This window comes from Physella acuta, unplaced genomic scaffold (assembly GCF_028476545.2).
Source record: "Physella acuta isolate Inbredline_101_S28 unplaced genomic scaffold, ASM2847654v3 ptg000666l, whole genome shotgun sequence".
NCBI classification, from domain to species: domain Eukaryota; kingdom Metazoa; phylum Mollusca; class Gastropoda; family Physidae; genus Physella; species Physella acuta.
In genome coordinates this window covers 201,778-345,956 of record NW_026732185.1, presented here as the reverse complement: position 1 = coordinate 345,956, position 144,179 = coordinate 201,778, and the positions used below count along the sequence as shown (strand labels likewise).

At 33.8% G+C, this 144,179-nt stretch overlaps 9 protein-coding genes and 1 long non-coding RNA gene across 15 annotated transcripts; 2 read left to right on the top strand and 8 right to left on the bottom strand.

The window, feature by feature from the left end:
- Nucleotides 1–21,079: 21,079 nt before the first annotated feature.
- LOC131948926 (uncharacterized) lies at nucleotides 21,080–28,061 on the bottom strand. The gene is made up of 7 exons (XM_059310654.1): nucleotides 27,815–28,061; nucleotides 26,826–26,998; nucleotides 25,606–25,732; nucleotides 24,142–24,273; nucleotides 22,717–22,911; nucleotides 21,957–22,085; nucleotides 21,080–21,401 (listed from the first exon to the last, which is right to left on the bottom strand). Exons 1-7 carry the CDS (start codon nucleotides 27,894–27,896, stop codon nucleotides 21,103–21,105), a joined length of 1,137 nt encoding a protein of 378 aa, XP_059166637.1. The 5' UTR covers nucleotides 27,897–28,061; the 3' UTR covers nucleotides 21,080–21,102.
- A 38,518-nt stretch (nucleotides 28,062–66,579) lies between these two features.
- LOC131948928 (uncharacterized) lies at nucleotides 66,580–68,998 on the bottom strand. The gene is made up of 4 exons (XM_059310656.1): nucleotides 68,908–68,998; nucleotides 67,776–67,794; nucleotides 67,456–67,571; nucleotides 66,580–67,253 (listed from the first exon to the last, which is right to left on the bottom strand). The coding sequence occupies exons 2-4, from the start codon at nucleotides 67,792–67,794 to the stop codon at nucleotides 67,086–67,088; spliced, it is 303 nt and encodes a 100-aa protein (XP_059166639.1). The 5' UTR covers nucleotides 68,908–68,998; the 3' UTR covers nucleotides 66,580–67,085.
- An 8,646-nt stretch (nucleotides 68,999–77,644) lies between these two features.
- On the top strand, nucleotides 77,645–89,656 carry LOC131948945 (uncharacterized). 2 transcript variants are annotated; one of them, XM_059310677.1, is made up of 4 exons: nucleotides 77,645–77,677; nucleotides 86,548–86,647; nucleotides 87,143–87,291; nucleotides 88,192–89,656. In XM_059310677.1, the coding sequence occupies exons 3-4, from the start codon at nucleotides 87,237–87,239 to the stop codon at nucleotides 89,109–89,111; spliced, it is 975 nt and encodes a 324-aa protein (XP_059166660.1). In that variant the 5' UTR covers nucleotides 77,645–77,677; nucleotides 86,548–86,647; nucleotides 87,143–87,236; the 3' UTR covers nucleotides 89,112–89,656. The 2 variants fall into 2 exon arrangements, with proteins under 2 accessions (XP_059166660.1, XP_059166659.1); XM_059310676.1 differs by lacking the exon at nucleotides 77,645–77,677 and adding an exon at nucleotides 80,713–80,868.
- Nucleotides 89,657–94,817: 5,161 nt separating this feature from the next.
- On the bottom strand, nucleotides 94,818–98,887 carry LOC131948947 (uncharacterized). Of its 2 annotated transcripts, none has more exons than XM_059310679.1 (3): nucleotides 98,735–98,887; nucleotides 97,875–97,987; nucleotides 94,818–96,098 (listed from the first exon to the last, which is right to left on the bottom strand). In XM_059310679.1, the coding sequence occupies exons 2-3, from the start codon at nucleotides 97,933–97,935 to the stop codon at nucleotides 95,170–95,172; spliced, it is 990 nt and encodes a 329-aa protein (XP_059166662.1). In that variant the 5' UTR covers nucleotides 97,936–97,987; nucleotides 98,735–98,887; the 3' UTR covers nucleotides 94,818–95,169. The 2 variants fall into 2 exon arrangements, with proteins under 2 accessions (XP_059166662.1, XP_059166663.1); XM_059310680.1 differs by having other exon boundaries at nucleotides 97,875–97,935.
- Nucleotides 98,888–101,582: 2,695 nt separating this feature from the next.
- LOC131948943 (uncharacterized) lies at nucleotides 101,583–110,751 on the bottom strand. The gene is made up of 4 exons (XM_059310674.1): nucleotides 110,690–110,751; nucleotides 105,540–105,637; nucleotides 104,909–105,078; nucleotides 101,583–103,575 (listed from the first exon to the last, which is right to left on the bottom strand). The coding sequence occupies exons 1-4, from the start codon at nucleotides 110,703–110,705 to the stop codon at nucleotides 103,512–103,514; spliced, it is 348 nt and encodes a 115-aa protein (XP_059166657.1). The 5' UTR covers nucleotides 110,706–110,751; the 3' UTR covers nucleotides 101,583–103,511.
- LOC131948944 (uncharacterized) lies at nucleotides 110,731–112,885 on the top strand. Its single transcript, XR_009388093.1, has 3 exons — nucleotides 110,731–110,900; nucleotides 112,252–112,314; nucleotides 112,586–112,885. It is a non-coding gene; the product is annotated as an uncharacterized LOC131948944 (long non-coding RNA).
- Nucleotides 112,886–112,889: 4 nt separating this feature from the next.
- Nucleotides 112,890–117,987, bottom strand: LOC131948942 (uncharacterized). 2 transcript variants are annotated; one of them, XM_059310673.1, is made up of 5 exons: nucleotides 117,878–117,987; nucleotides 116,412–116,583; nucleotides 115,654–115,748; nucleotides 114,228–114,400; nucleotides 112,890–113,139 (listed from the first exon to the last, which is right to left on the bottom strand). In XM_059310673.1, the coding sequence occupies exons 2-5, from the start codon at nucleotides 116,437–116,439 to the stop codon at nucleotides 113,076–113,078; spliced, it is 360 nt and encodes a 119-aa protein (XP_059166656.1). In that variant the 5' UTR covers nucleotides 116,440–116,583; nucleotides 117,878–117,987; the 3' UTR covers nucleotides 112,890–113,075. The 2 variants fall into 2 exon arrangements, with proteins under 2 accessions (XP_059166656.1, XP_059166655.1); XM_059310672.1 differs by having other exon boundaries at nucleotides 116,412–116,485; nucleotides 117,878–117,980.
- A 6,597-nt stretch (nucleotides 117,988–124,584) lies between these two features.
- Nucleotides 124,585–127,968, bottom strand: LOC131948949 (uncharacterized). The gene is made up of 3 exons (XM_059310681.1): nucleotides 127,747–127,968; nucleotides 125,920–126,038; nucleotides 124,585–124,820 (listed from the first exon to the last, which is right to left on the bottom strand). Exons 1-3 carry the CDS (start codon nucleotides 127,757–127,759, stop codon nucleotides 124,641–124,643), a joined length of 312 nt encoding a protein of 103 aa, XP_059166664.1. The 5' UTR covers nucleotides 127,760–127,968; the 3' UTR covers nucleotides 124,585–124,640.
- Nucleotides 127,969–132,625: 4,657 nt separating this feature from the next.
- Nucleotides 132,626–135,662, bottom strand: LOC131948946 (uncharacterized). 2 transcript variants are annotated; one of them, XR_009388094.1, is made up of 4 exons: nucleotides 135,509–135,662; nucleotides 133,933–133,948; nucleotides 133,688–133,803; nucleotides 132,626–132,865 (listed from the first exon to the last, which is right to left on the bottom strand). XR_009388094.1 is itself a non-coding variant. In XM_059310678.1 (3 exons), the coding sequence occupies exons 1-3, from the start codon at nucleotides 133,946–133,948 to the stop codon at nucleotides 132,695–132,697; spliced, it is 303 nt and encodes a 100-aa protein (XP_059166661.1). In that variant the 5' UTR covers nucleotides 133,949–134,334; the 3' UTR covers nucleotides 132,626–132,694. The 2 variants fall into 2 exon arrangements, 1 of the variants encoding a protein (XP_059166661.1); XM_059310678.1 differs by lacking the exon at nucleotides 135,509–135,662 and having other exon boundaries at nucleotides 133,933–134,334.
- An 889-nt stretch (nucleotides 135,663–136,551) lies between these two features.
- Nucleotides 136,552–139,860, bottom strand: LOC131948934 (uncharacterized). Of its 2 annotated transcripts, none has more exons than XM_059310661.1 (4): nucleotides 139,353–139,860; nucleotides 138,777–138,789; nucleotides 137,963–138,075; nucleotides 136,552–137,446 (listed from the first exon to the last, which is right to left on the bottom strand). In XM_059310661.1, exons 2-4 carry the CDS (start codon nucleotides 138,787–138,789, stop codon nucleotides 137,258–137,260), a joined length of 315 nt encoding a protein of 104 aa, XP_059166644.1. In that variant the 5' UTR covers nucleotides 139,353–139,860; the 3' UTR covers nucleotides 136,552–137,257. The 2 variants fall into 2 exon arrangements, with proteins under 2 accessions (XP_059166644.1, XP_059166645.1); XM_059310662.1 differs by having other exon boundaries at nucleotides 139,570–139,860.
- Nucleotides 139,861–144,179: the final 4,319 nt, after the last annotated feature.

Here is a 144,179-nt window from a genome sequence, read left to right as displayed (position 1 = left end):
ACGTTTAACACAAAATAGTTTCTTAGCTTTTGTATTTACAACAATGATATGGGAAAAGATAGTGTTTTTTTTTCCTTTTCAAATCTTACAGATGACCGTTTTTTCAACATTATTACCTTGTTTGAACAACAAAAAAAAAAGAAATTATTTTAAAATACAATATTTATTGAATCCTGAAAATGAAACAGAAAAAAACATGGTCATAATATTGCGATCCACTTTTCACATAATTTGAAATAATAATAATTTCCAACAAAGTATCTTTATGATTTATTTTGTTTTGTGTGTGTTCATACAAACAAAAAAGGTATATAAAAATTGTTATATGTTATATTATATATATATATTATATGTTATATTATATATATATTTTGTATATATATACAAAATATTGATAGTATAGGTATATATATATATATATATATGTGTGTGTATATATATATATATATATATATATATATATATATATATATATATATATATATATATAATATAACATATATATATATATATATATATATATATATATATATATATATATATATATATATAGGCCTAATTATATATATATATATATATATATATATATATATATATATATATATATATATATATATATATATATATATATATATATATATATATATATATATATATATATATATTTGTATCTTAAAAATAAAGTGACTTTTTAGAGACTGCCCTACAACTTACTTTGTCATGCCCAGTTGACTCTATATTTATTTATCAAGTCAACTGCGGTTACTCAGTACTAGTACTGTCCATATGTTTTACTTGCCATTATTCAGTCGTTATGAATCTAAGTATGCCACAATATGGTCGAATGATACATAATATTAGGTCTCGTGCTCTGAACTCGGTTGGGTCTTAAGACTGTTGGACGACAACCAGCTCTAATATGTACATAACTTTAATTGGGGAAATGTGTAGTTGCAGCCCTTTGTTCACCAGGGGCCACAAAGGAATGATGATGATGATTTTGAGGTGAACTCCACTTCGCCTATGGTACTTACCATCAGATCCGAGAAGGTATTTTCATGTTTTAGCAACATTATTGATTTAATTGTAATATTAATTATGGATATTTAAAGAGGAAATATACAAACCTGTTGGTACCAACATTGGCGAGTAGTTGATGCTGTAGTTCTCGAATTTATAAGAAGAGCCAAAAGTTATGTTCATTACTCCATAATCTTCTTTGGATACCTTCGAGATTGTTATATTTACGATACACACTGACCATTGTCCAGCCAGGTATTAGTGTAATAAACCTTCAATGGTAAACCCGTATCGGCTGAAGGGGCCATTACACAAACATCGAATGTAACGTTTTCTCCCAGGTCAGCTGTCAATAGTTTTTCTTGAGCTAGGCACAGCTGTGGAGGACCTGGAATAGATAGTTTTAAATATCTTCTATATATATATATATAATTCTCTTCTGGGAGCCGTTAGAAAACAAGCTGCAAGCGCCTCCTTGCAGTCCCCTCTCTTTCTCTCTATCACTATCACTACCACCCCCACCCCACCCCCACATTGTCAGGTGAGTTGTGGTCACGCTAAATGTTTACAAAGATAAATGTTTACAAACCGTAGAGCCGTAGAGCCGGGTTTCTATTAGGGGCAGATAATTCAGTTCGATTTTAAACTTACAGGAGGTAACTAAGAAATAACTAAGAGGAGGCTGCTTTCACGGGGGGGGGGTGTAGGGTCGGGTTTAGGGGAAAGGGGGGGGGGTTAGTGTTTTAAAGCAAATATTTTCAGTGGAAGCATTGGTACTGTCGAATTCACAAATTATGAATTACTGAAAAGTAGAAAATAAAACAATTAAATAGCGGCGTATGATACGCTGCGGGTCGGCTCGTTTATTTATATTGCAAGATAGCGAGTGACAGCCTTCAGCATTTGATCAAAGCATTGACCACAAAAAAATTATTGATGAGTTAAATATATTTTCAAATTACCTCCCTTGCAAAAATTACAACATAAAAAAGTTGAATTAATTAGTTTTTTCGACCTACTTTTATGAAAATGTATCCATTTTTTAGAAGAATATGAACGAAAATGATATTTGACATTGATCTTTTTAATATGTTTTAGAAATGTGCGTGTATTTAATATTCTCTTTACGTTATGCAAAAAAAAAAAACGGTGGCAATTATAAAATATCTCTATGCCGTTATATAAACAAACCCTACTCTATACTAAGACACTGCGGTGCACTGGAAAGCACAGTATGGTGCAATATTTACTTTTATGGTTTCAAAATCTATAGCGATGACAGACTGACACACGCTCAGACCGCTCATATTATAGATTCTACGAAAAACAAGCACACCTAATTAAGTATAAGTTATCTTTAAGAGCCGTTTTGTAATATTCGTTTCTGTTAGATTTTACGGAAAAAGTTAAATGAAAAGAAATCAAAGAATCAGATATTCCAGTTTTTTTATAAGCTTCAATATTTATTGGCAAAAGATTTTGCAATCAATTTTTAAATAATTTTCAAGTTACGTGTTTTAAAACCAAGCCACAAAAGTTAAATTCTTTTTATTTTTTAGGTTTTTATTTTAATTGCATTTAATTCTCACAGGTCAGGGATTGTGTACCGGTATACTTTATTTGGTTCTTTTGTCAATCATTGTACACACGCGTATAAGTCGTTATATTTTCCGTTCTGTACACCAAAACGACGTTTTGTGTTTTATGTTTTCAGATTCAAAATCGGATTTAATTATTTTTTTTAAGTTTATGTTTCGAAAATGTTATCAGAGATTAACTCTTGAAAATTATTCTAAAGATGATCTGGGCTAATTGAACAATATTAATACATGAATAAATAAATAATTAGTGTTAAGCTTACCAATTACGTCAGTTAACCAGTAGTAATTTGTACGAAAAATGTGTCTTTTAAATTTGTTTAACAGTTAACTCTATCTAGAACAAAGTGTTACACGGACCATAAAAATGTATCACTCATGGGTTGAGAGTGTAGTGAAACACTATAAAATAGTAAATAATTTTGATAGTAACCAAGTGTTTCAACGGAAAATAAATGTGGGTATATAATAAACATTAGTTTAGAATAAACTATAAAATGGAAACAGTAAAGCAATTGCTTTTCTAAATTTTCAATCTAGTAAAATGTTTTAAAGATGGTATGTATTTATAATTGTATTCGCATTTGATATAATTATCTTTCAATTTATATTAAAATACTAAATATTTTTGTAAACACATTTCAATTAAGCTTATTTTAATGTCATCAGCTCGATTTACTTAATATTGTTTACTTATTAATATATTTCAATAAACTTTGTATCAAGCATAGTATTGTAAAACGCCAAACTCTTTTTACAAGACCGATGACATTTACATTTATATTACTTAGAATGTACTTTATATTGCTTCTTAATTGCAATTTTTTTAAATTTTAAATTACGATTTTAAAAATGTGTTAAAAACAAAAGACATAGATTTATTCTATTACGATTTTTAATGTTCGTTGATAAATGCTTCACAATAAAAATTTCAAACTAAAATCTTTTTGTCCAATATTTTAAAATATATATATTAAGTATATAGCAAATTATCATTCATATATATATATATATATATATATATATATATATATATATATATATATATATATATATATATATATATATATATATATATATATATATATATATATATTAAACTACACAGTATTTATGTTTATGATTAGAAGTGTTCTTTTTTGTTGGTTTTATTTAGTTGTTTGTATTTGTGATTTTATATCTTTTACTTTTTCTAACTTCGCGTAAGCAGAAATAGTAGTATGATCGGCAGTACTACTTTGTTCTGTGTAAACTTTGTGTTTGTTTTAATGCGGTAGGTGAGACAAATTGTTTTCAAAATACGTTTTATAAACTTTAGTTTCTGCAGCCATATATCGTTTAAAATAAAGTTTTAGAACTTGAAAAAAATATTATGTAATGCTATAAAACATTTTTGTACAGACTCAAATAAACAATATTTTATCGTTTTTATGAAAGGTGCTTTAATATGTGATTATCTAGGGATTTATAAACTTTAACCATAGGTTTATATTAATTCACATTGTTTGTTAAATTACTTAATATTGTTTAATAAGTAGGTTTTATTATGTTCTACGCTTCTAAGTACTTTTTTCCCTGTCTTTTGTTTTTATTAATGATCAAATATATTTTTTCTTTTAAAGCATATGTTTTTTTTTATTTTTTTTTATTTTTTTAAATAAAAAAAACGATTAGTATTGTAAATTATAAAGAGATACAAACACCTACTGCCAAACTCAGCCTTTACTTCCAACGTAAAATTATCTGAGAACTTTGCTACAACAAATCCTTTTAAAATTGTTCACAGTGTCGCTCAGAAATATTTTCACCTGTATGATATTTTCTCACAATTGAAACAATATTAAGTTCAGTTATGCTGGGAGTCGATCTAAACAAGTTAATTGTTACACTGAGCAATTTGATCTTGTTAGTGGTTGACGTTGATTAAAATGTTCAACACAGTGTAATTATCAAATGTGATTATATTAGTAAATACAAAGGTAAAAGCATATGTTACATTAGTAACTACATGCATAAATACATACTTTTTGTTTTTAAACATATACGTAGCTTCATATATTAATTTAGTAAATATATACATTACGTAATTTGTTACATTATTAAACATATATAATGTTAAACAGTAAATCAATTTATAACGTCGTTTGTAAAAACATATATAACGTCATATGGTTCGTTTGTAAAAACAGACATAACATCATATGTTGCATTATTTAACACATATATAATATCAATCAGATCAAGGAGCATAATTACCAAAATACTGTGCATACAAATAAAGATATCAAATAACATAAGAGATTTAAACATTGTTTTATTTACATTTCTAACTTGACAGTTCCTAAATTGTTTTTAAATATATAATACTCCCTTATAAATGCTTTCGCGTCTTTTGCATTTGAAAGTTTTTTTTTTTTTTAATATTCGATGGTTTGAATACGATAAAATAAAATTTAAAAACCCTAACGACCATGAAGTCCTTACAGAATAATTAAAAATACTACTCTTTTGATCCATTTAAATAAAACTTTGAACTTTCTGATTAAAGATTTAATTAGCCTTATAATTAACTACCAAGCCAGTCAATAAAAAATTTGAAATAATAGCTTGCAAGACATTTGTCTGATCTTAAAGATTAAAAGATGTACAAGCTGACTATAATTGACTGCATTTTTTGTCAAACGTGTGTTTTTGTGGGACGTTTTTGTGGGGAGTTTTTTGTGGGAAGTTTTTGTGAGAAGTTTAGTACGTATTTGAACTAAGTCATTACTAAGTTATGGAAAATAATTAGCAGGCTCTGTTTGAAATATTGCAGGAATCAAAGGTTAATAAACTTAATTATTATCATTGATTTGTGATGGGAAAAAATCGAATAAGAGGAATGGTTAACATAAGGTGATTACGAAAATATTTAATCAATTTACAACTTAGGTCTAAATTTTAATGAGAAGCCTGTATTATTCTGTATATTTTATAAATAACAATGAATTTATTAATTCTTTAGAGATTATTACTTAGTGAATAAATACTGCTAAATACGAGAAACGCATTAATCTCACTAGAAATTAGAATCGTATTAGTTTGTTTAAAAAAACCTGGGAAATTTATCCTAAATGATGAGTAACACTAGTTTCAGTTCAGCTGAGTTCTTTGTTGAAATTGTAACAATTTCACAGGAAAGTATGAATGGGGAATATTTTATTTCCAACTTTTGGTTCAATGTGTTTTCGTACGTCGTTGACCTGTGGTTGTCGCTGAACGTCTGTTTGGTAGGCGTCGTCACCAACGTCATCAGCATCCGGGTCTTTGTCGAGATGGGTTTCGACGACACCGTCAACGTCACCATGACAACCATCTCCTTCTGGGACCTGGTCAAGGTCACGGTCAGCGCTTTGATCCGATTGTACGGACCGATGTCATTGATTTCAAATTCTTTAGGGTTGTCCTGGCAAAATATCAGCACAGCCTACCTGATCCAGCTTCATTACATCTCCGCGAATGTTTCCTTCGTGCTTGGTGGATATGTCGCTATTGAGCGATGTCTTAGTGTTAGCTTGCCGTTTAAAGTCAAAAGAATAATAACAAAGAGAAAAACAATTGTAATCTGCGTATTTATTTCCGTTGTTATATTCGGTTCTTCGTCTCCGCAACTGTTAATTTTAGAAAGCAAATGGGTGTACAGTGTTAACTACAACACTACCATTGCTATTTATCAATTTTCAGACATCTTCATCAAATTTCTAGGCTTGGATTACTTGATGACAGCTGAATGTTTAGGTTTTGTTTACCCGCTGATTTGTTTAACTACCATGGTGATTTGTACAACCATAATAGCCTACCATCTTAACAAATCTTCACATTTCAAAAACGAAATACAACATGCTTATAGTGTAAAGAAAAATGAAACGAAATTAACCTCTAAGGAAAGGCAGGTGGTGAAGATGTTGTTGGTTGTGATTTTTGTTTACTTGGTGAATTTGGTTCCTCGCGTGGCGCAAAACCTAGCCATGATGGTAGTCCCAGAGTACGGTGCTTACAGGCGCTACAACAACTTGTTCTTGATGAATGTTTACATCACGTCTCTGCTAGACTACATCAGCTGTTCTGTTAATTTGTTGATCTTCTACATCATGAGCTCAAAGTTCAAGCGAGCGCTGTGGAAAACAATGAAAGTTAAAGCCTAAAACAGGAAAACTAAATCTTATTTTTAAGGGCTTGCTAAAGTACTGAAATTTTAAACGTGACAAAAAACATAGCATTTGTGTTAGGTAAATGTCAGCTTAATTTATGTGGTACTGCAGTCATTAGACAATCTTCCGATAGTCGGAATTCGGGCTGTGGTTGTTATTTCTTTTAGGGTGGTGTTATGTTATAGAACACTATGTTTGATATTCTATTCTCTGTTTTAAAATTAATTTACAATTTAGAATTTTTGCATTAAATATTTTTTTACAATTATCGCTTTTATATATTTTTTTAACTAAAAACAAGAATTACGGCTGCTTCGTTGATTAAATTCCAATCTTTATTACTTTTTTTAAATTGCGGATGTATTGTATCAAATTATGTTGTCTTGTATTGTGGTATTTTGAAGCGGACGATTACGAACGAGGGGAGATAATATGGTGATGTGTTATCTAACCTGATTAAATGTTCAGCGGATGAGTCAGATAATTGAAATTTTTTATGTGAAAAATGGTAGACCTATACACGGTCTGGAGATTATCTAACCTGATTTGATGTTGATGAGTTAGAAAATTTACATTTTTTAGGTGTGAAATTGTAGGTCTATACATGATCATTTACCTAATTAAATAATACTCACGCAACATGTAAAATATATCATTTTATAGTATAGTTATGTTTGTATGAATGTTAATGTAATATGAACGACTGAAATAATTTAGTATTAATGTTAGAATATTATGTACCACTATATATAATAAGCAAAATTATACTCGTTATATTCACAGTTTACTTTTCCTTTCATATCTATAGTACTTAGTAATGTGATTGTAACTAAATAGGACAAACAAAGAATGATAAAATGACTAAATTATTTTGTTTTATAAGCCCATCTGCCTCTCTATTAGCTTTACAAAAACCTACAATATCTCACCAACATCCTGATGGCACACCGCCTTGAAGTGGTGGGATGGCTTGTGTGCCCCAGCGACCCCCAGAGCTATGACGGCGGGAGCCTAGTGCTCCTGGCAGGTCTAACTAAGTCGGACAGATCTGCACGGGTAGGGGCCAAACCAGTCACTGTGCCCTAGTCCTGTGGGTAGGCGCAGGGGCGTAGCGAGGGGGGGGGGGGGGGGGCGGGGGATGCGGACACCATATAGGGAAGTGACACCAAGGCAAAAAATAGCAAAATATATAGAGAAAAACTCGAGGGGAGGTGCAAATCGAAAGTTTGAGGGGAGGGGGTGCACATCGAAAACTTGAGGGGGGTGCAAATCGAAAGTTTGAGGGGGGGGTGCAAATCGAAAATTTGAAAGTTTGTCCCTGGGAAGGGTCTCTATGCCTCTGGGGGGGGGGTGACACCATTAAGTGCCGCACCGGGTGACACCCGACCTCGCTACGCCACTGGGTAGGGGACAGACCTGTGCCCTGGTCCTCCAGGTGGGGAGGGGTGTGTGCAGTGGGCTAAATACTCGTCCACATAAAACAAATTAGAGTTACAGAAATCGAAGCCAAATCTGAAACGAATCTTGTTCTCGGAGTTGAAGGAAATGGTGGAGGCACTAGGTTCCACAAGAGACAAAGAGGACTAAGTCAAGTAAGTCAATCTCACCAACATTATCTGTGTATCAATCATTCACATGGGATTCTTGCTCCTCACAGCTCAAAACATCGCAATGTGATCAGTATTACGATGATTGTTACGATGACCTTTCATTCAACTCCAAAAACGATTCAAGACACTACCCAGTATGTTATTTAACTTCTCATCTTCACCATTACACCACAAACCTTAGCCCCCTACCCGCTACCAACAACCTCCTCTCCCCCTCTTCACAATCGTTCGCTACTGCTTTTATACCGGCACCCGACCTTGGGATAACAATACCTAAACACCCCGGGGTTAACTCAATTCACACGCATCTCTCCCCTACGTTAGAAACTATTCTAATCTGTTCTAATCTTACCAACAACTGACTGTGCAGTGATATTTTTTTTCTAAATAATACTTTCCAGGTTTAAAATATTTAACTTTTGTCAAAACACAGAATGTTATTTATTTAACTTTTGTCATAACAAAGAGTGTCATTTATTTAACTTTTGTCACAACACAAAATGTCATTTATTTAACTTTTATAACACAGAATGTCATTTATTTATCTTTTATAACACAGAATGTCATTTATTTAACTTTTATGATAACACAGAATGTCATTTATTTAACTTTTATGATAACACAAAATGTCATTTATTTAACTTTTATGATAACACAGAATGTCATTTATTTAACTTTTATGATAACACAAAATGTCATTTATTTAACTTTTATGATAACACTGAATGTCATTTATTTAACTTTTATGATAACACAAAATGTCATTTATTTAACTTTTGTCATAACACAGAATGTCATTTATTTAACTTTTATGGTAACACAGAATGTCATTTATTTAACTTTTGTGGTAACAGAATGTCATTTATTTAACTTTTATGATAACACAAAATGTCATTTATTTAACTTTTATGATAACACAGAATGTCATGTAACAGAGTGTCCGACTGTTATATTGTAACTCATCCATTTGTTATAAAGATCAATCTACCTTTTATATAGTACGGCAGTAAATATAGAGCATAACTGTTTAACATTACAATGCTGCAGTGTATAGTAAGGAACAAATGGAAAAAAGGCCTGGAAGAAATAGATTGTGATTATTACAAAGATTTAGAATTGTATAACATATTTTTAAAATCGATCAACACAAAATGTTACCACTTTGATGTTACAAAGCTTGAAATAAAAACAGCAATTTGATTTTTTTTTTTTTAAATGGTACTTTTCTTTATCATTGTTCTACATTTAAGCAAAGTGCTGTGTATACGTTTCTGTAATAGCCTAAATCTGTAGCGTACTGTGTAATTATAAAACTTTTCTCTCAGCAGTAAACTGTAGATCCGGTAGTTTGCTTTGAGAAAATATTTTAATAATATACTGCGTTGGATGTCTGAAAAACACTATTGGAACATTAAACTCTAAACGATGTCAATTACCGTGTAATTGTTCCCAACAATTAAAGATATATTGCTGTAAAGTTTTAATATATTAATGCTAGAATCTCTGTATAACTGCTCCATTTTCTCATAATTATCTCATAATTTAAAGGCATTTGAATTCAAATATATACTAAGACAGAGAGTCACTAGCTTTTTAACTTATCCAGCGTAAATTATAAAAGATACAAAAAAGTCTTTAGAAACAAAAATATAATATATATATATAACAAAAATGATGTATAGTTTAGTTAGATACAAAATAAAATAAAACGATATATGAGATTCTTGTATAGCTGGATGAAAACCTTCAAGTCACGATAATGAATGTTAGTTTAGTGAATACATTAGATGACCTCGGATCTCTCTTCTTTGACGGGAGTGAAAATTTGATTTCAAGTTTTCATCTCAGCGTCATATCTTACTTGGTAGATGTGTGGTTGTCTTTGGTCATGTGTCTGATAGGCGTCGTTACCAACATCATCATCATCAGCGTCTTCATCAACATGGGATTCGACGACACCATCAACATCACATTGACGACAATATCGTTTTCTGATCTTATCCGGGTTGCGGTTGGTGTGATAAGCAGGCTCTACGGTCCGATTTCTCTATTCTCGCCCTCTTCTGGGAAATCATGGCAGAATATCACCATCACAACGTTAAGCGGGTTCCACGCTATTTCCAGCAATGTCTCGTTTGTTCTTGGAGCTTACGTCGCTTTAGAACGATGTCTTTGCGTCAGCATGCCATTCGCCATACGAACCCTCATGACTAAAAATAGAACAAAATTTATCTGTCTTATTTTACCTGCAATCGTATTCGGATCTCTATCGCCTCGATTACTTATTCTAGAATACAAATGGGTATTCAGTATCGAATACAACACCACTATCGCTATTTACCAAACGAGCGATTTCTTCAAACGATACCTAGGCGAGAAGTTTCTCATTGCGCACGAAAGCCTGAGTTTCGTCTACCCCGTCGTCTGTTTTTCTATCACGGCTGTCAGCACTATCGTCATCTCCTACCATCTTCAACAGTCTTCAAATTTTAAAAACAAATTTTTGAACCCGGATGGTATGACCAAAGTAAAGACGGAGAAAAAACTAGCGACGAAAGAACGTAAAGTGATGAAGATGTTGTTAATGTTGATACTAGTCAACTTGATCAACTTAATCCCACGCGTCGCCCATTATTTCGCTATGCTGGTGGCACCTGAGTACAACACGGGGAATGTTTATAATAATTTATTTTGGGTTGTCTCGTATTTTATTTCGTTGCTAGACTTCATCAATGCTACAGTTCACTTTTTTATATTTTATTTGATGAGCTCTAAATTTAAAATGACTTTGTTGAAATTATTTAAAATTAATGACAAGTTTAGTGATAGACTGCTAGCCTGTAAGTGTCGGGTTCAAATCCCGGGTTCAAGTCCTTACAACGTCCCTGACTCCACCCAGCTCATTTAGGTACCTGAATCACGTTAGGGAAAGTCAATGCGGTTGGGCATAGTGCTGGCCGCACTATCTCTTCATATGCCGAGGTTAGTGAGACAGATGAACTCTACTTCATAATCCCCATGACCAGGTTCAAAATAGTATATTTTATGGGAACGCCCTTTTTTCTGGGACTATTTTTTTCCTCCCCATCACAACCGTCACACATCTTCACAAAAGCCAACCCCAACCCTCGTAAAATGACATCCTAAATATAACGGTATATGTTTTGTTAAACTTCGATTTTTTTCTACTATATTTACTGAGCTCGGCCAACACAGAGTATTTTTAAATCAACTTTTATAAGAATTTATAAACAAAACAGTTTTCTAAAATGCTAAGTAACGCTGAAATTCAGTTTCTATCATTACTTTTTTTATATGCAAAAAGTATAAAAGCACACTATCTGAATACTCTCCCCTCCCCCTCACCAACCATCGTCACAAAACAATGACCCCCTCCCTCCCACTCCCATCACCACAAAAATTTTCGGGGTAAGCTGTTGTTGTTTTTTTCACGTCTAATTAAATGTGATTTAATTAAAATAACATGATACTAGATAATAGAAACCTTTTATGACAGACTGTATGCTCACTATTTGATTAAACATACTGTTTAATATTAACAAATAAATTGGAACATCCTTTTTTTTCATTCATCAGTTTTATTTACATTTTTTTTTAATTCTACATTCAATTTAAATGTATATATATATATATATATATATATATATATATATATATATATATATATATATATATATATATATATATATATATATATATATATATATATATTATATATTTATATATTTATATATTTATATATTTATATATTTATATATTTATATATTTATATATTTATATTATTTATATATTTATATATTTATATATTTATATATTTATATATTTATATATTTATATATTTATATATTTATATATTTATATATTTATATATTTATATATTTATATATTTATATATTTATATATTTATATATTTATATATTTATATATTTATATATTTATATATTTATATATTTATATATTTATATATTTATATATTTATATATTTATATATTTATATATTTATATATTTATATATTTATATATTTATATATTTATATATTTATATATTTATATATTTATATATTTATATATTTATATATTTATATATTTATATATTTATATATTTATATATTTATATATTTATATATTTATATATTTATATATTTATATATTTATATATTTATATATTTATATATTTATATATTTATATATTTATATATTTATATATTTATATATTTATATATTTATATATTTATATATTTATATATTTATATATTTATATATTTATATATTTATATATTTATATATTTATATATATATATCGAGAGAGAGAGAGAGAGAGATCGTTGTTTAGTTATTTACATAATAACATAATTTACACAAGCGAAAAAAATTAATTAAGAACACTTAATTCCCTCTTAACCATCAATCTATGCTTATGTAATTAATCTGAACCGTCTTCCTTAAATCTAAATTTTAATTAATTGTGAATTCATTTGTTTGAGCCTAGTGTTCATTTCTTTCAGAAACATTTTCAATTTACTAAGACACGATGATAACCATAGTCGTGCATCTTTTTAAAGCATGTTTCTATATAATGTAGGCAATACGTAGCCCTTTGACATTTTTTTATACAATCAAAAGCACTTCAACAAGTAAGACAAGGACGATGAAATAAAAGAACAATTACGTAACATGGTTCGAAAATAATGACTGCACTAAAATCAAGATCCCAATTATAAGAGAAGAAACATCCAAAACGACATACGAACAAAACTAAATAAAGTTCTAGGACCAGTAAATGTTATAAAACTATTTTTTTAAGAAATGACTTGGTATTTATTTTAGAAACTACATTTCAAGACATACATGAAAGCGAGTATTGTGCTATAGCTTTTAGAAGATCGTGCGTAACACTCATTGCTAAACATGACACTGACATAGCAAAATTTATAAATTACAGACCTGTATTATTTCTTAACCATAATTATAAAATACTGACAAGGCATTGGTTAGAAAAATCCAAACTTCCATCCCTACAAAATGCCATTAGTGTGACTTAGTATCGATCAACAGACAGGTTTTCATTGAGTAAATCATACATGGTTAATGAAAACATTAGATGCTTACAACCAAGGATCATATTTTAAAACATGGATCAAAATAACATACAACAATGCACACAGTTATTTATTAATGAAAAACAGTATAACAAGCAGTTAGAAAAAGCTGTCTTATCTCCTTTACTATACATCCTTAGCTTAGAACCCCTACTAGAAAACGATGGACAGGACAACTCTATTAAAGGACTGCACATTCCAAACACGTCACGCAACAAAATACTTGCGAGCGCGAACGAAACAACCTTTTTAGTACAATCAGAAAAAGCTATACAGGTTGTAATAGAATAATTCAACAACTTTCGGAAATAAAAGCAAAAAATAAAGTAATGAGGGTAGGTAAATGGAGACCAGTTGATAAAACAGCCTACATTAACAAGAAAAAAAAATTAAACATCGACAAAAGACGACTAAGAAACTTCGACCATCCTAAACAATAATATACATACCACACAAACACCAATACTGCAATAGAACCACCTTTGCTAGAGCTGCACTAGTATAAGATACATTATTCCAAACACAATTTTTGTAGCGATAAACTCTACAATACGCAATTAGTACCAGTGGCGTAGCCAGGATCGTCTCAAGGGGGGGGGGGGGGTTCCAATTTTTACCAGGGGACAAACTTTCGATTTGCACCCCCCCCCCCCTCAAACTTTCGATTTGCACCCCCCCCCCCCTCATACTTTTTCTATATACCGAGGGGTCTATGGGGGGGGGGGTTAAGACCCCCCTAGACCCCCCCCCTAACCCCCCCTACCTACGCCACTGATTAGTACTATTGTAAATATGTATCAGTCCTCACAAGTCGATGATGAAAACTGTAATACTAAAGCGAACATGGCCAGTCAAACTGACGCTGTAAATTTACATATTTGAGGCCAAAAAAAATCTTCTCTCGTGTGTCGATTTTTAAATTAAATATTTCAAGCTTAGGCTAAACTTTGCTTAACTAAACTAGTTACTAAAGAATCTTCAGAATTTAGTTTTAAATGAGACCGTTTATGTTATTTCAATCGACAATATAGTATCATACTAAAGTAAAGTTCACTTTTTTCTAACCCGACGGTCCATGGGGCAAATGAAGTCTAGTTCACTTGTTTCTGTGACCTGGGCATATGAAGAAATAGTGTGGTCAGCACTATGCCCAGCCGCCTTTACTTTCCCGAACGTGAGTTAGGTACCCATCAGAGCTGCGTGGACTCAGGGTCTGTCTACTGACTTGGACCCGGATTCGAACTCGAGTCTATCAATCTAGCGCTCTACCTTTTATACCACGACGTCCCATAGCATCATATTAGGTAGTGTTTAGACGCTGATAATAAAAAAAAATAAGATTTTATTTCTTAGACCAACAGAAAAAATAATGTTCCGATAAAAAATAGTTGCGTGAAATGTGCAGTGCCAAATTAACCAAATCAGCTGCACCAGGTATCCCACAGTCGTCGCTTAATCGCATGTTAATCGCAGGTTAATCACATGTTAATTTAATCGCATGTTAATCGCAGGGTAATCGCATGTTAAAAACTCATTTTAGTTTCATGTTGAACAAACATTGCCACTGAATTGAAACAATGTATGCAGCTAGTATCTAGTGTAGTGGTTATAACTAGCCTGGGTACCTTAACCTGCTGTTTCATGAGGACACATATTGCTGACACAAAGTTTCTATGTCATTTTGCTGGATATTTATAATGATCACAGAAATACATGAACTTTGTTTTTAACTGATTGGCAAGCTTCGTGATGGTAATTTTGTAATAAAATTTTACACTTCGAATGAGAGATAGGGGTTGGCGTGGTCGAGTCGGTAAAGCTCATGGTTCGAACCCTCGTGCAGATAAACAATTCTTCTAGGAGAAACAACTCCAAAATCAAACAACTGCTGCCTTGTACTTTGTTCTTGTTTGGACAAAAGCTAGGGAAGCAAATCAAAAAAGAAAAACAGGTTGAAATTTAAGTCAACGGCCTATATGGTGCTTAATACTTTCACACGTATACTTGTGTTGAAGAGAATCTCTCCCAACATTAAAATTAAGAACGCAGAAGAAGAAGAAGAAAAGCGAATTTTTTAAAAGTCTATAATTAAGTCTTACGTTAGGGTTATACTGTCTTGTCCCTCTACTCTACAGCTATAATAAAATTAAAATAATGACTGTTGTGTAAACAGTGGGATTTTACGCTTTAACAATTCTTGGTTATGTCCTGGCGTCTCACTTCAAACAATTATCTGTGAATGTCTGCTTCTCATGGTACAAAAATATCAAATTAAAACTATGCAAAATAAACAATGTCGAATAACATTTCAGCTTCATCCTTTTAAATCGAATGCCCGTTTATGCCATGTACAGTCTGACACTGAAAAGTGTTCAGGGTTAGACTTAAGAATTAGTCTACAATATAAATTGAGCTCTTGTTTTTATTTTAAATAAGCCTTCTTACGTATTACTTATGTAGATCTTTAGATCTTAGGATCGATTGTTATTTTGTTTTGAAGGAACTATATTTGACATCGTTTTTAAAAACGAATAAGACTTAATCAAATCTCCTTTGTTTCACAAACCTTGAACAAATAATAAAATATCATGAAGGACGAGAATAAAAATACATACAATGATGGAAACTAAATCATCTATATTTAATTTTTTTACAACATATTTAATTTTAACAATTAATTTTAATATAAACAATTTTCTACCACTAAATATACCATTTATTTCTCGACGTATCATTATTTAAAGAAAATAGATAATAGTAGCTAATTATTTTACATTTTTTAGTAATAATTCACGGTCCAACTATCTATTAAAGTCAGTGATTGAAACGAATCTCTGCGAATGAAGATTTTTAAATCTAATTAGTTTTCCTAATTGTACTTGCGTACCAAATTACTGAATTTGACGTTATAGTGTTATTAGAGAATTTGAAGCACTGTATTTAAAAATCCGTAAATTAAAACTCAATAGCAAAATAACATTATTTATAAACACACAGTAATTTTAAAAAAATAGAAATTTAAAATAAAAAACATTTGTGTCCAACTTAGTTTTAATATAAATACCGTAACAAAAATATAATCTTTTGACTTTTAAATTAAGCTGCTATTTCTTAGTAAATATTTTATTAACATTTTGAAAATCATTCACACAAACGTCGTTTTTTTACCTTTACAACGTTATTCCGTACTTGCAGTTTGGTATCCTATAAATAACATTAAAATTGTGGTAAAATGAAAATTACAAAGAACACTTCGCGACAGGATTAGAAATTAGTTTTGTATTTTTAGATGAAAAATAATATTAATAATTATAAATAAGGAGAGAATTAAAAGATTTGTTTTTTCTTTAAACTTTTTTGGATACAAAACCTATTACTATAATGTAATTTTGTTTTTATTTTTAAATTTGAATAATTCGTGTTTTGAATTTAAATTGTTAAATTTAGTATTATTCGTATTTAGTATTTAAGTAAAGTTTAGTATAATTCGTGCTTAGTTTAGTAAAAATTCTTCTTTTATACATGAGAAGTGAAAAGTGTTTGTTTTTTAATTAAAAATGTTTTTGTTGTTTAATTCGTAACTGGAAATTGAAATGCGTTTCAAATGTAACAAATGTTGCTATTTATAAATAAGGGATACATGTTTTTTTTTATAAAAACAAGTGATAAGTAATCTGTTAACGATGAATTCAGTGGTAAAAACAACGTCAACTTTTGACGGTCTCATCCCCACAACCACGCTGACGGCCACGCCCGGCGACCGACCCAGGGAACTTTTCGTCCCGACCCTCTGGGTCAACCTCCTCGCATACGTCATCGACGTCTGGCTCTGCCTGGCCGTCTGCCTGTTCGGCGTCGTCACCAACATCCTCAGCATCCGGGTCTTCGTCCGCATGGGCTTCGCCGACACCGTCAACGTTACCATGACAACCATCTCCTTCTGGGACCTCGTCCGCGTCACTTCCGGTGCCATCAACAGATTCTACGGACCGATTTCTTTCTTTTCTCCGGCGTTCGGAAAATCCTGGCAGAACATCTGCACGACGAACTTAACCCATCTTCAGCTTATTTCTGGAAATATTTCCTACGTTCTTGGTGCCTACGTGGCTATAGAACGCTGCGTATGCATCAGTTTACCATTCAAAGTCAAATCTATCATGACTACCGATCGAACAGTTGTTACTTGCGTTGTACTATCATTATTTGTATTCATCTCTTTATCGCCTCAGTTGCTTTTCTCAGAGTACCGATGGATCTTTAGCCCAGATTACAATACTACTATAGCCGTATACCAAAACACGGAATTCTACAAGCAAAATCTTGGACAGACTTTCACAATAGCTTATAAATGCATTGGATTTTTGCTACCAATGGTGTGTTTAACCATCATGGTTGTGAGTACCATCATAATTTCATACCATCTTCAGAAATCGTCAAATTTTAAACAAGAATTTAAAACTTATAAAAATGCGAAGGATGAGATAAAATCGCAAAACGAACTCAGTTCTAAAGAAAGGCAAGTTGTGAAAATGTTATTGGTGGTTATTTGTGTTTACATTATAAATTTGGTCCCTCGCGTGTTGCAGTACCTGGCCATGCTGGTTGAGCCAGAATACAACATTTATAGGCTGTACAACAATCTGTTCTGGACAAATCTGTACTTTGTTTTTCTGGTCGATTTCGTTAATGCTTCGATACATTTATTGATTTTTTATAATATGAGTTCAAAGTTCAAGTCGACATTTGTAAAAATTATGGGAATGTTTTAAATTAACGCACATCAATGGGTTATTCTCGGCATGATAAGCATACCGAAAAAGTTATTTTAATTTATTAGTTAGTATTAATAGATATTGTTAATCAACTTTTGAGTGTCATTTTGTAAAAGTTTTAGTCGATAGATCTAGACGTATCTCTCATTAGACAAGCCTTTCTTTTTAAAAATATTTTATTTAATATTTTGTTACGTGTGTATATGATGTCCACCGAGTTCTGATGAGTACCTAACTTATGTTAGCGAATGTAAAGACAGAGTGCTGACCACGCTATCCTTTCACATATCGAGGTCACAGTAACAGGTGAACTCGACTTCACTTGACTCACAGACCTTCAGGTTCGAGAAGGGAACTATACAGGGTGTATATGTTTACTTACTCGCAGCGCCAGTTATGTGTGTGTAGATTTAAATTTTTAGCACACTGCGTTAAATTTACACATGTAAGCCTATCGGTTAAACTTTATAACGCCCAAATTCACGTATATTATGCAATGTGTTTAACGTTTTAACGCGTGTTTCACGTGTGTTTTTAATTTATTAACTTTCTCATATGTAGGTGTTTAGCTTTTCAATGTCTAGCTTCTTATTACTTTTGAATAAATCATAATTTGTATGTGTTTTTTTTTTTCTGTGCGTTTAAATTTCTCGTATATGGAGTAGGGTTGTATAGAGAACGGGTTGTAAAGGTGTAATAAAATGAAAATTGAGGTTTTGAAAAATATCGATGTTTTACACCTTCCAGTGTCGGGTAAAAAAGTTTGAACATCTTGGATAAATGGCTGTGTGTTTTTGATAAGTATGCTTATAGGTGAAAAAAGGTAAGGTGATCACCGCCTCAACGTTTATGAAAAATCTAATTGTTTTTTTTTTCTTTAAAATTTTGAGCGATTTCCTGTAACGGAAGTAGTACTTTACCCTATTCCAGTAGAAATAGTTTAATTATTGTTTCAGTTAGGTAGACAAAATTTCAATTAAAATTATTAGATTAGATATTCTTAGATTACTTTTAATTTTTCAATGACGTCTGATATATGAAAGTTGTAGATCGGCTTTCCAGTTTCAAAAAATTCCGTTACACTTCAGTACTGTTTTGGTTATGTGAATGAACTTTCATATATAAATATTATCTCTTGTGTGTGATTTATGTCGGCTTTTGAGCCATTTCTTATAACTTTAATAACTTCATGTCATTTTGATCGCCATATTTTTTGTATTTGTCTGTAGCTAGGTACCCTAACCCTAATCGTAACCTTAAATTTAACCCTAACCCTAGCACTAACAATAACCCTAACCCTAACTCTAACCCTAACCCTAACCCTAACCCTAACCCTAACCCTAACCCTAACCCTAACCCTAACCCTAACCCTAACCCTAACCCTAAGCTAACCCTAAGCTAACCCTAACCCTAACCATAACCATAACCATAACACTAACCCTAACCCTAACCCTAACCCTAACCCGAACCCTAACCCTAACCCTAACCCTAACCCTAACCATAACCCTAACACTAACCCTAATCGTAACCTTAAATTTAACCCTAACCCTATCACTAACACTAACCCTAACTCTAACCCTAACAATAACACTAACACTAATCGGGCAGATGAGGCTCGTTAGCTGGGGACAGCCACTCTTCTAGGAGAGACAACTCCAAAATTAAACAACTGCTGCCTTGTAGTTTGTTCTTGGTTGGACAAAGGCTATGGAAGCAAATCCAAAAAGAAAAGCAGGCTGAAATCGGAGTCAATGGCCTCAATGGCGCATAACCAGTTGACACGTAACGCTTAATTGTGTTGGAGGTGTGGTCGAGTCGGCAAAAAGCTCATGGATGATAAATTCGAACAAAGTCTCGAATTCAAACCTACTGGCAGATAAATCTCGATCCCCTCAACACTAATAATTAAGAACGAAGAAGAAGAAGAAGAAGAAGAACTAACACTAACCCTTACACTAACACTAACCCTAACACTAACACTAACCCTAACCTTAACACTAACCCTAACACTAAAACACTAACCCAAACCATCAGTGCCATCCCAATACATACAAAACTTAATCGGAACTCATTTCCCTTGTATTCTCAAAGATCGGGTTAATTACAATAGGTTAAAAAGCAATAAGTCTGTCTGTTTTCTTACTAAATAGATTTTTTTAAAATCAATAGGAATATTTATGTCAGTTTTAAACAGCAAATGGTCTATTTTTAGAATAGTTGTTTGCGTTTTTCAACACAAATTTCCGTTCGAAATGAATTATTGTTTAAAATAAGTAAAATAAGTACATATTTAAATTTTTATTTCAATACGTGTAAAAATGTGTTAAATGGTGTGTTTTTATCAAACAAAGAAGATATATGCTTTCTTATTGTATGGATTAATAAGCAACTCTTAAGTATTATACAAAGTATTTCTATATTTTTAGAATTCGACTATATGAATGATTACATCAATAACAATTCTGATTAATTTTAAAGTGTTAACAAAATAAGATTATCTGTATTAAATATATAAGCAACATAATATATGAATATATTTGTATTAAGCACACGCATGTTTCAATGTGCTAATCAGTAGGTATGAATCTCTGGTTTATAAAAAACATGAATTTTATCCAGTATTAAATTCGCCACAATTCAAATATGTTCCATTAACACAAATATAATAGTTTTATGTGTATTGAAGCATATATGTTTCCTTAACATAAAAAAAATATTTATATACAAAAGTATATCTTATAAACATAAATTACACTTCTGTATGTTGAGAAATATAATGCCATTTGTTGTGCTTAGTTTAGCTCAAAACGTTGCATCACATTATAAGCGCGAGTCTGAGACAAAATAATAATCTCCGGAACTCTCACAGTACTGTACGTGGCTTCTGCTCTTGAGACAGGCTCATCACGTGATTCCCGTATCCCATCCGAGGTCCCGTCAACTGGCTGTAAAAAGCCGTCTTCCTGTACGTCCGGTGAGTTTCGAGTCTCGCTACTCGCGTCTGTTGCCATGGTGACGATTTGCCCGCAGTTCACGTAATGGTTTTGGTCGGGTATTCCCGTCTTGTAGGAGCAGCGAAAGCAGAGAAAATCTGGTTCAATGAAAACAAAGTCACGTGACGTTTCATGTTTAATTTTAATGATATTTTTGTGTTTTATCATTTCAGAACCATAGAGGATAACAATAATATTAACAGAACCCAAAAAAAAAAAAATTCGACTATATAATGGAACCTTTAAAAAGTAAAGACTATGTATATATATATATATATATATATATATATATATATATATATATATATATATATATATATATATATATATATATATATATATATATATATATATATATATATATAGTTTCTTCCAGGCAACTAATGGGGGGAGAGGTTCTGACCCTCGCGACCCCCCCCCCCCACCTATGGAAGTCTACTGCCCCCATCATTTAACAGTTTCCGCCCCCCCCCCCCTTCCGGAAATATTAGTTCACTCCCCTTCCCACTCCCCTTACCCGAAAATTTCAAGTGCCCCCTTTGGAAAAAAAAGTCTGGAAGAAACACAATATATATATATATATATATATATATATATATATATATATATATATATATATATATATATATATATATATATATATATATTATTACCTTTATTCCTGCATACACATATAATAACAGATGACGTCACTATGATCAATATTGCGGCAGGTGGCAAAACGTACCAGAGAAAATTGTTCACTGTCTTGACTGTCTTAGTGGTAGTGAGAGACTCAGGTGCTATGTGGGGGATAAAAGAAAAAATCAAAATGTAACATTCCTTTATAGGACAAATGTCGGCGGAGTCGGCGTGGCCTAGTCGGTACAGCTCATGGTTGCTAAACCAAAAAGTCTCGAGTTCGAACACTCGGGCAGATGAGGTTCGTTCTGAGAAAGACAGCTCTTAAATTCAACAAATGCTGCCGTCGACAAAGGCTATGGAAGTAAATCCAAAAATAAAAGCAGGCTGAAATCGGAGTCAATGGCCTCAATGGCTCATAAACAGTTGACACGTATCCTTAATTTTATTGGAGGGGATTCATTCCAACACTAATATGAAGCGCGAAGAAGAAGGACAAATATAGTAGATTCCATCTATTTAATTCTCTGCATATGAAAACAATAATGCTGTGTGATAAGTTTCCGGTAATATGTTTACGTTCTCGTACACAGAAATGCAGGAAATATTGTGATCGTGCACAAAAATCACATAATATTATGACGGTTTTCACCGTTTTTACACCTCAGTTCTTCATAATTTACGCTATTGCCAATTAAACGCGAAAGAAAAAGAAATAGGCTGTTTAGGAAGAATTGAAGTAAATGAACTAAAATGGAAAAAAATGGATGCATGAACGAAATGTTAAGTTACCTTTTGGTTTGAGTTCAAAAGACAGAACTTCAATCTTTTTGTTGCCGTATCTCAACCAGACCTTGTACCCTCCTATCTGATCCTCTTCTGTTACTTTCATTTCAATCCTCAAATTGGCTCGAACTTGTGATGAAGTCGGGTAACTGATGCTCGTTTTGTATGTCACATTGGAGATTTTTGTCGCATTGTCTTCAACTGGCAGAGAAACAACTTCGTTGGCCGTAAATTGTTTTTAAATTGTATTTTTTTAAACCACACAAACAATGAACAAATCGAAGACGTGTTTTACCACACAGAGTTGTTTTAAAAACGAAATGTATTGTTTAAGCACAAAGGGTTAAGATTTCGGATCAAGTAGTGTTTAGCTGTGCTTACACTCAGTGGCGTAGCGAGGTCGGGTGTCACCCGGTGCGGCACTTAATGGTGTCACCCCACTAGAGGCGTAGCAACCCTTCCCGGGGACAAACTTTTAAAATTTCGATTTGCACCCCACCCCCCCCCCTCAAATTTTTCTCTATATATTTTTTGCCTTCATGTCACCCCCCTAAATGGTGTCACCCGGTGCGGTCCGCCCCCCCGCCCCCCTTGCTACGCCTCTGCTTTCGCTACAGCAGATGTAGGGTTAGTGCGGACAATTGGATGTGTTGACTCATTGTCAGGTACCCAAAAGAGATTGGCGGACTTAATATAATCCCATCGATTTGAGTCCCTGAAACCGAACTTAAGATTTACGGATTAGCAGTTATACTAATCCAGAACCAAGTCAACATATTGTCACGTGATGATTTTCGTTTAATTAAGTATTTCAAGTAAAAAGTAAATATCATTTGGTAGATACGCATTGTAGATACCCGAAAGTCTCGAGCTGAAATTCGGGTCTAAGTCAGTAGAAAGTCCGAGTCCACTCAGCTCTGATGGGTACCTAACTCACGTTTGGGAATGTAAAGGCGGCTGGGCAAAGTACTGAACACGCCTTCCCTTTATAATCCAAGGTCAAGGAACATGAGCTCTACTTCATCTGCCAAATGCTTCGCTAAGTCTGAAGAGGATTCTTTATTTTACTACAATTAGGTTAATTTTTACTAGTTTTTGTCTATATCTAATGGAGTCTATCTTGGAACATGATGTACACATTTAAGCAGTACTCCCACCTTTTAGTAATACAATATAATTTATACGAGCCGACCCGCGGCGTATCATACCTCCCCTAAGTTTAAAATCGATTCAAACTAAATTATCTGCCCCTAATAACTATCACTAAACCCGGCTCTACGATTGTAAACATTTAGCGTGAACCACAGCTCACCAGACCATGTGGGGGTGGGGGTGGTAGGGATATGCCTAGAGAGGAAGAGAGGGGCCTGCTAGGTGTTTTCTAAGGTCTCCAAGAAGAGAATTATATATATAAATATGTAGTCTACACACCTTTGTACAGTACAATATCCAGATCTCGAGGCGTGTACAACATAACACACAACTCTACAATGACTGTGTTGTCTCTGGCGACTGTGTAGGTCACATCATTAGAGCCGGTGGTTGGACATTGACCGGGATCACCTATGTGGTAAAAAAAAAAGTAAAGTATACCTAACGGTCTATGGGGCAAGTAAAGTATAGTTCACTTGTTTCTGTGACCTCGGCATATGAGGAGATATTGTGGTCAGCACTATGCCCAGCCGTCTTTACTATCCCTAACGTGAGATGGGTACCCATCAGAGTTGGGTGGACTCTACTGACTTGAACCCGGATTCGAACTCGAGACTTACGGGCTAGCAGTCCAGCTCTCTACCGCTAGACCACTCCGCTCCTTCACTTATGTGGTAAGGTAAGTTTAGAACAGCTCAATTAGTGCGATGATAGAAACAGTATTTGATTTTCATATAAACAATTATAATTTAGATTATAGATGCATTGTTAGCTAATTCGGTAAACGTTTATTATCCGATTTGTAAGTTTGACGTATGACGATTTAGCAACATAAATTTAAAATATTATGTAAGTAGTACATTACATCTAGGATAGAGTAGGATAGCAGTAGAACTCTAGGCTGCTAACCAGTAAGTCTCAATTTCGAATCCGGGTTCAAATCAGTAGAACGTCCCTGAGTCCACCCAGCTCTGATGGAAATCTAACTCACGTTAGGGAAAACAAAAATGTCTGGGTATAGTGCTGACCATAGTATCCCTTGTTATGCCGCGGTCCTTGAAACATGAACTCTACTTCATCTGCCCCATGTGTCTTGGGCACAAACGGAAAAAGATGATGTTTATTTTACAATATCAGAGTATAGAAGCAGGTTGTTGAAATAACAGAGTGTAGCTACATAGTATTACACTACAACAGTATGTTAAAATAACAGAGTGTAGCTACATAGTATAACACTACAGCAGTATGTTTAGAGTGTAGCTACATAGTATTACACTATTGCAAGGGTCTCCAAACTACGGCCCGCGGGCCAAATGCGGCCCGCGAGGTCCTCTCATCCGGCCCGCGGAGATCTTTTTGTCCACGGAAAAAACGTTTGTTGGTGATGGCTGAGGAACTTTGCTAAGAAAAATCACGACATGCCTGGAAGAAACTGGCCCCCGAACTGAAATTTGATAGTTATGTGACCCTCGGACCGAAAAGTTTGGAGACCCCTGCACTATAGCAGTATGTTAAAACAGCAAATGTAGCGACATAGTATTACACTACAATATGTAACTCTTACATAGTATCAAACTACAATATGTAACTCTTACATAGTATCACACTAAATATGTAACACATAGTATCACACTACAATATGTAACTCTTACATAGTATCGCACTACAATATGTAACTCTTACATAGTATCACACTACAATATGTAACTCTTACATGGTATTACACTAGTCAGTAACTCTTACATTGAACTCGCAGCACTTTCTCCTGTGTGCTGACGTAATGATTGAGACTGTTCCTGCCACTACAGACGAACTTTCCCGCCAGACTGCAGACTGCTGACAGTGTGTGGACCAGACGATGGCCTGTCGTCTGCAACAGATAAAATAAAATGGTGCCAGAATTTAAAGATTTGAAAATATACTGGAACCTGAATAGTAATCGGTTGAACAGTCTAGGGTTAACTCGATGAACTGTGTCTGTTTAAGTCGTGTAACACTGACATTCTGTATGACATCGTTGTTTACATGCCTTATGTCATCCTTGTTGACATCATTTTGTTTGACATCCCATGACACTGTATCATCGTACAGTAGTCATTATTCTCTTTTTCTTCTTAATCCCGATCGTGCACATGACACAGTGGGCAGGTGAAGTAGAGTTCATCTGATTCATAGACCTCGGCATGTGAAGGGATAGTGTGGTCAGCTCTATGCCCAGCCTAACTTAAGTCAGTTACCCATCAGAGCTGGGTGGACTCGGGGACGTTCCACTGATTTGAACCAGTATTCGAACTCGACTCTCGGGTTAGCAGTCTAGCTCTCTACCGCTAGGCCACGTCGTCCCATTCGTTATTTTTACATCAGCGTCATTGCGTCATCTACATTGTAGTCAGTTTAACCTTGAAGTACTTCAAAAAAGTAGTGTTCCTGTCACGCAACAAGTGTTTGTGTTGTCTCTCAGTGTCAGCCTTTTAAAGCACTAACCATCACAGGTTGACCTTTAAACCCTATTCAACACAAAAGCAGTGTTTCAAAATTATTTTTTTGGTTTGTTTTGGTTTGCTTTCGAAAAAAAAATAACTCTTATCACTGTATACCAGAGGCTAAGCGATGGGGGGCAGGGGGGTACATATGTCCCCGGGCGCCGACCTTAGGGCGCGCCAAAATGGGTTTTAAAAACAAATTAAAATGTTATTTTAGCTGCATTTTAGCATTATAAATCGAATGTTTGGGGGGGGGGGGGTGAAAATTTGAAAATTTGTTCCTGAGGGGGTCGACAAATTGAAAGTTTGTCCCCGGGCGCCGGGAAGTGTCGTTACGCCTCTGCTATATACAATGTATAAACACTAATACAATTTTAATTAGTTGGCTTGTATATAAATGTGAATTGTTTTAAGTTATTGATTACAAGACTTTGAGCGTTAATAAAAAAAAAAAGTCATGAATAGTGAAGCGGCAATTACATTTTTTAGAACTGTCCTTTCTCCGAATTCGCCTTCATGATACAGCTGCAGAAATGGAACGGGATTTCCCGTAGAGGCGCAGGCGAATTTGATGACTTCTGCTTGTACTATCGCCTGCTGTAAAGGTGTTCCGATGCTGTTGGTCATCTCAAATCGTGTCACGTGGGCTGCGTCTAAAACGGGGCGATTTAAAAAAAATTAATTATCTTTTTAGTTGAATTTAGTGTTTTCCTTTCTTATGTCTTAATGTGGCTAAAATAAGGGATGTCGTGATCGAATGATAGTGCTTTTGCCGGTTAGCCCACAGGTCTCGATTTCAAATCTTGGATCAGATTTGCGATTGCAGGCATCCCTGAGTCCACCCAGCTCTAATGGGTACCTGACTCATTTTGGGGAAACAAAGAAGGCTGGGCATATTGTTGACCACACTATTCCTTCATATGCGGAGGTCTTAGAAAAATTTTAATACAGTCATATGAAGGTATTTTAAACACATAATTTCTTTTCTCATTAAAGTTATTATTTTCTAAATACAAAAAAAATGACAAAATATCAAAAAGTGGAAGAAACTCATTATGACAAAAAAATCAGGATTTTTGTGATATTTTTAACAGCATATGCCCTTAAGTAATAAAATAGCTATGAATACATGGTGAACATGTGTGTATAGGTACCAAGATAATTAGCGTGGTGTTATGGTGTTATGACTTTCAGCTAAGGGGGTGTGTTGAAAAAATCAATCAGTGTTTTTTACACTTTTTTCTCGGGGGGGGGGGGCATTCGAAATTTTTGGTGGGCGGATTAAAACTTCGGGGGGTGGGGGCGGACACTGTTAAAAGTATATATTTTCTATATAAATTCCATTTCGTTTGGGTGGGGGGGGCGGTAGAGTTTGTGCCCACCCCCCTTTCCGAAGAGATGCCTGGGAGAAACACTGAAATCGATACTGTCAGCAAAATAAACATTCGCACATGCTCAAAGATACTCACACTGTACATGGATCGTCAGAGATGTACTGATCACGTGATGCTTGTGTTCTGTAGCCGAGCACGTGCAGTGTTTACCGTCCATGTCACGCGCGGCCTTGACCTTTAACACGGGATTGATGCCTTTTTTTAGGTACTGCGCGCCGACAAAGTCGCAGTCGAGAGCCTGTACGATGTACCAGTCTAACCCCGCGTTCTGACACGTACAGGCCAGGGAAAATATTTCATCCTCGCGCACCACAAGTGATGATACGATGGATCCATTGGCGTCACGAAACATCACAGATATAGATTCAAGTTCTGAAATTTGACAATGTTCTTCTTCTTCGTTCTTAATTATTAGTGTTGAAGGGGACCGAGATTTATCTGCCAGAGGGTTTGAACTCCAGTCTTTGTTCGAATTTATCAACCATGAGCTTTTTGCCGACTCGATCACGCCTCCAACACAATTTAGCGTTACGTGTCAACTGGTTATGCGCCATTGAGGCCATTGACTCCGATTTCAGCCTGCTTTTTTTTTTGGATAGCCCTTGTCCAACCAAGAACAAACTACAAGGCAGCAGTTGTTTTAATTTTGGAGTTATCTCTCCTAGAAGAGTGGCTGTCCCCCGCTAACGAGCCTCATCTGCCCGAGGGTTCGAACTCGAGACTTTTCGGTTTAGCAACCATAAGCTTTACCGACTCGACCACGCCGAACCCTTGACAATGTTAACCATTTAATACCCATGACTAGATGGCGTAATTATACAACAGAACTGGGAAATTAGAGGGTTGATGTATATTAATTACAAAAATGTCATACACAAAGTATTTATATAGGTTCAACTTTTGTGATAGGTGATACATTGTACGGTGTGGGATCGTACAATGATACTTCGGGATTTTCGTAATTCTTAAAAAATATATTTTTTAAATTTTCGTTTAAATTATTAAGATTAAAATAAAATGTGGATATTTCCGATCTAGTTATACCACAGGGTTGAAGACGGCGGGGGGAGGGGGGGGGGGGATTTTAAAATGATAATTGTTTCGTTGTTTTTATAATTAAAACTTAAATCATTCTAATTTCCGCTAAAATTATAAGAATGTGTGTGTGTGTGTGGATATTTCCGATCTATTTTCAGCAAGAAATTGACGTTTGACGTCTAGGAGCAGTAGCGTAGCGAGGGTGGGGGGGGGACATATGTCCCCGGGCGCCGACCTAAGGGGGCGCCAAAATGGGTCGGAAAAATAAATTGAAAGGTTGTGGGGGGGGGGGGGTGCAAATCGAAATCTTGAGGGGGGGTGCAAATCGAATAGTTTGTCCCCGGGCGCCGGGAAGGGTCGCTACGCCTCTGTCTAGGAGAAAACATAAAAGCTACTTTAGCGTGTCTGTATTCATGCACCGCTCTCACTAACTTAATCGTTGTGACGGAAGTTCAGAGTGTAAGTGCCACAGTGTATGAAAACTAAAACAGAAACTTGTCAGTCATCACACGGAATTGTTGTACTGTTGCTAATTAACTACCGGGTTGATTTAATTAGATACTAATTAGGCACGGAAAAAGATATTTATATATATATATATATATATATATATATATATATATATATATATATATATATATATATATATATATATATACTGTTATTTTATTTTTTAAGTGTGTGTTATAGGGCTTGTTAGGCTTAGACCCTCTAGCTTAAAGTTCGAAGTCTCGTTAGCCAGGGATATGTAATTCTATACATTTTCGAACTAAATTATTTTGAACATGATTCACACTAATTCACACTAATTGCAAAAAAAAGAAGGCGCCTGTTTGTTTCTAAAACTGTGTCTCGCTTTAAACATTTTAAAATAACAAAAGCATCCAAAATGCACCAATAATAATTATTTTACAAATAAAAGAAGCAAATTAAGTACGGATAGATCTAGGCTATTGATAAAATATTAATATTTAACTACAATTTGTTACGGATTCAATTGACACCAGCGAGTTGACACTTTGTAATCTATCATTATCATACTTTATGATTTTTAATAACTTAACTATAGAGGAAGTACCTTTTTCTATTTATTAATTTTTTACCGATTTAATAAAAATATTCACATTAGGCAAGTACGAGAAGGAGAAGTTGATGACCTGCTTACAAGCCATATTGTCCTACTTCCGTTCTTTAAATGTGTTTAATTGTTCTTCTTATATAGCACTAAATACGCATCACAGATTTGTTGTGTTACTTTCATAAGTAAAAACTTTTGTGCGCTCTATTACACCTCTCATAAAACAAGTATCTTAATAGCTTGTGCAAAGTTAGCTGAATTGTAAAAACAAAATCTTACGAACCAGACGGTCAATAGGGCACGTTTATGTGACCTAGGCATTAAAGAAATAGTGTGGTCAGCACTATGCCCAGTAGTTTTTACTTCCTAAAGAGTCAAGTACCCCGCAGAGCTAGGTGGACTCAGGGCAGTTTTACGGGATTCGAACTCGAAACTTTTAACATTCGTATGCTCTACCATCCGACTACGCTGTAACTGGCTGGAAGATACCCGATCACTAGCATAGCAGAAGTTTTTGATAAAACAAATAATAATGTGCGTTTTCTTTAGAATGGGGATGGTCAAGAGTTGGAGCGGGGGGGGGGAGTGGTTTCATAAAACTGATATAATATTAGAAGATGGAGTGGGGAGGTATGATTTTTTTCAACAACATTATACTTTATACTGGAGCTAAGAAAATTAGTATCGATTACGACACTGTGGTAAGAATTTTTTCTTCCTTACCTGACAGAAACACAGTCATAACTAACAGTACCGATATCAAATGTTTGAAAGATATTCCGATCATTTCAGAAAAATGTTTGATATTTACCGTGTAACTCACTACTCGATCTATAGTCTTACTGCTAACTAAATATAAATTGAAACACCAGAACTCTAGCCTTAATACTAACTAAATATAAAATGAAGCACCATATATATATAGCCCTACTACTAACTAAATATAAATTGAAACACAAGAACTCTAGCCTTAATACTAACTAAATATAAAATGAAGCACCAGATATATAGCCCTACTACTAACTAAATATAAAGTGAAGCACCAGAACTATGGCCTTACTACTAACTCAATATAAATTGAAAGACCTGAACTATAGCCTTACTAAATATAAATTGAAGCACCAGAACTATATTCTTACAAGTAACTAAATATAAATCGAAACACCAGAACTATAATCTAAATACCAGGTAAATATAAATTGAAGCACCAGAACTATATCCTTACAAGTAACTAAATATAAATTGAAACACCAGAACTATAATCTAAATACTAAGTAAATATAAATTGAAGCACCAGAACTATAGCCTTACAAGTAACTAAATATAAATTGAAGCAACAGACCTATATATAGCTAAAAAATCGTGGACGCGTCTGTGTTTGACTATCTTTACTGTGTTGACCCCAACACGGAAATTGATTTCCTTAAACGGTAACACTACTCGACTGACTACTTAATTCATTTTTATAAATATATCGTCATGATTAATTAACTTTATTTTTATTTTTAGTTGAAGAAAATTCGACCTGTTCCGAGAATGCTCTTCTTTAACTTTCAGTTTCTTTTTTAAAATGATATTATTGTGTTGCTTTAATTGTCTTAATGTGTTTATTTAAATTATTGTTAGTTTTGATTGTGTTGTTTTTTTATTAATTGTTGCCTGTGTTGATTGTGTTGTGTTTTTTGTTAAATTATCGCTTGTTTAAAGGGTAATTTATGTTAGAGAAATAAAAATCGCCCTATTCCTTATTTGGGAAGGTTGAAGGCGGTTTTTTTTTCTGTCACTGTCTGTTAACAGTATTTATTTTGATGACACAATTAATGTACAAAACAGTTTAATCAGATTAGATTTTTTTTTTAAACTCATGTGGTTAATATCATTGGGTGTAATTAATATTAGATTGATTTTAAAATAAGCTTGCTATTTGGAATAATACGATTCCAATCAGTAGCATAGCGAGGGGGGGCGGGGGGGGGACATATGTCCCCGGGCGCCGACCTTAGAGGGCGCCAAAATAGGTTGGAAAAATAAATTGAAAGGTTGAGGGGGGTGCAAATCGAAAGTTTGAGGGGGGCGTAAATCGAAATCTCGAGGGGGGATGCAAATCGAAAAGTTTGTCCCCGGGCGCCGGGAAGGGTCGCTACGCCTCTGATTCCAATACTAGCTATCTGAAAGGAAGCTCATTCTTCTTCTTCGTTCTTAATTTTAAAAGTCGGAAGCGATTCTCTCCAACACAATTAAGTATGTTATGCGCCATATTTCAGCCTGCTTTTCTTTTTACTTTCTCGTATATACGAAGTATAGAGAAAGTCTTGTAATCGTGCAAAAAAAAAAAATCGAGATTTTAGCAAATCTCGACGTTTTACATCTCACTGATACGGAAAAACATAATTTTGCAATCTTGTCCGTATGTCTGTGTGTCTGTGTGTGTGTGTGTGTGTCCGTGTGTAAACACGATAACTTGAGTACCGTTACAGCTAGGTTGATGAAATTTCATATACAAGTATTTTATCAAAATCGTAGATCCGTATCAACTATTGAGCGATTTCGGATAACCGGAAGTGGTACTTTTACTACTTTGAATTTTTCAAAAGCCTATAACTTGAGTACTTTTTCAGATAGATAGATGAAATTTGATATGTAAGTAAAAGATCTAATTCTCTACCTTCTGTCAAATTTTGAGAATTTTTCGTTGACCGGAAGTACTTATTTACGCTACTTCCGATTTCTCAAAAAACTAATGTAAATTTTAAAAGTACTAATAATATTGCGCACTATTATTGCTTGGTGTGCAATTAATTTGTCTACGAGATTTTATTCTATTTTTAAAACTTTAAGTATTTAAAATGGATTAAAAATCATGTCTATAGCCCGAGTTCCCATCCCCTGTTATTTTATATAAGAATATTCGAGAAAGTTTAGGGGAGATCACTCCCGGTTTATTTGGATTTGTTTCCATAACCTTTGTGCCACAAAGAACAAACTACAAGGCAGCAGTTGTTTGATTTTGGAGTTGTCTCTCCTAGAAGAGTTGCTATCCCCAGCTATCGAGCCTCATCTATTTGGGGATTTAAACTCAAGAATTTTCGGTCAAGCACCGTGAGCATTACCGACTCGACCACGCGACCCCTAATGAAGTTATTTAAATAGGAGGAAGAACAACAATACAAAAATTTCTTCTAAAATAAACGAATGAGCGTAAAACGTAAAACATCTTTAGGCCTAAGACACAAGTTTTTTTTTTTTTTTTATTTTTGTTTTTTTTTTTGTATATGAGAATCGTTAAGATAAAATAGTTGGTCAGGATTTTGAATAATAAAAACTATTTCTAACCCAGAAATCTCAATTTATGTTCGAAGTCAATGTTTTTACGTTTCATTTAAACAGACACGTAATATAAATTAAAATTAAAAACAGTTTGTTTTTTTACATTTGGAAATCATTTTGATTGTCACGAACGCATAAATTAAAATAAAACAAAGTTAAAGCAGCCTATAAAATGTCATATATTAATGTGAAACTTTTAAAAGCGCATGTTTTTTACCGCCAGTAATTGTAAACTATTGCGCACCACAACGAAACTACTGTTGTGTACCACGCAACGTCACAATTTTTTTAGTTTTGTTTACACCAGAAATAGTAGAGATATATCCTAGTCAAGTTTTTCAAGTTTATTAATTTAGTATTTTTAACTGTTTACTAAAAAATGTGTAAAATGAGTTTGTCTATTTTCGTCACACTTGCCATCCTTGCTTTGAAATCGTGTGGTAAGGAAATTGTATGTAATTAGAATAGTTAGATCTTATAAAACCCTTACTTTTTGCTTTCTCGTATATAGAGTATAGAGGATATGTTGTCGATCAGTCTCTATGTATGTCTCCCAGTCTCTCATCTGTCTATCTCCGACGCGGGTAAAATCACGATATAGCGTCGGTTATTATTCCGGAACTGTACAGCAGTAAAAAACAGTAAAACCATGGCGTAGTCTGACGAGCCGTTCCGGAAACCACCGGAAATACTGTAAACCATCATTTATTTGCCGCCATATTATTTTTAATACATAATGTTGAAAAATGTGCAAGGATTGATTTTAGTTGCAATTTAAATACTGTTTTGCTAATTATTTTCTATTTCTAATTATTTTAAGTGTATTTGCTAATTATTGCTGCTACTAAACATTATTCTAGTTATTCTTACTACTTTTAACTTAAGTAAATCTAATCGTCTTATTTACTAACAGAACTAGAGCTGGTTGTCGCAAATCTTCTGCAGGTTTTTTTTTCCTGTTTCTTAAAAAAAACATTAATTACTACACTCGACTTTATTAATAATATTTAGATTTACTAATTATTGCTAATTTTTTTGTCAGTTAAACATTAAATTAAGTTAAAACATTAATTTAATGCAGTTGACTTTATTTTTCTTTCAACGGTCAAATAAACTATGGTTTACAGTAACGAATGTTACCGAAACTCAACGCACATTACCCAATAATTTCCGACGCTATGCCGTGATTTTACCCCGACGCGGTCTGTCTCTGTCTTTCTCTTTCTCTGTCTCTGTCCCTCTATCTCTCTTTCCCTCTATCTCTCTGTCTCTCTGTCTCTGTGTCTCTGTCTCTGTCCCTCTATCTCTCTGTCTTCTGCCTTCTTGTCTCTCTCATTATCTCTGTCTCTCTGTCTCTGTGTCTCTGTCTCTGTCCCTCTATCTCTCTTTCCCTCTATCTCTCTGTCTCTCTGTTTCTCTGTCTCTGTCTCTGTTCCTCTATCTCTCTTTCTCTCAGTCTCTCTGTCTCTCTGTCTCTGTCCGTCTATCTCTCTGTCTTCTGCCTTCATGTCATCTTTGTCTCTTTGTCTCCATGTCTGTCTGTCTGTCTATCTGTCTGTTTGTGTGTAAAGGCGATAACTTGTATACCTTATCCATAATGTTTACGAAATTTCACACACACGTATATAATTCAATTTGTGATAATCCCAAGACGGAGCGTCGGAAATTTTCCGGAAGTATTTCCGCAGACGTGCGCTCATTCCATCTCACTGGGTAATCCTAAAGATTACCACTGACCACACGCATGCGCAGATCTCGCAATCTACCCCACTTAACCAGTATTTCTTACATACACCTCTCCGCCGCCCATCCCCCCCAACGAAGAGTCTATTGCCCCCCCCCCCCTGAACGAAATGGAATTTATAAAGATAATACATACTTTTAACAATGTGTCCCCCCCCCCAGAAAATTTCAAGTGCCCCTCCCCTTCCAGGAGAAAAAAGTCTGGACGAAAACACTGCGCTTAACTAATAGACCACTACATCCGACAAGATATTTTAAACCCTAGACCCTGACACAATATGCAACAACATAATCTTTCAATTCTTGCTGCGGTTAAGAGTATTGTTTATTTTTTACAGGAGCACACAGTGTGAGCTGTTATGGTCTCTTCTTTATTTGTGAAAATGAAGAAATGAATTGCAGATATGGGGTATGTGGAGACGGTTGCTGCAGAAAGTAAGTACTTTAGAAATTTAAAAAACTGCTTATAATACAGTCTTCCCTTTCTCTTTTCCTTCTGTGCTGTTTTATCACTCGTCTTCTATAAATACATCCCTGTCTAACCTCAGCATAACTTTTCCCCATCTACTTCTTTTGTTCTTTTTTCTATCACTCTTCTTCTATTACTACATTCCTCTCTAACGTCAGCATGGCTGTTCTTCTCTAATTCATTCTTCTATCACTTCTTCTATTACTACATTTCTAACTTAGCATACCTTTTCACCTTCTGCTACTAGCACTCACTCTTCTATTATTTTAATTATTCTATTACTATATTCCTCCAACTTCAGCATACCTTTTCATCATATACTTCTCTAATTCATTCCTCTATCACTCTTCTATTAATACATCCCTGTCTAACTTCATTACACCTTTTCACCCTCTTTTACTCTCATTCACTTTTTCCCCCTCCTTTGCTACATCTTTACGATTCCACCTCTATTCTTCATACTATTTCGTTTCTCCAAAGCTTACTCCTTTTCTTGGAATTCCTTCAAACTTCTATCCTGCTATATTGATTCTAACTTTGACTTCCCTATCTCTTTTTTCTTTTTTATGCTAATGGTCTCACTCTTCTCCACTTACTCATTTTTCTTCACATACTTCCTCATCTCTCTCCCTCTCTCCCTCTCTCCCTCTCTCACTATCTCTCCCTTTCTCTCTCCCTCTCCCTCTCTCTCCCTCCCTCCCTCTCTATCTCTCTTTACCACTCTCTCCCTCCCTCTCTCCCTCTCCCTCTCTCTCCCTCCCTCCCTCTCTCTCTCTCTTTACCACTCTCTCCCTCCCTCTCTCCCCCTCTCTCTCCCTCTCTCTCCCTCCCTCCCTCTCTCTCTCTCTCTTTACCACTCTCTCCCTTCCTCCCTCTCTCTCTTTATCACTCTCTCCCTCCCTCCCTCACTCTCTCTTCCTCTTCTCCACTTCCTCTTCTCCACTTCCTCACTTTTCTTCATATACTTTCTCTGCCTCCCTCCCCGTGTCTCTCTCCCTCTCTCCCCCCTCTCTCTCTCTCTTTACCACTCTCTCCCTCCCTCACTATCTTTCCCTCTCTCCCTATCTCTCTCACTTAACTTTCTCGTCCTATCCCAACCCCCACATGATTTACAGTTACAACACTATCAAGTTTACTGTTCGTTATTCCATACGTCTTTCTTCATACATACACACATAAGTGTAAGTGTAATTACCGTTGTAATTGTCTCCAGAAACCAGGAACCACCAATTGATATGGATGATGACAAAGAAGATGTGTACAAGATTATCATTGGAGTTGTTGTTGTTGCTGCTGTTTTCGCTGTTGGTCTGAATGGTAACCAATTACTTGCAAATTACTTTTTACTTTAGAGTTACTTTATACTCACTCGTTAGCTGGGGACAGACACTCTTCTAGGAGAGACAACTCCAAAATAAAACAACTGCTGCCTTGTAGTTGTAGTTTGTTCTTGGTTGGACAAAGGCTATGGAAGCAAATTCAAAAAGTAAAGCAGGCTGAAATAGGAGTCAATGGCCTCAATGGCGCATAACCAGTTGACACGTAACGCTTAATTGTGTTGGAGGCGTGGTCGAGTCGGCAAAAAGCTCATGGTTGATAAATTCGAACAAAGTCTCGAGTTCAAACCCACTGGCAGATAAATCTCGATCCCCTTCAACACTAATAATTAAGAACGAAGAAGAAGAAAGACTTTATACTCAGTTTACTGCATAGCTTCGATAAAACATCACTGAGTACACTCAGCACTAATGGGTACCTAACTCATGTTAGGGAAAGTAAATGCTGGTAGGCAAAGTGCTGACCACACTATCCCTTCACATGCTGAGGTCAAGAAACAGACGAACTCTACTTCATTTGCTCAATGGATCGCTAGGTCTAAAGAGGATTCTTGTTTTTTTTATTTACTGCATAGATTCTCTTAGACATGTAATGAATATTCTCTAACACAATTCCAAATCTTTTTGGATTTACCTCTTGGTTGATAACAATCGAACTACGTGATAGATTCGAGGTTTTTTTTTATATTGGTAATTCAATAACAATCGAACTACATGATAAATTCCGGTTGTTTTTATATTGGTTGTTCAATAAAAACCGAACTACGTAATAAATTCCAGTTTTTATATTGGTTGCTCAATAAAAATCGAACTACATGATAGATTCGAATTGTTTTTCTATTGGTTGCTCAATAACAATCGAACTACGCGATAGATTCAAGTTGTTTTTCTATTGGTTATTCAATAACAATCGAACTACATTGGTTGTTCAATAACAATCGAACTACATGAAAGATTCGAGTTGTTTTTCTATTGGTTATTCAATAACAATCGAACTACATTGGTTGTTCAATAACAATCGAACTACATTGGTTGTTCAATAACAATCGAACTACATTGGTTGTTCAATAAAAATCGAACTACATGATAGATTCGAGTTGTTTTTCTATTGGTTATTCAATAACAATCGAACTACATTGGTTGTTCAATAACAATCGAACTACATTGGTTGTTCAATAAAAATCGAACAACATGATAGATTCGAGTTGTTTTTCTATTGGTTATTCAATAACAATCGAACTACATTGGTTGTTCAATAACAATCGAACTACATTGGTTGTTTAATAACAATCGAACTACATGATAGATTCGAGTTGTTTTTCTATTGGTTATTCAATAACAATCGAACTACATTGGTTGTTCAATATCAATCGAACTACATTGGTTGTACAATAACAATCGAACTACATTGGTTGTTCAATAACAATCGAACTACATTGGTTATTCAATAACAATCGAACTACATTGGTTGTTCAATAAAAATCGAACTACATTGGTTGTTTAATAACAATCGAACTACATGATAGATTCGAGTTGTTTTTCTATTGGTTATTCAATAACAATCGAACTACATTGGTTGTTCAATAACAATCGAACTACATTGGTTGTTCAATATCAATCGAACTACATTGGTTGTACAATAACAATCGAACTACATTGGTTGTTCAATAACAATCGAACTACATTGGTTATTCAATAACAATCGAACTACATTGGTTATTCAATAACAATCGAACTACATTGGTTATTCAATAACAATCGAACTACATTGGTTGTTCAATAACAATCGAACTACATTGGTTGTTCAATAACAATCGAACTACATTGGTTGTTCAATAACAATCGAACTACATTGGTTATTCAATAACAATCGATCTACATTGGTTATTCAATAACAATCGAACTACATTGGTTATTCAATAACAATCGAACTACATTGGTTGTTCAATAACAATCGAACTTCATTGGTTGTTCAATAACAATCGAACTACATTGGTTGTTCAATAACAATCGAACTACATTGGTTGTTCAATAACAATCGAACTACATTGGTTGTTCAATAACAATCGAACTACATTGGTTGTTCAATAACAATCGAACTACATTGGTTGTTCAATAGCAATCGAACTACGCGATAGATTCAAGTTGTTTTTCTATTGGTTATTCAATAACAATCGAACTACATTGGTTGTTCAAAAACAATCGAACTACATTGGTTGTTCAATAACAATCGAACTACATTGGTTGTTCAATAACAATAGAACTACATTGGTTATTCAATAACAATCGAACTACATTCGTTGTTCAATAACAATCGAACTACATTGGTTGTTCAATAACAATCGAACTACATTGGTTATTCAATAACAATCGAACTACATTGGTTGTTTAATAACCATCGAACTACATTGGTTGTTCAATAACAATCGAACTACATTGGTTGTTTAATAACAATCGAACTACATGATAGATTCGAGTTGTTTTTCTATTGGTTATTCAATAACAATCGAACTACATTGGTTGTTCAATAACAATCGAACTACATTGGTTGTTCAATATCAATCGAACTACATTGGTTGTACAATAACAATCGAACTACATTGGTTATTCAATAACAATCGAACTACATTGGTTATTCAATAACAATCGAACTACATTGGTTATTCAATAACAATCGAACTACATTGGTTGTTCAATAACAATCGAACTACATGATAGATTCGAGTTGTTTTTCTATTGGTTATTCAATAACAATCGAACTACATTGGTTGTTCAATAAAAATCGAACTACATTGGTTGTTTAATAACAATCGAACTACATGATAGATTCGAGTTGTTTTTCTATTGGTTATTCAATAACAATCGAACTACATTGGTTGTTCAATAACAATCGAACTACATTGGTTGTTCAATATCAATCGAACTACATTGGTTGTACAATAACAATCGAACTACATTGGTTGTTCAATAACAATCGAACTACATTGGTTATTCAATAACAATCGAACTACATTGGTTATTCAATAACAATCGAAATACATTGGTTATTCAATAACAATCGAACTACATTGGTTGTTCAATAACAATCGAACTACATTGGTTGTTCAATAACAATCGAACTACATTGGTTGTTCAATAACAATCGAACTACATTGGTTGTTCAATAACAATCGAACTACATTGGTTGTTCAATAACAATCGAACTACATTGGTTATTCAATAACAATCGATCTACATTGGTTATTCAATAACAATCGAACTACATTGGTTATTCATTAACAATCGAACTACATTGGTTGTTCAATAACAATCGACCTTCATTGGTTGTTCAATAACAATCGAACTACATTGGTTGTTCAATAACAATCGAACTACATTGGTTGTTCAATAACAATCGAACTACATTGATTGTTCAATAACAATCGAACTACATTGGTTGTTCAATAACAATCGAACTACATTGGTTGTTCAATAGCAATCAAACTACGCGATAGATTCAAGTTGTTTTTCTATTGGTTATTCAATAACAATCGAACTACATTGGTTGTTCAATAACAATCGAACTACATTGGTTGTTCAATAACAATCGAACTACATTGGTTGTTCAATAACAATAGAACTACATTGGTTATTCAATAACAATCGAACTACATTCGTTGTTCAATAACAATCGAACTACATTGGTTGTTCAATAACAATCGAACTACATTGGTTATTCAATAACAATCGAACTACATTGGTTGTTTAATAACCATCGAACTACATTGGTTGTTCAATAACAATCGAACTACATTGGTTGTTCAATAACAATCGAACTACATGATAGATTCGAGTTGTTTTTCTATTGGTTATTCAATAACAATCGAACTACATTGGTTGTTCAATAACAATCGAACTACATTGGTTGTTCAATAACAATCGAACTACATTGGTTGTTCAATAACAATCGAACTACATTGGTTGTTTAATAACAATCGAACTACATTGGTTGTTCAATAACAATCGAACTACATTGGTTGTTCAATAACAATCGAACTACATTGGTTGTTTAATAACAATCGAACTACATTGGTTGTTAAATAACAATCGAACTACATTGGTTGTTCAATTACAATCGAACTACATTGGTTATTCAATAACAATCGAACTACATTGGTTATTCAATAACAATCGAACTACATTGGTTGTTCAATAACAGTCGAACTACGCGATAGAGTCTAGTTGTTGGATATTACATTATCCACATATAATTTCTGGATTGTTCTTTCTCTTAATTTCGTAAATTTCGCCATAATAAATAGAGGCCATATTGTTAATGAACACACACAAACCTCGAAGGCTGTCTCAATAAAAATAACAACAACATTGACTGTAAAAATAAAAGGTTTGCCCCGTGTATAGTTTGAACAGTGTTGTGTACGATATACCGTGGAAAGGGTTAACATATAACTTCTGTTTTTGACATGTTTAATTATATTTTCATATTAGGATGCTACCGATACCGACAGAGGAAAGCACAAGAAAAAAACACAACAGGAACACAAACAGAGTTCGTTATAACCGAGTAAGTGAACCAAACTGGCAAATGAACAGCAGGCCTAATCGTGCAAGTCCAGGTACCACCATATATATATAATAATGTTTAAAAACTTCAAAAGATCAGCTTTTGTTTTTCCTATTTGACTTTTCGTAATTGTATGTTGTTTGAACACCATACAGTACATGTAGAAAAAATTTCTGAAAAGTTTTTTTTTTTTTAAATAATGTATTGAATTGTTTTTTGTTTCAAGTATAGTATTTGCAATTTTTAACTTGAGCTTCTCGTTTATATTATTATGTCTTACGTATAAATGTTTTACATTTTTACGACATAATTATATAAGTGATATCTAATTTTTCGTAGTATTTTTAAAAAAAAAACAACACATTTTAATTACTTTGTAATTGTTAAATGTGTCTATTACAAAAAACATAATGTTTGTTACAGTATGTTTTTGAATGTGTATGTATATCATTTTTTTAGAAACCTTTCAGTATCTGCGTATGTTTTTGTATACTGGTTTTCAACAGCAAAGGTTTGATTCACATGTAAATGTTAGAAAATTAGATATTTTTATTTATTATTTTAAAATATTACTTCAATAGGTTTAGTAGTGTTTAGTTTATGACAGTGTGTAGGCCTATTTATACAGCCGAGAAGTCGCCATTTAAAAGTTTACTTGTTCGATTCAACAAATTTTTTATTTCAATATGTTTAAAAACATAATGTTTTTTGCCTAAAATATATACAAATTTGTATATGTACTGTAATATACAATCATTCCAATGTATATTAGTAGGCATAAATTATTAAATATTTTAAAATTTCTAAGTTTTGCTTGTTTAATTGACCAAAAATAAATTATTTAAAAATGCATTTATAGTTTCGATATCACAAAGCTCATTAACATTTTGAAGTATGTTTTAGTTTTATAGACAATAAATATATGTATACTTTATGTTAAGAAGCATGCATCCTATACATAACTGGTTAAAATAACATAAAAGCTATACAAAAAATATTTCTGAGGAAGTTCTAGAGATTTATAAACATATTGGACATATATATATATATGTTCAGAAGTTCAGAAGTATGTTTATTTGTTGTGTATATATATATATATATATATATATATATATATATATATATATATATATATATATATATATATATATATATATATATATGAATGCATGTAAGTTTGTATGTATGTATGAATGTATAAATGTATGAAAGTATGAACATATGCTCTTATGTACGTATGAACGTATGAACATATGAACATATGAATATATGAAAGTATGAACCTATTTACCAACGAACGTATATATGTATGTATGCATGTTTAAAGTAGCTGGAAACGTTGCATCACTCTATGAGCGCGTGTCTGAGACAAAACTATCACTTGCGGTACCCTCCCTCTACTGCACGTGACTTGTGCTCTTGAGACACGCACATCACGTGATTCCCGTACTACATAGGAGCCCTCGGTTACTGGCTGTACATATTCGTTACTCGAGTCTGTCGCCATGGAAACGGTTCGCTCGCCGTCAAGGTCAGGGTCATGGTTGTAAGCGCAGCTAAAGCAGAGGAAATCTGTTTCAAAGACAAATGTGACATGATAGTTAACGCTTAGTGAGGAATTTGGCATGCTATATTAAGTTGTAGTGATGTTATTGGTTTTATCGTTTACAAATGTAACATAATATCACAGACAAAATAGTTTGTATATGGTATAACAATAACGATTCCTTTATTTTTTTTTGTGTTACTTTAACCAAACATATACGTTCTTGGATATATGTTTAATATTTATAAAAATAAAACATGATGCAAATTATGTATTTCTTGTATAAGCTTTGGTATATTTAAGCCAGGAATACATATATATATATATATATATATATATATATATATATATATATATATATATATATATATATATATACATATATATATATTGTATATATATTGTATATATATTGTATATATATATATATATATATATATATATATACAATTTATATATATATACAATTTATATATATATATATATATATATATATATATATATATATATATATATATATATATATATATATATATACATATATATATATATATATATTGTTGTGTGTGTGTGTATGTGTGTGTGTTACCTTTATTCCTGCAGACACAAAAAACAATAGATGACGTCACTATAACCAATATAACGGCAGGCGGCAAAACATACAAGAGAAATGTGTGCACTGTCATTCTGCTTGTGAATAACACAGGAGCTTTTGGGGAAGACAAAAGAAATAATCTCATTATAACATCACATTTTGACAGGGCAATTATGTAGATTCTATCTCTTACTCTGACTTCTGCATATTTAAATAAGTATGTGGTCACCATAATGCCCCTTAGAGCTTGTTTTTTTTTCATTACCCTAATTTAAGTGGCCATTGGAGAATTGGAAATCGTACTTGTTATTTTCGGAATAGTCGAGTACACCAGGGGCGGAACTACAGTGCCGCCAGACCCCGCAATGCGGGGGGACCCACCGACATTTAGGGGCCCAGAGCCGACCATAATAAATTTGTTTATAGTTAAATTAATAATATAAATACAAAAAAACCATAAAAATAAACAACACGAGACACCATTACTTATACAAAGCGTTCATGTTTTATATTATTTTGTCCGACAAGGTTTTAAGTGGGCTTCTATCAAAAATTAATTTAAACTGATTTTCACAAAATAAAAAAACAAAAAAAAAATTAAAAAAAAAACACGCTAATGCACTTACACACATGACGTGATGTTGACATTTTTTAAATTGATGTTTTTCAAATCCCGAATAAGACAGTAATGAGTATCCTATTTTCGTATTTTGTGATTATATATATATATATATATATATATATATATATATATATATATATATATATATATATATATATATATATATATATAAGGGGGGGCCTAAAAAAATTTGTTTGCGGGGTGGCCCTTTTTTTCTAGTTCCGCCACTGGAGTACACTACACTCAGTATCGATGATATGACTTGATGACTTGTAACAACACACATATAAATACATACATACAAACATACATACAAACACACATTCAATAATAATACATACGAGCACACGTGCATACACACTCTTTGCACATATAGAATATTGTTTATTTATAAAGGTATGGTGAGCTTCATGGCGAATTAAAAATAGAAGCACGCGAGTTGGGTTTGATTAAGCAAATGGGGGGGGGGTAGTGGATTAACTCGTGAGGTGGGAATTGTAGACTCACCCGCGGGATTAAGGTTAGTTGGTTAACAAATGGATCAGCGGGATTAAGTTAAACCAGTAAAGCTATTTTTAAAAAATGGAATGCTTGAAATCAAATAAAATGAAGGAAATAGAATGGAAAAAAAACCGATGCACCTGCTCACTCGAATTGTTTGGTTACCTTTTGGTTTGAGTACAAAAGTCAGAACCAGGAACTTGTTGACACTGTTGTTCAGCATAACGCGGTACCCACCATACTGATCCTCATCTGTTAATCTCATCTTAATCCTTACATCTGCTCGAAGAGGTGAAGACGTTGGGTAGCTTATGTTTGTTTCGTATGTTGTATTAGCGAGCTTTTTCACTTTTTCTTCAACTATTAAATGTAAAATATAGTTTGACGGAATTTGTTTTTTTATTTTGGGGTCGTCCATAAATGATGTCACACTCGTAGGGAGGGGGGGGGGGGTCTGTAATTTTGTGACGGTGTGTGATGAGGGGGCGGGTTGTTCAAATGGTGCGACGTCACACTTTTGCATTATAAAAAAGCAATGTTAGAAAACGAATTTTAGACGTTATTTCGCGTTTTAGACAACTGTTTAAATAAATTGTTAGAGGAATTGATTAAAATACTCTAGTTTGACAGAGTTCAGACAAGATTTTGGAAAAATATCGATGGTTTATAAAAAATTCAACTGCTATTTTGAGAGGAGTTGTAGGCTGAGGGGTGACGTCATTTTAGGGGGGGGGTCTGGCTTTTTGTGACGACGTGTGATAGGGGGGAGGGGGGAGGTAAAAATCGTCCAAAAAAGCGTGACGTCATTTATGGATGACCCCTTACCTATTATCAATATCAAACTCTGAAGCTGACGTTTATCTGCAGTAATAGATCGATTAACACTGAGTAACAAGCGGATAGCGTGGTCGACTGATTTGTTTTAAAATCAAACAAAGAAATCTCAAGGAAAACAGTATTAAAGCAGGCATTTGTGTTCTAAAACACCGATCTGATTATTTAATAAAGTGGTGATTTTTCGGATATAACTTCAATACATCAGATGTTCATTAGTATTTAAAGGAATATGATGTTTTTGAGTTCACCCAGCTTTGATGGGTACCTAACTCAGGCTATGGAAACATGGGTATAGTTCTGCCAACATTATTCCCCTGCTTGTCGGCGTGATTGAAGCAGATGAACTCTACTTTATCTGCCACATGTGTCATAGCGCAAAAGAGGAAAAGATGATGAAACATTGAAACCTACAAGTCATATTGTAATTTGATAAATTGTAATTAAACTTTTTATCTTATTAAAACTAGTAATATTAGTAGACCATATGAGTGTACAACCCGCATCTAAACAGTACAAAATCGAATATGTACATATACATCCCTTTAAACAAATACAATACAAAACATGTATGCATTCAAACACACCTTTATACACTAAAACATGAAACGTGTGTACACAACACATCTTTAAACATATATGTAGTCTACACAACTTTATACAATGTAATATGAAACATGTGTACAAAACACACCTTAAACTATATATGTAGTCTACACACCTTAATATAGTATAACGTGGAATATGTGTGAACAGTAGCGTAGCGAGGGGGGGGGGGGGGCGGGGGGACATATGTCCCCGGGCGCCGACCTTAGGGGGCGCCAAAATGGGTTGGAAAGATAAATTGAAAGGTTGAGGGTGGTGTAAATCGAAAGTTTGAGGGGGGGGTGCAAATGGAAATCTCGAGGGGGGGGGTGCAAATCGAAAAGTTTTTGCGCCGGGAAGGGTCGCTACGCCTCTGTGTGTGAACATAACACACCTTTAACTATATATGTAGGTAGTCTACACACTTTTATACGATATTATAGAACATATGAGTACATAACACACCTTTAACAGTATATGTAGTCTACACACCTTTGTACAATACAATATCCAGATATCGTGGCATGTATAACATAACACACAACTCTACAATGACTGTGTTGTCTCTGGCGACTGTGTAGGTCACATCATTAGAGCCGGTGGTTGGACATTGGCTCGGCTCACCTGGATGGTAAGGTAAGTTTAAAACATAAAGAATAGCTCAATCAATGGGAAGATAGCTATACTAACCTAGACGGTTACAATATGTTTGAATCTTTAAGTATAGCACCATTAATGTGATATTGGCAAAGTTCCCCTTTCAAACATGACTGTCCATATAGCAAGTGAATAAAAGTTCTTACATTGGACTCGCAGCACTTTCTCCTGTGTGCTGACGTCATGATTGAGACTGTTCCTGCCACTACAGACAAACCTTCCCGCCAGACTGCAGACGGCTGGCAGTGTGTGGACCAGACGATGGCCTGTCGTCTGGAACAGATCCACGTGATGTCAGCAAATACGTCACACTGTTACGTGTTGTAACTTTAAAATAGCTCGCGTTTGAAATTAGAAAATGAAACTAAAATCTATATTCAAATGGACGCAGCCGTGAAAAGTTTTAAATTTTATATTACATTTTTTTTTTATGTTGAAATAAATGTGGTTTTAAAAACTGTATTGTGAGTTTTTTGCGGAATTTTCTAAAGCTTGGATGTATTTTGGGGTTTTTAGTAATTTTGGTAACTCAACAAAATTTAAAAAGCTAAGATTAATTTGTTTTTTGTTTTTTTTCATTTTATCACAGAAAAATGTCAACAAATATAGCTGAACTAGGTCAAGTGTGTGTTTTTTTTAAACTTTATCGGCATACATTTCAGTAAAAAAAATTATAAAGAAGGGTTTTCAGAATAAATTTCTTTTTAATATGTGTTTACGTCCGCTTTGAAAAAAGCCTTGCAAAAATCGTAATACACGTTTTTTTTTAATTCTCGTTAGTTCAATCGGTATAAATAAACTACAAATCCATTGTATTAATCTTAAAATTTTATAAATTATATTACATGGCAATGAAACTTTAATTAGTTAGAATGAACGTATATTTCTGAGAAATTATATTTAAGCTATGGGTTTGGATGGTGAGCGTTTTCAAAGAAAAAAAATCGATTAATAAAGCGCTGATTACATTTTTTAGAACTATCCTCTCTCCAAATTCGTTCTCACGGAAAAGCTGCAGAAATGGAACGGGATTTCCCGTAGAGGTGCAAGAAAATTTGATGACTTCTGCTTGTACTGTCGCCTGCTGTAAAGGTGTTCCGATGCTGTTGGTCATCTCAAATCGTGTCACGTGGGCTGCGTCTGAAATGGCGAGGGAGGAAAATCAAAATAAATATCGTTTTTTTAGACCTTAATTTCATAGTTTCGTGTGTCCGAGTTAATTTCATATTCGGTGTAAAAGGAACGACAGATACTACAAACACACATGAAGTATTTGGGAGAAGAAAATTTAAACCGTTAGCGTAAGGTGTTAAGTCTCGTTTGTGGGCTCATAAATCACAATATTAGCTGGCTCTTGAGTCACAGTATATCTTGGCTCTTAGATAGAAAATAAGTTTCGAATGCTAATCTGAAACTTTCGAGTTTGGATTCGAGGCTTGAGTAGGCCTATGTATGTATAATGTGTTTCACTACAAAACGTCGCAGAGATACAAAAGGTAAATAAGTAAAATATTCTCATCCAATCCATCTGAATATAACACATAATTGGGATTTTAGCCGAAAGATAACCTTTTTAAAAACACCAAAATCACAACAAAAAAAGTATCGGATTGAGATTTTTTTAAGATAACAGAGCTTGTAAGAGGGAGTTAAGGTTAGGAGCAAACCAAGATAAGTGAAAGAATATGAGTGAGAAATAAGGGTTAGGGTGGGGTTATAACAGTGGCGTAGCGAGGTCGGGTGTCACCCGGTGCGGCACTTAATGGTGTCACCCCCCCCCCCCAGAGGCATAGAGACCCGTCCCAGGGACAAACTTTCAAATTTTCGATTTGCACCCCCCCTCAAACTTTCGATTTGCACCCCCCCCCCCCTCAAGTTTTCGATTTGCACCCCCCCCCCCACCCTCAAACTTTCGATTTACACCCCCCCCCTCGAGTTTTTCTCTATATATTTTGCTATTTTTTGCCTTGGTGTCACCCCCCTAAATGGTGTCACCCGGTGCGGTCCGCACCCCCCGCCCCCCCCCCCCCTCGCTACGCCCCTGCATTATAATTAATAGCGTGTGTTAAGGTTCAATACTAGGGATAAATTATATTAGAATACGTCCTAAGGAGTTTCACACAAGTACCAAGATGGCTACTCACACAGTACATGAATCCTCAAGGCTGTACTCAGCACGTGCAGTTTGCTTTCTGTGTGTGAGCACATGCAATGTTTGCCGTCCATGTCCCGTGTGGCCTTGACCTTCAATACAAGGCCGATGCCCTTGTCTGGGTACTGCGTAATGGCTGAGTCGCAGGAAATGGGCTGAGTGTCGCGCGAACCTTGAGACGTACAGGACAGGGAAAATATTTCACCCTCGGGGACCACAAGGGATGATATGATGGATCCATTGGCGTCACGAAACGTCACAGATTCAAGTTCTGAAATATTTGCAAATCTTAATTGAAAAGTAAGTAAAGTGTGTTTTTCGAACATGACGTTCATGTGGCAAGTGAAGTAGAGTTCACCTGTTTCTGTAACCTAGGCATATGATAGTGTAATCAGCACTATTCCCAGCCGTCTTTACTTTCCCTAATTTGAGTAAGGTACTCATCAGAGCTATGTGACTGAGGGACGTTCTACTGATTTGAACCTGGATTCGAACTCGACTCGATTTTCGGGTTATCAGTCTAGCGCTCTACCACTACTCCATGTTAGTATTAGCCCTTTAACACCCATAACTAGTAAATGTGTACCTTTATAACACATCTCTGGAATCAGAGGGTTAATAATATACTAAATACAAGATCGGCGTCAGTGGCGTAGCTAGGATGGGGGGGGGGTCGAATTTGTACCCGGGGACAAACTTTCGATTTGCACCCCCCTCAAACTTTCGATTTGCACCCCCCCCCCTCAAACTTTCGATTTGCACCACCCCCCCTCATACTTTATTTATATACCGAGGGGTCTATTGGGGGTTATGACCCCCCCCTGCCTACGCCACTGATCGGCGTATATTAATGGTTCAAACGGGTTCTGATTTGTTTGACGATCTTAAGTATGCCTTAACTTTTCATTTCTAAAAAGCAAAAATCAAGTACTAATTATTAATTTTATTTAAACTATTTTTTTTAGTTTTTTTAAAGAATGGTTGGATGTTTCCGTCGTTGTTTATATGACCCATGACGTCAAGAGATGGAGGGTTAAAAAAAAAAGTTAAAATTGCGTGTCGTTATTTATGCATCATCACTCCCTTTATCTTATTTAGAGAACAGTTGATTGAAGTTTTTTAGTGTGTCACAGAGAATATAAACTAAACACGAAAAGTGTTACTCATCAAACAGTCTTCCAAATATGGATTACTATTATAAGAACAAATACAGATACTAATTAGTCCTACAATACAGCAGCTAAAAAAATTAACAATAAACAGCAATAGCTGAAAAAACAAAAGAGGGTGAAAAGCAACACGTTATCTTTACAAGAAAATTGCATAATACAGTTAAATTACAATACTTAATTCTAGATAAAGCGTGCCATTTTTAACCTACTAAGTAGGCTACGTGTGGAATTTCCCATTGTGTTCTAAATCGAAACAACTCTATAGGGTTTATACGCCTGGCTTTTATTACTTTATTTGGTAAAAAAGTTGTATGATCCTTCTCATAGAGCAGATACACACGTTAACTATTTGAATGGTTTGTGCTAGATTTGCTGACTGATACCCTATCACCACAATTACAAATATCACATTTTTGTATTATAAATATAAATAATAGGAATCTCTGGTTCGTTCTGATGGGTCATGTGGTTTTAAAAAAAATATTTTTCTTTCAAAATTTTATGAGCAAAAGTTTGAGTACAAATTTTAATAAAGTGGGGTTTTCGGAAGAAATTTTTTTTAAAATGTTAATGTTGCTTTGACAACAAAATCGAAAAATACAAGTGTTTCTATCCGTCAAACCAATTTCTTCATTTCTTTAAGCTCCATTTATAGTCTAGCTGAAATAAATATATAAATCAATTGTTTGAATGGTTTATGCTAGATTTGCTGAATGATACTCTATCACCACAAATAATAAATTTTTATGTTAGAAATATAAACAATAAAAATCTCTGGTTCGTTTTGATGGGAAATGCTTCAAGGCAATGTATTTGCGCCAAATATTTGGGCTTAGAGACAGAGAGATAAATAGCTAACCCGAAAGTCTCGAGTTTAAATCTGGGTTTAAATCAATAGAACGTCCCTGAGCCAACCTGCTCTTATGGGTACCTAACTCTTGTTAGGATGTGCATAGTGCTGACCACACCATCCCCAGCATACACCGATTTCTCGGAAACAGATGAACTCTACTTCCCCTGCCCTATGTGTCTTGGGCACGAACGAGAAAAGATGATGATGATCTTGGAGGGTCGGGAATTATATAATTCTATATAAGGTTCCCTATCGGACTAGTAAAAAAACTGATGTTTGTGTAGATTAGTGCTTTCACAGAGGCGTGCCGAAATGTAAGAATTTCTTTCCTTACCTGAAATAAACACAGTCATAAAAAACTGTACAGCGACAAAATGCTTATAATATACTCTCAGCATATTAGAAATATTTATGACACTTTTGTGTAAGACTTTTCCGGACCTCGAGTCTTACAATTAAGAAAATATAAAATGAAACTAAAATACTAATAAACACGACATGCGTCTTCCTATAACTAATTACTAATCAACACGACAAGCGTCTGTGATTGACTTCCTATAACTAATTATTTAATTCAATTATTTTTCTAAAAATAGTTACGCGGATATATTTTTAAAAAGTAATGACACGTGTTTCCTAAAATCAATTAATTCAAGTTTCGGTTTATCATTTTGATGTACTGATTGTTGTGATTGGGTGGTGGTGTGATGTCATGCTGTTGAGAGTTTGTTGAGAGGAGAATAGAGCTGCAGCTAAATATTTTGAGATCTCTTCAAGGTTTAAAGTTTATATCATGGTGTGTGTGTCTGTGTTTTAGTGTGTGTGTCTGTGTGTGTGTTTTCAGTGTGTGTTTCATTATGTGTGCAAGTTTTAGTGTAGGTGCGTTTCAGTGTGTGCAACAGTGTGTATGTGTGTCGATGTGGGTATGTGTGTGTACATGTGTGTGTGGAAGTGTGTCTGTGTGTAATAAACTCTACATTATGCCTTGTGTATATAGCAAGTGCAGACTCTGATTATGACCGTGACTGAAATCCATCGCTGATATAAAATGGATATATAACATGGAGGGAAGGCTTGGTCGGGTAGTAAAGCGACTGCTAGCCTGATGTATCTGGGTCTAGACTTTGGACTACAGAAAGTCCCTGATTCCACCCAGCTCTAAAGTATACCTGAATCATGTTAGGGAACATAAAGGCGGCTGATCAAGAAACGTACGAACTCTACTTTACCTACCATCCGGATCTTTATGTCTGAAAGAGGAATTTTACATAAATTAATTTATATAAAATGTAATGCATATACATTTCTATAGGTAGAAAACCGGGTTTCTGGTCCCACATTGCTGGGCCTCTGGCTGTAGCCCTGTCAGCTCCCCACCGTATCAGTCAAAGATGTGAACTATTCATTATCCTTTCCCTTTTGTGCCCAAAACACATGGCGCCCCCACAGAAAGCTCCCTCCTCATTTGTTAGTCTCTGGCAATTTTCCTGGCAGTCCCCCATGACAGTCCTGTCTCTGCCAGCTGCTACCTGGCAGTCCCCCATGACAGTCCTGTCTCTGCCAGCTGCTACCTGGCAGTCCCCAATGACAGTCCTGCCTCTGCCAGCTGCTTCCTGGCAGTCCCCCATGACAGTCCTGCCTCTGCCAGCTGCTTCCTGGCAGTCCCCCATGACAGTCCTGCCTCTGCCAGCTGCTTCCTGGCAGTCCCCCATGACAGTCCTGCCTCTGCCATCTGCTTCCTGGCAGTCCCCCATGACAGTCCTTCCTCTGCCAGCTGCTTCTCCGCCGAGCGCCTCCCTTGGCCTTCCCTTCTTTCTTTGTCCTTGGGGCGTCCTGTTTAGCGCCATTCCTGCGATGTCATCTTGATTCATTCTTTGGGCGTGCCAGATCCATCGCCATCTTTTTTTTTAATTATTTCGGAAACTTTTAACCCACATTACTACCGTTTTATTGAGTATTTAATTGCTGGCCACGATACAGTTTCCACTTTGTCAGAAAATTGCTATAGTATTACATTCACTTAAATAAAAGATCTCAGTCAAGAAATGATAATTTTAAACAACTATTATTTTGTAACGAAAATAATGTATAGTTATTTCTCTACTTTCGCGTGAAATTTGAAAGCTAAGGTTTTGTTGTCATCGATTCAGCTCTTGAAACCACAGTAGAGATAATCGAACTACGACTAGTAGGCTGTAATTTATCGTTCACCAAAATCAAAAAGCGAAGGACAAAAATATACGGTTATTTATTTTTTAAAATATAATTGTATTATACTTAGTTTTGGCCGGCTTGTAACGAAATACTGGAAACCACGAATTGTATAATCGATGATGATTATCTTATTTTTAAAGAATTCCGTTAATATAATGAAATGGTTGAAAAAAACAACGTAAATAAATTTTTAATGGTTTAGAAAAACAAAATAAACAATACATTTTAAAAGATGGTATATACCACTGCATAAATTGTGTTTTTTGTTTCCGACTAATATAGTTCTAGACCGAAGATAGCAAGATATATTGCATCAACCAAACTTAGCGAACCTGCCATTGGAGGAAAATATTAGAACATACTTAGCTGATACACAAGTAAACAATTTTACTAAATTGTTTAGTACAATTTAATATGTACTCACAAAAATATAGTCTAAGTAATAAATCTTGAGATCATATCCAAGTTAATTTTACTGTAAACAATTGGATGGTTTTATTTCCAAAGATAATTTATAGGTAGCAATCGAATTACAAAATTTACTTTAAGCTAAACCGCAATACATTCGTTTACGAATCATGAGTTCAGTGATGAAATCATCGGCAAGTTTGGAGAGTTTCATCTACCCATCCACACTAGAAACGACGCCCAGCGACAGACCCAGGGAACTTTTCGTCCCGACCCTCTGGGTCAACCTCCTCGCATACGTCATCGACGTCTGGCTCTGCCTGGCCGTCTGCCTGTTCGGCGTCGTCACCAACATCCTCAGCATCCGGGTCTTCGTCCGCATGGGCTTCACCGACACCGTCAACGTTACCATGACAACCATCTCCTTCTGGGACCTCGTCCGCGTCCTTGCCGGAGCCGTCAACCGTTTTCACGGACCGATTTCTTTGTTTTTTCCGGCGTTCGGAAAATCCTGGCAGAACATCTGCATCACAAATTTAAACCACCTCCACTTCATGTCGGGAAATGTCTCCTATGTACTCGGCGCCTACGTGGCTGTAGAACGATGCGTTTGCATCAGTCTACCATTCAAAGTCAAATCAATCATGACAAGAGATCGAACTATTTTCGTCTGTATTATTTTATCGATCATTACCTTCGGGACTTTGTCGCCCCAGTTTTTAATCTACGAGTACAGGTGGGTCTACAGTGCTGAATACAACACAACCATCGCCATCTACCAAAACACGAATATCTTCAAAGTTTTTCTAGGACTAAACTTCACAATTGTGTACAAATGTTTAGGTTTTTTGTACCCGAAGTTGTGTTTAACCATCATGGGTGTGAGCACTTGTATCATTTCATACCATCTTAAAAAATCATCAACTTTCAAGCTAAAATTTACAACCGTTAAAATAAATGCAGTTGGTGATAATTTGCAGGCCAAACTCAGCTCTAAAGAAAAACAAGTTGTGAAAATGTTATTGGTGGTAATTTGTGTTTACATAATAAATTTGGTCCCTCGCGTGTTGCAGTATCTGGCAATGTTGGTTGAGCCTGAATACAACACATTGAAGGTGTACAACAATTTGTTCTGGACAAATGTGTACCTAATCTCTGTTGTAGACTTTGTCAATGCTTCGGTACATCTTTTTATTTTTTACAAAATGAGTTCAAAGTTCAAATCTACTTTTATTACAATGCTTCGCTCGTTCCTAGCGCTGAAATAAGGGAACTGATTTAATATCTACGGATAATTTGCAGATAGTTTACATGAGACTCAAATAAATTGAATAAAATTATGTAGGCATGTCGAAAGAAGAATGTTACAAATGCGATTGGATTTGTTATAAGGTGATCAATAGTAGTTTTTATGCTGTGGACCGTATGCAGATGAAGTATCAGAAGAAAATCGGGAACCGCTGATGCATAATATGAGACAAAAAATCTATATGGGTTTATCTGTGGCAATAAACAATTTTTTTGGTTAGCTCTTAAATTGTTAATGAATAGTATTTAATCTGTTTTTTCGTCAGGCATTGCTTCGGTGGGTTATAATAAATTAAAAATGTTACCAGTTTCCGCCCTTCTTTCCCCTTCTCCAGAGAAAAATGTCTGAAAACACCCTGAACCCAATTTTTATAAAAAGCTATAAAATTAAATCAATATTAGAATCAGTGTTGAATAGAACTACCAACTAACAAAACCATAATGATTGAGAACGTTCAAATTTTCAAAGCACATAGTAAATTACTAACTATCTAAATATAACATAAACATATGCCAATGAATATTTCTATAATAGTGTTTTAGCATTTTAACTGAACCACTGCTCGCCGAATAATTTTTCAACATAAAAATCGAAATCGATATGACTACTTATATTCTATAGCAGGAAACTTTCTCTTTACATATTCAGAACTTGCATATTTATGTCCTGGGTAGCTTTATCATGAGTCAAGAGTTGTAAGCTGAAAGCTTAGTGAATACCGGCACTTATAAAGCTGTCACTATTGTTTTGAAATGTAATGATCTCTAGATCTAAGTAGACTACTAAACTGATGGCAATATTTACAGTAACTAAATATAATTTGGAAAGAAAATATTTTAATTAATAATGCACTACCATTCAAATAAATATACAGAAAAGCGTGGGTCCCTTTATAATCTATTGGATACCTTTATTAATATTTAGGAAGAGACCTGCGCTTTTCTTTATATTTATTTAAATGGTAGTGCATTATTAAATATTTAAAGAAAATCATTTAATGTCTATTTTTAGCGCATTATTACATAACAGCTTGTAATTAAAACGGGTGTTTCAATCTAGACAGACAGAGAAAGCTATTTAAATAAAAGCTTATAAAGAATATATTCATTTTCTTAGCACGACATGACATGCACAATATGGAAGTGTAAATAAATTTGGCTTAACTTGGGTAAGCTGAAGATCTGTTCTAGAAAATAATGGGGGATTACCGAATATACGCGCAAGGTATTGGCATTTAATGTATTTGACTTTGCAACATCGAAAAGAATTTTTCAAAAGCCACGGAACAAAATATTTAACAATAGATTTGGAAAAAGATCCAAATAAAGTTTTTCCTAAAAGCTATATGTCACATTAAAATGTTGGGTGTCTATAAAATGCGTGTACAAAATATATCCGGTTTTCTGTGTTAGCAAATTTTATACCAATTATTATTTTTCATTTTTTTAAACGTTTTTAAAAAGTGTTCGTCCTATGTGAAAGTGAATAGGAAATGGAGGGAAAAACATGTTTTTATCAATGTTAATAATCACTTTTTCAGTTTGAACTAATTAGTCTAATAATTTTTTTTAAAAATATAAACAGGACGCTGAAACTGAAAGGAAATATATTCATAAAAAAACGTTAAATAACAAGCTTTTAGATCTTTATGCACGAAAAAGTTGAAAATAACTGTTTTTACATAAATATAAAGAAACGCGTGGGTCACTATTATATAGGCCTACATTTACTAAAATTTAAGAATTGACCCACGCTTTTCTTTATATGTATTTAAAATCAGATATTTTCTAATAATGCGCACCAAATGAACATGATACTGAGTATATAAAAGTACAAATAGAATTTTATAAGACACACTATTTATTTCGGAAAATTTTCACAAAGCAAGTTAAATATTGTACAAACTAATTATTAGTAAGCATCGAGACTTAATTACTAAAGGCGTAATTTTAGATATTCATATGTTTTGGAGAATAACAATAGGAAATAAATAGATACACACAATAAATAAACAGTATGTTGTAAATGATGTTCTTTAATTTGTTTTAACATATTTAATTGACAATAAACTTGAACGGGCTATGTAATCATACTAATTTTTTTTTTAATCTTTAAAAGAATATGGCAAGTTATAAAATTATAGTTACATTTATAAAAATTAAAGCCTTTTGGTAACCATCGGTTTTACACATTTTTATAATTTTGTATTGCATATAAACTGTTGAAAAGCCGTATTAAATTATTTCCTCAAATCAAATATTAAAATAAAACGCCCTCAACCTCTTTACGAATCTTTTAAATGTACTAATAAATAAGAAAACAAAACTAATTTGGTTCATATTAATAAAGTATTTAGTCGCTAAAATATATATGCGACCTTATGAGCTTATTTTATGATTATAAAATCTTGTCTGTTTGGGGTTTTTTGGACTTTACTAAAGATTGGATGTATTTGATGTTTTTAATATTTTCGGTAACTAAATAAAAAAATTTAATTAAAAAACAAGGAAAAACAATTTGGTTTTCGCGTGTAATGGCGACATAAACAATGGTATCCTGCTATTCGATAGGATGACATAAATTTTATTGTACACATTGTATACGAAAAAAAAAAAGGAAAGCTAAGTCATGGAGTTTAAATTTGCATTGTTATTTAAAAACTTTATCTGCAAAGTTTTGTAAACAAATAGTTATCGATCGCGGAGTTCCTGTACAGCCAATCAATATTTGTCTTACGAAAGAGAAACATCCGGTTATAACTTAGGCTGGATGAAAATAAATAGAAATGTAGCCTTTAACAGAAAAAATTATTTTCAAGTTCTCTGGATTCGCAACTTTTCTAGCATTGCTTCCAAAACTATAAAATTTCTGAATTAATTTTAGGCTTAAGTTTATTATTTATTTATTATTTTTACGGTCACTTTGTTTTCTAAATCTTAAAGAGCACGTTTGTATTACATGTCAACAACATGCTGGAAGGATTCTCGTCAACTCGCTAGCATCCAGTGAATAAAACGCGTAAGTACAATTTGCGCGGGAATTGTTATGCACCATTTGATACTTGCGCGAGAACTCAGCATAACTAGCCAATTCTTTATATGGTAATCTTTAAACAATGAATAGAGAGAACAATTAAACACACGTTATGTTCATGTTTATATAAAATTATGTGTATGGTTCTGTTGGAATTCGATGCATTACGAGCCTGACATTTAAGTTTGAAATTTAATCTGTTAGTAGAATTTGACCAAATATTGTCCGTCGTAAGATGCGACGCGGACTCAAATTAATCAACGTTTATAAAACAAAATCGGTAATACCCAGTTTCATTATAGTTATGGAGGTGCTAAGTAACGTAGCTACTTGGGAGTACGCATTTGAGCTAATATATTGCATCATTTAGCTTGACAGTTTTGAAACGCTATGTAGGGCATAAGTGTTCAATAGTCGATGGATTCTCCTAACGCGTCTTTTTTAACTTTCTCAAGCGACCCCATCTCTTGCTGGAGTTAATCAAGGCAACTTACGAGTTGATCTCCTGTTGTTCACCACAACCCTCATAGCGTTTCTGCAGAATAATGATAGCTGAACTCAACACAAAAGTCATTTGGATAGATGACTATGGAGGACATTTTTTATGCTCTGGAAAGTATCCTTCATTTTGGTCTAGGTTATTACCCCTAGCGTTTCCATCTCTTACGATTTGATCATTGCTTCTGTCACCACTTCGTCACAAATTTGATTCTTGTGTCAAAACCAACCTCGACTGACCGGCGCATTATGAGGGCTATATAACGAAAAAACTTTTGCCGAACGACGACCCCCCCCCCCTCCCTTGTTATTTTATGAGTTGGTAGGAGAACGCCTAGGGGTGTCATAAAAAACTCGCCATATCCGGTAAAAAAAATCTACAAATATCAAAACTGACCAGTCGTATTTCCCTATATACTTTGTATTTTATGTGGGTAATTTCAACACAATTTTTAGGGTATTTGACCTCTTATATCTGCCTATTTGTTGCGTGCACTTCTATAGATGATTAAGCCGTATGGAAAAACTGTTGGTCAGACTCAAAAGAGGGCTAAAAAATACCCGCGAGTGAAATCCTCCTTATATAAGATATAAGTAAATTGATGAACGAACCCCCCCCCCCCCCGAATATTTTGTGAGGTCGTAAACCGACACTGGAGGGTCACAAAAAAACTGTGTTCCCGTCAGAAAAAAAAACTTTTTACAGTCGTTAGATTTGTCCAGACGTAAACAAAGACTACGACATTTAGTATTTGTACAGGGGGGAGGGGAAAATTTATTAACGTTATATTTTTTAAAATAATTTTTCTACTATTTTAAAGAAAAAACAAAAATTAACAAATTATAGCATTCGTTTAACTAAATATTTTATTAAAGTAAGTATTGTACTGAAATTGTCAAAATTAATCGCGAAACTTAATTCATTATCATTTTCTATTTATACTAATATGGAAGACTTTGATGATCTAATAACCTTGCGAAAACATAAGTATGCGAAAACTTCACCAGTGTTGCATGACATGAAATTAATCAACTCTTTAAACTTAGGCCCTAAGCACTTGCACATAACAGCCAATCACCAATTAATGAATCATTTAAATTCTCAATTTCTTTATTTTAAAACACAAGGAAAGATAAGCAGTATGCCTAGTTAGTTTATATTTATAACTGCTTGTAGACTCTGATCAACGGACGATAATTAATAGTAATTCCCATTACCATAAAGTAGCAATGTAAACAGAAAGTGATATTTACATCCTCACAAAGTGCCGAAAAACCTATACAGTAATAAAAAACTAATAATACATAAATAAAAGGGCACTCTCTCTCACACATGTGCCTGCTTCCACCCCTCACCATGTTTACCGTAAAGTACACATTGTAGATTCTTTTTGCCACAATTAACATATTTCTTTTTTAAACTTATAAGGAGTTTAAAGTATTTTTCTCTTTAGTATCAGTGTTTCAATCATTTTGACTTTTTTTTTCTTACTGTTCAATAGTTACTCACGAGTTAGCCTTCCCGGCAATCACTCATAATTCCGTAATTTTTTTTTAAAAGCTGCCACCATTTTGCATTACTTTTTGTAGCAGTAGGCCTACTTGAAGTTTAACAGTAGACGCCATCAAGTACATCGACACTTTATTATTCACACAAGGTATACACAGAAACATTAATCAGCCAAAGGTATGATACATGTAATACAAAGAACCAACACTAACTCACAAGACATAACGTTACATATATTTACTTTTACAAAATTTAATGTATTAAAATGTTTACTTTCTGTGCTATGACAGCATCTGCTTCTGGAGGGCATATAAATTATTGAATTATATTGTCTATCGATTGATGAAGCTAAATAAACCATCTTTATAACAAAAATATAAGTCAGTAAGGTTGGGTGGGGCGGTGGGTGGGGGATCCCTATATTGCCTTTCGCACATGTGTGAGAGAGAGTGCCCTTTTATTTATGTATTATTAGATTTTTATTACTGTATAGGTTTTTCGGCACTTTGTGAGGATGTAAATAGGTGGGGGAGGAATTTTTTTTTAAATGTATTCCTATTTACTTATAGCAAATTGTTTTTAAACATACGTGGTTAGTAACAAAAGATTAGGAAAACGAACAGAATATAAATAAACATGTTTATAAGATTCTAAAGTAGTGGATATTTTGTCGTTTTTTTTTTATGTTCTAAAAAAGAGGATTCTATAATTTGAAAACTAGTTATTTCCTACCTAATAAAATTAATTAAATTAAAAAACATGCTCGGTATGGGCCAAAAATTACAACAGTTAAAGTACGATTGTTTATGTTTGCCAAAATAGTAATACAAATGTGTGAAATGTAAATTGCGCACTTTTTTGGCCACTGGTATTTACTGCACTATTTTGCACTGCAACAGAAGCGTGAAGGCTTGCATGGAAACATAAGACGCCATCTTTTTGAACATCCGCCTCCCCTTTTGATGTGTCAAGATTTTGAAAGAGAACAGATTAACATGGCATATTGTGTACTGGCGCTGATATTAGTTTCTGTTGTAAGCTGTAAGTTATTTTTATTTTCTAAAATTTGAAAACAAGTTATTTCCTACCTAATAAAATTAATAAAATTATAAAGCCGTGCTCGGTATGGACCAGAGGTAACAAAAGTTAAAGTAAGTTTATATTTTGTTTGCCAAAATAGTAATACAAATGTGTGAAATGTAAATTGTGCACTATCTTGGCTACTGGTATTTACTGCACTACTTTGCACTGAAACAGAAGCGTGACTGTTTACGTGGAAACATACGACACATTCTTGGATACATTATTATACTACCATCTTGAGATGGAGCCTAAGTTGATTGATTCTTGCAAATATTAGCCATGTTGGTTTATCGTCTTGCCATACTGTTCTTTATAAGGGGTACGTTTTTCAATTTGTTTTTTAGTTACGATACCCTTGCCCTTTATGTCTTCCTCCCTGTTCCCCTTCTTCTCATCCATTGCTAGTTCTAGCTCCTTCAATTTTAGTCTCGGCCCATTCCAACCGCTTCTTTCCTTCTAGTTTACATCTCTCCCGCAAACGATATAAAATCCCCTAGTGTTAAACCCTCGCTAGCAATCTCACCTTGTCTACTTATGTTGAATGCCAAAATTGTAGTGCTCAATACAATGTTAGGCAAAGGGTAATCCCCGGTTGCGAGTACCGTGCCAAAGACTAATGCAACAACACTTACCTCAATGCGAACAAATATGTTGTAGTAGTCCCTTCCCTTACTTTTAGCCCTTCGAAAACAATGGTAAATCATGTAATGGCCGTAACATGTAAAAACAAGGGCCTCCAACCCTATAAATTAAGCTAACCCATACTCCAGCTTTTATACCGCATTCGACCTTGGGATAACAATACATAAACACACCGGAGTTAAAAATATTCTAGGGTAAACTCAACTCACACACGCACTCTCCCCTAATTCTAGATTATTCTATCCTATTCTAATCTAACCTACAACTAACCAGTAACAGTCATTACCCCACCCCTCCCCCACCCCCTCCCCAAGCTCGAGACCTGATCCTAAACCTAAGCCCTAAATCCAAGCCTATAAATTAAGCTAACCTACTACCAAACCTCAAACAAAAGCCTAAACTAAAAACCTATTACATATTGGAGTGGGGACGCCTAACGGAAATATGTGATTTAGCGCCCCAAGATCCCGTACAAGCGGATGGGGTTACTACTTGAATCCACCGGCGGCAGTGTCATCCTGAGCACATCACATATGAGCAGCAAGGCCCCAGGCCAACAGACAGTCGTTTAAAAGTTCACACAACACTAGGGATAAGTCTCCCTACAACACTCGATGACTAAATCTAATCAGCTATTGCACCAATGTTTCTTCCAGACTTTTTTCTCACGGGGAGGGGGGTGCATTTGATATTTTCGTGGGGGGGGGGTCAGACATTGGTTAAAGTATACATTTTGTATTTAAATTTCCATTTCGTTCGGATGGGGGGGGGGGGGCGATAGACTGTTTTCGGGGAAGGGGAGGGGGGGGGGGTCGGCTCTACCGGAAGAAACAATGTGTCGCGCCAATCACCTTTGCAGTAATGTAACCAGCAGCTCCCAAGAGCCCAGTGACTCACCTGACACCTGGGCCGTCGCCCAGGGACTTACATCATGTCTTGGCGTGTCTCGTTAGTAGTGTGGACAAACCCGCGCCCTAAGATACAAGAAATGAACTGCCGACATTGTTCACATTTATTACAACACACGAGCTGGCCCCAAGTTTACCAAGCGAGAAGCACGGACTCTCTTAATCTAGTTCAACACACCAAACTGACGCCGAATTTTATGAGGCTTTCATCAAAACGTTACCAACCGTGTGTCATGTTTTCCAGAAGTTGAATTAAATAGTCTCTATATAATAAAGATAGTCCAACCGCAGCTACAGTATTCTTTTTATAGGGGCCCAAAAAAATTATGCGGGGGGGGGGGGCTTTTTTTCTAGTTCTGCCACTGACAACCACATCAGACAAACAAGGACACTGACAAGTCAAAAATCATTATTGCAAAGGACAGGAGTTGTTTTTTTTATTTGCAGGTTGCCTTGGGCATAACTTTTGTATTGGACTCTTTTTCCTGCTTGACTGTAGCAGCAATAATATCGTGTGCGAATACGGCCTTTGCGACGGCAAATGTTGTAGCCAGTAAGTATTTTTAAAACACTACTCGTTTAGTCCGTCTGTCCATGCTCTATTTCTCTATTCCAACCTGAGTTCTTCTACAATACCTGTTTCTCACATGTTCTTCTCGTTTCTCTATGTGCTGCTCTGTCATGTTTCCTCTATACATTCATTTGTCTCTCACCTCACATACAATTTCACTCTCTTTTACCCTAATTAACTTTTTTCCTCGTTCCTCCATATCTACCTCTCTAGGAATCTTTTTTTTTCTCGATTCTATTTCCTTACGTGTTGTTGTAAATTGAATTTTTCTCCAGGGACGAATGGATTTTAAAACAGAATGCCAAAGTCGCCCATCAAAGCAATGCGAGGCAAATGTCCGTCTACCCCTCACTAATCACATGCTTTTGTTACGCAATATCGCTCATCTCAGTCTGTGGAATAGTCGCAAAAGGTAAATAAAAACATGACGTCATGTCTTTTTGTTGTTGATTTACATCTCCCCCTCCCCTTCGTCACACATACGCTCAAAAGGCCAGACCCCCCCCCCCCTTCCTAAAATGAGGTCAAAACTCAGCCTACCCCCCCCCCCCCACCAAAAAATTAATAAATAATAATTATTGTTTTTTTTAAATTATCTTTTTTTTCAGGGACCACCGTCGTAGTTACTATCTAGCTATTGTAATTGAATAGTATATTTTGTCTATTAGGTATCTTAATGTGGTGTGGTGGTGAAAAGTGCACTCCAGGTCATGCTCCGAACTTTAACAATCCTTCGTCACCAGCAGAAAGGAGCACTCCAGGTCATGCTCCTTACTTTGGCAATCCTTCGTCACCAGCAGAAAGGAGCACTCCAGGTCATGCTCCTTACTTTGGCAATCCTTCGTCACCAGCAGAAAGGAGCACTCCAGGTCATGCTCCTTACTTTGGCAATCCTTCGTCACCAGCAGAAAGGAGCACTCCAGGTCATGCTCCTTACTTTGGCAATCCTTCGTCACCAGCAGAAAGGAGCACTCCAGGTCATGCTCCTTACTTTGGCAATCCTTCGTCACCAGCAGAAAGGAGCACTCCAGGTCATGCTCCTTACTTTGGCAATCCTTCGTCAAAACAATACAACAACAACCCATTCAACAGCAGCAATAGACAATGGAGCGAAACCTCATCCTCATCAGAGTACGAACTTAAAACCTCTCTGAGCGCCAAATACCTCGCCAACCATAGCCCGTCGACCTCTGATAATTCAGAATCGCCGGCAAATAGCTTCCATGGTTTATTTGACCGAAGGGACAATGTAACTGATGTACATGGGGAAACTGTCATCCCAAGTTATGTTAGACAAACTCAGGCAAATCCCAGGAGATATCAAAGCAGAAGCAGACCAGGAGCCCCGGGCAGCTATGGCGAGTCGTCCAGGTTTTAAGTTCTTAGCGGCAGTACATTAAATTAAGGGGATATGCGCGACAAAAATCACAATTTTTTTTTCGTCAGAATGTTGTTTTTTTTTTTTGCACTTTCAGATATTTTGTTCTTTTTTTTAATTAATAACTTTAAAGAGTAACCCTTTTTTACGGTTTCAATACTTACTTTCATTTTAAAAACATAATAAAGATATTCAAAAGGCTTTATAAAAAAATAGAAGAAAAATGCGCATATCCCCTTAAAGTTAATTGTTGAACAGCAATGTCGCTTGGTTTAATTTTACTATGTGCGAGTGCGTGTTTGTCGCTTATCAACGTTTTAAAAAAATAATAAATGTCCAGTACACATTGTATCGAAGTAGTCTACAATGCTGAAAGTATCATCCATAATTATTTGAATATAGTGATAACTGTTGTGAGCGGTTATCGTGTAGTCATCAGTTGTTGTCCATTCTCTTTACCGGTTGATAAAATAGTTATTGAAGACATGATTTATTTCTTGGATTCGCATTTGGTTTCTCATAGAAATTGGTGAGGGTGACCTCTGGTAAGATTAACCAAGGTATTAGTTGCCATGAAGTGTAGATTTGGAGTTACGAATTTACGCGTTGAAATGTACAATTAGTCGCTGCTGGCTACTTACACAAACATTGTTAATAAAGCCTAAAAACATCAATTATTATTTACATCGACTTGACGTGTTTTGTTTTGATTTGGGTGCATGTACGCCTGGCTCGTTAGTGTGATGTTCTGTTGATTGTATGCAAACATGGGAGAACTGCAACACCAAATCGTAGGTGACATCAACAACTCCCACACAAAGTAAAGTTCCCTTTCCAAACCTAACGGTCTATAGGGCACGTAATTATGTTAGAGGGTATTTGTTTCAATAGTACAATAAAATACGAATGAGGAGAAAGAATTTGAAAAAACTATCTGATTTTTAAGTGACAAAAATAAAAGAAGTATTGAGGTTTGAGTGGTTAAGTGATAGAGCGGTATTTACTCGAAAAAGCGCCACAAACCCCTCACACAATTCTCCGAATGTTTTAGTCTCCTTTTATTATGCATTCACTTATCCGAATGAAGTCAAAGGTGTAGCTTGCATCTAATTTTAGAATCAGGGTTATATCATTACAATTTGCGTGGCTTCACAAACTCTATCGCCTATACACATTTCTCTTTTCATCAGTTTCATAAATAAAAAGTACAAACGCGATTAAAAAATTAATTATTTTTAAATTCGAACTAAAGTAGTAACACAACCCAACTAAAGATTGACCCATCAGAAGGTGTGGCTATGTAGCGAAAAGTGTAGGCCTACTTTAATATAATATTGCATGCAGATGAGATTATTGGTTCCATGACAAATGATCTCAGGACAAGTGATCGCAGACAAAATATCTGAGAAAAAATATCTCACGGACAAATGATCTCACGGACTGAATATACCAGGACAAAATATGTCTAGGATATTATGTCTGAGATGATCTGTCATAAGATTATTTGTCAACAGACCAATTCATAATCGTTTCTCAAACTCATAAAGAGTTATGTCACATACTCAACTCGTCTAACTTAGACCCTAGAAAAAAGTCTAAATTGTGTTAAAAACATAAACATTACAGATAGGGATCATCCATAAACGACATCGGATTTTTTGAGGATTTTTTTACTTCTCCCTCCTCACCGCCATACATCGTCTCCATAAAACGAGACTCCCTCCTAAAATGACGTCACACCTCATACTGCAAAACCCCTCAATTTTTTTTAAACATCGATTTCTTTGACTGACCTCCGTCAACATAGATTATATTAATCAATTTTTTATTATCGTTTACAAAAACAGTTTTCTAAAACGCTAAAAATCAACTAAAATTCAACGTACTATATTACTTTTTTACACTGCAAAAGTGTGACGTTACACCATCCCCTCCATCACACATTGTTACAAAATTACGCCCCACCCCCCCCCCCCCACGTCGCCGTCGCCCCTAGGAGTTTGACGTCATAGATGGGACTGCTTCTGGGATATATTCGGGAATATCCACAGTTGCATGATTTTTTCAGAAAAGAAAAACAATAATTTTAAGGTATTTGATATATATTTTGTAATTTCTATACAATATTTGGTTGTTTTAAATATAAGACACGTATGAATTAGTGAAACAATTGTGATCGATTGCAAAAAATCAACTCCACATAAACACAGGTAGGATGTAACTTAAGTTTTAAATGAAATTCAGAGATTATTTCTTGCGTGTAACGAACGACGCTATGTTTTATAGTAGCAACTTGACTTTCGTCCACATAAATTCACATTGTTATATTATTAAAAAGTCTGACCTAGCAGTTACTATGGCAGAGAACTTACAAACAAATAATAATTCATAGCTGAAAACAGAGTTTTAAACTACATAGCATTCGTTGAAGTAAATAAGGAAAAAAAAGTAAGCTATATAAGGCCGTCATTCCTGACTGGCAAGTATCCAATATAAGTGTGTGTTGTTAGATAAAAATTGCTTGATAAAAAAAAATAATTTAATTAAATGACCACCAAAAAAAACGTTAAAGCTTTAAAAATATCCGTATTTTTTAAAAGCCTCTTAAGAATTAGGAAACAGTTATCATAAGAATTAGCGAAAATAAAGGGGTAAAATCGGAATGGTATATTATAGTTTATCTACATATATTCATATAAACATGAATAAAATAATATATTTATTCCTTCAAACGAAATTCAAAATGCCCATAACTCATTTCTTCAAAATAATCAAGTATGCTTGCATCATCATCCATTTCTCTCTCTGCTTCGCGCTTGTTGATAGCAACCATATAGTAGTCATTTGGGTTTTCTACCATCTCTTCCAGTAATATACTAGTCTTCACCTGTAGTGAAAATTACAATGATAATATGTTGACGAAGTAACGCGTATATATATATATATATATATATATATATATATATATATATATATATATATATATATATATATATATATATATATATATATATATATGTATATATTGAAGGATAAACGGTGGTGGCAGGATGAGAAGGGGATAATTAAATTGTGTGCTGTATATTTACCACATGCACTTTATTGTCGTCGCCATTCACATCCATCATTTCAACTGAAACATTTTTTCTTTCTTTGGTTTGTGGCGATATTATTCTAATTTCGTAGGCGTCATCTGATTTCGCTTCTATGGAATTGAATTTTTACAACTTGTAAGTCATACTCTACCTTAATTTGTCAAAACAAAAACAACATATTATTTATAAACAAGTATGTAATCTGAATCAAAATACGACAATGACACTAAATTTCATCGTTACTGATTTCTAATAATACAAAATAAATAATTCAACATATAAGTTTGTTGTAATGTACAATATAGCCGTCCTACCGTGATTAGCGCTAGCCATCTGAAAATTAAAGTATGTAGGTCTTATAAGCAAAAGAAAATTCACAATTAATATATTGCGCAGTTTTCTAAAAATAATATCTACCTCAGTTTGATATTATACCTGAAAATATATATCGCAATGACGACTAGTTTATGGCCTTATGTTTTTTTAAATTATATAATTCAAGTGACGTTATAATTTCCGTCATCGTAATAGGTTGTGACAGTGGTTATATCTCACTTGTATTTAATAAGTTAATTTCAGATAAATGTTGCAAGTCGCATCTAAAATGTCAATTATAAATTAATGAAACAATGTAAAAAAAAAATTTCCCCACTCTCGATTGTTATTTTTATGTAAAAGTCTTGATACACAATCGCGAAACTAACTTGCAAATATTCCGTAATATTTCTAGCAAAAAATTGCTTTATAATTCAAATATTTTAGCCTATTAGGGAATATACCACACAAAGATTTACGAAATATCTAAAAATGTATACAATGTTCATGCGTATTAGAAATACAATAAACAAGAACAAACTGTTATACACAACCAACCATTGTTGTAAAAGTAGATGATGGTAATCTAATCTATTTAATGTAAGAAAAAAATGACCCAAAACCTAAATGTTTAAATTTTCCTAGCGCGAATAAAATAGTCTAATAAGTATGTAAAAAGTAAAGTTTCCCTTTCAAACCTGACGGTTATGGGGCAAGTGAAGTAGAGTTCACTTGTTTCTGTGACCTCGGCATATGAAGAGATAGTGTGGTCAGCACTATGCCCAGCCGCCTTTACTTTCCCTAACGTGAGTTAGGTACCCATCAGAGTTGGGTGGACTCTAATAAGTAAAACTTTATTATCATTTCCTATTATGTATCATATCAGTTTCATCGCAGCTGCAACTCCTCGCCCTTCCCATTAGAGATTCTACTTTATTTTGAAAAGTTTAATTATGTAAACATTGATTAAAAATCACGTCCCCCGTGGTGTTATATTTAAGAATATTTGAGAAAGTTTAGGGCGATCAGTCCTACTTTATTTTTTAATTATCACAGAAATATAAGTATTACAAGCTACAGATTTTAGAGCTTATTTAATTGAATATTTGTAAAATATATATCTGATCTTACCTGCAGTAACAGCTCTACTTTCAAATTTTAAAAGAAATTATAAAAGTAAATTTGGGACGATGAATTCCTTAATATTTAAATAAGAGTGGAGGTTTCTCATATGATTTAGGGAATTTCCGATACTAGAACTAATATACAATTTTATATAGTCAGCAATTTGAATAGAAAATTCCCAAAAGTTGTTTATAGTATCATATCACTATAGATACGATAAACTCAATGTAGCGTCTAATTTCTTCAACAATCATGTTTTTGTTAAAACACGTTACACAACTAGATTCTAGCAACTTAAGAAATCAATGAAAACTTAAAAAAACGCAATGTTTTTCTATTTACTATATTTAGTAGATTAATCAAGTTGTATGGCTGTATAGCCCGCGAAATGTGGGGGGTGGATTGAGGGAGGAGTGTAATAAGAGTTTAATTCACTTCAAATTAGGAGGAAAAACATAGTTTAATTTGTTAATTTGTAACACTATTTAAAATTAACATATATATTATATATATATTATATATATATATTATATATATATATATATATATATATATATATATATATATATATATATATATATATATATATACATATATATATACATATATAAATACAAATATATATATATATATATATATATATATATATATATATATATATATATATATATATATATATATATATATATGTATATATATATATATATATATATTTGTATTTATATATGTATATATATATGTATATATATATATATATATATATAGATATATATATATATATATATATACATATATATATATATATATATATATATATATATATATTATATATATATATATATATATAGATATATATAGATATATATATATAGATATATATATGTATATATATGTATATATATGTATATATATGTATATATATATATATATATATATATATATATATATATATATATATATATATATATATATATATATATATATATATATATATATATATATATATATATATATATATATATATAGATATATATATATGCGTGTGTGTTTATAAGTGTGTGTGTTATTTTAAATTGAAAAAAAATACAACACTATGTGATTTCAATATGCTGACCAATGTGTATTGGCTTGAACCAAGTCTTTGAAGGTTTACTAGATTTTTTTTCGTCTAATAGGTTAAAAAGAGCATATCAAACCTAGAAGCGATTTACAATCCAGAAGACTTCACCATGGTTGCTTGTATGGAAACTCCCAAATCAAGTAGAGAAATGGATGATAATGCCAGCATACTTGATTACTTTCATGAGATGTGCAATTGATATTTCGAATTTAGTTCAAGAATTTCCAATGAGAAACCCCAAAATAACTGAACTACAAACACAATTTTTTTTTACATGAAATCACCATAACAAGCATATTTTGATTACATAATTTTTAAGACAAACCCCCTGTACAAAAACCCCCTGGACATAAACCCCCCGACATAAACCCCCGGAAAAAAAAACCCCACGACATAAACCCCCTGGACAAAAACCCCCCGCGATATAAACCCCCCGGATAATAACCCCCGGACTGAGGTATATATAAAGAAAAAATAACGATGATGTGAACCAAGAAATTTTAAAAAATTACATTAAATTAATTTAATTTTTTTACGACTAAGAAAATAGTTTCTACCTAAAAAAAATGCTTTTCGAAATCAAGGAGTGACCTTAGTTGTATTTGATCAAAGATCGGGCACCGACAACACCTTAGATCTAGGCCATCCACATGTGGGAGCCGTGCGGATCAAAGCAACACTTTCTTAACAATTCAAAAGATGTGAGGGATTCACCGGCGGAAGCTTGGTTCATATCCACCTTGGCATACAGAACCATGGTATAAATATAAAATCAAATTTATTTCTCGACAAATCGTATATTTTCTGGAATGGAGTTCGTTCAATTCAGGACTCTGGCCTTCAACAACTCTACCAAGTTGATAGTGAATTTGCTGCCAAGCTCAGAATGCGTTGGCCTTTGTTCCCATCGAACACATGAATCATGCCTTTGAAAAATTATTGGAAATTTTCCCCCAAGAAGCAATGCCGATTGCAGACTACTTTGAGGACTACTATGTTGGCAGACCACAACGTCGAGGTCGAAGACAACCTATGTTTCCACTTGACATGTGGAACATGCACACACGTGCAGAAGACCTTATGCCAAAAACAAACAACTCAGTTGAAGGCTGGCACAGAAGTTTTCAGTCGCATATGGGATGTTGCCCTTCAAATATTTGGAAATTTATTGACTTTATTAAAAAGGAACAATCTCTCCAACAAGTTTATTTTAGACATATTAATTCAGGTCACTGTTTACCAAAACAGAAAAAAAAATATATTGATAGCAGCTCTCGAGTTTTAACTGTTGTTAAAAATTTTAATGAGTCCACCATTATTGAGTATTTGCGAGGCATCGCTCACAATCTGTCTTTTTAAAATTATAATCAAAATAAAAGTTGTTTCTTATGTTTGTTTTGTATTTATATATTAATTTTGGTTCTCATCATCTTTGGTTTTTCCTTATATAAACCTCAATTGGGGGGTTTTTGTCCAGGGGGTTTATATCGCGGGGGGTTTTTGTCCAGGGGGTTTATGTCGCGGGGGTTTTTGTTCAGGGGGTTTATGTCGGGGGGTTTATGTCCAGGGGGTTTTTGACCGGGAGCCAAATGGACATAGCTATATATATATATATATATATATATATATATATATATATATATATATATATATATATATATATATATATATATATATATATATATATATATATATATATATGTATATAATAAGACATAACGTTACAATAATTTTAGGTAGATATTTTTAGTTTAATACAACAATTTAATTTATAATATTGTTAGGTTATTGACCTTTATTTATAATAACTCAAATAAAAATGGAAAGTACATTACAATAATTAAAGATTTTAGCACATATATTTAAAAATACATATAATATTTTTAATGGATTGTAAAAAGTCTTCATTTAATGTCGGATACTAAACCGAAAGTCCAGAGCTCGAACCGCTCATTTTTGAAAAAGAAAACACATAGAGGCGAGAGGTCTTAAAATATACTTTTTGGGAATAAAAAAATTATTACTTATTTTTAAGAAATCAGAAACAGATTGAATTACTCTTCCGGTTACTGAAAATTGCTCAAAAGTTGAAACTAATCTCCGTGCAGGAGTTAATAGCTCTATACGCGTTTCACGCACTTAGTTAAAACGGTATTTTTGAACCCGTAATTAGAGTTCAGAACCACTTTCGGAAATTGGAGGTCATTCAAAAATGAATTGTAATCTACATATACGATCTAATAGTTATTTTTAAAATTTCTTCTACCTAACGAAAATGTACTACCGTTATTAGGTTCCTACGATTTTTATAGATTTGTTTTAAATCTTATACGTATTTGATACGTAGGTTTCTGTCGGGATATCAACTCTGGTTGCCATTGAAACCGCAAAAGGAGTTAAAATTTAACACAATTTCAAACCTTTAAAATGTTGTACGCCCAAAAGATAAATTAGATACGACTACAGATTTTCATTCCTTATACTAAAATATATTTCATTTTTTTTTTTGTTTTATCTTGCATGCATTTAAAGTTAAAAGTTTAGGTAAACCTATGTAAACAATTAATTGTTTTCTTCAATTAAATGGTGACACATGATGATATTATGGCATCCATGTGTATTTTTTTGTTTCTAAGACTCCCCTGTAATCTCCATCATAAAAGTATCATTAACAATTTCCTCTTGGACGGCAGCACTCTCGGACTTCCTCAAGGCTCATTAATGCCAGCCTTATAACCTGTCGGCCTTATGTTATGGCGGCCCTTTTTATTTGGGCTCTTTTGTAATTTAAGAGACAAAAATTTTCATTACGTAGATTATTTTAACGGACTAAATCAATATTTAATAGTAAAAGGATTTAATCATAATTAACAGACCATTTTCCCACAAAAAATGAAATTTAAAAAAAAAAAACTAATTGCTTTTGTATAGTCCTAATTTTAAAATAAAAATAAAACGTAGATTATTTAAAATAGACAAAAAGGACAGTAAATAGTTTTACATCGTAATTCAAAAGATAAATGTGAGCTTTAAAAGTTTAGAATATTCAAAACGGATTGCTATATGGTGTTTGAGTCGTAATACCTATAATTTAAAAAAAAGAATATAATATCCTATATAATTCTCGTTTAAGATAAGTAACCGATACTCCATATTTTACTTAGAACCGTGGTAATTTGTTTTATTTCTTAAAGTCATCTCATAATTGGAACCAGTTACTCTTGGCCAGAAAATTTAAAATAAAAAGTAATGAAAAGATGCATTATTAGTAAGGGTTTTTAAAATTGTAATTTGCAAATCTATTAATTACAGACTTTGTTTTTCATATAGACACGAGTTATAACTACCTTATAATATGCATTTTATTTCTATTTTTTAAATTGTTTTGAAAATTGCATGGTAATTGTTTTTGTTGCATTAAAAAATGCTTAATAAAACAATACATATTTTAAGGAGCACAATTTTCGGAAAATCTATGAATTAGGAATTTTCCGTTATTATTTTATATAGCAGCCATTTTTTCTTAAAGTAATCAGCTGTATAAAGTTGTCACAGATTTTAAAGAAAAGGTATTGAAAAACACATCACAGGTAAAGAATACATTTACAAACAACAGTATAAATAGGCGATTTACTATGCTGCGTTGATTTCCTTAAACTAATATGATAACAGTAATGAAAGAGTCGGAAAAAATAAATAGATGTTCCGTCATTGTATTTAAAAAAACTCGTCGTTTTCCTATTTGAGTATGTCATACATACAAGCCTATCTATGAATCATGTATAGTATTACTACAAATACTACGCTTTAAATATGGAAGTTGAACATATTTTGGTATCTAATATTACGACAATTAAAATTTGGAAATAGCAATAAGGCACTCTGTCGTCTTTCCTGTTTGAACTTGCCTTCCGTCAACAGCATGTGAGGTCAAGGTTATCGACTTAGAGGTGTTAAGTTCACATCTTGGCGGAATTTAGTCCATATTTCAAACTAAATTGCTTGATCTAAATTAAATTATAATTTATCATAAAATGTTATGAAAGTTACAGCCATACCTCCGTAAAAAAAATTATGTACAGCAGTATGAATTTACATTTCATGTACCATAATTAAAATGTATAGTTACTACACTTGCAATTTAACTTGCATGGTAAAAGTCTACATATTTTTTAACATAGGCTACATATTTTCCTAAAATTAAAGAGAAACACAGGATTTATTTGACGTCAAATTGTTACCATTTCTGTACATAGTGATAGTAAACTGGATTTAAATATATAGAAAACAACTTAATGCTCTGATTCCTAATCTCATCTCTGTATTGACAACAAAAAAATAAAGTTTAATATACATCATGTAATCGAATGTATTTCTTTTAGATCTCCCACCCCTTTAAAAAAACATTTAGACATTTTTTTCTATTTTGGAGAGTTTTAAAGATTTAGTTTCGATACAATAGAAAATTTATAAAAATTAAAAATATATTTTTAGAATTACTTTTGTTTTAATCAGTATATTGTCAGACGTTTATGTTTCAGATGGCAAGCGCAAATCATGATAAGACTACGCCATATTTATATTGAAATAAATCAATAATGTTGGTAGTATGTATATTATTTGTGACTGGAATCTTGTTTTAATGATTTACTTACTCTTTAAACAGCTTCTGTTCAATCCAATTATTACTTTGTTGGCTTGAAATAATTTGAAAAAATAATTAACTAATAAATAGTAGAGTAAAATTGAAAATAGGGGTAAAAGATGGCTCACGGTCAAAAAACCCCTGGACATAAACCCCCTGGACATAAACCCCCCGACATAAACCCCCTGGACAAAAACCCCCAGCGACATAAGCCCCCTGGACAAAAACCCCCGCGATATAAACCCCCTGGACTAAAACCCCCCCGCGATATAAACCCCCTGGACTAAAACCCCCCGCGATATAAACCCCCTGGACAAAAACCCCCAACTGAGGTTTATATATGGAAAAACCAAAGATGATGAGAAACAAAATTAATAAATAAATACAAAACGACAATGCAATCTGACATCAAATTTGATGCCTTATTAATTTTTTATGAATTAATTAAAATTGTCTGAAATTAGTATGCAGTCTTGTGCTACTCTTTCCGCACTATTATACGCTCGTTACCAGGTTCATTTGGTGGGCTATAGTTTTTAGTCATGAAACTCTATTGTATTAAAATGTTTAAAGTGAATCTCTTCCTAAATACGGCTCGTTATTATATATTTAAAGAAAATCATTTATTTTCTCCTTGTTAGTTTTAGTGCATTGTTACATAAAAGCTTGGTATCTTGTTATTCGAACGATTTTATGCACTTATTCCTTTTTTAAAGAGAATCCAAGTAAGATACTAGGAAATAAAATCACGCCTACTAAAAGATCTGTCATTAAATTATACTTTTTAATCAACAGGTTAAGACAGAAATATTAAGAGGAGAAGGGGTAACAACTCCTGATGACTACACAATGATAGCTCACAATTCCGACGGCTCTTGTAAAATTATGGATGATAATGCCAGTATAAATATGTACAATGATGTAATGTGTAATGGATATTTTGAATTTCGTAAAAGATCAGCATAAAACAAATATATTTTTCAAAAAACATCAATACCTCCACCTACCTGTGACTCAGGGGAGATAATACTATCAATTCCATCAATAATTTTTAAAATTCGTATTAAATTAAAAATAATACAAGCGCTTAATTAAAGTGATAGTTAAAAGTACCGTCAGTAGATAAAGGGTTAAATACTGTGGTTCAATTATAACTTTTTTTTTACACCAGAAGTGTCTTAATTTTAATTTTTTCATGCAGGATATAAAAAATTCGATGCACCTAAGTATATAAGGTGATAAAGTCCCGAAAATATCATTGATTTGACTTTGAATGGTTGACTGATGCAGACACATCATTTTATTTTGGATCCCTCCTGTCAGGGACATGAATAATTAAATAATGCAAAAAAAAAAAAAAAAAAAATCGTTCTACAGCCACGTAAAAACCGAGTACATAGGGCATATTTCCTAACATAAAGTGGAGGTGGTTTAGATTGGTGATGCAGATGTTCTGCCAGGATTTTCCGAACGCCGGAAAAAACAAAGAAATCGGTCCGTGACGGCTCCGGCAAGGACGCGGACGAGGTCCCAGAAGGAGATGGTTGTCATGGTAACGTTGACGGTGTCGGCGAAGCCCATGCGGACGAAGACCCGGATGCTGAGGATGTTGGTGACGACGCCGAACAGGCAGACGGCCAGGCAGAGCCAGACGTCGACGACGTATGCGAGGAGGTTGACCCAGAGGGTCGGGACGAAAAGTTCCCTGGGTCTGTCGCTGGGCGTGGTTGCTAGTGTGAATGGTGAGATAAAACTCTCCAAACCCGCCGTTGATTTCATCACTGAACTCATGATTCGTAAACGAATGTATTGCGTTTTAGCTTTAACAAATACAAATTGTGTAATATGTTACCTATATATTATCTTTGAAAAAAAACCATCCAATTGTTTACAGTAAAATTAACTTGGATATGATCTCAAGATTCATTACTTATGCTATATTGTCTTGACTACATATAAAACTGTGCTAAACAATTTAGTAAAATTGTGTATCACTATTGTGTATGAGCTCAGTTCGCTCTAATATTTTTTCCCAATAGCAGCCTCGCTAAGTTTGGTTGATGCTAAGGGCAATAGATCTAGCTATCTTCAGTCTAGTAATACATTTACTAGTCAAAAACAAAAACACAATGTATACACTTGTATATACCATTTTTTAAAATGAATGGTTTACATTGTTTTTTAACCATTACATTCTACAAACGGAATTCTTTAAAAAATAAGATAATTATCATCGATTATACAATTTGTGGTTTCCAGTATTTCGTTACAAGCCGGCCAAAACAGGGTATAATATAATTATTTTTTATTTACTAAATAAAAGTATATTTTTGTCCTTTGCTCTTTGATTTTGGTGAACGATAAATTATAGCCTTCTAGTCGTAGATCGTTTCTCTCTACTGTGGTTTCAAGAGCTGAATCGATGACAACAAAACCTTAGCTTTCAAATTTCACGCGAAAGTAGAGAAATAACTATACATTATTTTCGTTACAAAATAATAGTTGTTTAAAATTATCATTTCTTGACTGAGATCTTTTATTTAAGTGAATGTAATACTATAGCAATTTTCTGACAAAGTGGAAACTGTATCGTGGCCGGCAATTAAATACTCAATAAAACGGTAGTAATGTGGGTTAATAGTTTCCGAAATAATTTTTTTTAAAAGATGGCGATGGATCTGACACGTCCAAAGAATGAATCCAGATGACATCGCAGGAATGGCGCTAAACGGGACGCCTCAAGGAAAAAGAAAGAAGGGAAGGCCAAGGGAGGCGCTCGGCGGGGAAGCAGCTGGCAGAGGCAGCACTGTCATGGGGGACTGCCAGGAAAATTGCCGGTGACCAACACAAGAGGAGGGAGCTTTCTGTGGGGGGCGCCGTGTGTCTTGGGCACAAAAAGAAAAGATAATGAATAGTTCACATCTTTGACTGCTACGGTGGGGAGCTGACAGGGCTACAGCCAGAGGCCCAGCAATGTGGGACCAGAAACCCAGTTTTCTACCAATAGAAAGGTATACGCATTATTTGTTATTATAAATTAATTATAACAAAATGCCTCCTTCAAACATAAAGATCCAGATGGTAGGTAAAGTAGAGTTCGTACGTTTCTTGATCAACCGCATGTATGTTCCCTAACATGATTCAGGTACCTATCAGAGCAGGGTGGAATCTGGGAATTCCTGCAATACAGAGTCTGGACCCAGATACTTCAGGCTAGCAGTCGATCGCTCTACCACCCGACTACGTCGTCCCTCAAAGTAATAAAATATTCATTTTTATATCAGCGATGGCTTCCAGTCACGGTCAGAATAAGAAAGGTTTAGTTTATTACAGACACACACATTGGCACACATACAACCTGCATCACACACACAAACACAGACACATACACAGACACACACACACATTGACACAAACACACTAAAACTCACACACTGAAACACACACTGTAACACATACACACTAACACCCACCCACACACACATTAACACACATTGACACATACACACTGCAACACACACATACTCACACACACTGAAACACACACTCAAACGAACACACTCAAACTAACACTAACACTGACACACACACTAAAACGCACACACACTGCAACAAAAAACACACAGACCCATACACTGACACACATCTACACACACATTTACACACCCACTGAAACTTGCACACACACTGAAAAACACACACACACACACGGACACACACACACCTTGATAAAAAACTTTAAACTTTGATAATAAGTCAACAGGTCTAGCTGAATCTCCATTCTCTTTTCAAAACTCTCAACAACATGACACCACACCACCACCCAATCACAACAATCAGTACATCAAAATGATAAACCGAAACTTGAATTAATTGATTTTAGGGAACTCGTTCTATTACAGTTTCAACTTAAGATATATATTTGCATAACTATTTTTAGAAAGATAATTGAATTAAGTAATTAGTTGCAGGAAGTCAATCACAGACGCTTGTCGTGTTGATTAGTATTTTAGTTTCATTTTATATTTCCTTAATTTAAGACTCAAGGTCTGGTTAAGTGTTACACAAAATTGTCATACCATTTCTAATATGCTGAGAGTATTTTATAATCATTTTTTCACTGTACAGTTTCTAATCACTGTGTTCATTTCAGGTAAGGAAAGAAATTCTTTCATTTTGGTACTCCGCTGTGAAAGCGTTAATCTACACAAACATCAGTTTTTTAATAGTCCGATATGAAACCTTATATAGAATTATATAATTCCCGACCCTCCAAGATCAGACACATGGGGCAGGTGAAGTAGAATTCATCAGTTTCAGAGAAATCGGCGTTTGCTGGGGATGGTGTGGTCAGCACTATGCCCAACCTAACAAGAGTTAGGCACCCATCAGAGCAGGATAGCTCAGGGACGTTCTACTGACTTGAACCCGGATTCGAACTCGAGACTTTCGGTTAGCAGTCTAGCTCTCAAGGCGAGATTGGTTTGCCGGATAGAAAAACGTGTAATTTTTCGATTTTTTTCTATCAAAGCAATCGTAAAAAAAAAAAATTTTTTAATTCTTCTGAAAACCCCACTTTGTAGAAATTCGTCCTCGAACCTTTGCTCTTAAAATTTTGAAAGAAAAATATATATTTTTTTAAAACCACATGACCCATCAGAACGAACCAGAGAATTCTATTATTAATATTTATAATACAAAAATTTGATTTCTGTAATTGTGATGATAGGGTCGCATTCAGCAAATCTAGCACAAACCATTCAAATAGTTAACGTGTGTATCTGCTCTATGAGAAGGATCATAAAACGCCGTAAGATGCGACGTGAACTCAACTTAATCAACGTTTATAAAACAAAATCGGTAATACCCATATTAATTATAGTTATGGAGGTGCTACGTACTGTAGCTACTTGGGAGTACGCATTTTGAGCTGATATATTGCATCATTTAGCTTGACAGTTTTGAAACGTTATGTAGGGCCTAAGTGTTCAATAGTCGACGAACCTCTTAACGCGTCTTTTTTAACTTTCTCAAGCAACGCCAACGCTTGCTGAAGTTAATCATGGCAACTTATTAGTTGATCTCCTGTTGTCCACCACAACCCTCATAGCGTTTCTGCCGAATAATGATAGCTGAACTCAACACAAAATTCATTTGGATAGATGACTATTGCGGATATTTTTTATGCTCTGGAAAGTATCCATTATTTTGGTCTAGGTTATTACCCCAAGCGTTTCCATCTCTTACGATTTGATGATTGCTTCTGTCACCACTTTGTCACGAATTTGATTCTTGTGGTAGTGACGGAAATGTTCTGGGGAAATAATTGTACCAATCACAACCATAGTTACTAGAAGTAACGTCGGTTTCAGAAGGAAAACTGACTCCCTCATCCGTTACCTGTGGTAGAGATCTCGGTACCGTTATCTGAGTGCGCAGCCTCTATGTGGCTTTCCAGACGGATGTCGATAGGTCCTCACATTGTAGATAGTGTGAGCACCAACACCTGAACCCAATGCGGCAGGGATTAGAACCGAGGAATCTTCAGCTGGGGAAAAAAATTGGGGTAATATTTCCGCTTTAATTATATATATCTCTGTACATATATATATAAAGCAAAGTTGTCGGGTGCTCGACAGGACACTTCCCGAGTTTCTATATCAGTGGATATTTCGTTATTTTTTATGTGTTGTTATTATAATGTTGGGGTTGATGGTCACACTTGTGAATATTACCTCCGGTTACTTGTCTGATAATCTCAATTTCGGTTCCTAGTCAGTGCTTTTACGCTTTGATTTTGCAGACATGTAACATAAAACAAAACAAATGTTTTATTGTGTCTGTTGTTTTTTTTTCTAAGTTTGAAAATCAGTTATTTCTTACCTAATAAAACGAATAAAATTAATTATATAGTCATGCATGTCATGAACCAGAACTTACAAAAATTAAAGTAAGTTTTTATTTTGTTTGCCAAAATAGTAATACAAATGCGCACTTTCTTGGTTACTGGTTATTTACTGTACTATTTCGCACTGCAACGGAAGCTTGAATGTTTACTTGACAACATAAGATGCCTTAAAATGTTATTTACAATTTTACAATCTCTAAGGTTTTTAGTAGTTTTATACCCGAAATAAAAATTGATGTGAAGTAAAAATGCTAAATCTATATCATCTTTTTGTATTCTTAAATTTCATCATAGGTACGTTATTTTTTTTATTTTTATATACTTAGGTGCATCGAATATTTTTGTATTCGATGTAAAAAAATGTGATGTAGATCTAGATAGATTTTTTTAGATCTAGATCTAGATCTAGACTAGATTCTAGATCTACATCAATTTTTTTTAAATACCACCTTTTTTTCTGCGCGTTGAAAGAAATTCACTCGTAGTTACTAGATATAGATCTAGTACTAACATTTTAAAGCAAACAAAAAACTCGTATCCTGCACTTAAAAAGCAAAATTAAGACACTTCTCGTGTAAAAAAAGAAAAATTGTAAATGAACCACGGTATTTAAACCTACACTGGTGTCATTTTTATCATAAGCGACATCATTTTCAACGATCATTCCCCCCCCCCCCACTCCTCCACTCCTCAACGTCACATATGGTCGCAAAAAGCCAGGACCCAACAACTTATATGACGCCCAGGGGTCGGCGTGGTCGAGTCGGTAAAGCTCATGGTTGCTAAACCGAAAAGTCTCGAGTTCGAACCCTCGGGCAGATGAGGCTCGTTAGCTGGGGACAGCCACTCACTCTTCTAGGAGAGATAACTCCAAAATTAAACAACTGCTGCCTTGTAGTTGGTTCTTGGTTGGACAAAGGCTATGGAAGCAAATCCAAAAAGAAAAGCAGGCTGAAATCGGAGTCAATGGCGCAAAACCAGTTGACACGTAACGCTTAATTGTGTTGGAGGCGTGGTCGAGTCGGCAAAAAGCTCATGGTTGATATAATTGAACAAAGTCTCGAGTTCAAACCCACTGGCAGATAAATCTCGATCCCCTTCAACACTAATAATTAAGAACGAAGAAGATATGACGCCCCACCGCAGCCCCTCACCCCTCCCAAGACTATCTCTTTAAATCATCGATTTTTTTTTAAATTAATGAGTACGATCAAAGTTAAGAAGGCTTAGATTAATTAAATTTTACTGAATTGAATTTATAATTTTTTTTTTACCAATTAAGAGTTTCTAACACTATTGCACAAGCGTACAGTCACACTTCCCACCCCCCCCCCCTTTCGCCTCACGTTTCACTAAAGGCCGAACCCCTTTCCTCCGCAGTATAACGTCATTTATAGACAACCCGTAATTAAAAAATAGTACTTTGGTATTAGGAAGCGGTAGATGAGGTAAACCTAAACAGAAGTTATGAACCTAATGAAACCTGACGCGTTATTAAGCTTATGAATGCTAATATACACCTATCAATATACATCCCACGAGCACATAGAGGACATTTTAAGCACTAATCCCCCCCCCCCTTACATTCACACACACACACACACACCGCACACACAAAAAGGGTGGTGAATAATTTAATAACCTTTGACCACAGGTGCTTTGACCAAATGGGGTTTGACCATGGGTGGTTTGACCACAGAGGGGCTTTGACCATAGGGGGTTTGACCAGTGGCGTAGCCAGGATCGTCTCAAGAGGGGGGGGAGGGGGTTCCAATTTTTACCCGGGGACAAACTTTCGATTTCCCCCCTCCCTCAAACTTTCGATTTGCACCCCCCCCCCCCTCAAACTTTCGATTTGCACTACCCTCAAACTTTCGATTTGCACCCCCCCCCCACCCTCAAACTTTCGATTTGCACCCCCCCCCCCCCGCCCTCAAACTTTCGATTTGCACCCCTCCCTCATACTTTATATATATATATATATACCGAGGGGTCTATGAGGGGGGTTATGACCCCCTCCTAACCCCCCGCCTACGCCACTGGGTTTGACCACCCTCCCTCAAACTTTAGATTTGCACCCCCCCCCCCCTCAAACTTTCGATTTGCACCACCCTCAAACTTTCGATTTGCACCCCCCCCCCCTTAAACTTTCGATTTGCACCCCCCGCCCTCAAACTTTCGATTTGCACCCCCCCCCCCCTTCATACTTTATATATACATACCGAGGGGTCTATGAGGGTGGGGTTATGACGCCCCCTAATCCCCCCGCCTACGCCACTGGGTTTGACCACAGTTGTTTTCTCAGCAGAGGGTCTTTGACCACAGGTGGTTTGTCAGCGGGTGTTCGATCACAAGTGCTGTGTCCTGCTTTTGTCACAGGTGTTTTGTCCAATGCTGGCGTTTGATAACAAGCGATGTGTCCATATATGGATTAATTTTAAAAGTTGTGTAATTATATTTTAAAAAAATTATTTGAAGGTAAAATGCTGTATCAACTTCTTGCATTATTTTTTTTATGTTTATATACTTAGGTGCATCGAATTTTTTATATCCTGCATGAAAAAATTAAAATTAAGACACTTCTGGTGTAAAAAAAAAAAAGTTGTAATTGAACCACGGTATTTAACACTTTATCTACTGACGGTACTTTTAACTATCACTTTAATTAAGCGCCTGTATTATTTTTAATTTAATACGAATTTTAAAAATTATTGATGGAATTGATAGTATTATCTCCCCTGAGTCATAGGTAGGTGGAGGTATTGATGTTTTTTGAAAACTTCTAGTATGGCGCCATTTTCAATCTCTACCTGTATCGGTAGTTCACAATCATTCTGTACATATATCACATGTGTTCTTGATTTCCCTTTGTTTTACCTTATTCTTCAAGTTTTCAACACCGAATATTTTTTATTGGCATCTTCAATAGTCAGGTCATTGTGTTTAACTCCTATTTATACAATTTTGATCAAAGTGTCTTTGTATTAGATCGATATTCACAAGTGGAATTATAAAAAATGAGAAGGGGGGGAGGCGAAATGGGCATAACTTAATATAAACGTTTGTGTAAAGGTTTCAAGAAAATAAATGGAACATAGTAAGAAATCAAAAATGATGACATGATTTAAAATCAATGAATTCCTATCGCGATCGCAACTTACATTCAGAATCCTAGCAAAAACGTTGTCCATTAAACACCCTCCACCGCTCTACACAAATAGAATGATTCTTGATTATAACTGCTGAATTTAGATTACAATTCAGGAACATTTTGAAAATAAATATTCATTAATGCAAACTTTCACTTTAAAAAATTACCTCTAGATAAAGCAGCTTGACGGTAATATCTCTAAACACACCATGTATTATCATTTTACTATTGCAGCAAAATCTATTTTGAATTATATTTTTTTAAAAATTAACAGATATTTAACAATGTTACTGTTATGATACTATTGTACTTTAAACATGTAACTGTAATGTAACTTAATATTTAAAATTAAACAAATTTTGAATAAAGTATTTAAAGAACTAATATGTGTATGCCTGAAGTAGTCACCTATAAATATCATATATTGTTACCACCCTTGAAAGTGTAATACGTCCTAGACAATAAATACTAAGTAAATTTCAATTTCTGTTCTTGCAATTATGTTTGAGAAATATATCATATAAATTACGTATTATTTTAAAAGCGTCGAAAATATTTGAATGTAAAAAGAAAAGAAAAATAAGGAGTTTCAATGTTAACCGTATGGGCAGTGACACGAATTTTCAAAAATTTGTAAAAAAAAAAAAGTGCTTAGTATTCTCAAAAATGTTCTTTGGTAATGAACAGATAAAGGGCCAAATGCAGCACAAAATGGCGCCACGTCAGCGTTGTGTAACAATTAATTGAAAACCTGTAGTAGCTTAAAAAACATTAACTTCTAAGGTAATATTTACACACAAAATTTGCTTTTCGTTTGTTTTTTACTTATACCCCGCCAGCATAGACCTCTTTTACTAATTATTTTGAGTAAAAGCTTTGTAAAGTCAAGACAATAAGGGATACGGCTCGTCAGCCATGATTTTCTTTTATTAACGACATAAACAGACCTGTTTCTATTATTAGTAATGTCGGCTGCAACTCACTAACTCATGGAGCTCTGAGTTTAACTAAACATGTTGCTATTCTTGTCGTAGACGTAGAATGACTCTTAGGCTTCAATAAATAGATCTAGATTCTAGAACTCAACGAATAGACGAAAGTACTTCCAATTTTGCTTTTAGAGTGGCCATTTAAAAAACAGCTTAAGCTTGATAACATTTCAAACATTTTCATAACATGCTACAAAATAGCTGCAAATGTAGAGAACTTCTATAGTTTTGTGTTTGTGTTTCTATTTATTTTCAACAAGTCTAACTTATACAAAGACTGAAGTTTCACCTCTGTAAGGCAATCGTTAGTTGGCTGTATAAAACCTCAGTGATTGATTTTCATGAAACCCCATTGTGAAGTAATTTGTATTCAAAACTTTGCGGGTGAAATGTTTTAATGAAAATTATACTTTGTAAAACCATTTGGCCTAAGTATGCCAAGTTATTTACTAGCTCAGCGATGAAATTTAAAAAAAAAAATATATTTTTGGCTGTTTTTTTTTTTTTTTTGGCTGTTTTATTTTCTTTGTTTTGTTACCGAAAATACTAAAAACATAAAACACATCTAACCTTTAGAAATGTCTAACATCAGCCAAACAGGTTTTTATAACAATATTTATTTTAATAACATCGTACATACGTTTTTAAATTTTCTTTTTGGTTTACATTAGCCCTAATCATTGTTGAGGCTCTGTTCTACAAATCCCAAACATGCCATAAAACAATTTCTTTTCTTTCATATTACCACTGAACAACTTTACAAGCAGAGGTCGCATAAATGTGAGCAATCTATCACACCAACTGTGCTGAGCACTACACCACTGTCAATGTTTTAAAATAATGACACTGACAAGTTAATAATCATCTTATAATAATTATTGCAAAGGACAAAAGCAGAGGCGTAGCGACCCGGGTACAAACTTTCGATTTGCGTCCCCCCCCCTTCGAACTTTTGATTTACACCCCCCCCCCCTCGAACTTTTGATTTGCACCCCCCCCCCCTCGCGAACTTTTGATTTGCACCCCCCCCCTATCAAACTTTCGATTTGCACCCCCCCTTCGAACTTTTGATTTGCACCCCCCCCCCCCCTCGAACTTTTGATTTGCACCCCCCCCTTCGCGAACTTTTGATTTGCACCCCCCCCCCTATCAAACTTTCGATTTGCACCCCCCCCTCAAACTTTCGATTTGCACCCCCCCCCCTATCAAACTTTCGATTTGCACCCCCCCCCCTCAAACTTTCGATTTGCGTCCCCCCCCCTTCGAACTTTTGATTTACACCCCCCCCCCCTCGAACTTTTGATTTGCACCCCCCCCCCCCTCGCGAACTTTTGATTTGCACCCCCCCCCTATCAAACTTTCGATTTGCACCCCCCCTTCGAACTTTTGATTTACACCCCCCCCCCCTCGAACTTTTGATTTGCACCCCCCCCCCCTCGCGAACTTTTGATTTGCACCCCCCCCCCTATCAAACTTTCGATTTGCACCCCCCCTTCGAACTTTTGATTTGCACCCCCCCCCTCGAACTTTTGATTTGCACCCCCCCCTTCGCGAACTTTTGATTTGCACCCCCCCCTATCAAACTTTCGATTTGCACCCCCCCCTCAAACTTTCGATTTGCACCCCCCCCCCCTATCAAACTTTCGATTTGCACCCCCCCCCTCAAACTTTCGATTTGCACCCCCCGCCCGGGGACATGTCTCCCCCCCCCTTCGAACTTTTGATTTGCACCCCCCCCTCAAACTTTCGATTTGCACCCCCCGCCCGGGGACATATGTCTCCCCCCCCCCCTTCGCTACGCCTCTAGACAAAAGTATGTTTTTTTGTTTGCAGTTTGTAACAGCTACTCGACCTGCATCGGAATTTTTTTTTACTGCTCGAGCACTGTTATTAACTGTAGATACGGTGTGTGCGATGGTGGATGCTGCAAGCAGTAAGTATTTTCAGGGCGGGGGGTTCGACCCCCCCCCCCCCCCCCAAGAGATGTCTGGAAGAAACTCTTCGCATTCCTTCAAACCTCTAAACTGATGTTCACGTTTTATCACCTTTTTTTCGGCATCTCATTTTCTCTTAATAGCCTATGGGGCTACCTCTTCTCTACTCTCTCACTACTTTTCTTCACGTTCTTCCTCTCTCTATATCTTCCTCTCTCTCTTTCTCTATCTCTCTTTATATATATATATATATATATATATATATATATATATATATATATATATATATATATATATATATATATATCTTCTTATATATATATATATATATATATATATATATATATATATATATATATATATATCTTATATATATCTTATATATATATATATATCTTATATATATATATATATATATATATATACATATATATATATATATATATATATATATATATATATATATATATATATATATATTGAATTTTCTCCAGCGGTCAAAGTGCTCACAGGGGTGGTGAGGGAGATGGACGAGCCGTGGCAGATGGACCAGTTGTGCCAGAAATCACGTACACACCACTCCGCTTGATGTGGATGATTGGGACGATTGTTGTTCTAGTGGCACTCTTTGTTGTAGCAATGGGTGGGTAACCCAATACTCAGTGGCGTAGCGAGGTCGGGTGTTACCCGGTCCTGCACTTAATGGTGCCACCCCTCAAAAGCGTAAGCGACCCTTCCCAGGGACAAACTTTCAATTTTCGATTTGCACCCCTCCCCCTCAAGCTTTCCATTTGCACCCACCCCCTCAAACTTTCGATTTGCACCCCCCTCAAGCTTTCAATTTGCACCCACCCCCTCCTCAAACTTTCGATTTGCACACCCCCCCCCCCCCTCAAACTTTCGATTAAAACACTGTTTAACACTCGAATTAATCACTTAATTAAGTAAAATTATAATTTTTTCTCTATATATTTTGCTATTATTTTTTGCCTTGGTGTCACCCCCTTAAATGGTGTCACCCGGGATGTGGTGCGCACCCCCCCCCCCCCGTCGCTACGCCTCAGCCAATACTTATTAATATCTATTTTCTTTAAGGTGATTTTGTTTATTGATATTTTATTAGCCGCGGGTAGTGCTTGTTTTGTCTACGGCATAATACAAGAAGGCCATCTTGTTTTTGAACAGATATATGTAGCGAGGGTTGTCTATTTAGGTCGCGGAATGAGTTACTATCTACCTATTTCGTTTTTGTCACAGCCCTTGTGTATGACTGGGTTCATGGCACAAACCACATTATTGGTGATTTTACAGTCTTTTATTGATATCAGATAATATAGCAGCTACACTACTAGAACCACGACTTTCAGTTTCGTCATCTCCTCGCGCTCTCTCTACCTCTCTCTGCTTCCTTTCCTTAGCGCATGCGCACACCCATCCTATATTTTATATTCATATCGCCTTTTTAAGATACATACTCGAAACATACATTCATCTACATTTAACGGTTACAGTTTTGACATTTTAACCGTTCTTTTCCTTTTAGTGTGGGTGAGGAACCACAGAAGAGAGAGCGATACTCATGATGAGATGACAGGGCCCAGAAGACAGAGCACTACTACTGTAGCTCTAGGTCCCCCACCTCCAGCACTGAATGCTTCAGAAGCAAGGAAGTATTTCTCTGTTTGCTACTTCAGAGACAGAGAGTTAAGCCACAGAAGAGAGAGCAATTCTCATGCTGAAATGACAAGTCCCACAACTCCAGCACTGAATGCGTCAGAAGCAAGGAAGTATTTCTCTGTTTGCTACTTCAGAGACAGAGAGTTAAGCCACAGAAGAGAGAGCAATTCTCATGCTGAAATGACAAGTCCCACAACTCCAGCACTGAATGCGTCAGAAGGAAGGAAGCATTTCTCTGTTTGCTACTTCAGAGACAGAGAGTTAAGCCACAGAAGAGAGAGCAATTCTCATGCTGAAATGACAAGTCCCACAACTCCAGCACTGAATGCGTCAGAAGCAAGGAAGCATTTCTCTGTTTGCTACTTCAGAGACAGAGAGTTAAGCCACAGAAGAGAGAGCAATTCTCATGCTGAAATGACAAGTCCCACAACTCCAGCACTGAATGCGTCTGAAGCAAGGAAGCATTTCTCTGTTTGCTACTTCAGAGACAGAGAGTTAAGCCACAGAAGAGAGAGCAATTCTCATGCTGAAATGACAAGTCCCACAACTCCAGCACTGAATGCTTCAGAAGCAAGGAAGCATTTCTCTGTTTGCTACTTCAGAGACAGAGAGTTAAGCCACAGAAGAGAGAGCAATTCTCATGCTGAAATGACAAGTCCCACAACTCCAGCACTGAATGCGTCAGAAGCAAGGAAGTATTTCCCTCTTTGCTACTCAAGAGACAGAAAGTTCAGCCATCTTTTACACAAATGTAAACAAAAGCCGAGAAGGAAAAGAGACAGTTAAGCCCTCGTTTACACAACCATAAAGTATGGCCCACAACTACAAAAACATCTTCACATTTTTGACAGTTTCATCCCTTACCACACTGATAACAGTCGAAACCCATGGAACTATTCGTCTCGATCCCCTAGTTCAACCTTCTCGAATAAGTCTTTGACATCTTGCTCTGCCTGGCTGTCCATTACCACCCTGACAAAATATAAGAGGTTTATAATGTATCTGTCATTAGAAGCTATACAAATTAAATCTTAGGCACAGTGTTAAGAAAAGAGATAAAATCTAAATTCATTACTGTCAAAACATTTCATCGTCTAAGCTATGATCTAAGTTTTAAAATTTTACACCAACCTTTACTCGTTTATCTTTTTGAAAAAGAAAAAGTTTTATACATGTACTTTTTTTATTTAGCAATGTAGTGGTTAATATTTTAACTTAAAAAGTCCTTATAGATAGAATACAAAACCTCTTCTTATTTGGTTTTTGTATTGATGTTCTGTAAATTGGACGTATTTTGTTATTAATATTTTCCGTAATTAAATACAAGTTGAATAAAAGCAACCATGTTTTTTTTTTTATTTTCTTACCACAACATGCACAACGTTGTAGTGTAAGAAAAATGTAACATAATATGGTTATACTGACGATTACCGAAAACTCGTGCAAAACATTGCTATTTACTTGTATTTAGCAATTTTTTTTCTGCTATCGTAAATCGCATTACATTTATAACTTTTTCAGAAGTCACGGAACAAAATATTTAACGGTAGATCGAAATAAATTTTGTGCTAAAATGTAAAGGTCGGGTTGAAATGTCGGGTCTATAAATATGTTTAGTGGCAACCGAAATCCTTGAGGTCGGAAGTCTCGAGTCTGTAGAAAGTCCATGAGTCCACTCAGCTCTAAAGGGTAACTGACTCATTTTAGGTAAACAAAGATGGCTTGGCATAGCGCTGATCACGCTATTCCCTTGTAAGCTGAGGTCAATGAATCAGATGAACTCTACTTCCTCTGCCCCAAGTGTCTTAGAAACGAACGGGAAAAGATGGTGATGAAATATAGAGCTAGCCTTACACTAAATATATTTATGTTCTCAGAATTAGCAGATTGTATAACATTCATTATTTTTTCCGCTTTATTTTGTACTTTTAAAAAAAGTATTGCTGGTATGTCAGAGGGCATGTTTTTGTTTCGTGTAAATAATGATCTGCTCTTTTCGAGCCAACTTGACCAAGTAAAATATTAACGGGAAACTAAAAATAAAATTTAATTATTAGTAAACATTGTAACTAAAGACATCAAATCCGATTTTCTAACGACTTGGAAAAAATATAAACGGGAAATCATATCCTAATATATAAAAGCCCATGTGCGCACTTCTCTCTCTCTCGCTCTCTCTCTCTCTCTCTCTCTGTCTGTCCGCAAAATATTTTCGCCGGATATCACATCAGAATCTGCAGCGATATATGGAGAACTTGATATGGACTTTTGTTGAAAATAATGTTAGATGTTTTAAATGTATAACCACAATGTTATTTAAAGAAGAAAAATATAAAAATAAAGGTATTTTCGAATGTAGAAAAACAATTTTAATTATGCAACCGGAAAAAGATTTTATAGTTGGGACATGAGCGCATTTAACAATGACGTCACTTAATGTTTACACTAAAAAAGGAGCACGAAACTAATAACGTCATCTTCCGAGTTTAGAATAAAATAAAGAAATGAACTATTTCATTCAAATATGATTTAGAGCTACGTACGCTATGAAATGTATACAATACGATTTTCTCGGCCTAAACTTTTATAAGTTTTTACTTTAAATGTGTCGGATTTTTAGCTAATTAGTTATTTCTTTGCTTTGTCACTAATATCGTTCAGCGTGTAGTAATACACATTGCGTTTTGACCAATAACTATTTTATAAATTATTTTTCTCAAACAAGTTCAACATTTTAAAATATATACGCCTATAATTCACGTGAAACGGGTACCGATGGCTAGTTTACTATAAATAAACAGGAAGTAGATCTAATTTTTTTTTTTATTTTTATTTTTTTCGCAATATTTGATTGACATTCGAATACAAAGTACACAAGTGCGATTTGTGCGACTAGCATTTCGCACCAACTTCTCGTGTGTAAACTTTACACCATCAGTAGATATATTATACTTTTGCAATCTTAAATAATGAATACAGAAACAAATTTAACACGTAAGTTCACGGTTATGTTTAAAACATCACCATCACACACCCTAGTTATGATTATGGAATATGGTTCTGTTGATTTCGAAGTCATAGGGATCTCCTCGTACATTTTAGTTATAAATAAATTTGTGAGTAGATTTTAGCGGAAGTTAAATACAGCACAAAATCGGAAATACCGGGGTTCGCAGTTTAGTAATTTTTTAAGAGGTGCGAAACGTAGGCTCTAAGAAGCGCGCAACTTTTGAATACAAATACAATTCCCTTATCTATCTTGAATAAGGACTGGACTAATCTCCAACAGAAAGGGTCGTCGAGCAGAAACATCATTATTTTTACTGTAAACACAGTGCCGAAAGATTTTGTTAAATTCCTATGAAAGAAGATTTTGTGTTCGGTGGTTCGACGAACCTCCTAAGTCGTTCTTTTTTAATCTACTCAAGCAACCGCATTACTTGGGAAAGTTAATCAAGGCTTCTTAACGAGTTGATCTCCCACCGTCCACTGGAGACGCTCAGAGTTTTTCGACAGGATAATGATCGCTGAACTCAACCCGGGTGTAATTCGGAAAAATTTAAAAAACAGGCTTTTAAAGGAAACTTGGATCTGGGAAGAATCCGTTTGTAATTTGCGATGTTGCCCAAATCACAAGAAAAAAAACGACTCTCCTAAGTCGTGAAGTTTGGGCGAGATCTCGGTACGGTTATCTCTACGTGGCTTTCCAGACGGATGGCATGTTGTCTTCAAGACGAAGACAAATGAACCCCAGTCCCCCGCCATGAACACTCCCCCTCCCGCGCCCTTCATGCCTGAACCAATGCGGCAGGGATTTGAACCGAGAATTTACACTTAAAGAAAGAAACGAACAGTTTCGTTTAGTTTGTTAAAAAGTGTCGTGTTCTTCAATGTCTAGGGGTATATAGCAACAGACAAATACGACGTAGATAACACTATCACTCTATAATAATAATGAGATATTTAATATATATACAATAATAAAATAATAAAGATAAAAGGGGTCTACAACACAAGTGACAATACTCAACACCACGTTCCACGTCCACAGCCACACTACAACTAACTACTTCACACAATGGCACACGCTCTGACACCCGTCACCTGACACACCTCACGTGAACACTTCTCGCTCCATGTAAACACACTCAACCAAGGGCTACAACTATACACCAAAGGGAGGGTACCTGTCGTTCGAGCACACAACACACACAATCAGGGGACATGTAAGGGACGTAACAAAAAGTGTAAGTTTAAATTCGAGCGGTGAAGTTTGTAAATGTGAAATAGTATTCCTACTTCTGGACCCAAAAAATATGTTCCCAGGTTTATTGAAACTTTTTTTTTCCATTTTAAATGTAAGGCGACAGATTGAGTCTCGTGGAACTAAAACAAAAACTGGCTTACAATAACAATGTTTCAAGCAGAAAATATAACAAAAAAATATAACCCACATTGGAAAATTTTAATTTTAATTTACTTATAGTGCTCTTATGGAGAGAGAAAAACAGAATTACTACTTTCTGGGCCCTAGGTCATGATAATCAAATTTAAAAATTTAGTAAAGATTTGTGTATTTAACTTATAAGAAAAACACAATTTTGCTAACAATACAGAATCAATGTATTTGTACATTCAAGTTATTCAATAACAGTAACAACAGTAAACACGGAGACTTTTTTTCACATTGGGCGTTTTTTTTTTTTTTTTTTTTTTTTTTTTTTTAAATAACATCGTTTTTAATAAAAGGCAATTAAGTAGTAAAGACATAGCAATAACAAAGCATTAAAAATTTGGAATAAAGAATTAATATTATTTAGTTATAATACAAAATGAAATAGAATAGATTATAATAGAATGAGAAATGTTGCAATGAGTCAGTTATCAACAGTCCATTAATTTTGTAGGTGGGGTTTCAAACTATTTTTGTTCCGTTTTCTTTATTTTAATTTGATACTTATGAGAATAGACAACTAAAAAAAATTATAATTAATTAATTTCGAAAATTTTATTCACTTTCTTAAACGTGTGTTTAAAACGCACATGAGCCTGTGACATGAAACTAACATCAAATTATGTTCAGTGCAAAAAAACATTTTAAAATTATTCAATAGAAAATTGGGTAATAATGGCAGAATTAAAGTTTTATTGTTGAAAAACAAATCAGGCCTAAGTCAAATGACCAACATTAATAATCTTAATATAAAAATTATGTGTATATATTTAAAAACACAATCATCAAGGCAATAAAATCATGTCATGGCGAAGTGTGGCAATAAAAGTAACAGTCGTAGCAAGGTGTAAAATATTGTCATTATATAATGTGTAAATATCAAACATGGTATGTAAATATCACTAACTCTGGTGTAAAATATCGCCACAGATATGTAAATATAACTGCATATATGTAAATATCAAATGATTCAATTCAAATATCATTATATAAGATGTACATATCACAGCATAGAAAAATACTCCTACCTCTGTTTGTGTGTATTATTAACGATAACATTATGTACATATAGGCCTACATCTTACTGTTATTGGGGGCCGTCCATAAATGACTGCACACTCGTGTAGGAGAGGGGTCCGTAATTTTGCGACCGAGTGTGATGAGAGGGACGGGGGGGGGGGGGGGGGAAGTTGTCCAAATGGTGTGACGTCACACGTTTGCATTATAAAAAAGCAACGTTAGAAAACTGTTTTAATAAATTGTAACAGGAATTGATTAAAACACTCTATGTTGGCAGAATTCAGACAAGATGTTGGAAAAATAAAACATGTTTAAAGAAAAATTCAACTGCAATTTTTTAATGGGGGTTGTAGGCTGAGGTGTGACGTCATTTAAGGGGGGGGTCTGGCTTTTTGTGACGGAGTGTGGCGGAGGTGAGGGGGGGGGGGGTAAAAATCGTCAAAAAAAGCGTGATGGCATTCTGGATGAACCCTTATTGCAAGAACGGTTTTTAGTTACAACTATCTACAAAAAAACAGTGATATATCTCACTTTTAAAGACTATATAAACTATCTAGTTAGCTCTAATGTTAAATAAGAAATATATGATTTACACACAATTATGTTTAAAATCAAGTATGTGTTTTTAAAAAAAAAACGTGGCAACAATGCACCTTAAAGATCTATAAGGGCACGGGTGTGAAACTCATGTTAGTTAGAAGAAATATAAACACCAGCTCTAGTTCGATCGGTTTAGTTTAGACACATCCAGATTGTAAAGATCACGCTTCTGGATATCTTTACGTTTTCAATTGAGGTTTTCTATCTATTTTAACATTATGTTTATTTCATGTCTTCCTCTGAAAAAAAAAAACTTATAATGTTGGTGTACTAAATAAAATAAAATAAAATCTCGTTTAATGCAGTCAATTCCACTCGGAAGAAAAAACTGCTAAACAAATAAATACTCATTTTTGTTTCCATCTGGGTCTTTTCGGCTAGACTGTAATACTTTATCGGCTGACTTGTAGTTAGTTCTTGGTTGGACAAAGGCTATGGAAGCAAATCCAAAAAAAAAAAAAGCAAGCTGAAACAAACCCTCAATGGCGCATAACAAGTTGACAAGTATATTTAATTATGTTGGAGGGGATACCATCTAACACTAAAATTAAGAACGAAGAAGAAAGTATAAAGACTACAATAACTTTGGGTTCTGTTCAAATCTTCATTTAGCATTCACTTCACACGTTTTTGTACGTGCTATTACTATACCGTTAGCAGTATCAATGAGCATTCAGGTTAACCTGGTATTTGACAACACACATTTGTAGCTGATAACATTACATCTTTACCGATAACCACAATTATAAAACGGGATGATTCGCGTTCACTTTACCATGTGTACTTATCTAAACCAACGCCACTGTAGTTGTTGAAACTCCCGTCCATGTCTTTAGTTCCGCTGTGCACGTGCAAGGAAATCAGATCTTTGTCTCCCATCGTGTAGACGGTGGCGCCACTGCTGCCAGGACAGGTGGCGTTGGTGTATGAGTATTTCGAGAATTCGCTACCCTCGCGTATTCTGTATGTCCATTTTCCTATGGAGACTCGCTTTGGTAGGCCGTGGGGGTGCGATACTATGATAGCCAGTTTGTCCTCGTCTCTGAAATCCTTGTACATTTCGTTGACTTCCTGGCATAGTTGGATGAAGTCACTTCTCGTCTGCGTTAAACGATCGACTAAATCCAGGTCATGGGTGACGCAAAGCAGTCGACAGCAGTCGCGGTTGATGTCCCCTTCCTCCAGCTTCACGACTTGAATCTCCAGGCTCGATTGTTTATCAAAGTCGTAGTCTACTACACAAGTGGTGTAGACAGCCTCACTTTCGTCAAACACCACGTGGGTCGCTGTATGGACGGTGATTTCCCCCCACGATGTTTTGGGCGTGCCGGATGTTTTACATTTCGAACATGGGCAAGTTTTGACGCTATCTTCTGGACATTTCTTGACCATGCGAATTCTCCCAGTGCCGTTTCTTGAAATATATGTCCCTCTATATTTATAACTTGGGTATGGAATTTTATCTTCTGAGAAGTCGGGTCTAGCTGAGCTGGTAAATTTCACCACTACCATTACAGTCAAATTCGTAAGCTTTTTAACAACTTCAAGGACTTTCTTATTCCGGTAACGGTCTGGGAAGTTGCTTTCGTTTAATTCATTTACAGGTATTAACTCACGGTGGAAATCTTTCTTTTTGCAGTTTTCGAAGTTTGTCTGGGGGTCGTTTTCCAGGGTCTCACACTCTTCGACCTCATGGTGCCCTACAAGACATAAAATTCATGTCATTAACGATATGTACTGCAGATACGGAATTTGAAATAACAATGTTTATTAAGTAAAGTTAAGTACCCTTTTAAAAAAAAAAAAAGAACAGTCCATGGGGTAAGTGGAGTATAGTTCACATGTTTATGTGAACTCGGAATATGAAAGGATAGTTTAGTCAGCCTCGTTTACTTTCCCTAACGTGAGTCGGGTACCCATCAGAGCTGGGTGGCCTCATGGACGTTCTAATGTCTTGAACACGGATTCAAACTAGAGACTTTCAGGTTAGCAGTCTAACGCTGTACCTCTGGGCCACGTCGTCCCAATTGATAAATTTAAAAATGTAAAGATTCTATTTTAGGACAAGTGATTGAAATGGAAGATCTTTAAGCTCTGATGACAAGGTCTTTAAGCTCTGGTAACCAGGTCTTTAAGCTCTGGTAACTATGTCTTTAAGCTCTGGCAACCTAATCTCTAAGCTGTGGTAACCAGGTCTTTAAGCTCTGGTAACCAGGTCTTTAAGCTCTGGTAACCAGGTCTTTAAGCTCTGGTAACTATGTCTTTAAGCTCTGGCAACCTAATCTCTAAGCTGTGGTAACCAGGTCCTTAAGCTCTGGTAACCAGGTCTTTAAGCTCTGGTAACAAGGTCTATAAGCTCTGGTAACCAGGTCTATAAGCTCTGGTAACCAGGTCTATAAGCTCTGGTAAGTAACCAGGTCTTTAAGCTCTGGTAAGTAACCAGGTCTTTAAGCTCTGGTAAGTAACCAGGTCTTTAAGCTCTGGTAAGTAACCAGGTCTTTAAGCTCTGGTAAGTAACCAGTTCTTTAAGCTCTGGTAAGTAACCAGGTCTTTAAGCTCTGGTAACCATGTCTTTAAGCTCTGGTAACCAGGTCTTGGGCGAGCTACACGCGTAGCCAGAAAATCAAAAATAACACAAAAAATCATTTCCCTCGAACTCCTTTCATTTTCATATTTTTTGAGTAAAGTAAGTGTCAAGTTTGAAAGAAATTATCTCCGACAACAAAGATCCTCTAATGTACTTGCCAGATCATTATTGGTCAGAAAATATTTAACTTCTTAAATTCAAATTTTAGGCTAAACCAAAGGCCTATTCAAAAAAAAATAATAATAATAAAGACGTACACAATACCAGCAAGGTGAAGAAAGGGTCGAATGGTTAAGCATTCGGCTACTTGCCCGAAGGTCTCGAGTTTGGATCTTTGAGTTCACCCAGCTGTGGTTGGTACCTTACTCACTGGAAGGACAGTGGAGTCGGCGTGGTTGTATGGTAGAGCATTCGATTGCTTACCCAGAAAGTCTCAAGTTCGGCTCGAATACGTATGAGATCCCTGAGATCACCCAGCTCTGATGGGTACCTAACTCACGTAAGGGAGAGTAAAGGCGGCTGACCACATCACCCCTTCATATGCCGAAGTCAAGAAATATACGAACTCCACTTCATCTGCCCTATGGGTCTTTAAGTCTGAATAGGGGAGCTTTATTATTAAAATTCCTTCGTATGTGTTTCATTCGTGATATCAAACATGTGAACCAATGTTTATTCTTTAATTTTATGGGGAAAGTCCACACATGAACGTGTAGCTAAAAATAGCCGGGGGGAGGAGTTATTGCTTTTCGTTGTTATATTTGACCTCGTTTTATGGTTGTTTATTGTAACAATGGGGGAGGGGTTTGAAAATTCATATCTTAGCTGTTGACGATAACGATTAGTTTAGTGATTCAAGTTTACTTAATTAAAATTGTTAATGGCCTACCTCTAAATAAGGCTGCTATATCCTCCTGACTCATCATACTGGATTCATTTTTTAAAGCCATCTAAAAATAGAATCGGAATTACAAATCCTTTCATACAAAGATCGTCTATTTTCTGAAAAATAGAATCTTTAAATTATCATATCATATTAAGGAAATTGATATTTAAGATCATCTGAAAGTGCCCTGCTAAAAATACTACGCTTCGTTGGGTTTTTTAAAAGAAAGATTCAAGTTTGAAAGGATTGTTTCAGACAGCACGTATCAGGACGATTGATGGGTCATCCATAAATGACGTCACTCTTTTTTTTTGGACGATTTTTACCTCGCCCCTCCCCTACGTCACACATCGTCAAAAAAAGCCAGACCCCCCCCCCCCTAAAATGACGTCACACCTCCGCCTACAAACCCCTCAAAATTGCAGTTGAATTTTTCTTAAAACGGCGATATTTTTCAAAATCTTTTCTGAACTCTGTCAACATACAGTATTTTAATCAATTCCTATTACAATTTATTTAAACAGTTTTCTAAAACACGAAATAGCGGATAAAATTCGTTTACCAGCATTGCTTTTTAATAATGCAAAAGTGTGACATCACACCATCTGAACCCCCCCCCCCCCTCCCCTCATCACACACCGTCACAAAATTACGGACCCCTCTTCTCCCTACGAGTGTGAAGTCATTTATGGACGACCCCTGATTAAAACTAGTAGGCCTCGTCAATCAAAGTATGTAATTAAAATATTAAATTAAATTGGTTGCTATTACCTAATTTTTTGCAAGATAAAATACAAAAAAAAAAATCAAATGTAAATTAGTAAAGTGAATGGTCTAAGATGAAAGTAAGAGCTTGCTCCTACCTTGCGTGTAGAATGTCATAGAGTCTAGATCTGTCTGAAATATTCGTGTCGTAAAGGTTTAAATCAATATTTATTTGTAGATCTAGGTTTCAGAAAAAGCAATTATGTAATCACTGAGTCAGGCTCACTCATGTTAGCTATGAGCTAACGTCTTTAGAGCTGACTAAACCTTTGAATGTAGAAATACTTTTTGCTTATGACTTCTAAATTTATCTGGAAGCTCTACTTTCTTCTGGATATTCCCGATTTTCTCAATACTCTAATTTAACATTTAATTTGTTTATTTTCAATTTTCAAATATGTATCAAAATTGGTACCACATATCAGATTCTTTACTCTATCTCGCTCACTTAGAATAGTTTGGATATGTTTAATTTATAAGCAAGTTCTTGTAAATGGGAGCAGAGTGAATGAAAGAAGACACTGTTTTCATGCTATGGATATTTTTTAGTGCAGGGCCCGTATACTATAAATATACCTGCCAGATAGCTGCTCAAACCATTATTATTAACATACACGAGAAACGTGCGTTGTACATTTTGTCATCTGAGCAGTGGCGTAGCGAGGTCGGGTGTCACCCGGTGCGGCACTTAATGGTGTCACCCCCCCCCCCCAGAGGCATAGAGACCCTTCCCAGGCAGTGTTTCTTCCAGACTTTTTTCTCCGGGGGGGGGGGGGGGCACTTGAAATCTTCGGGGGGGGGGGGGGGCGGTAAACTTTCTTCGGGGGGGCGGACACTGTTAAAAGTATATATTTTCTATATAAATTATATAAATTTCATTTCGTTCGGGGGGGCGGTAAAAATTTTTCGGGGGGGCGAAGGAAGAAACTCTGTTCCCAGGGACAAACTTTCAAACTTTCGATTTGCACCCCCCTCGAGTTTTTCTCTATATATTTTGCTATTTTTTGCCTTGGTGTCACCCCCCTAAATGGTGTCACCCGGTGCGGTCCGCACCCCCCGCCCCCCCCCCCCCTCGCTACGCCCCTGCATCTGAGTATCCTTTAATGTATAAAAGTTTTTTTTAACTAAGTGGTCGTCCAAAAATGACGACAAATTACTATGAAAAAATAGGGGATAATGTGACGATGTGTGATGAAGTGGAGGGGGGGGGGCAGTTCAACAGTGTTTCTTCCAGACTTTTTTCTCCGGGGGGAGGGGGGGGGGGCACTTGAAATTTTCGGGGAGGGGGGGCGGTAGACTTTCTTCGGGGGGGGGGGGGGGGGGCGGAGACTGTTAAAAGTATATATTTTCTATATAAATTATATACATTTCATTTCGTTCGGGGGGGGGGGGGCGGTAGAATTTTTTCGTGTGAAGTTCCTCTTTTGTATTTTTAAGAGTGAATTTTAATTTTAGCTGTTTGAGAAAAATGTTTTTGTAATAGAAATTTCAATTAAAATACTATATATGTTGACACAGCTCAGTCAATATTTTTTTTTAAAAAAAGTAATCGAACTTTTTAAAAAAATGTTCAAGATATGCTGTATTTTTTTTTTGGTGGGGGGGGGGGATTTGGGGTTGTTGGCTGAGGTTCAACGGTATTGTTTTTGTAACGATATGTAGCGGTTGCGAGGAAGAGAGGTTAAATTGGTCATAAAAACAAACGTGACGTCATATATGGATGACAAATAAAGTTTTAAAAAATCAAGAAATGTAACTAACTCTTAGGTTGAGAATCAATGTTATAAAATTTGCAAATAACTAGAACATACAAATATGTTTTTGCCTTTAAAAGTTCTCTTTTGAGCCTGACAGCCAATAAAGTTAAGCTCTATGCCCATGACTTAGGACACCCATCAGTGGCATCAGTGCTGGGTGACTCTACCAGGATTCGAACTCAAGACTATCTGGTGAGCAGTCGTATGCTCTACTATTCGACAAAGATGTCCCATTTGTGCCTTCAAGTCTACATTTACATAAACATAAGCCAACCCATCTGTGCCCTTTATGACAGACACTTCGATTGATTATGAATAATGCTTTAATTAGGGACACCTTGTTTTCTTTGCTCTATAAACCCCGCTCTTTGTCCAGTAATTTTTTTTTAAGTTCCAAACTTCCGCTTCACCTATTTAGTTGTTTTCATATTAAATTATTGCACAACATGGTAGCAATCGAAACCATTTTTTTTTCTACCTGAATTTAGTTACCGAAAATGGTAGGGACAAAACAAAAATAGGCCTACATCCAAACTGCAGAAAATTCATTCAAACACACATGATCCCATTTTTAAATAAACAATATGCTATTCTAGTATTATAGCCTATAGGCCTACAACTTGATTTTTCTATGCAGTTTCCATTTATGAGCTAATTATCATTTTAAAAATAAAATATCAATGTCAAACTCTATCCTACTATATTTACCATGATTGTATAACATTTAGTCTGCTATTTATTGGTAAAAATTGATTTTTAAATTACTGTTAGGGCCCTGTAGACTTGCTAAAGTAGTTATAGGTTAGTCTAATTAAATATTTTGACAAATGTGCATTGAAGTTGTTTTACATATATATATATATATATATATATATATATATATATATATATATATATATATATATATATATATATATATATATATATATATATATATATATATATATATATTTAAATCAGTACCATTTCATATGAGGCTAAGCAATATTTTTTATAAGTATTGAAGCTACTCCAATTTGAGCACATGTTTTGTGTAATTATATGGTAGCTTATATTTCAATTAATTTGAACAGCCTGTACATGTAATATACAATTTAAATTAACAATAAATGAAACTAATATAAATATATTTCAATAAAGTAGAAAAACTTATAAAATATGTATAATACAGTTTAATCAGCAACAAACAAAACTAATATAAATATATATTTTTTTTTTATTTAGATCCATTAAGTGACCTACATCAACATTAATCACAGAACAATTGATGTAACTTACTTCACTAAAAGATTTTATTCACTTTTAAACCTCAACAAAATGTATGGGGAAAAATACAGAGCCATAGTAAAATAGCATCTAATAAGTATGTTTCACAAATCAAAAAATTAAGTCAGAAGTACAATCACTTGAAGATATAAAATCTATTTAGATTTCCAATAGAACTAAAAAATTTTAGTAAGAGTCTAGTTTTCTGTCTAGTATGAATGTTAAATAAAAAATAAAATGCAACATAAAATAAAAAAACAAGAATTTAATGTTCAGTATTTCTTAAACAGTGAACAACTATGTGATAGCTCACATAGAGATTTTTTTGACGTGTAAGACTGTACTGAAGTCAGACATAAGACTGTATTGTCAAGTCAGACATATGACTGTGTTATCAAGTCATATATACAACTATGTGGTCAAGTCAGAATGAGACTATGAGGTCAACTCAAGCATAAAACTAAGTCATCAAAAAGGCACCATGTACTAAATCAGAAAAATATTGTAATAGCTTAAAATGAAAACCTTACATCTAGATTTACTACACCTGAATGTGGCATAGAAAGAAAAGTGGTTTTTATTTGCCATTAAAATGACATTTCCCCCCCCCCCCACTGACAAAATAAAAGCCTGCCTTTGTCTGTGACCCCAAGGTCACCATAATGGTCATTCAAAAAGTCAGGGAGGTATAGTTTTGGTTGGTATGGTGTTGACCACACAATCCAACATAATGGTGAAATCTAAAAAAAAAGGAACCCAAAGCCTGCAGTTTAAAATATAGATTGGAGTTAATCACAACAAGTAGCCTACATAGATAAACTGGGGTTGCCATTTTTTTTTTGTCTTTTAAAATCAACAGAATTCTAATGATAGAGATAGAAATTTTTTAAATAATGAAAAATGATGAAAAACATTAATTTGAAAAATGCTAAATTGACTACAGATACAAAGTAAACTATGTTAAAAATGTTTTAGCTAAAGATGTTAATTCTAGTATTTTCAAACATCAACTTCATTATCTTTATTTAAATATTCAAACAATTTAAAAAATAATGTATCAAAGTTTAAATATCAAGAAAATAAAATGGTCAGTTATTAGTATTGTTAGGTAACTTATAATTGCTCAGCCTTAGAAATAGCAAGTGAAGACTGCTCATTTGGATAAAAACTATAACTGTGAGTGTTGGATGATATTATTTTATGTCTTGCGATGTATGATAAATACATAAATCATGTAACATGATGAAAGAAAAATTAAAATTCAGAATAAGAAAAAAAATATTTTTACATTATTTAGCCATACAAGTATTTATGCATTTATTACACTCATGGTCTCAGTGTTCATTCAATCACACAGCAACATTGATCATTCATACATTAATTATTAATAAACCTCTTTTAATACAACTAACCATATGTTTACATAAATAAGTTCATAACATTCCATAAATACCTTCAAGCAAAAAGATTTCCAAAAGTCTCAACTGCTCTTACTACCCTACTGTCTATCACTTTAATATTTTAATTTTTTATTTTACATCTTGTAGGCCTACCAAATTATATTTATATTTATATTTTAAAGTTAAAATGCTAAATATTTAGTTTTGTTCCATAATATCACATATATCATTTTTATTTTTTTTTAAAGTTTATTTAAAGTTGTTACTGTTTTGTCTAGATTTCACACAATTATACCAAATCAGATTTATAATTTAAAAGTTAAAACATCAAATATTTGGTTGCTAAATCCTTTTTTTTAACACTACAAGAAGTTTTATTAATTTTTTTTTTCTATTTTTTTGTATGTTATTTTTTTTTTTAAATTAAGCTAAATGTTATGCATCTCATAATCTTATTTCATTGACACTCCGAAGTTTTCTGGTTTAGCTGTTACTCCTGTGTTCTCAAGTCCAGGCCTAAGGGAAATAAAAAGTTAGAAAAAATGTTTTAATAATTTTAATTATCATAGAAAATGGGGAAAAATTATTTTTTTTATTAAACCTGTAGTTAAGAATGTATTTGATAGATTATTATAATAGAGAGTGGTGTAAATATTATAATATATTAAAAATGAATAAAATGTTAGAAAACTTTCTAAAACAGATTTTAAGATATTTTCTATTATCATAGAAAATGGGGAAAATTTTTTTTTTATTAAACCTGTAGTTAAGAATGTATTTGATAGATTATTATTATAGAGAGTGGTGTAAATATTAGAATATATTAAAAATGAATAAAATGTTAGAAAACTTTCTTTCTATTATCATAGAAAATGGGAGGAAAAAAAAGTTTTTTTTTATTAAACCTGTTGTTATGAATGTATTTCATAGATTATTAAAATAGAGGATGGTGTAAATAATAGCATATATTAAAAATGAATAAAATGTTAGGAAACTATGTAATACAGATCTTAGAATATTATTTTAATATCACAGAAAATGGAAAAAAAAATTTTTCAAACCTTTTCTTATGAATGCATTTAATAGATTATTATAAAAGAGGTGGTGTAAACAATAGCATAGATTTAGAATAACGTCCCTTTAGTTTATATTTATTATCCTAAAACAAAAGTCTGAGTGGTATTTTGTATGAAACATAAATATAAATGTACCCAACTTCTGTAAGAAATTTACTGAAGCGGGAAAAGGCATATGGTAGGTGGGTGTGATGCCGCTACTAGTTCAGGGTAGATGGTAGAAACAGGCTGTAGTTTAGTTAGCTAAACAGACCAATGGAAATAAAGGAGCTGACCGGTCATGTGGGACGGTCAGCTGACCACATAGTATTAGTAAGCAGCATATAGTATAGGCTAGTTAGCTTGAAGTAGAATAATTGATTTGCGTAAATAAAGAATTATAGAACACAATGAATTGGACTGTGTGTTGGATCTTCTCTTCATCTTCATTCACCCCCACCCTCACATTTGGTGGAGCTTTTTTCCCCCCACCCTCACAGTGGGGTATAAAAGGTTGGGGGTAGGAAAGTTTGGCGGCCCAATCCAATCAGATGTGTCAGACAAATGGTGTACTATAAAATCAATTGAAAAACCAACATTGCATCTAAAAACTTTTTAGCAATCACTTGGTTATGTTATCAAGCATCGTCAACCTTGTAAATATAACTCACTTCACAACGTTATTTTCCCTCAATAAAAATAAAAATTGAAGAAGTTAAAGAGATATTTTTTCTTGTATAAATAAGTTACTTATCAAGCACTGAGTAGATTTCCAATGAATGCTAAAACATTACCTAGATTCTATAATTTCTATTTCCACATCTGTTCCTAGACATTCAGCATAAGAAATAACTATTTTGTCATCTTCTAAAACTGTCCTTGAGTTCTGGGTACCTATCGCCAACATCACAAACTTTTTATTTGAGTAGTCGATTTGTGCATCCCTCAACAGCCTTTCTTTCTCCTAAATTAACGTAAATAAAACAGTTATTAAATATTCCGAATTTTAGATTCATTTTTTAAAAAGTATGGGGACCGTGTGATTGGATGGTAGAGCGTCCAACTGCTAACCTGAAAGTCTCGAGTTTGATTCTCAAGTTCATGTCAGTAAATTGTCTCTGAGTCCACCCAGCTCTGATGGGTACCTGATTCACATTAGTAAAAGTAGAGGTGGCTGAGCATAATGCTGATCACACTATCCCTACATACGCTGAGGTCAGTGAAACTCATGAACTCTACTTCATCAGTCCCATGAATATTGGGCACAAACAAGAAAAGATGATAATAGACAGTAGTCAAATACAATTTTTTACCTATTAAATTTTTTTTTTAATCACTTAATGTACTTTATGTATAGTTAAAATGTATCAGAATTATTTGTAATTAGGTATTTTTAATTAAACCTTGTCAAGAAAATTTTCTTACTGAACAAACTGTTTTTGTGTGGTCGAGAAGAACTCTTGTCTTTATAATTTCCCCTGGTAAGATCAATTTTGCTACTTCGATACAACATACTTCCCCTTCTGAAAGAAAAATAGTTCAAACAATTACATAATTATATTTATTTTAAGAAAGTTAGACAACATGTATTACTGATTTCTTAAGTATAAACATGGTATATGTGGTAAATACTGTATTTATTTTTATTGCTTAATATCTTTGTAGAAACATGTAAACATTATCCTTAAACTAAATCATAATTTTAATCCTAGCTTTAATCTTTAATAGGCCTGCGATACAGCTAAGCAACCAATGCCAAATACTAAATCACACATGACTGAGGGGAGGGGGAAATACTATAGTGGTGCTCTTAAAACTGTTGTTAAGCATTTAAGAGAGAATTTAAATGCCTTTTCATAAATTACAAAACTTAAATAATTTGTGTGCACATATCCCAGATTTGAAGTTTGAACAGACCAGAGAACCTTCAAGCTGTATTTTAAAGACCTGATAATAAAGTTTATTGTCTTTGTTACTCTCCATGCCCCTGAGCTATTTATCATCATCATCATTCCTCCGCACCCCTTGTGGAGTAAGAAATACAACCACACCTCTCCATAATACTCAGTTCTGGGAGATTCCTCCAAGCTGGGTCCATGATATTCTGGCTCCTTCTGCTTCACTAACAGTAGCTGACATTTTCCAAGTTTGTTTTGGCCTACCTACTTTCCTCTTTTCTTGGGAATTCCATGTGCATGTCTGGTGATGTTGCTAGTTGGTAAGCCATACAGTAAAGCAAATTGATGCCTGTGCCTACGACTCCTTGCTTGGTGTCTCTTGACAGTGCATAAGAATTCCTGAATGGCTGGAGTCAGTTTAAGCATTTCTTGCCTTGCTGATTCTAGAATGAATGTCTAGGTTGCTATCACCTTCACTGGGTATAACATTTCCAAGATGTAAAGACTAGTGTTTCTTCCAGACTTTTTTCTCCGGGCGTGCACTTGAAATTTGGGGGGGGGGGGGGGCGGACACTGTCAAAAGTATATATTTTCTATATAAATTCCATTTTGTTTTTGGTGGGGGGGGGGGGGGCGGTAGACTTTCTTCAGGAGGGGGGGGGGGTGCCCCCGAAGAGATGCCTGGAAGAAACTCTGGTAAAGACTGGTCATTTCTTCTTATCATTTTCATGTAGCTTTATTTTATTTGTGCAGTCTTTTAGAGCCATTTACTTTTGCTCTATTGATATTAAAATTTGAATTTTTTTTTTTGCTGTAAATACATTTGTTTTCTGTCTCTTTGAGACATTTTTCTTTGAGGGGAGATTGATAGTTATATTCATTATTGGTTAAAAGCATATATTTCTATATTACATATAAATAATAAATTATATCTATTTCATTCACATGGCGGTGGACTTTCTTTGAGATGGGCAGTGCATAAAGAGATGCCTGTAAGAAACTGTTTTGTTCTGCATTTGTTGTTTAATAAGAGAGGAGGTAGATTATTGTGGACTTTTATTTAATGACTACTGTAGGTTCCTGGCTCTACATCTCTATTAAACCACCTTCCCAGTTTTTCTATCTACCAACACAAAGTTTTGCGTCAACAATTGTGAGTCAAGCCCGAGCTTTCCTGTCACATGCGCATCGGGTAGTATTTTATAATAGACACCTACCAATATTCATCCCACCCTCACCCCCTTCCACACCCCTTAACTGATAACCTTGTTCAGCTTTCCCTTCGCCTATTGCGACCCTGATTGTTTGTTGTTTAACCACTAAATGATAGCAACACAAGTCCATCGTCGTCAATAGCTGTAACTTAACATAAAGGATTGTCATTTCGAAGGTCCTAACCCCCCTTGCCTACTCCACTGCCATCCTTATCATTTTCAGTATTATTTATCTTTTTAAAAACAAATCAGGTAATTAAGATGTTTTCAGTTTCAATGTTTTATCTGTCATCAGTGAAATGAATTTCAAATCGTTTGAAGTAGTAAAAACATACACATTATAGAACCACTATGCGAATAATAAAATAGCTCTTTAATAAATTTCTTTGTTTGTTTGTTTTTTTAAATTTCTAGACGCTTTCCGGTTATCAATAATATTAGACAACAAAGGCCTACCCACGTAGCCCACCCCTCCCCATTCGACACTCCGTAACTGATCTAACCTTGGCCAACTTTCCCTTGGCTAACTGCATTCCAGATTATTAAACATTAATATAGCGCGATAATAAAAATCGTACCTAAATTCTATAAGCAATTCTCATCACAATAATATACATTGTAGTTCTAAAGACTGCTAGGCTTTAGTGTTTAGTCTTTAAGCCCTAAATAATATAGACACAAGTCAAAAGCTGCAACTTAACGTTGAATACTATTCATTTTAGAGGTCCATGGGTCCCTAACCCCACTGCCTATGCCACTGGTCTAGCAGTATTAGATTTGAAGGTAATATATCATTTTAAGTACATAAAAAAGGCAGAGGCTAGTAATGTTAAAGAAATGTGACTCATTAAATTTTAGTACGCCTAATTATTTCACATTTTTAGGAGGATTTATGTTTTAAAATTACAAAAATGTTTTAAAGCTTCATTTATGTACTTGTTTTTAAACAATTTTATTAAAACTTTTCAATAAATAATTAAAAATTAGCGATGATTTTATCAGATGCAACCAAGCTCATTTACTGAATTTCTTAAGCAGCCATCTTAGTTTAAGTTTGTTTTTTTTTTGTGTGTAAAATTATAGTTAGAGATTACATGGAAACCACTCTAATTTACAGACGGCCGCTGTTTATATGGAAAAACTTGCTCTCAGAAACTGCTGTTTAAAATTAATTTCTGGCCTATATTTAAAGTATATTGATGTAGATCTATTAAGAAATAGATTTTGGTTTATTATTCAATTATCTGTTACATTTGACACAAATATATCACAATCTGTTTTATTTAACATTAAAGCCATAATTTTCTATATATAAAGCAAAGTTGTTGGGTGCCCAATATGGCACTATCCAGCACCACAGGCGCTTCAAATTTGGCAGGCTACTCCCTTGGGGCAAAAGAACACGAAGGCCTGTGCTGGAGAAAGGGTCAAAACTGACCTTGACTGACCTGCACTTTATATGGGCTATATTACAAACCAATCTTTTGCCGAACGACCCCCACTTGATACTTTGTGAGGTGGTAGAAGAACGCCTAGGGGTGTCAGAAAAAACTCTGCATATCCGGGAAAAATCTAGAAATGGGTCAAAACTGACCAGTCGTATTTCCCTATATAATCTTTGTAATTTTAAGTAAAAACAGGATAATTTCTACAACGATTTTAAGGTACTTATCCTCTGTACATCAGGCTTATTTTTTGCATGCTAATAGATAAATGGTCATGCCGTATGGAAAAACTGTCAGTTTGACTCAAAGCCCTCGACAAGGGCTATAAAGTGACCGCAAGTGAAATTCTCTTTATATGAGCTATATTACGAAAAAAACTTTTGCCAAATGACCCCCCTTGATATTTTGTCAGGTGGTAGAAGAACGCCTAGGGGTGTCAGAAAAAACTTGCCATATCCGGGAAAAATCTACAAAAGGGTCAAAACTGACCAGTCATATTTCCCTATATAATCTTTGTATTTTATATGAAAAACAGAGTAATTTCAACACACATTTTAGGATACTTAACCTCGGTACATCTGGCTAATTTTTGGAATGCACCTCTATAGATGACTAGGCCGTATGGAGAAAACTGTTAGTCAGACTCAAAGCCCTCGACGAGGGCAAAAAAATGACCGCGAGTGAAATTCTCCTTATATTAGATAATTATAAATAAATTGACGAACAACCCCTTATATTTTGTAAGGTCGTAGACAGACCCTGGAGGGTAGAAAAAAACTTTATTTCCGGTGGAAAAAACTTTTTACGGTCGCTAGATTCGTCCAGATGCCGTATTTTCTTATATAAGCAATTGTTTGTGGAAACGTAAACAAACTACGTCATTTGGTCTTTATACAAGGGAGGTAACTTATTAAAGTGATATGTTTTAAATAATTCGTATACTATTTAAAAGAAAAAACAAAAATTACAAAGTATAGCATTTGTTTAAAAACGATATTTTGTTATTATTTAAAGTATGTAGTGTACTGAAGTTGTAAAAAGTAATCTCGAAACTGAATTTAGTTTAATTTTTGTTTTATACTGTTAAGGAAGCCTTTGCAGTTCTAATAACCTTGCGGGTAATAAGTTTGTGAATACTCCACCTATTTTTGCATGACATAAAATTACTCAAGACTATTTAAACATAGGCCCTAAGCAATCCACATAACAGCCAATCACCAATTAATTAATCATTCAAATTCTCAATTTCCTTATTTTAAAACCTAAGCAAAGCTAGGCAGTATGCTTAGTTATTAATAATTAAATAATGAATCACCTTTTTTCACACTATTAACCTCTTTCGATTTTAAGTACTACGAAGAGATCAACCTAAAAAGATAGATTACCAAAAAAGGGTACATGAATGAAACGCGATAGATTACCAAAAAAGGGTACATGAATGAAACGCGATAGATTACCAAAAAAGGGTACATGAATGAAACTTTGAAACCTTTTTAGGGGGAATTTTTATACCAGTGTCCGATAATAATCATAATAGAATCTTCTAATAAGATCTTCTATTAAGATCAGATCTTATTAGTAACTACTAACTAGATCTTGAGATCTAGATCTAGATCTAGTAAATATTTTAGATATCTAGATCACGAATTCTACATCTAACTCTACTACTAGAGATGTAGACTAGATTCTAGATCTGAGTCTAGACTCTAGACTAGAGTACTCTAGACTCTAGCTAGACTAGTCTACTGTAGTAAACTCTAGTAACTAGACTACCACTACTACTCTAGACTACACAAGTCTAGACTCACTAGACTGTTTAGTGACTGTTTACATTTTACTAGAGTAAAATACTAGATTCTAGATCTAGATTCTAGTACTAGAGTCTAGAGTAGACTTAGAGCTCAGACTAGATTAGAAAATTAGATATATTTAACTGTATAGGGCCTAAGTATAAGTATTTAATATAGCCAATAGACCTAGATCTAGATCTCTAAAATTTAAAATAAAATATTAATCACCATAGTCATCAGCCATTTTTTTAGTCTAGCTCTAGAAATCTAGATCTAGATCTAGCTATAAATACATTCGGAAATATATATGGAATTTCCCAAATTAAAAATAGAAACATGACTCTCATGGATCGGATTAATGGGCCCTACGTAGGAGTGGGTTCGCGGGGCGGTTAAAAATTTGACGTAGGCATAGGTTCTAGAATCAAGGAATAATTTGGTATTAACAATCACTATTCTGGTTGTTTTGGCTGTTTAAGCATACCCCAGCTAGTAGAGTAGGGATGAATTTACTTTCATTTACAGTAGGCTTCAAGGCAAAAAAGGCTTTAAAAGAAGCAAAACAATTTTTAAAAAATAAAATAGCAAGCCCAAGTGAATAGAGATGTTCTGAATTTTAGAATGCAGTGCAAAACTTTCTTGGTTTTAACAATAAATAAAAAACACTGGTCAAATCTCCCCTTAAAATCTCCCTTGTAAGAAGCTTGCAATGGATGTAACTAAAGAACATTGTCAATGATTTTGGTAGTTGTCTCAAACAGCTGGAGATTACCATAAATTGCCTTGTGGTATTTCTAGACAGAATCAACTCTGACTCATGTGACTATCAAAACTCAGTGAGGGAAGTGACAAATAGCGCAGGAAATTTAGAGGCTAGGTAGGGTATAAATTATAAATGGTGGGGTTAGGAAAGTTTGGCGGTCCATTCTTTAATAGGCAGTCTAGGTCTCGTTTGTACTTTCAAACAATAAAGAAGTTAATTATATACAGACTTTTTGTTGGTTTATTGTCAAACCTGTCCTCACATCACAACAGTTGGGTGACGCTTACCTTGTCATGTTAAAATAAATAGCATGTAATTGAGTTAGTTCGAATTTAGTTTTCATACAAGCCAAGCGCACTAATTAAGGCTGTCGCAAAAGATGTAACATATGTCAATGAATTTTCATTACAAGAAAAGATGTCTAGTACAGTTTACAAAACTAACGACCGTCGCCGATACTGTTTTGTGTGCAGAAATTTCTGCTTGCACATTTTTTTCTGTTTGCGCTTTTTACTATTTGCGCTATTTGCATTTGCGCTTTTTTCTGGCTGCGCATTTTTCTGTTTGCGCTTTATTCTGTTTGCGCTTTTTTCTGTGTGCGCATTTTTCTGTTTGCGCTTTTTCCGTTTGCGTTTTTTTCTGTGTGCGCTTTTTTCTGTGTGCGTTTTTTTCTGTTTGCGCTTTTTTCTATTTGCGCTTTTTTCTGCGTGCGCTTTTTTCTGTGTGCGCTTTTTCTGTTGCGCTTTTTTTTTGCACTTTTTTCCGTTGTGCTTCTTTCTGGGAACCGTTTATATTATATAGGTGGAAAAAATTAACAGATCAAGCTGTTAGATGTCCTAAAAAGGAGATTTAAGTATAATAATATTTATATTTTAATTATTATCATTATTTATTGTTCTACAACATGTTGGGCCATACTCATTTTCTTTCCCACTTTTGTCAGCTTTTCTTCATTGGTATTGATATGTTACATTTTCATTCATTAAATGTTTCTCTTACATTTTTCAAGCAATTTTTTCATGATTAGGCTGAAGTCACTAAAACAGGTGAACTCTACTTCATCTGCCCCATGGACAACCAGGTTCAACAAGTGAACTTTATTTTTAGGCTTACATTGTTTCTGAAAAATTATTTTTAAGTAAAACCTTGAGAGTTTGTTTAAATCTATTACTTTTTTTTCATTAAGTTACATTTACTTAATTTAAATTGTAAAATTAGTTTTACACCTAAAATTTTAGTTTGTTTCTTCATCAATATATATTGAATATTCAGAAGCTGTAAAATAATATTACTAGGCATAATAAAGCCTAAAGAGTTATGATACTATTAATTGATTTTTAAAAATTGCATATTTTTTTTAGAAATGACAATATCATCAACCATGAACTTTAGGAAAGTATCAATAATGCATGGACAATCAATTTTAATTCTTCAACTAAAACAAAATTATTTTAAAATAAAATCTTGAGTTAGTTTTGTATAAACATGTTATTTTTTTCATTTGTTTATATTAGCTAAGATATTTTACTTTGTGTAATTATTTTTACACCTAAAATTTGAATTCTTTGCTTTATCCACTTATATTGAATATTTAGAAGTTGTAAAATATTACTAGGAATAATAAAGACTAATCTTTATGTTGCTTTTGATTTATTTTAGAATTGTGTATAAATAAACAATAATATTAATTAGTACAACTGAGGAAAGTATTAACAATGAATGGAAAATCTCTTTCAATTCTTAAACAAAAACAAAACATTAGTGCTAACATGTAATCACAAACAAGACTCATTTTTTAAAAAAAATCATTTATATTTGACTGTATATATAACTCCTATGGCTGTGCAGCATTCACTTTAGGTGCACTCCAAAAAGTTCTGCGTTGACAGGCTTGGGCGGCCGTTCTATTTCAGAGCTAAAAATAAAGAATAAATTATTAAAATAACATTTCAAACACATAGCAACAACATGCCATACATTAGTTTTACACATGTTGTGAAGTGATGGTGTAACAGGTACTTATTTTTTAAACTGTAAGGAATAATAATTAATGTCTCAGTGGTACTTTTTACTTTCTCGTATACAGAGTATACAGGAAGTATTGTAGTAGTAATGGTGCACAAAAATAACAAATTTTAACAGTTTTCACCATTTTACTTCTCAGTACTTCATCATATACAGAGTATAGAGGACTTATTTAAATCGGGCAAAAATTCTGAATCTGGATTAATCAAAATTTGGGCATTTTACTCGTAATCGAGTCAGAAAAAATGGGCTTTGCAATTCTGTCTGTATGTGTGTGTGAGTGTCTGTGAAAACGATAACTTGAGTACCATTACAGCTAGGTTGATGAAATTTCATATATAAGTATTACATCAAATTTGTAGTTCATTATCAACTTTTGATCAATTTCCGGTAACTGAAAGTAGAACTTAATCTACTATTGATTTTTCAAAAGCCTATAACTTGAGTACTGTTTCAGATGGATAAATGAAATTTCGCTTATAAGTAAAAGATCTAAATCTCTGTCTTCTGACAAATTTTGAGTAATCTCCATGAACCGGAAGTAGTACTTTATGCTATTTCTGATTTTTAAAAAAAATGCAGATGAAATTTATAAAGTACTAATTTCCGCACTTTTATACACATATTGTTTGCCGTTCACTAGGTGCGCAATTCTTTTTATCACAAGATTCTATTCTATTTTAAAAAGTTTAAGAAGGCCTATTTAAAAATTGATTAAAAATCATATATATATGCCAAGCTGCCATCCCTATAGTGTTATATAAGAATATTTGAGAAAGTTTAGGGTAGATCACTCCCGCTTTTTGTGTAGCGTTACACATTAATAATAACAAAGTGCAAAGTATAATCTCCAAAAAAATGTTCCAAACTTTTGTTCTTAATGTTTTCCCCAGTATTTAGAGATAGTTTACTTTGCCAGAAAGAGTCTGGAAAATTCTTATATTTAAAATGTGTAAAATTATAATAAAATCGGCAAACCTTTTCTTTTTTATTTCCAAGTATACTTCATCTGCAGATGCTATTTGATTCAGGTAGAACTCCATTTCTTTTTTATCCTCTAAAATTGTCCTAGCTGAGCCTATTCCCATCAATATCATCACGTACAAATTCGGATATGGTATGTTGCTGTTTCTTAATATGTTTTCTTTCTCCTAAACAAAAAAATATTAGTACATTATGTTTGGTTGATAAGGGTAAGATAATTTGTAAATATTTAAGAACAGCACATGCAAAATACAGATTTAATAAATAATAATATATAATGTTTTATTGATCAGGATAAGATAACTTACAATTATTTAAATACAACACATAAAAAAACAGATTTAATAGATAATAGAAGGCATAATGAACACTAGCAAATTACATGAAAAAGCTTGGTTTTAATGTTCAGTCTGATTGCTTTGAATGTAACAGTGAATGGGGTTAAGGTGTGATTTATCATGTTTTTTAGAGGCGGAAATGAATATTAAAGAGTTTAATTTACATTTTAGTTTTTAATTTGACTTTGTTTTTAATTCTTTTTTTTTAATAAATTACTGATATTGAGGGAGGCTCGCTGATATTTAAAAACATTTGATTTAGTTAATCAGGCTGATATATAATAAACATTAGTTTCTTGCACTAGCATTTGTGGAATAAATAAGCTGCAAATCTAGATTTGGTGGTACTGTAAATCAGTGGCGTAGCGAGGTCGGGTGTCACCCCACCCGGTGCGGCACTTAATGCTGGGACAAACTTTCAAATTTTCGATTTGCACCCCCCCCCCTCAAACTTTTGATTTGCACCCCCCCCCTCGAGTTTTCGATTTGCACCCCCCCCCTCAAACTTTTGATTTGCACCCCCCCCTCGAGTTTTTTTCTATATATTTTTCTATTTTTTGCCTTGGTGACACCTCCCTAAATGGTGTCACCCGGTGCGGTCCGCACCCCCCGCCCCCCCTCGCTACGCCCCTGCTGTAAATGTGGTGGCTGGTAGGAACAAATCAGTGTGGCTGAAAAATATTATACCAAATTAATCTACGGTGGTTGGGTATATTGTAAGGGATATGAACCTGAGTTGACACAGTGCAGTACAGTAGTATTATTGTGTTATATAAATACTTAAGCATGATTCCATTTCACTAAACTTTTAAGTTTAATATAATTTAAATATTTAAATAATTTTAATTACTTAACATAGGAGAGAGAACATTTTTTTTAAAAACAATTTTAAAATGATTTTAAAACAAGTTAAATACTTGTATTAGGCATGATTCCATATCACTTAACCTTTACGTTTAATATAATTTAAATATTGAAGAAATAATTTTAAATACTTAACATAGAAGAGAGAAAAACTATTTTAAAATGAATTTAATACAAGTGAAATACTTGTTTTATAAAAATTGAATGCAGTAACAAACCTCATATACTTTATTCTCTGGGTTGATGTAAACATCCGGCTTTACTTCCCCATTGGGTAAAATAACTTTCATTTTTACATTGACACACTCAGCCTCTGAAATAAAATTTGAATAAATTGTCATGATTAATTGAAATCACAAAAAGTCAGACCTCTCCCTCCTAATAAAATAAAGGTAAGTCACTCCATCACCACCTCCCCCTTCCCTTGAAATTTCAATATTTGTTATTTTAAACAGCAGTTTGTTAAAACATTAAAATTGAGCATATGGATCAAGTTGTATTACAATTTACAAAAAAAACAACTGTTAAAAATTCTAAATGAAGGCTAAATTTTAAAAGCAAAAGTGTGGCATCTTAGACCCCTCCCCCACCCCCTCTACACATTACTTATCATCCTTAATATCCGAATGCCTCCCACAACCCTCTAGGTGTGTGATTTCGTTTATGGACAATTCCTAAAACGATATAAAACAAAATATATTTTTTAAAATTTAAACTGGTTGATAACAAGACCTGCTTAAATACATAAAAAGTTAATTTTAAGTCCAACAATCAGTTGATGTTGTATGTATTACAATAAATGATTTACATGTTATAAACTATAAAGGTTTCCAAGGTCTATACTTATTACTTAAACATAGTCCAGTTTATATAGTATTAAAAAAATGGTGTTTTTTGTTTTGTATTTTTATAAATTTTACCGATTGATATAATATCTGAAAATATTACCTGCTGATATAATATCTGAAAATATTACCTGCTGATATAGCTCCTTGTCCAGACATACCCAGAAAGACAACTTAACCACTGTTCGTAAAATATTCACACAATCTGAAAAATATTATAATCTAACCACTCTTCGTAATATATATCCCCAAAATCTGAAAAATATTATTATCTAACCATTCTTCATAAAATATTCACACAATCTGAAAAATATTAAAAGCTACTTTAACATATTAAATATCAATCAATATTTTAAGTATTCAATGATGTTCAAATCATTACTCATTTTAAATAACTTAAAAGAGGACTAAAATATTTTTTGTAAATGATGTGTTTGCTTATAAACTTTTTTTTTTATATTGAAACATTAGGCTATAAACTATAATTTGAATTAATTTGTTACCCCACAATCCTACCTTGATAAGCAAGTTTTAATTGCATAACCTTTGCTTGAACATTACTTACATTGATACATTTTAATTAGAATGTTGGTAATATTTAGAAACTGCGGATGATTTTAGATACTGATGTCCGATAATAGACTCTTCCATAAAATTAAAATAGGTGTGTTGGGTTGTTAGTAGTATTGTAATCTCGACTAATTTTATGGTTAGAAATTACTATGAAATTAGGGTTAGGCATATGGTAGGTCTAGGGGTTAGGGACAGGGCAGTAGCGTAGCGAGTGGGGGGGGCGTGACATATGTCTCCGGGCGCCGACCTCAGGGGGCGCCAAAATGGGTTGGAAAAATAAATTGAAAGGTTGAGAGGGGTGCTAATCGGAAGTTTGAGGGGGGTGCAAATAAAAATCTTGAGGGGGGGGGGGTGCAAAGCAAATTGAAAGTTTGAGCGGGGGGGGGGGGTGCAAATCAAAATCTTGATGGGGGGTGCGAATTGAAAAGTTTGTCCCCGGGCGCTGGGAAGGGTCGCTACGCCTCTGGGACAGGGTTAGCATTGACATTAGCCAGCAATGTGTGTATTTAGTTAACTACCAGTAACCTAGACCCCTTTCTAAAAAGAAGATTCTATTGTCAGACACGGGTATAAAAATTCTCCCAAAACTGCTTAATGTTTAGGGGGCCTATACATTTTTTGGTAATCTATCATTTTAACGGCCGTAATCAATTCGGCTGCAGTAGTCAGTAGTAATGTGCTGGAGAGGTATCTGGAACATTGTTGTTAAACCTTTAGGCCTATTTTATTTATATTTATTTCATTTTTATTGATGTAACCCTTAAATGTGGTTTAATATTCAATTATCTTTAGTATTTTTACTTTAGCTAGTTCAGTATAATACTAATTATACTAATAGTAATACTACTATAAATATTAAAAAATAGGATCTAGATCTAGTATAAATTTTTAATATTAAATCTAGATTCTAGATCTAGCTAGATCATTGATTGACTATATGTAATAGAATAGGCCTATGTAAATAATTATGATTTTTTTTGACAGAAGTAAAGTGTGAACTGTTAACCTATCTCTAACTACTTACACTGTTTTTGTTAAGCTATTTATTTAATAATATCGAGTATGAGTTTTTACAATTGTTAGTTCAGCATGAAACGTATTGAAACCATTTTGAAAAAAAAAGACGGCATGAAATCCCGAAGTGGTTTTTGCTATATATAGATCTAGTAGATAGGGAATACCCTTTTATTTCAAAATTCAGGAGTTGTTGTCCCCCTTACCTTATGTTTAAATTTGCACTACACAAAGCGGGACTGTTCTACTATATTGGTTAAAAAATCAAGATTAAAAAAATAAATCATTGTTTTAAATTTTTAGTTAAATCTTATAATGATTTATTATTTAATTTTATTCATTGACATATTGTTGCTCGTTTGTGATAAATTTAATTTTTAAATATAGGCCTAAATATTTGAAGACCTGAGTTAAATTAATAATTATTAGTGAATATTAGTAAGTTAATAAAAATTAAGAATGTTGACTTTTTTGTTGTACAAAAACTAGAATATACTAATATAGGCCTAATGAATATAATATGTAGGCTTACTATGTACTAACGTAGGTCTAGTCATATTTTTAGTAGTAGAGTAGATGGGTTTTTTTATATCATTATTATAATTACCTAATCAATTTTTTTGTAATTTATCATTGTCAATATTTGACAATTGTTACAGTTAAAAATTTAAAGTTATTAATAGAAAAAAAATAGACATTCCTTTTCGAACAGTCCATGTGGCAGCTCAAGTAGAGTTTACCTGTTTTAGTGACTCTGGAATATGAACTCATCATGTGGTCATCTCAACCTGTATTTTCCCCAATGTGATTCAGGTACCCATTCGAGCTGGGTAGGCTCAAGGACATTCAATGGACAAGAACCCAGGATGCCAACTTGAGATTGTTGGTTAAGCATTCATATGCTTAACCATATATATATATATATATATATATATATATATATATATATATATATATATATATATATATGGGCGAGGGTTCCAACACCCCTTGCATATGCCTCTAAGTAATTCTTCTTCTTCTTCGTTCTTAATTTTTAGTGTTGGGAGCGATCGAGCCTTATCTGCCAGATGGTTTGAACTCGAGACTTTTTTTTTCGAATTTATCAACCATGAGCTTTGCCGACTCGACCATGCTTCCATCACAATTAAGGATTACGTGTCAACTGGTTATGCGCCATTGAGGCCATTGACTCTGATTTCAACCTGCTTTTCTTTTTGGATTTGCTTCCATAGCCTTTTTCCAACCAAGAACAAACTACAAGGCAGCAGTTGTTTGATTTTGGAGTTGTCTCTCCTAGAAGAGTGGCTGTCCCCAGCTAAGGAGCCTCATCTGCCCAAGGGTTCGAACTCGAGACTTTTTGCTTTAGCAACCATGAGCTTTACCAACTCGACAACGCCAACCCCCTCCTCTGAGTAAAATTATGGCCAACAGGCCTTATGCAATGCATCTACAGTATTAACAATGATCTTCATTATACCTCATGTGGGGAAAGAGAAATGCACTATTCAGACATTATGAATAGCTTAGTGCACACTATTTCCCTTAGACCACAGGTGAAATACTGTAGATTACATATAGTTTTTTAACACAATATGCTGCATTTCAGATTTAATATTGTTTATATAAACTTTTTTCTTTATAATAAACTCATGTCTAAATTTAAATGTCTATTTTTTTAAATACCAAGCAATCAATTCTTAGAGCAATCTTCAAAATGTTCAATATGTAGGCCTACAGGTAACTTTTTAACAAGTGAAGGTGATTCAAACATGAAAATATACCTGTCTTTTAATTTTAATTACTTATTATGAACATATCAAAATAAGCTCTAGATTATTTCCACTAAAATAAGAAAAATGTATGATGTATTTTTTTAATGAACTTTAATAAAAATGTTCTAACACAATGTAGGAGAATTATAAAGAATAAAACATGTTTAATGTAAAAAATAAGCAGATATGAATTAGCTTTAATTGTATGTGGAGCAAAAAAATCTCATAATCACTTAACAATTGAGCAGAAAAAAAAATGGAAAAAATGTTTTATAAAATTTGTCATGTTCACAGAAAAGTCATAAGCAAAACAAATGACAATTTCTTATATACAAAATGTGTTAATGGCTGAAAAATTAATTTGACATTATATTATAACATCAATTTAAAAAATCTAAGAATTTAGTAAAGGTCAATCTTTTTAAAGTGAGTTTTTAGAATGTGGTCTTTAAGGGCGCAAGATATACTGAATGGCACAGAAACTGACTACATAGCAAAGATGGGACATAGGTGTTGGCAGTGTGTTATGTTCATTTGCATTCAGTCCTATAGGACTACTTGTATATTTTAAATAAATATATATTGGTTAAATCTGTATGCTGGGGATTCATATTTTTATTTAGTAAATATCAAAATTTACTACAAAACCAAACTAAGAATTTAAACAAAAATGAGTTAGCTTGTGAAATACATTTAACAATGAAATGCAAAAACTTGTTTTCTATATAGGCTCAAAAGCTATGCATCCTGCAATTAATTCTTGTGAGAAATTATTGATGTCATCTGATTGTCCAGGTCTAAGCACTTCATTTCCCTCTGTGAGAATAACCATCAAATATCCTTGTGGGTTGAAGTTTTTTCTTTGAAGAAGAGATTCTTTAATCTAGTTGGACATAAAAATAATTTCAGAAAAGATGAGATTCTTTTATCTAAGACTAAGAGAAATAATTTTTAAAATGTTTTTTTTTAAAAAGAGATATTGAAATAATTTTTTTTTAACTTTGAAATAAAGAAGAGAATTTTTAATGAAGAAAAATGATGAAGAAAGATGTAGGCAATTATATACAATAGATATTAAACATAAATAATTTAAAAATAACTTTCCAAGATACACTTAGAAAAATCTGGCTAAGGCAGCTACTAATGACAGAGTATCATTTAACTCTAAATTTAAGAGTGCATGGAGTTCACATAGTTTAGTTGAGAAATATTGCTTCATTACTAATAGTGACTCCAATACCAGCTAAACTGTTTATGTGGAGAATGATATGAAACATTTTGCTGTACAAAAGAAACTAGTGTGGCTCCTCTATAGTTAATATAAAAATAATAACTTTACGCTATGTTTTATATATAATAAATAAATTATCCACATTTTATTCTTGCAAATACACGTTTAAATATAATTTTTAAAAATGTAATTTATAATTGTACCTCTTTGACGGTGTGCGACTGCCCATTGATGTCTGTCATTGCTATCACTTCAGTTACAGGGCTGTTTTCTTTGGGGAACTGTACAAATACTTCCCTCTCAATATCCTCTTCCACTTCTTGAATTATCAATTTTAAATTCAGTTAAGTGACATTTATTTTTATAAATGGACATATTTTTATTAGTTATCAGTAATGTACCAGATCAGAGGAAAAGGGAAAAATCATATATATATATATATATATATATATATATATATATATATATATATATATATATATATATATATATATATATATATATATATATATATATAGCTGATATTGATATTGATACCCTTCGGTCAGCAGTTTCCAAAATTGCATGCATCCCCTCAATATTTTGCTATTAATATATTGTTATAGTGGAAAAGGTTGTATATATACGACAAATACTACATTTTTCACGTATGGTAAGAACATCATTAAGCAACCAAGCGAAACAACCCCTGGACATAAATCCCTAACGTACACCCCATGGATGTAAAAAATCTTATTTGTATGTTTACATTTATTTGTGCATATACAGAGAGTAGGATTTTCAATGATATGTTTTACTACAATTTATTTTAATGCATACGTCATATTATGATAGTTTCTTTATTTAAAATAGAAAAATTATGTATTCATATCAGTATGTTTCTTCCCTCCCCTGGCGTAAGTACACATCTACTAAGGGAAACAAGCCTCCCAATTTTGGAAACTTCTGCCTTATGGTTAATGTTGATAATGAAGTATCATATTCAGAAATACTGTCTATATGTGGGTATGGTGATAAAAAACTAATTTGACTTCAGGCAGAAATTTCACAAAAAAATTGAAAGAAAAGCTCAGCATAAATATTTAGAAATTTAAATGTTATAATGTAAACTTGACACCATAAGCCTACTGAAGTTTAAGGAATCTTTATAAGTAATTAGATCTTATTAAGTATCATGTAACTAAATACACCAAAAAAACAGACAACACATATGCTTGCAACTAAGTAATCAGAACTAAATAAAATTTGTTTAAGAAATAATTAATTAGCATTTCAATTATTATAATCATTAGTCCATTATGTATTGCATATGTTACACAAGTTGTTGTTTGTTTGTTTTTTAATTCCCTCAGCATTGTTGAAAGTAATATTAAATAAATTGGAAAACTTACCAAACTCTGACATCTGTAAAAAAAACAAAAAAACAATTGTTTTAATTTTAATAATTATTTATTTATTTAAATTTAGGCTAATGTATTAATTTATTAGATCTAATCTGGACTCTGTTGTCGCTATGTAAATTAAAAGTAAAAAATGTCTAAAATATATACAATGTTAGCCTACATGTATTTAAAATTAAAAACAGGCTACAAAATTAAATTCATAAGTTACATAAAAACACATAGAAATATTATATAGGCCTATACAATTATACATATAAGTTTAAGTTACATGCAATTGAAGAGAACTGTAGGCCTACCCCTACTAACTACTAGAAATCTAAATTAATAATTATAATAAATTTAATTTTGTGAGCATTAGGCCAATAGGCCTATTAAATTTAAATAATTTTCTAATTGAAGGCCCTAATTTTATTTTATTTTTTACCTTTTAATAACGTTAGCGATAAAATATTCCTAAGACTCAGCCACTGCAAACTGGTAGAGTAATGGAAAATATGTTTTTACCGCTAGTGTTACGCTAATTTATTTAATATTTATACTTTTGTTTCTGAAACAACTGTACTCTGTACGGAAAATTCTCTTTGCTAAAATTAGATTTCAGGAAATTTCCGCAAACCAAACTTAAAAAATACCGAAATGCCCTTGTAAAGGTTAGTGTAATAAAACTGCAAACCATTAATAACCCGGGTGCCTTCTCAGTTAAAATGTAGCGAGTATGTGCGTGGCGCTATAAATATGTTTTTATAACATATATGATTTTGTAACAAGGTTAATTTACTTTTACAATATTTCATTAATTTAGCAGTATATAAAAATGTCAGTTATTGTTAAACAGGCTCCATGACATGTCTCCTGCATTTTCTTATGCAAAAATGCCTAGCACATAAATGACTTCACACTCGTGGGGAGGAGGGGGATCCGTAGTATTGTATCGGTGTGTGATGAGGGGAGGGGGGTCAGATTGTGTAACGTCACACTTTTACATTATAAAAAAGCAATGTTAGAAAATGAATATTAGCCTGTGTTTCGCGTTTTAGAAAACTGTTCGCGTTTTAGAAAACTGTTTTAATAAGTTCTAAGAGAAATTGATTAAAATACTCTATGTTGACAGAGTTCAGACTAGATTTTAAATAAAAATTTCGCTGTTTTTAGAAAAATTCAACTTCAATTTTGAGAGGGTTGTAGGCTGAGGTGTGTCGTTATTTGTGGGGGAGGGGGGAGGGGAGGTCTGGCTTTTTGTTACAATGTGTGACGGGGAGTGGGGGGGGGGTAGGTAAAAATCGTCAAAAAATCGTGACGTCATTTATGGATAAACCCAGTAATCCCTCTATGAAAAAAAACCCAGTTGACACAGAAACTCAAGAATTAGACGCTTTGATCTCCAACTGGTTAATTCTTACTTAGGTGAATTCATCATCTTTTTCCCGTTCGTGCTCATGATGCAAGGGGTAGATGAAGTAGAGTTCATATGTTTAGATGAAGTAGAGTTCATCTGTTTCAACGACCTCGGCATATAGTAAGGTGAGCACTATGCCAAGCTTCCTTTATTTTCCCTAACGTGAGTCATGTAACCATTAGAACTGGGTGGACTCAGGGACCCGAACTCGAGACTTTCGGGTTAGCAGTTGTAAACTCTTCCATCCGACCACTCGTCCCACACTTTAGGTTTATTAGCCCTATCAAGTAAACATTGTCTTACTCTTGTGCTAACCATAGCCTGATCCCAAATTGTAGGTCACTGGAACTGGAACCAAAAATAAAAACAATATATAGACTAGTTGGTTGATGGATCCCCTTACTTTGACTGTAGTTGCTTTATTTTCTTTTATTATTTTTTTTGTTTTTTTCACTTGTATCGGACTCTCTTTGGATTCTGGAAGTAACGTATCTCCTTGATCAAAACCTGTCAATGTAAGTAAGAGGAGTGTGTCGATTTTCCTAACGTTAAATTTAGGATGAAGTCATTGTTGAAAAAGTGTGTCAATTTCCCTAAAGTTAAATATAGGATGAAGTTAATGTAGATAAAGTGTGTTAATTTCCCTAACATTAAATTTAGGATGAAGCCATTGGTGGAAAAGTGTATCAATGTCCCTAATGTTAAAGATAGGATGAATAGTTTGTTTAGACTCGTAATTGAAATATGGATACACTTAATATTCGTATGCTGTGGCATCTTTCACGTAGATATTACATGTTGGCAGCGTCTAAGAGCTCTATCTTTTAATATATTTTTTCTACAGCAACACACGTTTCACACCTCGCCAAATTATATAAAATGAACAAGCTATACATCAAATTCATATTTTTATTCGGGAAAAAAAATATAATTAAAAGATCAGATCTATGAAACAATTAATTTTGTGACTATCGTAGCTGGCATAGTGTCTCCTCAAATTCTATCCAATCACAGCTCTCCAGGAAATCCCTATAGTTAATAATGTCTTCCTCATCCTTTGGCCTCCTTCTCGTATCTTCTTCAACAATCACCATTACATAACGCTCAGGGCCCTGTACTCCTAATTCTTGGAATATGCATTCCTTTGTCTGGTGAACATTGAAATATAGTAGTATTAGTTGGTGAAATACAAAACAAGTTAATAAAAAGTCTAGTAACAATTTAAGCGCAATTTCCTTAATTAATTTTTTGTGACCGAACGAAAGAATATTTTTGAAAACTTTCTTCGGCAATATTGATCTAAATTATGGCAGAAATCGATTGGTAAATGTTTTAAGTCGCTAAGTGGTCTGGTTATGGGCCAAAAACTGCATTTTTCGAGTTTTTTTGGCTTTTCCGGGAAATCCAGGAAGGAATTCCGGGAATTTTTTTGGCCCACAATCATCCTCGGAACTTGCTTAACATATTTGCTTTGGAACTAGTCCTCGATATTGCTTCGTTGAGGAGGAGATACGACTTAAAGCTGCGGTAAAGCTGCGGACACACATCCATTCATTCATTCATCCATCCAGAAATAACGAATTAATAATCGCAATTCCAGTATGGAAATTGCGCTAAATACATAAGATTGTACGGCCCTTTAAGCAGCCTTCAAAGGATCGAAACTTAGAGAAACAGATGTGATAACTTTTAAAAATCGTGTACGCTATTTTAATCAGAGTTTTTTTATTATTTTCCAAACCTACTTGAAATAATTGCTAAATTACCCTGTATGTTCATTAAATTAATTTTATTTAAAAAATAATAATTTCAAGACTATTTTGATACTTAAATACTTAAATGTATAGCGTAAACAAAGAATTCAAATAAAATAATAAAAAACTACTCAGAAGGTCTTGTTTAATTGGATTTTTTTTTAAATTTGGATGTCAAAAATACATGTTAAAACTTTGTAACCTATCAATAAGCTCAATTATGTACAAAGTTTCTTCCAGGCATCTCTTCGAACGAAATGAAATTTATATAGAAAATATATACTTTTATTAACAGTGTCCGCCCCCCAAAAAAAGTCTACCGCCCCCCCCCCCCCCCCACCACCGAAAATTTCAAGTGCCTCCCTCCCCCGGAGAAAAAAGTCTGGAAGAAACACTGATTACGCAGCCGTGTTTTAACGACCCCCTCCTTGCCTTTGATGCCCCAAGCTCGTGTTTATGTTACTTAATGGCTTATCCAGGTCTGATAACTCACCTGTCCTACAGTTGCATTATCGCCGTCCGCATCCACCAGAGATACAACGAGAGTTTTGGTCTCGTATGGCTCTTTCGGCTCTTTGACTCGCACGTCCAATTTAAGATCTTTCCCTGCCTCTGTGGATGTGTCAATTATAATTTAAGTCTACGACTAGCAATGTTTCTGTAGACATTTTTACTTTCACTTTAATAAAATAGTACAAGGTTGTCTAATTTAAGATCTTTCCCTGCCTCTGTGGATGTGTCAATTATAATTTAAGTCTACGACTGGCAGTGTTTTCTGTATACATTTTTATTTTCAGTTGAATAAAATAGTACAAGGTTGTTTTTTTTTTATGATAGTTAATAAGCTGACAGTGCCTTTAGTGTCAAGATTGTGTATACAAACACGGAACACAACGACAATCAGTCAAATATAATTGGTAGCCCACTAAAACTCCTTTTCAATTCAATACAATCATCATAGCTTAACTGCAAATAAGAATTTATGTAAAAAACACCTATACTGTTAAAAACTTGGCAAAAGAATAATGCCTCTGTGGACGTGACAATTATAATTTAAGTCTACGACTGGCAGTGTTTTCTGTATACATTCTTATTTTCACTTTAGTAAAACAGTACAAGGTTGTTTTTTTTCTTACGATAGTTAAGCTGAAAGTGTCAAGATTGTATTTCCTGGTAGTAAGTAAGTACAGTTCACTTTCAAACCTGACGGTCTACGGGGCAAGTGAAGTAGAGTTCACCTGTTTATGTGACATCGGCATATGAAGAGATAGTGTGGTCAGCACTATGCCCAGCCGCCTTCTCGTGAGTTAGGTACCCATCAGAGCTGAGTGGACTCAGGGACGGTCTACTGACTAGAACCCGTATTCGAATTCTAGACTTTCCGGTTAGCAGTCTAGCTCTCTACCGCTGGTACTGCTACCATATTTTAAGGGGTAGGCTCCGAAAAACAACAACAACAACAAAACGGGGAAAAACTTTTAAATTAATAAGCCTTTTTTTATCTTTTTGTGTTTATCTAATTCAGGGTACATAAGGGGAAATATTTACAATTTACATGCATCTGGTACTCATCTGAGCATATGGTTGCCATGGAAACGGCGTCCACCTTGAAAATAAAACTACCATTTGTGAATTTCCCTCGATTCAACAAATAATATGTATATTAATCATATAATCTTTGATCCTTCTTTAACTAACTCTGATAGAAACAGCTATATAAGTTTTTATAACAAAAAAAAACACTCTAAATATTTTTTTTTCGAACTTTTTAAATTGTCTATAGTGAAATATTCAATTTAGCATTCATTTTAATGGTATTTCACCTTACCAAATTTTGAAAATTTTAAAGAAAATAATTCTAGATTTGGCATAGTAACCATAATTTCAGAAAATTTTCCTTAAAATACCGTAACGTAGATACACACAAATAAAAAAGTAAAGCTTATTACTTATTAGATAAGAAGTTTATTTTTCCTGGAGCCTAAAAAGAAGAATCAAACCTTAGCTTAACCAAATATCTATGAATCAAATTCATAGCCATGTATCAATCAAATTCTAACCTTACACCTGACATCAAGTTATTAGGCTATCAGGATATCATACACAATTATTTTGTATATATGATATTTAGAAATCCTAAATCATCACCATTTGGTAAAGTGATATTTATTTTACTTGACAAATGACATGCGTGTTTTTTTTTGTTTTTTTTTTTTTTTGTATTTTTTCTCAATCAAGAATTAAATTTAAAAAACGACCAGCTGATTTTTGTAAAGAAATTATACAGCACAAAAAAAATCGTATAACCGGATCTACTTACCAAATGTACACATCTGAAAAAATAAAATGTAAACTGTTTTCTAACACAAGTATACAAACACGGAACACAGCGACAATCAGTCAATTATAATTTGTAGATTTGTAGCCCACTAAAACTCATTTCCAATTCAATACAACCTAAACTACAAATAAGAATTTATTTAAAAGAAAAACAGCTATACTGTTTAAAAAATGGACAAAAAATAATATAGGAGTCTTACTTTAGAAGTTACCCGATTGAGTGGTATTCAAGACGATTTATAATATAAATTCCCGGAATGACTTGTTTAGGGCGGTGTTATGTCAAACTTTGAAACCATGGAATTTCCGGATCCTTAGCTTCTAGAAAGCTGATTATTACTAGATCTGGATTTAGAATCAAATAAACATTGTACAACTTTACACAAAATGTCGCTATTATTCAATTATATAATGTCAAGTAATTGAAATGCATTCTTTCTTAAGTTACTCGTGACTTTGCCTTCAGATCTAAGAACCTGCTGATATCAACTTTTCGATTTTAGTTAAACATTTTGACCAGTGGCGGAGCTAAGAACACCCCCCCCCCCCTTCCTCGGCAAAATAATTGTTTGGACCCCCCTATATATACATATGTAATATTTAAATAAATAAATAAATAAATATATATATATATATATAGGCCTATATATATATATATATATATATATATATATATATACACACACATATATATATATATATATATATATATATATATATATATACACATATATATATATATATATATATATATATATATATATATATATATATATATAATATATATATGCCCAAACTCATTTTGGGCCTGAAATATTCGAATTTTAAAATGTTTGTATCTCATTCCATGCCCGCCGCTATTTGTGAAAATTGAAACTTCACATCTGGCAAGCCAGTCAAAAGTTTATAAAATATTGAAAAGGAGTTCGCAGTTCACAGACCTCTTGGTGTGTGTTAAACATTAACTTTGTTTATTCACACATCTTTTCTTGTTCGTGCCCAAGACATATAGGAAAGATGAAGTAGAAATCATTTGCTTCAGAGACATCGGCATAATAAGGGATAGTGTGGTCAGCACTATGCCCAGCCGACTTTTAAAAAAAAACCTAACGTGAGTAACGCACCCATCAGAGCTGGCTGGACTAAGGGAAATTCTACTGACTTGATCACGGATTCGAATTCGAGACTTTTTGGGTTAGCAGTTTAACTCTCTACCGCTAGACCACGGCGTTTCGTGTGTGTACGAAAAGACTGTTTTCATTCAAATGTTGGCATTTTTATTTCTTATTTGTATACATCTTTGGGAGGGGGGGGGGGGGGTCCAGAAACAAAAAAATAAGAATACCCAACAAGCTTGAAATGTCTATACTCTATACTCTTTACTTAATCCACGAGCATTGGATCATATATATTTATTGCTGTATACGGATATAACCACTAGAATCAAACGGCGAAAATATAACAAGGAGACAAAAAAAGTAAATTTCGTTTCACCGAACACTTTTGTATGATTTGAAATATATATTGTTTGATTATAAATATTTTCATTCGAATTGTTGCCTAGATTTAATACATTTTTAAATTATACACCTAGACACAATAGAAGCATGTAAAACAAATACATGAAATATTATCTTTCTAAATTTCAGCCAGAGATCTAGAATAATGCAGCCACATTGCCATTATTTGTTAATACAATAAACTTTTTACAAGTCTTCTTTCAGGTTCCTCAAATTAAAACTGTAGTAGGCCTACTTTATTTTCAGTGAAGTGTACACAATTTATTTAGCATTTGCGTCATTCATCACTATGGTACACACACACTCGGGAACAGACAGTCAATGCTGTTGCTATTTATTTGTTAATTAAAAACACAAGAAACCCCAATAAAAATTACCTTTCTACCATGTAGTCTATCATATAATTCAAAATAGTATGCGTTTCGTAATGTAAAAATTCGGTTACCATAAGTTAGAAATTGTTGTATATTTCAGTTGGAAATTAAAATAAACGTGCAAAATTCCATAATTTATTCAGTAATACAAACACAAATACACATTTGGTATATTGTTTAATGGTATGTTTAAATATTACTTAGAAGTGCATAGATAATGTATAACAATATAAAGAGTATTGTAATTTATAGGTATATATCTATCTATAGGCTACACACACACACACACATACATACATACATATATATATATATATATATATATATATATATATATATATATATATATATATATATATATATATGTTTAATGCAAATAATTATTTATGTCCTACATTAAAGAGAACAAATAATGTATAGCTCTATATAAACATGCAAATATGTATAATATAGATATTTATAAACCAGAACTATGTAACTATTTTGTATATATATGGTAGACTATGTCTGAATGTCTATGCAACAACCACCAACAACTAACTCTGTGGTAGTGATCGTTAACTGTTTTCATAAAAACGTGTTACAGACGTCGTTCACGCATTATAGTAATGAAACTATTATCGTTCGCGTTAGATAAAAAAATTGTTTCTTTAAAAATAAAAAATAAATTGTATATCTTTTTAGTTATACTAAATTGAAGATAAACTTTACGAAAGTGTTTATGATCCCGCTGACAAAAGTCAACAAATCTAATTAACTTCCGTTTGAAGGATTCACCTACGAGAAAGTTAACCATAACACTAACTCGTCATCTTCTTTCAAACGTAAAGAAACCGTCAGTCATAAATTCAAAGTAGTCCAGTAAGTCTCTGTCCTCCTCCATGACCGTCCTTGACCCGTTCCTCTCCCCCACCATCACGTACGTCTCAGGGTGCGGCAAATTGTTTTCTTCAAAGATATAATTTTTTACCTGAAATTTTACAACAAAAAAATAGTTTTTAAAGTTTACGTCCAAATATTATTATATGCATATCTCGTACATGTTTCAATTGTACATAGCTTACCTGATCTAAAATACTGTTTTTTTTTACAGAAATTTACATATTTCGAAAATATTGGGCCTACTTTATAATAATATACATTAGTAAAAAAAATATTTTTGTCCTTATATCCTATACGCCTAATGTGTTTGGTTTTCTCTATTTTTTTATGCGACACACTCATCAGTAGGGCCTATAATTTAACAAATAAATCTACCATACCATAAGCTTTTTAATTTTAATGTTGTGGACCTACGCTTATTACAAAATTAAAAATGTAATGTAATGTTTAGCTAAACACAATGCAAAAGCTGATAATAAAGGCAGCATTTAGAAAATTAGTTACTTATAAATGAAACTGGTTTTTAAGTTACAAAAGCAAGTCAATAATAGCTTCAAAAATGAATTATCATGTATATACTTATTGTTTATATAATGCATTTGACTTTTAATTTTAAAAGTATTTGTTGCATTTTTACACCATGAAACCGAATTTTCAAACACAATATGTATCCTAGAACATTTTTACTCACGAAATTGACTGTTGTGTTGGTCCCATTGACGTCCGTGACTTTAATGACTTGTTTTTTCTGTGTTGAGCTGTCGGGTAGCACGACGTTCGCTACCATCTCGTCATCTCCCAGTGTCACTGTGTAGATGGGATTAGGGATAGAAATAAATTATTTTTTAAAAATATGACATTCTAAATTTCTTGACCAGTATATTGAACCGTAATGATTAAACAATATTCTAATTAATTTTTTTTACATTTTTTGGTGGGGGGGGGGGGGGGTTAGTTTGTAAAAGAGTTCAGACCTTTTTCGCCAATTACTATCCACCATCTTCTTCGTACTTATATCGTCATAGACAAAAAATTTCTAACACCCCTATAATGAGGCTTAATTCTACAGGTAACTGGAGAATTTTAAATGTTTGACCTCAGAATTTAAAGAAAAAAAAAAGATCGTTTGCTTAAGACCCTGCACTCTATGCACTATTTTTCTCCCCCTATTCTACTTCACTTATTACAGTAACCATCTAAATTTTCGACTGCTAAAATACATTCGTATGTAGACCTACATACTCCTTACCGGAAGTATCTGTATATTCCATTTGCAAGTGGTACGATAGTCCTGTGTCCACTTACTGTTATAATATTATGTCCACGTACAGTGTTATACAAATGGTTTTATGTTTTTCTGTATCGAATAACAACTAGTTCCACGTAATTAATGGGAATTCCCGATGACGAGTTCCTAAAACCGAAAAAAAAAATCATTTTCCACGATCATTTTTTCGTGACCAGACACATCTTAAGGTCGAGTTCGGCCTTCAAAGCTTTATTCTTACTACTTTTCAATTTTAGCCTTACCATAATCATTAATTTGACTGAGTTGTTTCAATACTTAAATAACTGCCTATCGCTTTAGTTTTAATTTAAGCATCATTTACATAATTTTTAAGAAGCCTATCAACAAAGGATCGAAGCCACGACTTGTATTTCACTCTTCCATTAACTGCCCCATTATCAGTGAACTGAAGAGTATTAACGTGTATATGATGAGTGTTTAGCTTGTAATTGTTAAAAGCTTGTTTTTAACATGCTTCCTCTGTGTCATGGATCGAAACTGCCGAGCTAAATTTCGAGCACTTTAAACTAACCAATTCGCTTCAAACTTGGAGAGTGGGTGAGGACAAAATGACAATGCAATCTGACATCAAATATGACTTAATTGGATAATTAATAAATTTTTTAATAAATTAATTATAATTTTCTTATATTAGTGGGGTGTCCAACTACTATTACGCACATTATACGCGAATTATCATGTTCAGCTTATCATTTGCTGGATTATTAGTAGTGTTTTTTAACATAAAAAACTGATACATTCAAGAAGCGATTTTTTGTTGTATACATTTATTTAAAAACACAGCTACAGAGTTAAAAAAACGCCTTTGTTTTATTTCGTTTTCGTTCCAGTGTTTGAAGTAGGTTAGGCTTTTTGAACGAACATCAAGTAACCATTGGATAATGAATTGAAATAGAGTACAATTTCATCCTCGTCTTTCATCTGAATCGAGCCGTTGTTGCTGTTCTGTGTTAACACCATCATGTAATTGTTATGGTTGGTTATACCCACACTTTTCAACAACTCCTCTTTTACCTAGTGTGTAAAAAATAGAAATATATCTACATATATATATATATGTATATGTAGAAATATATTTACATATAGGCCAATACACCTCTTATATATATATATATATATATATATATATATATATATATATATATATATATATATATATATATATATATATATATATGTATATGTAGAAATATATTTACATATAGGCCAATACACCTCTTATATATATATATATATATATATATATATATATATATATATATATATATATATATATATATATATATATATATATATGTATATATATATATATATATATATATATATATATATATGTATATGTAGAAATATATTTACATATAGGCCAATACACCTCTTATAAATATATATATATATATATATATATATATATATATATATATATATATATATATATATATATATAAAATATATACATATATGTATATGAAATCGCCACTTTAGCAGCTTAATGAGCTCTCTATGTTCCTACAACTGCCTCCCTGTAACATGTTGGTCCCTTCTGCATACGCCACTGGTTTATTGTACAAAGTGTAACGTGCTGCCACCCCACCCTCCCCCTCCCCCCCGTGCACATGTCGCACTGCCTGGTAGAGTTTGAAAACGAGGGGTTTGTGAATAGACACCTTGCAGTCTCGAACCGAAGTACATAGATAACTCGTGCCTTTCTGGTAAAAAAAAAACATGGTCCACCACTCCCAACAATTGCTACTGCTAAAAAGAAATTGACGTTGGGTTGATGTATTTTGTAAAAAAGATACAATCAAATATTATGGGTGTGTCTTGTAGAAAACCTACCGCTGCCACTTTTTTATTAGCCCCATCATCGTCCGTTATTTCAAATGAGCACACCTTAACCCCCACTGCGGGTAACACGACAGACACCGTCTTAACTGTCACCTCCACGCCTGCTTCTGTAGACCAGAAATTGTAAACTTTATTCACAACAACTGATTATGCTAAAACAAAACACGTAGGTATATTTTTTCTATTATAACGAATAGTTTCCAGGTGTGTGTTTTATAAATTATGAAATAACTTACCAAATCCCCCCGACATCTGAAAAATACGTTATATTAAAATAAATTGTGATTCATATTGTGAGCTTCTTCTTCTTCTTCTTCGTTCTTAATTATTAGTGTTGAAGGGGATCGAGATTTATCTGCCAGTGGGTTTGAACTCGAGACTTTGTTCGAATTTATCAACCATGAGCTTTTTGCCGACTCGAACACGCCTCCAACACAATTAAGCGTTACGTGTCAACTGGTTATGCGCCATTGAGGCCATTGACTCCGATTTCAGCCTGCTTTTCTTTTTGGATTTGCTTCCATAGCCTTTGTCCAACCATGAACAAACTACAAGGCAGCAGTTGTTTAATTTTGGAGTTGTCTCTCCTAGAAGAGTGGCTGTCCCCAGCTAACGAGCCTCATCTGCCCGAGGGTTCGAACTCGAGACTTTTCGGTTTAGCTTTACCGACTCGACCACGTCAACCCCTATATTGTGAGCAAGTTATAGGTTTTAAGGTCGAAGAAAAAAATATGAATTTCTCATTAGAATCGTGATTATTTGCTAAATTTTACTTTGAAATATGGTTTTAAAACATAAGATCATTATTTTAAAATTTCATAACCATTATTCCATTTCATTTTTTTTTTTACACCTAATGGATTATCACATGTATTGATGTTTACAGTTTAAAATCATTTTTGGCCTTGAAGATTTATTTTACTCCATTCAGGCTAAAATTTTCACCAGAAAGCGTTCGAGGATAAAATGACGTCACACACAGAGAGGAGACAGACTTTGGTGAAAATGGGTTAGAACAGTGACGTAATTATGTAATCCTGTAAGTTATTTTTGGGGTTGTATGCAACTGTTGTTTTATAATGGGATTGGGATTATTGTGCGACTTCACGCACTGTTTCCCCCTCCCTTTTTCCCTGCGCCGAAATATTATCCTATAAAACTATTCCACATATTTATTAGGTAGGTTCTATGTTGTGTCCGATAAAGCTGAAAATTGAATAAGAGGAGAGTGACTACGATTAAATGGACTTTACTAGATATTACAGCACAACTGAATAAATTGAATAAATCGTATAATTTCGAAATGTTTTTAATTTCTCGAAATGTTAGTTAGAAGTGTATTGACAAGTTACAGTATTTTTTAGTTAGTAATTTCTCGAAACATTATAGTTTGTAATTTCTCGAAATGTTACAGTTTGTAATTTCTCGAAATGTTACAGTTTGTAATTTCTCGAAATGTTACAGTTTGTAATTTCTCGAAATGTTACAGTTTTTAATTTCTCGAAATGTTACAGTTGGTAATTTCTTAAAATGTTACGGTTCAATTCCATTGTTTGCACTAAACATAAAGTAGATCATAGCCTAAATTGGAGAGATAATCTCGATTCAGTCCTGCAGTGACACATCGGTTATCTGCTCAACCTAGAAGATTAATTGATAGATAAGAATAATGAGCTTGAATAATTTATCCAATAGGTTGTGCTGAATATTAATTTGACGTCTGATTGTCTATGCTTAAAATATAACTGTAATGTTTTACTTTTAACGTCTCTTAGATATAAAAAAAAGTTATTCTATATGTTATTAAAATACCTTGACAAATGTTTATTTATTAAACAAAAAACAAGATGGTAGATATTCAATGTAATAGCGGGGAATCCCGTATAAACATAGCAGAGGCGTCGCGAGGACAACACGGGCTGACACCATGGTGAAAAAGTGCTAAATATATAGAAGTATGCTTTCTTGCCAGTTCAATTTATGATTTATGTATTAATAACTGACTATAGATAAATAACTTTATTAATAACTGTGCAGACTTTAAAATTATCACCCGGGCGGGGGTGGGGGGGGGGGGTGACACAAACTGCACAATTCACTATAGAGGAAAGAAGGTTTTGTTGAGTATTTTGAATAACTGAAGTGCAGGCTTAAAGGACAAAAAAAATTAATTTCAAGTTCTCTGTATTCAAACTATTGATTCTCAAAAAATTAGATTTCTGAGTTTTTTCAGGCTTTAGTTTTTTTTTTTTTAAATTAATTTTATTTATATGGTATAATAAAACAAACATAGGATAAAACCCAGCTGGTAAACGCGGGTGTCTCCATTGAATAGAGAGATTAAATTACACCTTAAGTAATGGCTCGGACTAACAACAAATTTCAAAATTATGTATGTAGGCCTATATGTGTATGTAAGTGTGAGTGTTAACTTATTAATATTTGAAAGTAGTGGTGATTTTAAAATGTAGTATAACAATGTAAAGTTGTTATATAACTGAAAATTTGATTACATCAATTTAATTACATATTTTTAAAATTTCTTTAATAATAAGTACACAATGCCAAATAGTCAATAGGGATCTTGTGATAGGCGAGTACATTTATTTCAAGAATGTTAGCAAACAAAGTAAAAAAAATGTCTTCGTGCTTAGATCAGTTCTCTATAATTGATATAAAGATAATTCTCTATCGAAGAGAATGTTATATCTACAGATAAGGTTAACTTACATGGAATGTGGATATCATGAGGATGCATGGCTTTTATTATTTTCCTCCTTTGATAACTGTCCTTATCTATCCATTTTATTGTTCATTTATTACTCAGACGGACGATTTAAAAGAAAAACACAAAATCATGTGATAAAATAATGTGGCTATATAATTATGTTTAATTGAAATAACAGTCTCTTTTTCATAACAGCAAATGTATTTGATGAAGAAGACCTACGTGGACATTGTAGGTAAGAAACTTTCTCAAAGTATTTTAAATACCAGCAGTTTATTATTAAAATACTGTTCATTTTTTATCATAGGGGTATCCTCTAGGGGTGCGTGGGGGGGGGGGGGGTTGCTACCATTATGAACAATATTAGCATATATGAAATTCTTTAATCCAAATATAATGATGCATCATGCTTTTTAATATGCAGACTAAAGAGAATCATGCTATGGCGTCTCTTTAGCGCCCCTGGTTTTTAGTATAATGGTTTTTATGCACACAAAAACGTCTTATTTTTTACATATTTTAATGTGGGTACAATGTTCAAGAAAACAAATTGCATAAAAAACGTTTTAATAACAAGCCTTTGTGTAATAATGAACTGAAAACAAGAAAAGAATTATTTTTTCAACAAATAATACTACGCTACTATTTAAATAAATATAAAAGAAAAGAAACAGAAAGACAGGCAGATGAATCAATTTAACTAAAAGCTTTTAATACAAATTAAATTTTAGAGCTTTGTTTTAACATAGTTTTTAAACATTAACGTTCAATACTGTTAATACTAATATCTCAAAGGTAAGTAACTATATGTAATTTTAAAATGTCAGATCAATTCAATGTTGTGGTTTATGGCCTAGCTGGGCTTTCCTGACAAAACTTAAATGCCCGTTATTGATCTGGTTCCAGTATTCCACAATAGGTCTGTCGTCAGCCATCTCGGCACTGCTGCGGTCTACATTCACGACCATGATATACTCTTCATGGTTGCCTATCTTGACAGTCGCTAGAAGCTCCTCCTTAATCTGTTGTACACATCAATAGAAAAAGTAATCTAAATAAAAGAATTCATCTTTGCTTGTTATTTCTTTATGAAACAAATTAGATTTAGCGTCAACGATTTCTGTACTTTACCAAGTTTACACGTTCTTCATAGTTTTGTGTTCTTCAAAATTAAAATAGATGTAAGCCACATTTGTTAAGTTCCTCATTTAAAAAGCAAAACCTAGTCGCCCCCCCCCCCCCACCTCAACACTTGGTGTAAGACTTCATGTATTGATAACACCTTTATATCAAGTTGTTTTAAAATTAAGTTTATATATATATATATATATAAATAAATAAATAAATAAATAAATAAATATATATATATATATATATATATATATATTATATATCATATATTTTATATATATATATATAAACGATTGTTTTCATTGTGCACATAATTTTTGCTGATCTTATATCAGTCTGTTTATATATCAGTTATATTTGAAAAACTTTTGTGTAGGCCTGGTGTACTCACTATTAAAATAACCAACCTGTTTAACTTTTCGATTCACTCCGTCGATATCCACTATTAAAAAACTACAACGCTTCAGCCCTGAAACTGGAAATTCCACATCCACTTCGTTGGCCTGATCTGGGCTTGCCTCTGCAACAATTTTTTCAAATCAATTTTATATATGAACGAATTAATATCTACCTACGCCAAAACTAATGCTTAATTAAACAGCAATGTTTATGAACATATTGATTTAGTTGTACAACTAAGGATGTGTGGAATTCAAGCTAGGGAAATTTTCGACGGACGACATCCTAGTAAGCAGATGAAGTTGATTTCACTTGTTTCTGTGAACTAGATATATAAGATAATTGTGTGGTCAGCACTATGCCTAGTAACCTTTCCCTCCCCAGGTAAGTCTTACAGACTCTAGCATGGGGTCAAGCAAAACTTGTCCTTAAATGAATTTGAATGTTTTTCACGCAGCTTCATCTATATGACCACGTGACTACTTTATACGTTAGAAGCCTCGTTTAGTTTTCATATACTTGTTCATTACGTCCCAGGATTTAAAAAAATTGTTAGAAGTAGTAGTAAAATAAATGGTGTTCGTTTTGGGTATATGATTATTGACATCTTTTGTCGTCATTTAGAGTTTTTATGCATAAATTAACCCGTCATGTGTATGGGTGTGGATAGCCTATAGCGTTTCTATTTTGTCGAATTTTTTCTTAACAAGAAATTACTCTAAAATAAAGCTGCGAGATATGGTATTTAATATCACATTAGTAAATTAAAATTAAAAAAAAATTAAATAAAAATTTTATAATTTAAAAAAATAAGCTACTTACCAAATCCATCCATCTGAAAAGAATTTTAAATTTATATTTAAATAGTAGATTTGCAAATTATTTGACATTGCTATTTTGTCATTAGTCCCCCCCCCCCCTTCACAATATACAACGATAATCTTTCGTAACGATACCTTAACGTTGTATATATAGAGATGAATAATTAAACTAATATTTCAAGTTCTAAGTTAAGGTTTCTTGTCCTGAGTATGATTTGATCCACAATTATGATTTAGATGTATTCATTTCGACGGACGGCAAAGACTGAGCTCGTAGATTTAATTATATCTATGTCTTAAGTCACTTTTTTTTTAAATTTTAAAAAGTAAATAATATATTTTTTTTTAATTGCAAAAAGTCGATTACTAGATCTAGATCTCTTATCTAACCTGCCATTTTTGTGACGGAGATAGTCAAATAAATAGGACAGAGGGATAAAATGCGACAAAAGCGTTGCTTAATTTAGACCTGTAAATTACTTCTAACTAAGAGAAATAGCGTTATTTTACATTTCTTATCTAATCAACATTGATCTATGATTTTTTAGAAATTATAATTGGTTAGAATTGACTGAACCTGAGTTTATTTACTGCTTAGCTTTATTCTGGTTTTCCCGTTTATTGCTTGTTCTTTGGTCAGCAATCAGTGACCTTTCGTTTTCCTTTATTCTTTAATTGCTAACTATTCTTTATACAGCTTTCGTAAACCCGATTTAGTATGCTGTTTTAATATAATCTAATTGTATATAATAACAATAAACGTGTTTCTATCCCGAATGAATTAAGCAGCCTACCTTTTACGATAGTTTCCCAAATTGTTTATCATCACAAAATGGTCACCGGGAATTAAATAGCATCTGGAAATCCCCTCCTACTACTAATATGCCTTTTGCCTAATAATAGAAATAGGAACTTCCCGAAATGATTTAACGAATAAGCTTCGATGATTTGTGTGTGTGGTAGGGTGTACTGTAAATATGTGTGTGCGTGTGTTTAGACGTTAGTAAACTAGTCACATATTAGTGTGTGAGAGATAAAAAGGTTACAGTTGGCTTTAGAATTCGCAAACGTTCGGCATAGCTAGGTACCATTAGGTTTTATTACCGAATGAAATATTTTTTTTGAGTGAAAATTCTATTTATATCGATGTAGGCCCTACATCTATCCTAAGTAGTATGTAGGCCTATAAGTATAATTTACTATAATGGCTACATGTGTGTGCGCGCATGCATACAAGTGTGTATTATTACATTAGTATCTTTATCGTGTGTAGATCTATATCTGCATTATTTCTGTTTTCAAAATTTTCTGTTTTGCATGTTCTATATTTATTTTAAAGTAACGCAAGAAAGAAAAGTGTTTTTAAAGTAGATTTCTTTTAATTCATATAGGTCTAGAAAGAGTCATCATTTCAATAAAAAGTGTGATGTATTCTGCTGCAATCTTTTTAAAGATATTACAAAGAACGGATGTAACACAAGAGGGGAAAGTAGTTTACCATAATCAACAATTGAGCAAAGCTTGGTAATATCAATCTAAAAGTTTTACATAGTCCAGGTCCTTCTTAAACCTAGTTGAAATGTTTTATATTTGATGATTATCCATTGAATAGCCTACTCTGCTCTGTTATTTTAAGGCTAGTAAAGTTTTTTTTTTAAAGTAGAAAGATACGACAAATAGTACTTCATTAATGTAGCAAACAAATAAATATAAGACACGCTGGTTTTTTTTTAAGTTAAAAATGTTATTTTGTTTAACAACCTTTACAAGGGACAGTGGCGTAGCCAGGAAGTGGTCATGAGAGGGGTTCAAACATTTTTCCTTATGCATAAAATAATATATATATATATATATATATATATATATATATATATATTTATTTATTTATTTATTTATTGGATATATATATAGGGGTAGGGGTCCATGGGAGGGGTTATAACCACCCCCCCCCTTGCCTACGCCACTGACAAGGGATATGAAAAATATAGATGTTTACTATATTTTTTTCCTACACTATGATTAAAAAAACTTTAATGGAAGTTTTTCTTCCGTTAATGTGTGCGTGCGTGCGTGCCTGCGTGTGTGTGTATGTGTGTGTGTGTGTGTGTGCGTGTGCGTGTGTCGCTAATCAGCGGTTTTAAAGAAAGGAAAAACAGATTTATTTTATTCCAGAATTTTTGGTAAGAAATTCAAAATGCCCAGCACACATTGTATCGAAGTAGACAAGAATGCTGACATTATCATCCATAATTTGAACAGAGTCGTCGTTGTTGTGAGCTATCATTGCGTAGTCATCAGGAGTTGTTATCCCTTCTCGTGTCAATACTTCTCTCTTTACCTGTTGATAAAAATAGTAATCAAATGGATTTTTTTACTAGACATGATTTATTTCCTGGATTCGTACTTGGTTTCTCCATAGAAAATGAAAAAATGAGGCAGGTTTAGGAAATGTAAGAGGATGACTAAATAAAGATGGGTGACCACTGGTAAGATTAACCAAGGTATTAGTTGCCATGAAGTGTAGATTTGTACTTACGGACGTAATTCTTTTGTTATACCAATGTTCTTATTGTATTCTAATATACTTCGTTATGGTTTACATGAAGATATATATTATCCAGGAAAATTATTGGCGAATAAATATTAAGATTTATTGAATTGAAACTGCGTGAATAAAGTAATCATTGTATATTAATTTTACCTCCTTTACTTTTTTGTCGTCGCCATTGATATCCATAAAGTCAATAAAAACACTTTTTCTCTCTTTGGTTTGTGGGGAAACTATAGTAATTAAATGGGCGTTTTCTTTGCCTGCTTCTATTGTCACGAAAAAAATAAAAATAAAACATCTAATAGTTATTTATGATGGCCTGATTTTATATATATATATATATATATATATATATATATATATATATATATATATATATATATATATATATATATATATATATATATATATAAAGAGAAGGAGAGGGAGAGAGAAAGTTTAATAAAAAAATATATAAATTTACTGGTGAACAATACTCAATTTGAGTAGTAAACAAATGTTGGTGTTTGTGTGAAAGAGTGTAAGAAGGGGTAGGCCTATATAAGTGTAGCTCAATATGAGCGTACGGCGTTCATCTCATTGAGATGTATTGTGTCAAAACAATAAACAGTAATTTCCAAATATGCTCGATGTTCCACGTTAGCTTTGGTTAGATTAACCGACATTCTATAAAATGTAGAATAACGAATGCTCATCGGCAGTTTAAAACCAGGATCATGTTCTAAAATATAAACCAAGACGTCTTCACAATGTGTTAGAGTGATTATCACGTTCCTCTTTTATGGAATGCTATTTAGTTTTATTTTCCGTTACTACTTAACCCTTTTTCTAAATGCTCATTAAAGTAATTTCAAGTTGTATTCTCTTTGATAAATCAATTTAAAAAATTAATTTAGTATTATCTAAGCCTTACCCGATGCTGCATTAACATTACAGACTGTTATATATTATTTTTCACTTAATCTCATATGAGTTGTGTATAGCAATTAATAGTAACTGTTTTATAGCAACTACGTAGAACAAACAGGGGATGCTGCAAAAAAAAAAATCATCCGAAAACTTACTTATCCTTTTTTTCAAAAAATAAAAACACTAATTATTATATTTTAAATTTTTTGAAGTTATGGAGAATGTTGTTATTTATACCTAAAATACCAAGAAAAGTCTTCACCAATAACAGTGATAAAAATAATTTTAAAAAAATAAAAAATAATAAACTGTATAGAAATATAATGCTATTTATTAAAAAAAAACTATGATTAATGCTAATGAACATTGGTTCATAAAAATATATGCTGTTAACTTTTTTTTTATTAAACGCATATTATGTTATTTTATCATTTTTTTAATGTTTCTAAAAGAGTAACGAGTATACTTTTTTTTTCATTTGACATATTTATGCAATGTTAAGCTAAATTAAAAAACAGTCGGAGTCAACATTTTATATAATGAAAACTTCTGGTTATGACTTCGACTGCCAAACACAATCAGATTTGAGATATAATTCTATTGAATTTTTTTCACAAAAAAAGTAGCATTCGGCATTCCCATTGAAAGATCACAATTTCAAAACTTAAGACCACCCTTAAACATGTATTTATATATATATATATATATATATATATATATATATATATATATATTAATTATTGATATAAATGTGTCATCAATACATGAATTCTTCCGCTAAGTGTTGAGGGGAGGGGGGAAGAGGGCGACTAGGTTTTGCTATGTGGATGAGGAACTCAACAAATGTGGCTTACATCTATTTTAATTTTGAAGAACAAAAATTATGAAGAACATGTAAACTTGGTAAAGTACAGAAATCGTTGACGCTAAATCTAATTTATTTCATAAAGAAATAACAAGCAAATATGAATATATATATATATATATATATATATATATATATATATATGTGACGAGCGAACATTTATCCTGCCGACAACGCCAATTGTAACGAGCCAACAGTTACCATGCTCGCAACGCCACATGTAATGAGACCTAATTGCCTGTAGTGCCACGTGTTAACGAGTTTAACCACTCATTCTAGACAACATTGACCACAGTATAGATACTCAAGATGCAGGTTCGCTATTGATCCTTTATTACATGAATCAAGAAATGCTTCATAATAACACAATAAATCAACAGGAATGCTTCTCAATAATAGTCTGAATCAACTGACCCCTAACAGTCCTTCACTAGGCTTTATATAACTGAATCCACATGTCTATAATCCTTCTTAACACAATACGGCTAACCCGTTCTATAACCGACTTGACATAGTCACACAGACTGACTGATCTAAAGCGAGCGATGAAGATGGAAGAGAGCTCGCAAACGGGAAGAGAGCGAGTTCTGCCGTCCCCTCCTATTTATGCCTTGAAATCGTAGTCGTACTTGTCTCCATTTCCGTAATCGATACTTGTAATCGATGTATCCGAATACTAATGTCGCAGTTTCTGACGTACCGTCCGATTCACTAAAACATCTGCATCCCATCCATCAAAGTTGACAGCTCGTCTGAAACTTCTCATACCGTTTCCCAAAATAGCACGCGTTGGCTTTGAGGTTGTTATCAGACCGATCCAATAAGCCACCTGTTATGGTTGCATCAGATTGTAACTGCGTCGCGGCCTCTCGTTCGTTATCATTTGTAACTGGTAGTTAGGCCTACCCCAGTTACATCCACCCCTGCTTTTTTTGTGTGTTTTCAACCACAAACAACGCCTGGCAGGTGCACTCCTCCAAAGTCAATCGCACAGTCGTAGAAAAAAAAATTTATTGTTCCACTCACTGTCCACGACGTTCCATTCGTATACGATTGACAGTTCTACCTATTTCACATAT

Excerpts from the sequence above, each read along its gene's own strand:
- LOC131948926 (XM_059310654.1), bottom strand. The coding sequence starts at position 27,896 with ATGGACGGTAAACACTGCACGTGCTCGGCTACAGAACACAAGCATCAC. Across the intron at positions 22,912-24,141 it reads GGATATTGTACTGTACAAAG|TTGAAGACAATGCGACAAAA; the intron begins GTGTGTAGACTA and ends TTTCTCTGCCAG. Across the intron at positions 22,086-22,716 it reads TTTTGAACTCAAACCAAAAG|CACCTGAGTCTCTCACTACC; the intron begins GTAACTTAACAT and ends TCCCCCACATAG.
- LOC131948928 (XM_059310656.1), bottom strand. Across the intron at positions 67,254-67,455 it reads ACGACAATAAAGTGCATGTG|GTGAAGACTAGTATATTACT; the intron begins GTAAATATACAG and ends TTTTCACTACAG.
- LOC131948945 (XM_059310676.1), top strand. The coding sequence starts at position 80,823 with ATGCTAAATCTATATCATCTTTTTGTATTCTTAAATTTCATCATAG. Across the intron at positions 86,648-87,142 it reads GATGGTGGATGCTGCAAGCA|CGGTCAAAGTGCTCACAGGG; the intron begins GTAAGTATTTTC and ends AATTTTCTCCAG. Across the intron at positions 87,292-88,191 it reads ACTCTTTGTTGTAGCAATGG|TGTGGGTGAGGAACCACAGA; the intron begins GTGGGTAACCCA and ends TTTTCCTTTTAG.
- LOC131948947 (XM_059310679.1), bottom strand. The coding sequence starts at position 97,935 with ATGGCTTTAAAAAATGAATCCAGTATGATGAGTCAGGAGGATATAGCA. Across the intron at positions 96,099-97,874 it reads TATAGCAGCCTTATTTAGAG|GGCACCATGAGGTCGAAGAG; the intron begins GTAGGCCATTAA and ends TATGTCTTGTAG.
- LOC131948943 (XM_059310674.1), bottom strand. Across the intron at positions 105,079-105,539 it reads ACACAAAAACAGTTTGTTCA|GAGAAAGAAAGGCTGTTGAG; the intron begins GTAAGAAAATTT and ends ACGTTAATTTAG. Across the intron at positions 103,576-104,908 it reads ATAGAAATTATAGAATCTAG|GCCTGGACTTGAGAACACAG; the intron begins GTAATGTTTTAG and ends TATTTCCCTTAG.
- LOC131948942 (XM_059310673.1), bottom strand. The coding sequence starts at position 116,439 with ATGTCTGGACAAGGAGCTATATCAGCAG. Across the intron at positions 115,749-116,411 it reads ACAAGGAGCTATATCAGCAG|AGGCTGAGTGTGTCAATGTA; the intron begins GTAATATTTTCA and ends ATTTTATTTCAG. Across the intron at positions 114,401-115,653 it reads CAGAGAATAAAGTATATGAG|GAGAAAGAAAACATATTAAG; the intron begins GTTTGTTACTGC and ends TTTTTTGTTTAG.
- LOC131948949 (XM_059310681.1), bottom strand. Across the intron at positions 124,821-125,919 it reads ATAATGCAACTGTAGGACAG|ACAAAGGAATGCATATTCCA; the intron begins GTGAGTTATCAG and ends AATGTTCACCAG.
- LOC131948946 (XM_059310678.1), bottom strand. Across the intron at positions 132,866-133,687 it reads CTAATAAAAAAGTGGCAGCG|GTAAAAGAGGAGTTGTTGAA; the intron begins GTAGGTTTTCTA and ends TTTACACACTAG.
- LOC131948934 (XM_059310661.1), bottom strand. Across the intron at positions 137,447-137,962 it reads TGAATCGAAAAGTTAAACAG|ATTAAGGAGGAGCTTCTAGC; the intron begins GTTGGTTATTTT and ends TGTGTACAACAG.